This window comes from Nyctibius grandis, chromosome 5 (assembly GCF_013368605.1).
Source record: "Nyctibius grandis isolate bNycGra1 chromosome 5, bNycGra1.pri, whole genome shotgun sequence".
Taxonomy (NCBI): Eukaryota; Metazoa; Chordata; class Aves; order Nyctibiiformes; family Nyctibiidae; genus Nyctibius; species Nyctibius grandis.
Genome location: NC_090662.1, coordinates 67,196,978 through 67,341,156, shown reverse-complemented (window position 1 = coordinate 67,341,156; position 144,179 = coordinate 67,196,978). Strand labels below are relative to the sequence as shown.

The 144,179-nt window shown below is 41.5% G+C and overlaps 2 protein-coding genes across 2 annotated transcripts; one reads left to right on the top strand and one right to left on the bottom strand.

The window, feature by feature from the left end:
• The first annotated feature begins 56,301 nt into the window (after window positions 1-56,301).
• TRIM24 (tripartite motif containing 24) lies at window positions 56,302-123,204 on the top strand. Its single transcript, XM_068400901.1, has 19 exons — window positions 56,302-56,704; window positions 87,125-87,243; window positions 94,998-95,145; window positions 97,469-97,601; window positions 98,883-98,999; window positions 100,145-100,259; window positions 100,993-101,139; window positions 103,935-104,052; window positions 107,429-107,694; window positions 108,342-108,506; window positions 110,077-110,256; window positions 112,088-112,223; window positions 113,358-113,430; window positions 114,736-114,907; window positions 115,458-115,771; window positions 118,493-118,625; window positions 119,824-119,898; window positions 121,180-121,329; window positions 122,411-123,204. Exons 1-19 carry the CDS (start codon window positions 56,302-56,304, stop codon window positions 122,618-122,620), a joined length of 3,174 nt encoding a protein of 1,057 aa, XP_068257002.1. The 3' UTR covers window positions 122,621-123,204.
• A 3,566-nt stretch (window positions 123,205-126,770) lies between these two features.
• On the bottom strand, window positions 126,771-142,944 carry SVOPL (SVOP like). The gene is made up of 14 exons (XM_068401759.1): window positions 142,866-142,944; window positions 141,671-141,762; window positions 140,524-140,622; window positions 139,999-140,070; window positions 139,771-139,895; window positions 137,880-137,943; window positions 136,294-136,419; window positions 134,784-134,912; window positions 133,039-133,112; window positions 131,380-131,582; window positions 130,085-130,196; window positions 128,848-128,929; window positions 127,291-127,380; window positions 126,771-126,932 (listed from the first exon to the last, which is right to left on the bottom strand). Exons 1-14 carry the CDS (start codon window positions 142,942-142,944, stop codon window positions 126,771-126,773), a joined length of 1,509 nt encoding a protein of 502 aa, XP_068257860.1.
• Window positions 142,945-144,179: the final 1,235 nt, after the last annotated feature.

Here is a 144,179-nt window from a genome sequence, read left to right as displayed (position 1 = left end):
GTGAAGACCCACTGTGGATCAGCGTTGGCTGGGCATGATGTTATTGCTGCCTGGGCGAGGAGATGACACAGGGAAGGGGCACCTCCTCTTGCTCTGTTCTTCCTGTGTTCCCAATCTTGCAGAGGGTGGGTTTTTTTATTCCTCTTTTTTTGCCTGCTTCACATTTTCATGACACAGGAAATGTTTTATATCTACTCAATATATGTTCTTTGTTCCCTTTTTTTATGTCTTCTTTGTTATGCCCTAAAACAAGCCCTGCCCAGCTCTCAGAGTTGCATTCCTTTACTGACCAGTCCTCGACCATTTGTGATTTGTGCTTTTACCTCTGGTGTCACCCTGTGCCTGTCATCCTGTGGGTGTATTCTCAGGGGCCCCTGTGACAACCTGCTCAAAAAAAAAAACCACTAAAAAGAAAAAAAGACACAAAGCTTCATATATTCATTTGTATCTAAATCCAGGAAACTTCTACTCAGCTTTAAATATATGCTGAAGTATATTTTTTAGTATTTGATTATTTTTTTTAAGTTGTCACTGGAATGACATCTTTTCCTCTTTCTCTTTGAAGGAATTTTATCTGATCTTTTCTGTGTTCTTTGTGCCTACAAGCTTCCATAGGAACCTTTTGTGCTGAGAAACATGTGTACACATGACTCAAAAACCATCTGCTGCTCTGTCACCTGAAGGACTTTGCACAGAAAGCTAATGCATAATTTATAGTAGAGACTTTTGTCACGTTTGGAAGTTGTAGGTATTTTTACCTCAGCTCTGCAAAGGGGAAGATCCTTTTTCTGGTCTAAAGAGCCTAAAATCTAGTCTTACTACTGCAGATACCAACTCACATGCTTAACTTGGGCAACATCTGCTCTGTACCTGGTAGGCTGGTCATGCAGTGCCTTGAAGGCCATGTCACTCTATAGCTTCAGCAATGCATGCTTGACTTCTTGCCTGCCTAAATTAAGCCCAAGCCTGCAGGTCTCGCCTTATGGGATGCAGTGAGGAGAACTCTCAGCATTCTGGTCTGCCTGATAAAAGTAACCAGTAACATGAATGGGAATACAAATTGCCTTCATGACTATTTTCAGAACTGCTGTAAGCAGTAGTTTAAATGAAGTCCATTGCCATAGCACTTCAAAATGGGCTCCTCATAGCAAGAATAGTCAGATAAGGAAGCAAGTCCCTGGGGTGAAGGTGCATCTTCTGTGCAGTAGATGGTGGCACTCCCATTCCAGTGGCACCGTGTAAACTATGTGGAACAAATACCATGGACAAAGTGTATCTGGGAGACAAAAACTTTGATTTCAGACTGAAAGATGCAGAGGTAATTTAGTCTTGGCAAGCCCACTGTCTAAAGGGAGGGTCTCCAAACTTGACTCTCCTGCTGTTTCACTCATGGCAATACTGGGAACAGATGCTAGTGCTGGTGAGAGGGTCCTTAAGACTTTAATCTATGTTCATTGCCAAAGAATGTAAGTGTCTTCAAAAACAGATATTCAGATTTTACATTCTCTGAACAATAGAAATTGTCTTCCTCTTTCATTACCCCATCAAGGATGTTCTCCGTGACTCCTCAGTTTCAAACGAGAAAAGTTCAGTAACTATAAAAATAGTTTTCTATCCTTTATTTAGGATTTGTGCAAAGCAGCTGCCCAGGGTACCAGACTCACAGTGGGTGAATCTGCAATACAGCCTGGGTATACAGTTTTGACTTATGCTTTCATAAGCCTGAAAACTATTAAGTGAAACCCTCATCTGTTGTGTGCGCCATGTACTGAATAATAAATTGACATAACATCATATTTCTAAATTTAAAGAGTTCTTTTGGGGAACAACTGTTTACAGCAGTGTGTGAATGGGAGCAAGGATGCCAGTGTGTGTGCACATTATCTGGCTTCCAGTAAAATCTTCTTTCCAACAACTGGTTGTCCTCTGTCCATGTTTTAGCCAATGGCCATAGTGTCTTTGCCTTTTGACAAGAGCATTTCTGCTTTAATACTGCCTTACCATGTGCCACATGGAATTTTTCTATAAAATATTACTTAACATATTTTTACAATATGTAAACGTTACTCTCTCATCATCCTAAATGTGAAAAAGCAGACGTTTCTCCATTAGGTCCTCTTTCTTCCTGCTTCAACTTTGGACCTTTCTAGTAAACAGTAGCATACTAATTTGAGCTTCATCAGACCATAAAATGTTGTTCTAAATCACTTTATTTCCCTCCCGGGTGGTCTTAAGCAAGTCTTAATCTCATTGTCAAAGTGATTGGATGTCACAAGTGCCATCCAATGGGCTAATAACCGCTGAAAATATCACACCTTATTACTCTACTTACAGTTTTCATGCCAGTACAAAAATAATGTTCTTAAACTCTTGCATGCGTATAAAAATGCTATGCTCCCTGTCTTTAATTCATCATTTCTGTTATTGCTCCATTGCTTCTCATGTTTACTGTTGTGTCAGGAAGACTATTTCTGTTTTGGCTGTAGTACACACTGCATTTTACTGATCTTTTCATGAAACACTTAACTGGCAGGTTTGACTGGGTGCTTTTCAAAGAGGTATATTTATTGGTGCTTATTTTATTAATTCATTTATTTCTACATAAGATAGAGGAGCCATTCTCTGATTGAGCCATAGCAGGGAGCATGAAGGGGGCATGAAACAGCTCTTCACCTGGCAGCAAATGCTGCTCTCAGTCCCCTCAAGTCCCCCTTCATCAAGATGGGGACAGATCATTGCTGCTGGAAGCGGAATGCTGTGAGGACTCCTCCTGTATTAATCAAAGAATCAACCAGGTTGGAAGAGACCTCAGGGATCATCGAGTCCAACCGTTGCCCTGACACCACCCTGTTGACTAGACCATGGCACTAAGTGCCATGTCCAGTCTTTTCTTAAACACATCCAGAGATGGTGACTCCACCACCTCCCTGGGCAGCCCATTCCAATGTCTAATAACCCTTTCTGAAAAGAAATTCTTCCTAATGTCCAACCTGAACCTCCCCTGGCGAAGCTTGAGGCTATGTCCTCTTGTCCTATCGCTAGTTGCCCGGGAGAAGAGGCCGTCTGCCACTTCACTACAACCTCCCTTCAGGTAGTTGTAGACTGCAATAATGTCACCTCAGAGCCTCCTCTTCTCCAGGCTAAACAACCCCAGCTCCCTCAGCCGTTCCTCGTAGGTCAGACCCTCCAGACCCTTCACCAGCTTGGTCACCCTCCTCTGGACTCGCTCCAACACCTCAACATCTTTCTTGAAGTGCGAGGCCCAGAACTGGACACAGTATTCAAGGTGCAGCCTCACCAGTGCCGAGTAGAGAGGGACGATCACTTCCCTAGACCGGCTGGCTACACTATTCCTAATAGAGGCCAGGATGTCATTGGCCTTCTTGGCCACCTGGGCACACTGCTGGCTCATGTTTAGCCGGCTCTTGATCAGCACCCCCAGGTCTCTTTCCGCCAGGCTGCTTTCTAACCACTCTTCCCCCAGCCTGTAGAGCTGCATGGGGTTGTTGTGGCCGAAGTGTAAAACCCAGCACTTGTTCTTGTTGAACCTCGTCCCGTTGGTCTCGGCCCATCTATCTAACCTGTCCAGATCCCTCTGTAGGGCCTTCCTACCCTCCAGCAGATCGACACTCCCACCCAGCTTGGTGTCATCTGCAAATTTGCTGAGGGTGCACTCAATCCCTACGTCTAGATCATCTATGAAGATATTGAACAGCACCGGCCCCAGAACTGAGCCCTGGGGAACACTACTAGTGACCAGCCGCCAGTTGGACTTTGCCCCATTCACCACCACTCTCTGGGCTCGGCCATCCAGCCAGTTTTTAACCCATTGAAGAGTCCACCCATCCAAGCCCCGGGCAGACAGTTTGTCTAGGAGGATGCTGTGGGAGACAGTGTCGAATGCCTTACTCAAGTCTAGATAGACTACATCCACAGCCCTGCCCTCATCTACTAAGCGGGTCACTTGGTCATAGAAGGAGACCAGGTTGGTCAAGCAGGACCTGCCTTTCATGAATCCATGTTGGCTGGCCCCGATGCCCCGATTGTCCTGCATGGGCCGTGTAATGGCACTCAGGATGATCTGTTCCATCACCTTGCCTGGCACCGAGGTCAGGCTGACAGGCCTATAGTTCCCTGGATCATCCTTCCGGCCCTTCTTGTAGATGGGCATTACATTTGCTAATTTCCAGTCAGCTGGAACTTCTCCAGTTAACCAGGACTGCCGGTAGATAATAGAGAGTGGTTTGGCAAGTTCATTTGCCAGTTCCTTCATTACTCTGGGGTGAATCCCATCCGGGCCCATAGCCTTGTGGGTGTCCAACTGGCACAGCAGGTCACTAACCGTCTCCTCCTGGATTACGGGAGGTTCACAGAGACCCCGTCCCTAACTTCAGGCTCTGGGGGCCGAGTTTCCTGAGGACAACCGGTCTTAACATTAAAGACCAAGGCAAAGAAGGCATTGAGCACCTCTGCCTTTTCCTCATCCCCTGACACTACACTACCCTCCTCATTCAGCAAGTGGTGGAGGCTCTCCTTGACCGTCCTTTTGCTGTTGATGTTTTTGTAAAAGCTTTTTTTGTTATCTTTGACTGTAGCAGCCAAATCAAGCTCTAATTGAGCTTTGGCCCTTCTAATCTTCTCCCTACATGACCTGCTGGGATATAATAACTGCTCTCTTAGCTCCCATTCATTGCTCTTTATCTGTGCTCTGTGTACATATATTTTCTGGTGAAAACAATATGGGATTTTTTTTTTTCCCCTGAGAAATGAGCTCTAAAATCTTAGGTTTGCCAAATATACATGAAAGGGACTGAAACATGCTTCCACTCATGCTGCTCTTCCTGATGCTGGCAGCAATTCACTGATCCCAATGGTGGCCTTGGTGGTGGAAGGAATGGCCTTAGGAGCTGCACGAGTGGGAGGGCACACAAAAATTGAAAAGACTTTAGATAACTTTACAGCTGAAATGACTTATGTCTTTAGAAGTGAAGTATGTTGCAGCACTGCACTGATAAATAACGTGAAGGCCAAGACAATATTTGTGCTAGCAAAAGGCAGCCACTGTTTGTCAGTGAAGTCCATTTTTAAAAAAGTTTTGGGGAGCACCTGTCTGCCTCACTAGTGGTATATCACTGGTATGTGTGGTGAGAAGCCTAAGGAGAAAAAGCAAAGGATGGGGAGAGAAAGCCTTCACAATCTTTGGGTTCTAGACATTTAGATCATATTCCAGAATTCATCACATGCAGCATTGCAGTGTTCCTTTTGTGTTTCCTTCAGCAGTCAGCAAGCATAAACCAGCACACAGCTGCTTTGGATTAATCTGCTGCTTTAGTGCCTTCATTTTGCTATGATAAAATTATATTACCTTGGCATCATTTCATTCAATGACTCTAATAGATCTGGGCAAATACTGCTTTGGGGTTTTTTTTTGTTCAGAGGCCAAACTGAAAACGCAGAAAAAAAAATGTCTTGGGTCAGAATTCTCTAAAGATTTCTTTGGCAAAATGAAACCAAAAAGCTCATCATGACAAAATCTTGAATGAACCAAAATGTTTAATTCCACCAAAATTGTATGTTTTATGTTCTGATTATTCTTGTCTTTTTGTTTTTTTTTTTTCATTGAATGACACTTTGAACAACTAAGTTGCAAAACTTTATTTGCAAACTGTTGGAATGGAAGGATTTGCCATCTTCAAAAATCTGTTCCTGTATTCTCCTTTCAGCCAAGAATTTAGCTGAATTCAACCTGAATTTACTTATTGTTTCCATTTTTTTTTGACAAATTCACTGCTTGTGGAAAAACGTTCCCCAGAACTTTTCCTCTTGCTGTTGAACAGATTCTTGAATTTTCTTTCTGCCCAGATATTCTCCTACTTTTACAGGTTTTGTTTTGATTTTGTTTTTTCTGATGAAGAACATTTCAGTTTTGTTCCTTGATGATCTAAAATTCCTGCCATTTGCTCTGTGTTACTGTTAAGAACCTTCATTAGCTGTGCCTTAGCCCTCCCCTGTTTATTCTGTAATAGAGTTACAGGCTAAGCAGAAGTGAGGCAAATTCTCTCTATGCCTTTGTAGAGTGGATGTTGCTGTCAATACACTTTCCTTGTAGACTTGCTTTGATTTTTCTTTTTTTTTTTTTTTTTCCAAAAAACCTTTCCCTTTTCATTAAGGAACATTCAGTTAAAGCACAAGTGTGAAACTGTGCAAAGAGAGGTGAATCAAAGATTTATATTTAGATTGGCATGTTGCATGCCAGGGAAGCCCTTAGTCCTCCAGACAAGAGTCCATCTCTGCCCAGAAACATTTCTGTTGCTGTTTGTTTGTTGGCCCAGAAGCTTGGTAATCTGGGCTTTTCCCAAATTACATGTACTTGTGGGCACAGGCCACTGTAGTGCATCCAGTGCACTTGGAAGATATCTGTTTTCTGGTTTTACTATGGAAATAAGAATTCTCATGAAGAATTTCCAAAGAACTTCTCTCCAAAGCCAGAATCTGGGGTTATTTCCCAAGATCTCTACACAATTGATATCCTTCCATCCATCCACCTTTAATCTTATGCATGTGCATTATAAGTATCCAGTAAACAGTGTGATTAAAATGAAATTATTTTGGGAGGGTGAATGCTGTTTCCAAGGCTCATAATTTGCTCCTTCCAACCTTGAAAAAGTGACCCTTTTGAATTAGGTTTTCTAAGTCTGCTTTGTCTGCAGAAGTGAGTTTTAAATATTCCCATAAAAACTCATAATTTCCTGTGCCACGTGCATGAAAACGCATTCTTTAGTTTGTTGGGGGAAGAGAAGTTGAGGTTTGAAAATAATGTGGCTTTTATATATAGAGTTAAATAGGCTTGAAAATAATCCTTGAATGAATTTTATTTACATGACCAAAATTAATCAAGATCTGATTGTTTGAAAACTACAGTATGGTATGTCAGTAATGCTTTAACAAGCAAACTAATCAGCTGTTCCTCCTATTGCCTAGAACTGATGAAAGAAAAAGATTCATATTAATTCTACTTTTAAATGCTTGGGAGCCATGCTAATGCTCGCTGGTGAGAGCCAGATGGGTCCCTCGATAGCAAGATTCTTTTATAGGCTTATTCCTCATTTCTGTGGCTAATGCTTTCCTCCTAATGGGGAGATTGTCCCCACCGATCCTGTTTTTGGTTGCACTGTCATTCTCAGAGGCAGCAGGAATATGAGCCATGGCTGGCATATCATTCTGGTGACCACCACTGGGTATTGAAGTGACACTGAGACTACAGTGTCACTTCACTGTAGTGAAGCCCACTCCAAACCCTCGTTGCTGCCAGGGATGAAATCTCCCACAGAACTGAGGGTCTCTACTTGTGCCTGGTGGCTGGGCCCCTCGCTGGTGACTCAGCAGAAGAGGAAGGGGGCCAGGATGAGTTGTCCCCCATGACTGGCCTGGGACAGCCCTCTGTACCTCTCTGAACTCAGTCACTTGGCCAAGTACGGCAGGCTTTTGGTTGGATGAAATCTTTCTCTGTAGCTTAACAAACCTAAAAGTTGCTTCATCTCTGAGGCATTTTGGGTATAGCTGCATCCTTTATGGCTTTTCATGCTTTGTGGTTTTTTTTTACAGCAATTTCCTTCTGTCTGTGTTTATGTCCAGGATAAATATGTCAGCAACCCTTGGTAGGCCTCCTGCAGAGCTCAGCCTGGTCCCTAAGGATGGACCAGCAAAGCCACCACGTGCAGATCCTCTTACTGAACAACCTGTTGCAGGTCTCTCAGGCATCTTTAAAACCTGAATTCCCAAAGAATCTGAATTTTTGATTCAAAGTGGTTGGGATTATGTTGCAAGAGGGCGAGAAAGAGTGAGCCAGGTAACAAGTTGCCTCCGGGGATCTTAGGTCATCAAAACCCTCTTACTTTCCCATTTTTTAAAAAAATTATTATTTCCACTTGGCTACTTCTGTAGACTTCAGATTTGACAGATGGGGGTTCCCACAGACAGAGAGAGCAGAGGACCAGCTATTGTAACTCAGTCTTTGCCTGGGGCAGGAAAACACTTCACACCTGGAGAAAGCCGATGTCTCTGGGAGTCAGCTGCCTTTGCTTGTGCTTCCAGCAGTGCCGTCTACATCCTCAGCTGAGTGTGGACCTGCGTCTGTGTGCGTTGACCTGCTGCAAGGTCCAAGCATGGGGAAGCTGCAGACCTCTCTGCTGACTTTCTAGACCTGAAATGCTTTTAGTGGTTGAAGGAGTAAAAGCTCACAGATAATGCACCATTATTAAGCTGCAAGGATGAGCCTTGTTTGAAGGAGAGAAGGCAGATTTTGTGCTATTGTGCTTCAAAGGGAGGGATTTTGGGCTTGTGTGTGCCTTTCTGCTACAAATGGATTAGAGTGCCCTAATAGGTGCACTGGAACTGCGGTGTGAGCTCTTCCCAGCCTTGGCAATCGGCCTTAAGCAGAAATGCCACTGGGAATCAGGTCAGCCTGATTGATTAGCAGCAAAAGCCTGTCCAGGGATATATACAGCCATATGGGATGAGCTGGCTGAGCCCCCTGGCTATGCAGAGCTGCCTGCATATCAGCAGTGCAGAGCGTTGTGCTGGACGTCAACCAGAACCAATCCATAGTCATAGAAAGTGGCAGATCCTGAGCTGAGGAGCTCAGGAGGAGCAATGCAAAGAGGGAGGGATGAGTGCAATTAGAAGGCTGCAGGAGTCAGGGAAAGTGCCAGCTGGGTGCAGGAGGGCTTTCATGGGAATGGCGGTGGGTGCTCCTCTGCAACCAGGGATGCTGGGATGAGTTGTGCAGCTTTTTTGGTTAGAAGGATCAGAGCAATGCCCTGACCAAGGTTTGACATGGATTGCTGACGATTACATGAAATTTGAAAATACTTTGGGCAGTGCGATATTGTAGAAGCTGGGATATTTTGACCAGGACTGCATGCAGATTAGAGCTGAGATTAGGTGGAACCACATCAGGAGCTTTCACTTGTCAGTAAATTCTGGCCCCTGAGGTGCCAGAGGCCCACTGCAGAGAAAGGGGACCCAGCTGAGTCTGTGGCAGAGGTTTTGTGTTGCCTGGGGGATGTGGAAAGAGCTCTCTTACTACATGTTTCAGAAACCTCTTCCTTTGAGGGTTGCAAGCCTGCCAGTAATAAAAGCTGAATGTAGCAGACAGACAAATTGCTTTGGGATTTTACGGTGATGCGAGACTTTGCTCAAAGAACATAAACTGGGACTAATTTTCTCTCGTGAGGAATGGAGCCAGCATCAACAGATGCACAAGACTTGCCACCTATTTGGCAAATGCATCCTTTGATTTTTGGCTGCTATGGATATGTAAGGTACCTATAGTGGAGAATGTAATAACAAATGCTGCAACAGAGGAAAGAATATTACAGTCCAAGCAAAAACACAACAGCAACTGAGAGTTAGAGATGCCTGGTGAGTGACTTTTGTCTGAGGAGGCAACATTGGCGGTTGACTTCCTGTCTTGGAAATACAAAAATAGCCATACCCTCCCAGACAGTAAATTTAATAGTAGAACCTCTATAAAAATGCTGCTAAATTAGGGGAGATCTTATATTATTCTGCCGAGCAGGAAATACTACATGAGAAGTGTGAGAAGACAAGTGTTGGCTAACCTCTGCCATGGTGGTGCTGGGAAACACATAGGTCCCATCTCTGAGCGCTGCTCTGGGTGAGTGGCATGTCCTATCTAAACGAGAGCATGCGTGCTTGGTCAGCAAGTTGCATTTGGGTTGCCCATTCTGCTCATTTGAAACAAAAGTCTGCACAACAACAAAGTTGTTTTCAGAGATGGAGCATCATAAGTGTGTGGGCACAGTAATATGTGTGTTTGTGTGTGAATACACACAGATTTACTTCTTGTCCACCCAGGGAAAAGTCATTACTAGCTATAGACAGGGAACCACTTCTGCTCCCGTGTCTGTCTGTTTGTGTCTGCCTTACATTGCCAGTGACTCTTTGCTTCTTTTGTCCCCAAGGAGACCTGGGATGGAGTTATACAACATGATATTTATTATTACAAGTCACGTGACAGACCTTCCGTTTAATTTCTTCTTGCCACATTTCCTCAGTTCCATTTATGTGCAACCAGGCAGCGTGTCTGCAAACAGTGCAGTTGCAATCTGCAGCGCCTTCTGTGTGAGCAACCACCTCCATGCCATGGCTCCGTCCCTTGGCCAAAGGAGAAGGGCTGTCCTCTGTGTCATGCAATACCACATTAGCTGCCACTTTCTTAGCTGTCTTACTTCACCAGGCCTGACAATGCTCTTCTTCCACCCCAAGGCAGACTGGTGCACAGCAGACCACCAATGTTCAAGCCATGGATCCATGCATGTGGTTACTGGCATTGGTGTGCCTGGCCAGGATTCTGTCTCACCCTGCCTGCATTGCGTAGGGATACAGGAAGCCTTGAGGGCCAGGACCTTTTTCTCCTCTGACAACACAGCACCTACTGCCTTGGGCCACTGCCAAGAACTGTCACAAGGCATGTCATAAACAACCAGGGATATTGACACAGCGTTGAAAAGAAAAACATCCTAAACCAGCATCCGTACACTCTCTGGTAGCTCTCAGGGACCATTAGGTGTAAATGTTGTCTGTTCCATGACAGAGTACCAGTAAGGCAGATCCCGGTTCTGTTTTCTTAAGCACTTTACAGGGAATTAGTAATACTCACAGGCTATACGCCTAAACAGAGACCATACAATTATCTACAAATTCTTGACATGAGACCATGCTTGTAAATAAATTACAGATGAGGAACTGAGTCTCTTTAAAAAAGCACTCCTAGGGTGTTGCAATGATAATTATTGTGATCATAAGGGAAGTTGTTACAGACAAATGAAGCAGTCTAGAAAGGCTAGTGAAGAGGTCAGTCGAGATGATTCACCCTGGTCAAATCATATAAAGTGCAAAGTCATATAATTAAACTCAAAGTCTACACAAGCATCGGCGTGATGTTGTATGAAGTTTTGACATCTCTAGAAATATGTGACAGAAGTTTGCTAATGTCATGTAGGAAACCCTATAGTGAAACTTAGAACAGAAATCATTAAATTCCAGACTTCAAAGGCAGATGTGTAGTAGATTGGGAGAATACAAAATAGCTTGTCCAATCTGTTTTTGAATAAGTTTATTTTGGGTCTGTATCTCTCTGGCTTCACAGGCATCTTATATAACCAAAATAGTGACTATGGCTTCCTAGGCTCACCTGTCTGGCTAGCTGTGGGCAAACTTTCATATGTATCAGGCCTCAGCTGTGCAGGTTTTTTTAATTATTTACTTTTTCAAAATAAATTGAAGTAAATTAATTCAACTTTTCATTCACTCTTCTGTGCTGAAACAGACCAAGCCATGTCGAAATAAACCTTTCAGTTTGGAAGTTTGGCCTGTGTCATTTCCATGAGTTAGTGGATACTGACCAAACTGTGAGACAATCAATATGCAAAGATGATGGCTGCAGGAGACAGCAATCTGCAGGTGATAATGGCTGCACAATGGAGCTTTATCTCTTCCTGTCCCTGCCTATGTGGTACTTTTCCTTTGACCTAATGGTGCTGCTCCCAATATACATCAGGCTTAACATGAGCTGTGTTAGCCAAAAATCTGAGCAGGAGTGACTGGTCACAACTGTTAATACTAAGCTTTGCCAGGAATCATCAGGTTGGTGAGTCCCGAACTCTGTGAAAACCATCGACTGGGTTTCAGCTGGTTTTGGAAGCAAAGAGGATAATTCCCTCTCTTGCAGCCAGACCAAAATTCTGTCTGGGAAAATGATAGCCACCATTTTGCAATACCTGATCAGACCAAAGTCCTTTTTGAAGTCATTGTTACCATAGCCACATCCAGGCTTGGAGTTTTCATTTCTGAATAACATGAGCAGTTTGGCATTTTTGTACGCATTTGTGCTGGTTTTGGCTGGGGTAGAGTCAATTTTCTTCACAGTAGCTAGTACGGGGCTATGTTTTGGATTTGTGCTGAAAACGGAGTTGATAATACAGGGATGTTTTCATTATTGCTGAGCAGTGCTTACACAACGTCAAGGCCTTTTCTGCTCCTCACACTGCCCTGCCAGTGAGTGGGCTGGGGGTGCACAAGAAGCTGGGAGGGGACACAGCTGGGACGGCTGACCCCAAATGGCCAAAGGGATATCCCATACCATATGATGTCATGCCCAGCATATAAAGCTGGGGAAGAAGAAAGTGGGGGGGATGTTTGGAGTGATGATGTTTGTCTTCCCAAGTAACAGTTACGTGTGATGGAGCCCTGCTTTCCTGGAGATGGCTGAACGCCTGCCTGCCGATGGGAAGTAGTGAGTGAATTCCTTGTTTTGCTTTGCTTGTGTGCGCGGCTTTTGCTTCACCTGTTAAACCGTCTTTATCTCAACCCATGAGTTTTCTCGCTTTTTACTCTTCTGATTCTCTCCCCCATCCCACCGGGGGGAGTGAGCAAGAGGCTGGGGGATGCTTAGTTCCTGGCTGGGGTTAAACCACAACAATGTTTATTATACATCTGTAGAAATTAGTTGATGGCTGTGGCTATATACTGCTATAAAGCTGCTTCTGTATTATTGTATCACATTGCAGCTAAATTGCTGCTAGATTTGTGTAGACTCATTATTTGATCAGCTGTCACCTAATGTTTACATTTTGTCGACCATTTAATAAGATTGGACTTTCTCCTGAATGTATGACCATAGGCCCCTGACTGCTTAGTTCTAAAAATATTGCATCCTAATGACCACGAGGAAGGACACAACAAACTGCTATGGAAAGATCATAGAATCATGGAATCATTTAGGTTGGAAAAGACCTTTAAGATCATCAAGTCCAACCATAAACCTAACGCTGCTAAATCCACCACTAAGCCATGTTCCTAAAAGACATGATGATGGATTCCATGGGACTGTTTGCATAAGGCTGTAGCTCTGAGCATCTTCACCTCCCAGCAGTGAGGGCTTAAGAAGCCCTTTACCCTTCAGCTCTTTTGCCACCCTCTTTTTCACTGTTCTTTTCTGTTCTCTGTGCCAGCACGGCTATTTGTGCAAGGAACCAGATCAGGGAGTTAATTGGGCTGGAAAATAACTATTTAAGGAGTGCTGAACCTGATGTGTAGCTGTTACCTCAGACTGTTAAGACTAATTTTACAGCTGTGCTGTGTAATGGTTTTGGCCATGATTATCATTCTTGCTGGTGTCCCTTTGCACTGCTGAAGTGATAGAGGAAACAAACTAGTCCTTTATTACTTACTTTACCATTTTCTGTTTGCTTATGATGGCATGGATCTGTTTTACAATAAAGGATTGGCTTTTAGATATAGAAAGTAACTTAATTCTATGTAAATATTGACTATGACCAAGCATGATATTTGTAGATAGCCATGCACTGAAATGGTTTATTTTGCATGGCAACAACCCAAATGCCGCCGTGTCTGAATGCAGCCTGTTCAGCAGTAACTTCAAGGAGCCCAAATTAAACGCTCACCTGTAAGGAAAACAGAGCATTGTACACAAGAAAATACTTATTCACATGTAAGCAGAGCTTCCAGCTCTGACGGCACAAGACTGTAGCGCAGGCTCACATTCCCAGTGCTGCATGGAAATTAAATAGTTTGAATTTCTCTTCAGTGTTTACCTCTGTCATAAGGATCCTATATGGATTCATTCTTGTTTAAAGTGCTTTGAAAATTAAAATGCTAATTATGTTTATGTCACAACTTTGTAATTCTTACTACAAAACTGATATTTATTAACACTTTATAGTGTTAGATACTGTTGCCTGCAAAATATTTTAGTGCTTGACCATAAATGATGACTGGGTGACTATCACAAGCTCATAAAACATTTCTAGAGGTGTACTCTAGCTACATGCTACAGGAATTTCCATAGCCATTAGTAGGCAAGGAAGGAGTGACTTGCTTGTAAAGACTGTGTAGGCTTTGGTATTTAAGATCCCCTCCCCAACCTGTGAAGTTTAGTGGGTGCCTCAGTAGACTGGTGACCTAAACGTATTGCAATAGGCAGGAATCTGGGAGTGGAGATGGATGTTGCCTTTCTGCAGACAGTAGAGATGACTGGGACAGCTTGTCAGTGGTTAGAGAGGACCTAACGAAGGGTCAGGTGTACTGGTGAGATCCTCTTTTGCAATCTGCGTAGCATTCCCAGTGCAACACTCAGATGCTGGCTTGTGGGAAGCTGAGTACGCTCTGTCCCTGCCCAAGAGCCAGAGCCATATGCCCATGCCCACCCAAAGCCCTTCGCCATGTGCTGGTTCTGCCTCATCATCTGACCTGGGGCTCAAATCAAATCTGATTTCCACTGGGAAATCACACATGGGAGCATGTGCTGCTTCTTAGCCAGCGCAGCCGATTTGCGCATCGAGGCCAAGCTGATGTGGAGTCCTGGCAGGAGTGGCTTTACTCACCTGGTGGGAGGGGAGCCATGGAGCAGTGTCTGGCATCCAGAATTGTTCTGCAAAGCTCAACTAATGGAGCAACCCTCAACAAGACACAGCATAAGAAGGAAAGGTCATTTTATTTTGTACAAACCAGCTATCACTTGTGCAGGGTCATTCTCTCATAGATTTTACTCACTCATTCTTTCATACTCAGAAGCTTGAAGATGTGTCTGTACGTGGTCTGTCCAGGATTATTTGCGGTGATAAGGGAAGCTAGTTATTTAGTTCTCATCCTGTCTTCTGGGTTGTTCTTGGCAACCACGTAGTCAGTTTTTTAATGTGTCTTTTACACCTCTTAAAAGTTGTCAGTGACTGTGAATTGTTTGTCTCTCCCGCTGTCCCACCTCTGTGAGCCATTAGGCAAAATTGCTGAATAACTCTTTGTTCTTTTGTCTCTCTTTCTGGGTGTAGGCTGTTGTATTTAGGTTGCCCTTTGTTTTTTTCAGTCTGGGTGTTTAGAGAAACTGCAGATAGTTGTGCTGGGGACTTGATGATCTACTAATTTAAGTGCCATTTACACATGCTATTCTTTCATCCCTTCTTCCTCTTCTCCCACACCCAGACATTTCCCACTGGTGCTCCATTGACACCAAGGCTGACATTTCTACTACAGCTCTTGACAGAATTACGTGCAGCACTTCTGCTTCTGCTAGGCAGGGACCTAATGCATCTGGGAAGGCAAAAGACTGAGGAATATGCTTGATGTCATTTTCTACTGGAAAAATTTCCTGCTGGCTATGGCAGTAACTCAGGCTTATTTCACCTGAATGGGGAGCAATGCAAATATAAAGTTATAAAATTAAAGGTAGCTCATGTGAATGTGCAGGACCGTGATAAGAGAAGCTCAGTACATCTGTGTCTTTTAGGGTGATTTAGAGTAAATAAGGCATGAGGCCATGCACTTAACAATGAGGATAAAACAAGCTAATGAATAGTTGCTCATTAAATGTATGCCCTCCATGTGCACAGAAAGGCCAAAGGTCCTGTGTAAAAAAGTATATGTTATCCTGTAATTAGAGATTTTACAGTGCATATTGTAATGAACGGGTTAACTTTGTTCATAAAATCGTATATGGGTGTAGGGGGCTTCACTGTAACTTAGCTAAGAGAAACCGCAAACATCTTAATAAGTAAACATCTGCTCCGCAAACGTTCTGATAAGTAAACATCTGCTCAGTTGCTGACTAATGCCATATACAGAAACAACTGCTGACTTATTTGCTTGACTAATGACGAATGTATAGAGATACTCCCACAGCGTGTGTACAGGACCCAGGTCACCTAGAGGACACCTGAGGAAGACTTCGGCCTTCATCCCAGCGACCACCGGGAGGCGGATGGCGACCACCACACTGGGCACCCGCGTGCACGGGTGTGCACTGCCGAGCACATGTGTGCACTTTGGATACGTGTGGGATGATTTGTGTAGCAGGGGTGTGTTCTTGGATCCAGGATGAACCTCCTGTTCTGTAGGATAGTAGGTTTAGAGTAACATGTGCTAAGCTTGTAATTAGATAAGGAAATATCAGCGGGACCAACAAACGGCAAACGCATAGATAAGAGGAACTGTCGAAACACAAACAGGTTAACAACGCAAGCGCCAGAGGGAAGAGACTTACGATACTGAGTTCCTGAAAATAATTAACATAATCACACCCATTCCCAGAACTAATTGTAATAACCCTTACTCATCCTAATGAATATGTATGCTTTATTAATGAATATGTATGCTTTGCCTAATAAATTGATGTTTCCCGTATGATTCGGTGCGAGCCGCAGGCGGAGCTGTGACTCCCCCGGTCGCCCAGCGCTGTTTTGCTCATTTATCGCTTGCTAATAAATTTTCTTGTGAGCAACGGAGATTGGCTCTTCCTTTTTATCCCCACAATCTATAACACATATGAGAGTTACAAGTTTAATTTTTCTGGGAAACTTTAAATCAGGCATTTCTTATCCCCTGAGTACCCAACTTTGCAACCCTGACACTCTTTGAATGTAGACTTTTTATGTAATTCAATAGAAATAATTTAAATATTGCGTTTCCTGTGCTTGTCTCACCACAGCTGGCAGTGAGCTCCTTCTCCCATGCTGCCTTCGTCATCTGGAACAGACTAAATGGCTTCCTGAGTTGCCTTAAATCCCATCACCATATCCCATCTTCTGGGCCTATAATTCCTGTCCACCTTTCTCATAAAAGAACCCAGTCCCATTTCTTGACCAAGCTTGGCTCCATTAAACTTATGTCCCTGTCAGGTCTTGCCTTTCCTTCTCTTTTCTTCTGTGTTTTTATACCATATAGACATGAATCTATGTCAATGCATCCACCTACATTTATTAATATAAAATGAGATGATTAGTGATTTAGTATTCTGAAGTTTTCCATATCAGATTAATTAGTTCAGAGAAGTGTTTAGTTCAGTCTAAATTAGCTTTTAATGAAATAGCAGCAAACTGACTTGCTACATACGGAAACTCAGACTGACTGTTCTTTTTCTAAATAAATCTGAATTCTAGTACCCTGCTGAAAATAGTAAATGTAAATAAAAAGCAGAGAATTGGATCACATTCAATTATCATCTTGAAATAAAAAGCAAATGAATATGTTTCAGTTTTGCATTGCAAATATATTATAAACATAGTCAACAGGAAATAAATATCCAACAGTAAAATTGTTACAGAGCAAATGCAGTACTGATACTGGAAGAGCATCGATTTCAGCGCTTTTGCAGTTGTTTAACATGTACCAGCTGAATTTGGCCCAAAATGTTCTGTCTGCGAAACAAAAAAATGTAAGGATATGGAATGAAGCAGTGGCACAATGATCTCTCTGATCAGTACTTTAAAAAATCAGTTTTTAATATACGGTAGAAATAACAAGTAGTGGAGGGGAAGTTTTGACATGGGCATCAGCAGGAAGTGGAGATGGCACTCAGCATCTTTTGCGTTGCGCTTCTGCTTCTAATATGCTTTCACTCTAATTGTTCTAGTGGTTTATTGTTTTACGACTTTTCTCCACCATTATTTGATGAGATAATCTTTGGGTTTGTTTTCCACAAGATTTAAATAATGAATCATGTTGGTTCTTCTCGTCACTCTGAATTTTTCAAATTGCCACAAACGTGATTTCTCTTTGCTGTGAATAAGGCTTGTACAGCAATGCTATTATCTCTGTCCTCCTGAGCCTCCATGGCTTTGCAGAGATCACAGACCAAATGCTCACATCCTGCGTTTTTTCCTGGGACCAGAGAACCACTGACTCTCCAGCCATTACAAACTCTCCTAATTGTGTTGTAGATGAGATCCTCAACCTGAAAAAGGACAATCATTCACGTACCATATGAATTCAAAATTCTGTTGTACAGTATTCACTGTGTTCTGCAAAATCTTTTAAAAAGAAAATAACATTAAGACAGCATAGAGATGAAATTCAAAGAAAAGAAACCCACCCTTCCCTGCTGACAAGCTAATTTGCATTGCTCTAAGAATTACAGAATGAAGTAAAATTATTTTATTGCTTTCTTTCATCATTATGCCATAGTACTAATTATACTCCTGGTGTTCTAAAGTCTATAATGCTATTTCCTGGCGCTGATTTCCTATTTCTTTACTAACTTAATTCTTTAAACACATGCTTTATGCCTCTAGTAAAGATGTGGTAACAGTCTATCATCTTACAATGACACCAGTGGGTAAGCCTTCATCCAGTGTGAAGACAGAAATGGCAGAACAATGACTCTGTAGAATTGAAACCGTAGAAAAAATGATTAATATTTTTGAGGATGATCAGCATATGCTGCCACAGGGAGAATATGAAATCATCACATTTTAATATGGAAAACTGAAGAAGTCTAGAGCATAAATAATACAAGACATGCAAGCATATCTCTGCAGGCACATAAGAGACCGGTGTTTTTCAGTGTATGGAAGGCACTATACATCATGAAGGATACTTGCTTTGCTGGAATCACTGCTCTGCATAGATTTCACTAAGAGTGACCTTTCATTTCAGACACTATTTCCAGCTGACTTCAGAAAGAGCTAAGGAATTTCAACCAAGAAACGAGCACATGTCTAATAAAGATGGGCCCCCTGCCACAGCTCTGACAAGCTCAAGGCTTAACATGGAACAAAGGGTCATTGCTATCTGGTCTGGGAAGTGTTAGCAAACTGCACATAAGTAGGGAAGCTTACTAATAAACAGTTTCAAGTTCTTCCCAATCACTGCTAGAAAGAGATGCATGAAATATAACTCTGTTATTGTTAAAAGTATAATAAAGTTATTGTTAAAAGTATAATAAAGTTATTGACATAGAGAATACACAATAGAAGGAGTAACCACCAAGAAGAAACAGTCCCTCATGGGAATCAAGCTTATGCTAGTAAATAGAGTACCTTAGAGCCAATGGCCAACTGCAATATGACTGCAGAAACATTTAAATTTAGCCCTTAAACTAACTTGTACCTTCTGCCTGTGGCTTCTAGAGGTCTCTTGGCAGCTGGGGATTTCTGCACAGAAGCCATCCCTGAGACAGCCCTAGGACTGGAGCTGCGAAAGGTGATGGCAAAAGGTTTGGCAGTGCACTGGCTGTAATGCTTCTGGGAACGTGCTGGAGAGAAGACCTTGGCCAGGGAGAAGTGGTGAGTTACTGTAGCTCCTTTCCTCTATTTGAACAAAGGGAGGCAAGCCTGGGACCATGTCTGGAGGTTAACAAATGCTGAGCCCATAGGAAATTCCAGCATTAAGACTAAGGCTCTGTTGTTAAGGAATAAGTTTATGCCTAAATGAGGTCTCCAGACATAGGACACCTGTAGTAGTACTGCAAGTGTACTACTTGCCTGCAAAATTTAGTGGTGTGGTTTCCAATCATACTTCCAGAAATTGTCACAGACTTATTTGGAGACACATTTAGATATTGTTACCGGAAAATAGTAACCAAGAAAACTCTCTAAACCAAATGATAGTTTAGAAAGCCAACATTAGTTTATTGCAGCGCTGGGTTCATAGGGGATCTCTCCTCCTAGCATGCACACCTAAGAACAAAAGCTTGCTCATTATATACATCACAGATATGAATATTCATATAATTCCAAGAAAAGCACACTCATTCCAGGAAACTTATGCATATGCTAATACATTATGTAATGCATTACGTAATGTCTTTACGCATGTGTACTAAATTGGGGAAGGGGTCTTGGGTGGTCTCTGGGGGTCTCTGGTGGTCGCAATCCCCCTTAATTGTGCTTCTGCGCAAGCATGGTCGAGGCCTTCTTGTTTACAAGTACATGTGTTCTCAAGGAGAAGATATCGTTTTGGACTTATCTCTCCTCTGGCACCAGAGTTTGTGAATCAAGTTAATTTAGACATCACAAAGTTGTTCTTTACAGTCTTGTTTTGTCTTTTGGCCCTTTTATAATTAGCAGAGACCTTTGTTTTTCTAAGACTAAGCGTAAGCAGCATGAATCATTGTCTACTAGAACCTTGTTATCAATCCCATAAACAGACTCTATCTACAAAACATGTAGTTTGCTTCAGAACCTATTGTTATTCTCTATTATTCTAGCTAAAAGGAAAATTACTGACAGGAAAGCTAGTTCTGTGTAAATGTAACACAGAGCAGGCCTTTTAGAGCCTACTCTGAGGCTTACTCTTGCTAAACCATTGCTGAACTGAACCGTCTGGTATCAATATGACTTTGGAATCTTTATTTCCATGGCCATATTTTTCTCTCCATTAACTGCTTACAGGTGCAATTCCTGATAAAGCCAGTGGAAATAATACCCAAATGTTTGGCGACAGAAACTTAGCCTGTTCACTTGAAGCCAATGTAGAATTTTCCCAAGGTCTTTTAATTAACTATAATCAGGAAGCTATTGTTTATGTTTTTAATAAGTTGATGGTAGATAGTTTTATTTTTAAGAGAAAGCTCTTCTTTTTTTTTTTCCCCCCCAGTAAAGCACAAATTTTCTGATATTGACTGAAGCAATGCGTAAGTGAGGCAGACTGTGGCAAGATTTTGTTTGAAGAGCTTTGTCACTGTCCTTCTTGTCCTAACTGCTACCCTATTTAAGTGTTCAACCTTCGCCTGCGTGAAGGCCACTAAGTTAGACAAAATATTGCAGTGATTTCGTCATACAAGCAAGTGCTTTAGGTCAGTTTAGATCATCAGAATAATTTCTCGTTTTTCCTACATTCAAAGATATTTTGTATCTTACTTTCTGTCCAGTTACTAATTATTTTAAAAGGGGCTTTGTAATAGAAAAGGAGATCTGTTACCGAACCAGTCATTTTTCTGGCACACTGCACTGCGAGTAATGCAATTGCTTAAATAAAAATGGTGCAGCTTTAACATCATAATCTAATCACTCATTTCTTTGCATTTCATTCTAATAATGTAAGACATAATGAACTCTTGGTGCGTATAGTAATACCCCATAAGTATTTCTATAGGATTTATGTTGTCATTTAATATTATTTCAAAGAAAGCAGGACAAAACATAATTCTTGCTATTTTGCTCAGTTACTCATTTTGTGATTTTTATGTTCTCCCTCTATCACTGAAAAGAAATGATCAAATTAACCATTTTAACAAGCATTTGCTAGTTGCGCATACGTACTGTTCATTTAAATTACTTGTGAAATCAATCAAATAATGGGGCCTGGTCTCCTTTCCCTGAATAATGACTTCAAGGAAGATCCACCTCCCTCTCAGGGAAAGAATGGATAGCTGGGAATGCTCAGGGGTATAAAAGGGTTTAAAGCACGGCACATAAAAGGCTGAGTAGAGGAGTCTTTGAAAGTAAATGCAGGCTTCAACAAAAGATGAGAAAGAAAAGGGTACAGAGGGAGTGGGGACTTGGCATAGATATGGTCAGCGCATACAGAAGAGATTGCTAAGGCAATGCATAATACCCCAATTGAAGGGCGAATGCGCTGTAGGTGCAGGGTTGTGGGCAGAAAAAAATGTGTTTTGATGAGGGGCACGGGATATGCAGAGGCTCGCTGTGGCTAATGGGGGAATGAAGAGGCCTGAAAAGGAAGCCAGTCTGGAAAATGACACCAATTATCTCAAAATGGAGTGTTTATATTTCCACTAGTATATGATGAGCTGTTCTTCACAATCACAAAATGATGAAGGTGAGAAAAAGAGAGCCAAGGCCCATATTAATATCAAAACTACAGAAATGATAACAACTCTTTTCCCATATCTCAGATTTAGATCTAACTAAAAATAAAAGGCACTTGTTTTCTCATCAGTCCATAGTGAAACAAAAATAATAATATTGCCTCACAGTTACACGTCTTCTGTCTGGGTTGTTTGCATTTGTAGCAAAGTCACACTGGAAGATTCTCTTAGAGCAGGACTGGAGTGGGCTGTAGCATTTCCAGTGAGTGTTTACATCCACTTCTCCAGACAACAAGCAAATATAGAAGTGATCAAAGAAGATGGTAGGTAAGCTGCTGGCTGCTATCTTCTTAAGTTAGTGTCCTCTGAGTTCAAAAGATAAAAAAAATAAAAACCACATTATTTTTAGCTATTTTCTCAGTTTTTGTTACCAGTAAGCTGTTAACAGGTTAAACGTAGTTAAAAAGGAAGACAACAAGATTTCACTGAAGTAACAGATTTGAGCTGTTGTAGCTGAAAGAATGACTTGACATAACATGGTTAACATTTTTAATTGTGTCAGAGCTAACAACTTTACGGAGATGTGCTAAAAGATCATCAGTGCCTGACAAATATCCAATAATGTATATTCAGCAACCTCCAATTATTCAAGTAGCAGTTGAGTCACAACACTTACTCATGGATATTTGGTATTACACTCCATCAAGAGCCAGGCACCTGTACAGGATGGGGCTGGGGCATGAGGTTTCTGATGCATGCAGTTCCTCTGCAGGAGACTTTTTCTACAGCTTATGGCTCCAGTGCATTTCAAAGCACAATAGTGCCCATGGGCAGCCTGGCAAAATCCTTCCCTTCTCCACAGCTTTGAGACCAGTGCTGCAATCCCATGAGAAATCTTACAGGTCCCCTGTCCCCATCATTCTTCTTCAGAGACGTTGCAGAAAAGGGGTACAACACCTGCTGGAGTCAGAACTGAGGCTGATGGCAGAGGAGGTGGCTGGCATCTGCTCTGTATGGGGAGGAGGCTGAAGAAGTGTTCCTGGATGTGCCCTCCCAGGAGTCTGCTGTAGGACTTGGGGCCAGGGTGCCAAGAATGATGTCCAAGGGCTCACATTCCTCCAGACTCTCCTACTTGGGGACACTGAGATTCATGGTGTGGAAATCCAAGGCAGATGCTGGCTCAATTGCGTGCTCTCTCCCAAAGACTTTCTCAAGCTCCCTGTACTGGGCACAGGACTGACTGATAGTTATAGTTACTGGCCTGCAGGAAGACTATCTTCATCTTTGACTTTTTAAGGCAGCCTTGTTCACCACTTCTTTTGTAGGTGACAGCTGGTGGGAGTTTCTCAGCCTTCTGAGATGGCCACTGGGTTATCTTGCCCCTTGAGAAACTCCTCTTTCTCTCATGGCACAGGTTCATGGGAAATATCTCATCTTCAGGGCTGCAGGCTGCAGTTATCTGAATTTTTTGGCAGATGGAAGAGGGAGCTTCCAGTGTAGTAGAGGAGAGTAGGAGTGTGGAGTTAATAGAAAAAGAAGGATAATGAAAGATGGGCTCAGCAAGCAGGTTCAACAACAGAACGCAGGAAAAATGAGAAGGGAAAGGTTTCAGATCTGAAGTCTGGATGAATGAGGATAAAGCAGCAGATAGGCAGAAACCACTAAAGCAGTTGAGGACTGGCTGTTGACAGTAAATAGGAAGATATATGCAGTACTGGATCCTGGAACCTCCTTCTGGCTTTGAGGCCACTCTTCATGGTCTAAGCGCCTTCTGGGAATCCATGTACCTTAGCTACATGCTGGAGGTCCTTATAGTAGAAAGACCACACAAAGATTTAGCACCCATTACTCCACTGGGTGTTGGAGTTCTGTGGAGCAGAGCACCTGGTTTGGTTTCATCCAACAGGAATCAGTTTTGTGCACACCAGCACCACTTTGAGAAACCAACTTTCATGTGACAAGCGGGGACAGTCTGGGGTTTTGCTTCAAAGCTATTCTATTGCTATGAATGGAATTACTAAGGTAGACAGAATAGTTCAGACTTAAAAGTGCATGAATATGTCTGGTCACAACCATGATCAAGAATTTTTATCAGATGCTATAAAATTATTATTTTTTCCTTAAGGGTTCTATTTAAAGGTATATGTTTAAGAAGAAATAATATGATTACTGCTTATTGTTTCTGGCTTTCTGCAAAATGGAGAAAACTAAAAAGAACATTTTCAGAACAGGACAGCTTTGCGACAACACAAGGAACTCCACTCGTACTTTGCTCTTCTGCCATGTTGTAAATATTTCAAAACCAAATAAGTTTGTGTAGTAGCTGACAGATATATTAATTTTGCAAGTATAAATCTTTGAAAAATGTCACTTGCATTTTTTTAAAAAAAGACCAAATAAATTGAAAGATCTGCAGCCCTGAGGAAGGGAGGAAATAGTAACCATCTGTGAAACTTGATTTCTGTATTTGCACCACAATAGTGAATTATTTGCATGTCTATTGCCTAAAGGTTAACTTCTGTTGATTTCCTAAACCCTAAAGAATAGACTCTGAGCATTCTACTTTGCAGATGTCTGAAGCTCTGCAGAACTGACATTGATAAGCTCTACCATTTTGAAAATAAACCCTTTTGTAGCTTTCATATAAGTAATTTTCTTTCATGTTCTAGTTTTGCTAAGTTTAGCTTGTGGTTGAGTATCTCAAACCATGGCCGCATGGGCAGTTATGGCTAGAAACAAACTTCTCTGCCCTTGCTCCGCACCTGCGTTCTGTGCACTGCTTGTGGTCTGGAAGCCGTGTGACTGTTTTAGATGAGGGTCAAGGGTTATCAGCAGTGTTGGAGAGCCACTCTTGTGCCTCTCTACCCCGCAGACTGGCCTGAATCCCAGCATCCCTGAGCACACACAGTTGAGTTTGTTTCTGTTGGGCTCTATCCATGTAACTGTGCCTTTTGTTAATGAAACTCCATGAAGGCTTTAGACATCTTCTACAGTAGAAGATCTCCTTTCACATGTTAGGCATCTTACTATTAGTCATGTGGTAGAAATAAGCAGGGCAGACTTGGTTTAGTTCAATCTGTGATGCAGTATTCAGGAAACCCCAGAATGCAGGAATGTCATCCTCTGTTGATAATAATCAGGAAGTCAGTCTTTAAATTCAGAATTTGGACTGCCTCTTGATGATTGCATCTATCTGCTAGCTCATTCATAGAAAGTAGAGATGAGAAAGATGCACTAACATCTTTCACTCCCTCAGTGCAGAGCCATTCTCTCTATTTGAATCTTACCCTAGCTAGTTTATCAAAATGATAAGCCTAGCTCATTGAAATGTTCATAAAAAGTAGTGCCAGTTTGGAGGGTTCACTGTTAACAAATATTCTTTGTTGCAGTATTTCACTGCATTTTAATGGGTGAATCCATAGCTGCTCACACTTTTATTTTCCCTAGTGAAGACAGGTTATAAAGTCATATCTGGCAAAAGTGGTTTTCCTATAGCTTCTTCCTTTTGTGGTATAGTGGTTCTCTGGACCTTTTTCTGAGAACTCAGAGCTGAACAAGACTAACCAGAAAACATAACTGTAGCAGAGATCTGGACTGCAGAGCAATGCCCTCACAATAAAAAATCGATAGGAACAGAAGTTTTGTTAGGAAGCTCCCTGTTACAGCAAGATGAGATGTGTTTTGGGGAACCTTTGAACCTTAGCTATGTTTATCCCACAAGCTGTCACCAACATGGCTGTGCTGTGAAGAAGTGCAATCCCTGGTTGATAGAGCTGTGCTGGTAGAAAGCTTTAGTGCAATTCCACTGCATCAGCAAAACTTCAGGAAGGATGTATATAGATACTAATGTGTCTGTGTCACTCCACCACTTTATTGAACTTTAGTCTTGGTCCTTCAGCTTTTCTCAGCAGTCCTTTAAGCAGGAACATGGGTGTCAAGAACAACTCTTGTACCTAAGAACGGGCTAGAGATGGAGGGCTATTGAACTGCAGTAAGTGAGGCAGTGAGTGGAAGTAAGCTCCTTACTAGTACAGTTTGATGCCTCTCTTCCTCCACAAGTCAATGCCTTTCTCTGTTTGTGCTTCAGTGATTCTCTCTCCCACTAGGCTTAAATTCTGCATCTCAGACAAAGGGTGCTTGAGATCAGGAATCTCAGCCCACAGGATGAATAGAGAAGCTGAAGATGGAAATGATGGCTGAAGTCTGCCAAGATTCAGAGGAGTGAAGCAGCATGCCAGATCCTCCCTGCATTTGAGTGTATCAGCCTGGTAAGCATCCAGTAAGGGGGCCCAACTGGGGCTGCAGTGCTGGTTTTGTGGTACAGTATCACTACTAAAGTGGTTTTACTACACAACTCATCTCAAAACCAGTTTTCCAAGCTAATGCAGCGCAAAGGCTTGAAGACAAATAACAGTGTATTTATATAATGCCTTTATTTTTACTAGAAAACATGAAAAAAGCACATTGATTCCAGATTATGATGTCAGAGATACATGAAGAACATCTGTCACTATGACAGAATCATAAATCATTGCACTGAAATCCTGACATGCCTTTTTTTCATTGGCAAAGTAGTTCTTTAAAATGAGATATAATTAAGTCACTTAGAGCCACATATTATCTATTTTAAACCTGTTATTTTTGTAATGTGAAAAATGTCAGATGAAAAGTATCAGTTTTGCTTTGTTTTTAAATGAAGCTAGTTTAAAAAATGACCACTATATACCACAGCAAGTCAGGGTGCTGCTAGGAATTGTCCCCTGTGAAGAAATTATAATGAAAATAAATCTGTGAGTAAAGAAAACAGTGCTCTGGGTGCAGCAGCAAACCATCCTGATGTGGAAGACAGATAAGCAGTGAGAGATCAGTATAGCTGCATCAGGTATTCTCCAGTGACCTGAATATCAAAAAGGAAATCCTACAAAGAGTGAAAGAAAGGGCATATAAGTGAGATGAGTAATACAGCAGTAGGATAAACATTTAGGGATAAAACTAGGACGACTAAGTCACAAAATGAGTTACAACTTTCCTGGAGCATAAAATGGAAGAAAAAGAGGTTTTATAAATACCAGGAAGTTAGAGGAAGAGAAGGGCAGAGGCACAAATAACAGATACCCAGAGTAGAGTGAAATGTTTTATTATTTATTTTCATACATTCTTCACGTGCACATAAACATTAATGATAGGTAGTTAACCACACTATTTTTTTTAACAAAGGGAAAAACATATGTCAGAACAGGGAAAAAAACAAGTGAAAGAATGTTTGAATAAATTAGACATATGCAAGTCTCTAGAGCTTGCTGAAATTCACTTAACATATACTGGGCTCTCAACTTATCTCAGAGAGTTCCTGGAAGAGTGGATAAGTCACCGGGGCCTGCAGCAACTATGTAGCCTAAAATGGAAATACAGCTGGGATCACACTTCCGATTTTTGGTAATGATCAGAGATCTGACATTACAATATACATTTTGCAATTTATTTATTTTAAACAAAACACCCAGTTGATTTAAAGACTTGCTCCTCTTTAATTCATGCCATTATGGCACCCAGTTTAAACGAAAAGAAAAATTTAATAAGGTTTCTTAAATGTGGCATTCACAGCAGGCTCAGATTTGGGCACTATTAAGAAGTTGTTGGCTGCAGCCCTGGTTATAACAATTTCTGTCTTTAAAAATGGGAAATGAAGAACCTAGGGAATTGCAGAGTACTCTGCCTAACTTCAATACCAAGAAAGATAGTGGGACAAATTATTGAGAAGTAAATGCATACACGCCATGAGAATAATAAGGTGATAAGAAACAGCCAACATGAATTAGTCAAACTAATCTAATTTCCTTCTTGAACAAGGCAACTGGTCCAATAGATAAGGAAAAGCAGTAGAAATGACTGTATATTGACCCAAGATGTATCTTGACCTAATTAAGGCTTTTGACACTGTTCTGTATGCTCATAAACGAACTGGGGAAAGCTGTCCCTTTTGAAATCACTCCTCATTCAATCCACTGTTGGATTGAATCAACGCATGATTGTTGGTAGTTGCACTAGGAGGATGGTGAAGAGGAGACTTGCACAGCTCCTAACGGATAGGCTTCTGTTCAACGTTTCAATAAAGAGTTAGATGACAGAATTAGAAATAATTATATACTTATAAGCTTGGTAGATGACACTATGCAAAGATTTGCAAAATGTGCTCAAGGACAGAATTAGAATTCAAAAGTATCTCAATAGGTTCTGAAAGGTTCTGAAATCCAACATGAAAAATTTGAACAAAGACAATTGCAGAGAACTACATTTGGGAGGATGAAATCAAAAGCACAACCACAGAATGCCACTGCAGATAAAGATCTAGTGATTAATGAGGGCCACGAATGGGTCAACAGTGTGATGCTGTTGAGGAAAAGAGATAAATGTAGTTCTAGATTCACTTGAATTGTCTGCTCAAAACAGTAAATGTAAGACGAGACAACTAGTGTGCCTATTCTTGGCACTGGTGAGGCCTCAGCTAAAATACTGCATTTTACTCTGAAGCACCATAATTTAAGAAAGATGTAGATAAGCTGGAAACAATCCAGAGAAGATCAACAAGGACAAGAAGTTTGGAAAATCAGATCCATAAAGCAAGGTTGTAAGTTTTGCTTTTGTTTTAATCTAGAAAACATAAGGCTATATGGGATTCAATAGTCTTCAAGTACATAAAAGGTTCTTATAAAGAGGGTAGTGATACGTTTTCTCATGACCACTAAAGATATGGGCAGAATGTGAAGCCAACTTTTTTAGCTATACTATAATAGGTATTACAGTAACACATTGTAACTAGAAGAAAAAATTATCACTGGAATGTATTACCCAAGAAGGCTGTACAATCCCTGTCATTAATGTTCTTAGATACAAATCAGAGGGACTGCCATCTACAATTATCAAGATAATTGTGGTCTTTCTTCAAAGTTAAGAGATGGACCAGTGTCTCCATTTAGCCCACACCCAGGGCTAAACAATAACTTGTTGTTCTATCACCCAAGACCCCTCCCCAGCTGAGAAAGGGAATTTGGAAAAGGAGGGAGACTCATGGGTTGAAATTTAAACAGATTTAATAAAATAAGAAAACCAATATCAATACTAATGCTAATACAAAATACACAAAGTTATACTCAGCCCATATAGTGGTGGTGAGACCCTCCAGGGATTGCAACCATTGAGGAAAGGGGGAGGGATGGAGACAGAGCAAGTAAGTGCAAACTTTCCAATTTATAGTGAACATGACATTTATGTTATAGAATGCACCTGTGGGCCTGCCTGGGTCAGCTGCCCTGGTTTTCGCTCCTCACAGTTTTAGCACCTGGTTAACTCAAAACTGCTAATGGTCTTGATCACCATGGAAACCTGCATACCATGTCTGACCATGAACTAAATCACAACGTAACAGCAAATTGATTCTATGTTTCTAGCCCACCCAAAAGAGGACAACCAGATGAATGTTTTGTAGTAGGTGGCTGAGATCCCTGGAACCATGACACAGTGTACAAGCTTTTACAAGGTAATTCTTAACAGGTTTTTTGCTAAGAAAGCATTTGAAAATTCCATGTGTGGTCCTGGGCATAATCATTATCCATTATGGAAGATTGCTCAGGTTGTTCTCTGCACTTTAAAAAAAAAATACAAACTCGTTTTCCTTTGATTTTGTGTTGTAGGTTTTTGTGGTTTCTTTTTATTTTACCTCAGGAAGGTTAGGTACATCTTTGATTAAAAATATTGAAGAATAACAGATGACATAACCCCTTGAGATCCCACCCAAATCTACATTTCTATGATTCATGTGTAATCTACAGTATTTTTTCTGAGTTGTTGAAGAGCTTTGCAAGCACAAGTTAATTATTAAACTAGTTCTTTTCCCAGGGCAGTAATGACCTAATAATTTATGATAGTGCTCAAATGAGGAATTAAACAAACATATCCAGAATAAACACAGATCAAATCATCTCTGCCAATGGAAAAGGACAAAGTCTTGATTTCATGCCAGTGGATCTGCAAAACAACAGCACAGATACAGACCTCAGTAAAACTAACAAGTCATGACTTCTCAATCTGTGAGAAATTCTGAATATTAGTAATCGTTTTTATTCAAAATTTTCAGATTTTTTCTAATTTGGAAAATTAGAAAAATGGAAATGGTAGATGGGAATGAGAAAAAATGTGTTTCGAAGAGTTTTGAGGGCTTGAGTTACAACTGAACATTTCAACATTCAAAAACCAAAATGTTGCAGGCATGGTGTATCACATATATATCTTAGGTAGGGGAGCACAGTAAACATTACAGGAGCCACAGTCCTCCAGGGACCCTAGTGTACACAAGAAAATGTCAACCAGAATTACAGTGCAAATAAAGTAGCATTCTGCAATACGGCATTTTTTGTGCTAGCTCAAAATAAATCTTTTAAAATCATACTCTCAAAGGAAAACTGAGCCAAACTAAGTTTTTCAGAAAATGTGCTCTTTGTTAGAAATCCAAACCCATGTAAAACTTCTGAGAAACTCTAGTTGTTGCTTAATATTAAAAAAAAAGTCTCAAAAATGTTTTCTAGAGAAATCTGCGCTCATCACAGTGTACCATGGTGTTGACCCAAATATGGCTGTAAACACTGGAAGTGTTTGCAGTCACCATTGTTATTTTAGTCTAGTAAAAGATGGTTATAAGCCTCAAAGATGAGATCAGGGCCTGGACCAAATATGACTTTCCAGAAATTCAGAAATATTTAGGTTTGGTGTTTTATTGATTAGGCCATACGTCAGTGAATGTCTGCTGATCCTTTTGTTCTTTTAAAAATATACATGACTTTTCAACACCAGAGTAATGGTTTCATACTGCACCTGAACCTTCTCTTATAAACAAACACCGGAGCTTGTGAATGTTGCTGTGCAAATGGAGGAATATGGACCTAATGAATTTGGCTAGCTTCATGTCTACCATTAGACACCCTCCCCTTGTTGAACAACAGTAAAAAACTGCAGAAGTTCAAAGATCCTAGGACAAACCTGTCACATATCAAGGACAGCCCTAATCCCAAAGTGCAGAGGGACAATGAGACCCAAGTGAACAAATCTCAGCTCAGCTGAGCTTGCTTAGAGCAGCCCTGGTGAGGTGGTTTCATTGCTGGTACCTGTGGACTGGTTTGTAGGCCAGGATGTTGCATACAGCCCCATAGCACACACCAACAGCCTAAAGTGTCTTAAGCAGCTTAAATAGCTTTAAACAGCTTTGAGGACTTAGACACTTTAAGCTTATAAAGCAGTTTAAGCTGCTTAAACTGCTCTAGGACTTTAGCAAGGGCCCCACAATACTGCTCCTCACCAGGCAAGTGAAACAAAGCTGGCTGCGTGCTGCAGCTCCCTTGCTGTCGGCTGGAAGGAGGGAGCTATGGGGTTGCCACAGATCCAACCAGGAGTCTGTGCAAACGCAAAGAACTGGTATGGACATATTTTGGCAATGATGATGTACAAAATAATGAGAAGTATACTCTCTCCCCTTGGTTAGCTCATTGTTTCTTCCTCTTTTGTAGCTACTTCTGTTACCCAGCCACCTCCTCCTCTTTTTTGTATTTTTGCCCATTTTGCTCAGGCTCTTTCAGTATCTATTTACTCTCTAATTATTTCTTCCTAAAGAGATCAGTGGAGTGCTCTTACTGCAGGGATATACTTTTATGAAGAAAACATGTATTGATTCAGCCTATTCAGTCCACAGAACCGTGCTGGGGGCAACTGTTCATTTGTATCACTATGGTTTAACCTAAATCTAGAACTTTCTATCTCAAGAGAAGGACATGAGTTGACAGAAGCATTGTGGAAAAACCCAACTGTGTAATACCAGAAAGTACCAGTGGCAGCCATTAGCTTATCACCTACAAAAGGAGGTAACCAGATGGGCTAGCATTGTTCAGAAGAAGGAATACAATGCACGGAATTTGCATCACATTTCCTGGCATTTTGGAGATTTCAGAAAGGATGTAAGAGGAGGAAGTCTGGTGATAGCTGTCCAGAAAAATGGGTAAATGTGTCTTCCTACATTGGTAATCTCTTAGGGCTGACAGGACTTTGTTTTCAGTTTTCACGCCATCTCTCTGAATTTGGGGTGTGCTACACAAACCACAAGTCGTTCTGTTCTTACCAAAGGATGTAACACCCCCTCCCCCTTACATCCAAGAGAGAAGCGTGCAACTGAGTGGCTGCTCAGTTTAGTGACAACTGTCACCATTTAGTGACAATTCACTTTGAGCCGCCATGTTAATAACTATGTCTGTGGTGATGATGTACTGGAGCACTTGAGCTGGATTTGATGTCCTTGCTGCTGAGGATCCGCTCAGGCCTACATAATCGTGTTTTTCTCATGTTTGAATTCCCTTTCCACTTCCTTTAGTAGGAACATAGTGCTCTTCTCTTTCATATCCTTCACTAATTTCCTGGGGTCATATCCTAACTTCTCAGGTGTTCTCTCTCCAGAGTCCTCAACTTATCTGGCCCCATATTTTTCACAGGTTTATGGAGTCCCATCACACTCAACTTTGTATATTTCACACACTCTAATCACAATTTAGCTGCAAAATGTAACTGTAAAACTTATCATACTCAAACAATGTGTTCTAAAGACTTGAGGGTGTAAGCAGGAAGAGGGATCATGGTCAGCCTTACTCACTGCTCTATTTTTTGCCAGTTATCTATGTTATGCATTCCTAAATGATGTTGCATATCACCATAGTGTGTATTGCATGCACAGCATGTCCAGTGTGGCATATTTATACAAGCATCACTTAACACTTTTGTTGAGGCTTGATTTATACCAAATGCTATTTTTTCTCCAGCAGCCTGAAAGCATGTTTGTCTCCATTTTTACTGAAGAAAATTATTTATAGCATGATCTATTCTTTTGAAGTCATCAATGCATTTTAATCACTTTTTCCATTTATCCAGCTATCAATTATTACTTCCTTCAAAATGCGTTCTAAAACTGTACATATGATGCTGGTAGGATTCACTAGCTTGTAAGTGATTGAATTATTTCTGTTTCTTAAATATTGATTTGATATGCTCCCATCAGGTGACACCACTTGTAGTTGACAGATTTATTCGTAGTGGAGTATTGGAACCATTGGAGCATGGTTTCCTTGGGTTCATGCCTTGTGTCTACAACACCCTCCTGGTAGCCCCAGCTCCTTCTCAAGCTCCAGCCAGTTTGGCAGGAGAAAGGGCAGGTTGTCTGGGCTGCCCATGGGCTTCGTGGTCAGTGGGATGGTGTTAGCTGCTTGGTGTCTCAGGCTGGAGAAGAAGGTGAGCTGCACCTGCCATTCCCTCAGTTCTGACACTGATTTGGGACTCACTCTCCTCTACACAGCTGCTCATTTGCATAATGATTAGTGATGGGAATTAATGATGTTAATTAAGGTTAATGATGAGCATGGAATAGTAATCTTTTTTGAAGTCTGAAAAGCTATATGTAGTCACCTATTCATAACATGCATTTTCTTTCAAATATTTTTCTTTATATCTGAGAAGAAAAAGGTCCCGTTCGTGTTACAAGAGAGTTTGGGTAGCTTCAAATCTGAAGGATTTTTTAACATTTGTAAACCAGAAAACATATCATACCAGGCATTAGGTTATGTATACAGGGCGCAGTTTGGCAGACGTTTACCCATATGCCCAATTTTCAGTTGGAACTCAATTTCCTTTAGCTTCCAGGAAACTTCAGTGTATGTTAAAATTAACTCTGCTGATTCGAGGCGATAGTGGCATGGCATGTTTGCATGCCTTGATAAACAACTGCGCATGAGCCAAAAAAATTTCTTTGACTGTGTTGAGCCTAGTGAGGCCACACATCTGTACTGATCCACCAATGCAAGAAGAAATTTTTCAGAGCTGCTGTTGGTCTAAATCACCAAGTGCTGGCAAGCTGCCGGGGTCCTGTTGCTGGGCAGATCACCAGGTGTTGGCCCATCATTGAGGGCTACTGCTCTGATTACCAGCTGCTCACACAGCAAAAATGTACAGGACAGGAGACTCGCCCTTCCTTCCTTCCCCAAGGTCAAGACAACTGTCTCCTTGAGGAGTCTGTAGGATTACAGCTGACCTCGCTACAGGACAGCATGGGACTTCATAAGCCAAATTGCTACTTTTTCTCATCCCTCCATCTTCTTCAGCATCTTCTCCCAAAACTTGACATTCCCACCACTGTTTATTTTTTTTAATAATCTTGTTTATCTGAAATAAACTGATAGTTTACTTCAACTTAAAAATTAACTTTTCTTTACATTTGTTCCTAGTTCTTTTTCTTTTTTCCTCTTTTTCAGCTTTGGTGGCTAGCTTCTTTGGCTAATAGATGATACAGTGAATTGCCTGACTCTACTACATGTCTGTGAATACAATTTCGCTAGATTGCAACACCAGCCCAATTCTTTGGCTCTGCTGGAAGCTATCCTAAGAGGTGGGTGGAGTTTAAGATTTTAGGAAGAAAGACAGCATTTGCACTCTGCCAATATTAATTGCATGCACTCCCTCTTGCATTCTTGATTCTGTAATTGGGCTGTGCTTCCATCTCCACCCACATCCTGCTTTGACACACATCGGTGTGCAGATGACCTGGGGAATGATGGATGAGCCAGCCAGCCTGCAGACTGAGTCACCCCGGGAAGGCAGACCGTCATCTGGCAATTAGGATGGAGAAGAAGGAAGTGTGCCAGCAAAACAGGTGATCTGAGCAATGCATTGCACCCCACATGCCAAAATGGATATTGCATAATGTTGTGCTATGACAGAGAAATGTGGAGAAGAGCACAAGCATGCATTTCCAAAATGGCCTTCAAAGTAGGAATTAAAGAAATACCAAAACTCAGCCTATTTCTTTTCATAGACCACTTTAATACCAAAGGTGAATATAACAATCAAGATAACGGATAGAGCAGTGGTATAGTATAACCCTCTCAGCTTTTTTGGTCACTTTTATTTGGGTGTCTTTTCCTGTGCATGGAGGCTTGAAAGCAGGATCACAAACACAATTTATGAGTATGCAACTATTATGTTATTTGTTAGATTGCACACACAATAAATGGCTGAGACTAATGTGCTATTAGCCTAAGCACTAATGTCCTCACCACCTCTGATGCAGGTACCCACTGGGTTTCTGCTGGTCAGGCAGATGGTAATCACATGGGGAAGTGCCAGTCACTATTGCTCCTTGCTGATCCTCAGTTTTGCTGAGTTGCTATCTTCTATTTTTATTTTTTTTCTAAGGGTTTTAGGGCTTTTTCAGTTAAATGTTTTTTCCTTTAGTCCTTGAGTGACTGCTACCAACTCAACAATTTCACTTCTGTCCTCGTTTCTGCTTTTTTTGTATATCTTAGCAACCTTTTTTTTTTAGTAAAGCAGAGCTGGGGTCATATGGCTGACCTAGGCCTTGGGTTAAAATAGTAAGTGTGTGTGAAAGGTCTACCAAAATGGGAGGAGAGAGACTGATCTGTGCTTGTTGTCTGATATATTTCTAAGCACCTTGCTGGCTTAGAAATGTGGACCTTGCCAGATGGCAAAAAGACTGAGAAATAGATACTGACACGAACACCACCTGGGGTCAGATGTGTGATATAACTGGTGGTATCAGTGATGGTCTTTGTAATGTCAAGCAGAAAAGTCTGGGAAGGATGGACTTCAAAGGGAAAATGACTTAGAAATCAGTGATGTGAAGCTGAAAACAAAACAGTGCTGCATGATATTCTGACGTTGACCATGCACAGATTTATAAGAAAAAAAAATTCACTGTGAGGATAATTAATCACTGGCACAGGTTGCTCAGAGAGGTCTGGCAGTCTCCATCCTTGGAGGTTTTCCAGACATGACTGGATAAAACCCTGAGCGTCCTGGTCTGAGCTCAGCATTGACCCTGCATTGAGTGAGGTGGATGGACTAGGGACCTCTTGAGTCCCCTTCCAGCTTAGATCATTCGGTGATTCTGTGATTTAAGTTACTGTTGGAGCCAAGGGTACGTGAGGTGAAGAAATGGTGCTACAAAGGGAGAATGCTCAGCATGACATTTCCCAGTATGACTGAGTCTCTGTAAAACTTAGCTGCTGCCATCTGTGTAAGGTGATTCCATCTCTCTCCACATCCTGTCCTGGTGTTCCTCGACTCTCTCTCGAGCTAGCGTTGGCCATTGTCCAACATCTTTGTGAGCTGTTTCAGCTCACCAACCTAGCAGAAGCTGATTAGTTTTTTTAAACTGGTTGGCTTTCTGCTGATTTAGTTAGCTGAACTATTTAACTGAGAGACAGATGAGCACCACAGCATGAGGAGGAGGTGGGAACATGTGGTTAAGACTGAAAGGAATTAAGGTTGGGCATGGCCCTCTCAAGGGGAGTGAGCCATTAAATTTGCCTTGCTGCCTCATGAAACAATGTGATATATCTGCAGCAGCTTCAATATGGGCATAGCAACAAATTGGGTAAGCCCAAAAACAATGCATCATAAAGAAAATAAAAACTCATAATTAAAAATTCTTTATTCCTAAGACTGATGAAAAGTGTGGAATTACAAAAAAGGAACATGAAAGCAGACAAATCAGTGAAAAATAATGTTCAAGGGAAGTTGAACAGAGATATATTAAAGACCTAACACTTGAAACTGTAGCTCCTGCCATGGTAGAAAACCACAGATATTGTTTACAGAGTTACAAAAATCCTGTGTGGCTAGTTTAAACAGGAAATGGGCTGATCAGAAGCAAAGATAGGGAAATGCGTACAACAGAGATAAAAAAAATGGGCAAAGCACTTTAAAGAAGTCAGCGGCAAAAACTCAGCCCTACCTTGACGTAAGATTCTGTGACACGAGACAATGTGACTTCAAACAACAGGAGATTGCCACTGGCTCAGTAGTGATATCAGAAAAGCAAGTTGTAGTCCAGTAGGTAGCAGCAACAATGCAATGAAAGATGATTTGATCACAGCAGAAATGCTAAGAGCCCATAGCGTCACTGCAGAAGCAAAATTAAAAAGTTGTTGAATAAAATCTGGGAAAAAACAACTTTTGATGAGGAGAAACGTGGAGTTGTTGAAATATTTTAAAATGAGACTGGGAAAGTGTCTCCCTGCCCTGCTCTATAGGGGAAGTCATTCGCAGTGGAATGCTGCACAAGATGGCACAGATGATTGATGCAGAACTGGAGAAGAACAGACTCTGGACTCAGGCCCAGAAAACTGGATATTGACACAAAAGAGCATCCTGAAACAACACATGCATGACAGGCTTTGCTCATCACCAGTGTCATTGATTTTTTTAAGGTTACTTGACAGTGGCCTCGGGGATGCCTTGTGGAACTATAGCACTCAGCTCCTCCTCCATCATCATGGCCTTGCAAGAGGGATGGATGGCTGCATCTGGGAGTGCATCTAAGTAATAGACTGGTTCACTTTGAACACTGGTGTAAAACAAGGGTATGCTTGCTTTCTGTTGCTGTTTTGCGTTATCATACATAGCTACTCTGTAGGCACCACAAGTAGCAGCATACCATGGGGTGGATTACACATATCTTGGAAGAGTAAATTGTGCTAGCAGCATTGTGTAACTGAGCCATAGACCTGAAAAAATCTGTGAAGATATACAACCTAGGAAAAATAGTTAGTAAGCCAAACAGGATTCAAAATCAGCTATCAAAGCAAACATCCCTGAAAGCTTAATACCAAGCATCAAAGTCATGTTAGAAAACACAAATTCTGGTAAAGTAGAACAGCTTACCTGTCCTGTCCATATCCCACTTCTGAGTAATTAGAAAGAAACTGACAGCAAGGATAGGAGAGTATTCCACCATTCATACTCATCTTAGCATATGGAAATCCAAGATATTCAGTCTCAGAATTAAAACAAGTTTTTTAAAATTATTATTTACATGTAACTACAATGCTAAAATAGACACTGGAAAGTAGAGACGTCAAAGGTGCTAGAAAACTAGATGGCTTGAAAGGAAAAGTGCCTATGAAAAAGTCTGAATGTTGGGCTCTATCCTCAGCATAGGGCTGAACAGCCCACCAGCTTGTCTTTCACCAGAGTCAGCAGGGAGCACAGGGTGTATCTGGTGTGCGTTATCTGAATGGCAGCCCCCAGGAATCCCCCACAAAACGATCCAGTGGAGACCAGTGTGTGTGAAGAAGAGGATGCTCATTAGAGATCTTAAGAAGACCCACCTCACAGGAATGAGACTGATCACTCTCAACCGTGTCCACTAGAAACACCAATGAATGACAGAGAGGAATGGAAGACACTAGCTTCCACTGCATGTCCCAGCCTTGCTATAAGAAGACAGTAAGAATAACATAAGGGCTACTAGACAATCAAATGTATTCCCCATAACTGTTTTGTTTTCTCTGTGAAGCAAAGCTTGCATGAGCTAGGTTGTTTTATTAGCTGTCACTAGAGGTAATAGTGAACCTTACTGAAGGGGAGGAAACTAAAGCTCTTGCTCCAGAGATGCAGAGAGTTGCTGATGTCCAGACTAAAGCACTCTGCCAAATGCTTCAAGGAGATGGGGGCCTGTTGCCAAGGCACTGCCATGTGATTGCTGCAGTCGTGATAGACTGGGGAGAAAGTCCATGCCAAGAAGAGTTGGCAGGTGTGGGACTCAGGTAGTCATGCCACAGTGGAAATTACATGATCCCTGATTAAAGGGGTTTTGCCTTTCATGTATCTTCAAAGGTATCTGGAGCCTCCTGGCGTCATAACAAGTGATGGTTTATTTCTTATTACCTAGACTGAAAGAGAGATCTTTAATCAAACTGTGTTGCATTAGAGACAGTACTGCTGTTTAACCATAAATATTGGGGTGTGCAATCTGGTGTTGATCTGCAAGGTTACTAATATCTATAAAATAAGTAGTCCTTTTTTATTTGAGTGGTCTACCAAGTTGTTTCAGCTTCAGCTTGTTAAGTTTGAGCTTAGATCTGAGCGTGCTTTTTGAGGTGATGCCATTGATGCAAGAGGGCACACAGACTCCTGTTATGTTGAATACTTTCAGGATATATCATCTCTGCTACAATTCCCAGCAATCTTCTTAGCCAAGTTTTAACACAAAATCACCATTTCTATGCTTTTTTAAAAAGTAAAACTCTGCAGTCTGTTCTCAGCTTTCTTCTGCTTTTCACATAAAATCAGACCCATACATAGCCTTGATTCCTCAATGGTATCTGGTGAAAATTTTCCACCTTCTTGTGCTATACATTTTCCTGTGTCCTGAGCATCAGCCTGTGCCTGTGTTTTGAGTACAGACTGTAGTTATTTTAGATATCTGCCTCCGTAAAGGAGCATCAGTGTTTCTTACATGTATTCATAATGAGAATTCATTCACTATTTTCACAAAGGTTTAACCTCATTTCCAAAATGAGGTTGTTCTTGTTCTCCAAGTTAAACAACTAAATATATATATTTTTTTAATTTGGGAGTCTGCCCACCAAAGCCCATATTTATTTAGCTGTATAAAGCAGTTAAAGTAAAGAGCCTCATTCACGAGAGGCTCTTAAATGTGTGCCTTCTTTTTAAGCACCTACTGAAGGTAAGTTTGGTGTGCATTTACACACTTCTCTGAATGGGGGTGCATTGAAGAACAGGTTTGTTTTCTGGAATCAAAGCCTTGACTGAAATGTCACTGCCTGGATCACTTGCTGCTTGCAAGGCTGACAGCAGCAAGGGGTTACAAACCGTAGCTCACATGTGGCTCACCAGTAATATAAGCATGCACTGTACACATTGCATGTAATCATATGACAGTTCATTGGGTGAGATCATGCTGTAAAGTATCCTGCCTTTATCCAGTGGAAGCATCAAGATGAAGGCCATGGGTCCCAGAACACAGCTGTGACGAAGCAATATCTACGTTACAACATTCAATTTTGTTATATAATTAGAGCTTTCAATTACAGACTGGAAGACATACTTACACCGTATTAGAACGTTCTCTGATGTAAATGAGGTTGAGTTAATTTCCTAACAGGCTGGGCAGTGCTAAGAGGTGGAGATAAGCTCCCAGCACTGACTGGGGACAAAATTAAACAAGTGGCATGCTTGCCTGCCTTGCCCTGCCCTGCCAGCTTCCGTGCCCAGGTCCTACGGCCATGACAGCCGGCTCTGCACTGAGAGCCCCCGTGGCAGAGAACAACGGGGAGACATATGCTTTTTATTATTATTTGCTAATAAATGATTCCTCCTTCAGATTCCCACTGCAGCTCTGCGCTTGTGCAGGCTATCGGTTGGGTGGAGCAGCTGGAAGCCTTAGGAACAGCTAAGACTCTTCAACAATTTCAGTAATTTTCTTGGATTAATATTGGATTAATTTAATCTCTGTGAAAACAATGACTTTTGATATGAGACCTTGTCTCTCTAGGCTGACCTGGCAGGTTCAGCCATAGCTCACAGAAGCTGGAACATTAAGGCCTGTTTCGAAGAGAGAGGGAATGTGAGCCAAGACACAAACACGGGCCCTTATTTTCCTTTGAAAAATATGATTAGCTTTTCATTTTCCTCTTAGGCAGCATTAGGCTATTCCCCCGAGTGAGCAAAGGGTCCTTTATATTTTGTAGATATTTGGCGAAATTACTCTGGCATTATTATTCCATAAGTCACTTTCAAAATATTCTAGATACCATGCAGAGATGGAAAGACAGTCTGTGACCAGAGCACAGCCTAGAAACAACCGAGATTAAATGTGGGGGCAGCAGGCACAATGTACAAAACAGATAAATCAGGATGACTGCCTAGTCGCATTCTTGTTTTTCCACTGTACTAACTCGCAGAGAGCACAAAATAAGCCTGTGTAGCAAAGACATATGAAAAAAGACATACTGGAAGAAATATTTATGTTGTATTAGCATATTCTCTGCTCTAAATGAGTTTGGGCTAATTACTTATCAGGCCACACTGGGATAAGAGGGGGAGGTAAGCTCCTAATATCACATTAGGAAAAATTAATTAAATAGACTAAACATAATATATTTGATTCTGCTATTTCCTATTTCAATTGCTTGATTTAGCAATCTCGGTAATGTTCTGTAACAAATTCTTTATTTATTTTCTTAAACAGAAAAAAGAGAGAAGAATGAAAACAGGCTGGAAAGAGATGAATTCCATCACAACACCTCTTTTTCCTCAGCAGAATGAGAACTGCAGAATTAGCACACATTTCTGCTACTTGAGCTAATGGAGTGCCACTACCAGTCACAGGTTGTCATCCTTTGAGTAAAGCACTCCCAGAAGAGGATCACTAATGGGCACTGGTGAGAAACACAAACTGAGGATTTGCTTCTCGGCTGGAGTGACAAGTAATCAGGCAGATGTATACTCCAGATATAAGCTAACCTGCTGTGTCTCCTCTGGCCTCTCACCATTCTAGTCCTTTGCCTTCCCCGCTTCATCCCAGACCTGGTCTCCTCATACAGCAAGTCACAGTGGATCCCAGCTCCTGATCTCCCAATCTGATTAGCTCTTTGCTCACTCCCCATATGACACTCTTTGCTCCCAGGCTACTTGGCTGGACGACCCTAACTCCTCAATCCCTCCTCCCAAACCCGTTCCTCATCTAGCACAGCTCTGAGAGCCAGTGTATCTGTCTGAGATTTTCTCCGTGGTGCATTTGAACAACTCTGTCCTCTGTACTCTTGATTCAAACAACAGGGCTGCTGGCACCAGAGGAAGGCAGACATCTTGCTTTCCGTTTGGGTGCCTACATCTCTTACAGCTCATGGTAGCAGATGACTATCCATAGCAAATGGTACCTTTTGGAAAGTTTGCTGTTAAAATAAAAGTCATCTTTATTAAACGTGCACCATGACTTTTCATACACTTATTTAATGAGGATAAAAACAGCATGTCCCCAACACAAATCTTCTATCAGACTTTAAGTCCTTGCACCAAACTTGCGAGATGTACACTTTGTCACAGAAGACACTGGATTTTTTAAGCACAGCACATTTTCCCCTACAGCCTGTCAGACATGTCTGAATTGTTTTATACTAGTTCCCTTTGAGAATGTATGTCAAGTAAAATGTCTTGAATTATAGAATTTCATATTGTTTAGATAGGACAACAAGGCTGATAAATTTAATCTCATAAAAAGCATTCTAATATATTTAATGACCACTATACAGACTTTCATTCCTTAGAGAAGATAAGAAATGTCCTTGCAAACAAGAAAAATTAGATCCTGCTGTGCCAAGGCCTACACTCTAAATAGTTCAAGGTGACCAGTGTACAGCTCAGCCTGTTACATAAAATAATTTGCAAAGGTCAGTAAAAATTAAAGACAAAATGACAGCGTTTTCAAGAAAAAAAGACCCAGTGATAAACCCCAAGGACTATGCTGAAATCTTGTCCAGTAAAGAAGAAAAGTGTGAGACTAGATTTAGTGGGACAAAATTGATATAGAGTAAGATCAGCTGATATGCAAGATCCTGAGTGGATGGGCTATTCTGCCTCTCTGGTGCCCCTAACCTGGTGAGTCAGCTGCAAGGATGCTTAATTTGACCCAAACTGCAGGAAGATAGGTAGACAGTGGGAGCACACCCCAGCATAGTTGCAGTCATTTGCCCCATCCCCTTCATCAAGTCCACCACAGCTCTTTTGCACAGGGCATTTATTATCAACATGAAAGATGTACAGACAGGATTGGGCCAGAAGGAGGAATCCAGGTGGCCTCACACCTCCACTTGCACATGCTAAATCCTGAACAACACCTAGAATGAGACTGTCATAGCCCCTTGGTTTGTGCTTTTTCTTCCCTCCCGTGTTCTTTCCTTTTTCACATGTGTTTCCCTTTGTTTTCTGTTTAAGAAGAGTCTGCTTGAGATGTTGAAGCTATGGCCTTTGGAGAGCTGCCACGATACTGTTAACAGACAGCTTCCAAAAAGCTGTGTTAGAGACAGCAGGGCACTGCTGCAATTTCCATGTTTCTGTGTGACCAACAGACAGTATGCTGTACTGGAGTTTTTCTAGCTGTGAACTTGCTATTCAGAGCCAACACCAGAATGAGCAGCTGAGTTCCCTTCCCCTGCAGCTCTGGTGCCTTCTTTGTCCCTTATTCGTATTGCCTGCCTCTCCAGGGAAGGGCTGGGCTCTGGCAACAGCTCCTGTAGCAGTTCCAGCCCATCTCAGTGAACTGAATAACTCTCTTTTCTAAAATAAAAACAACAACAACTGTCTTTCTTACTATCTCTTTAAGCCTGTTAAACCATGGTGTTTTCCTCATACAGATTCTTAACAGCAAATGGAAATTGGAGATTTTTAAAATGAAAGCCTTACTTTTCTGCATTCCTAATATTTTTTTTCTTTCCCCCCCCCTTATTTTTTCTATCTTTAATAAAGGGTTGAAAGATTTGGTGTGGTTCATGTTGCCACGAGAATAAAGAAGCCGAGATTTATGCATCTGAAACCTCAAACCCCCTCCCAAAACATGTTTAGCAATATAGTTTTGTTAGTGTGACACAGTACCTTTAATACATTTGACCCTCTGGGTCTATTTATTTTACTGAAATTTGACTCAGCAAAGTTAAATCCCCGTATATCATTCTGCAAGACAACTCATTTTATGTCTGGATACAAACCAATTCACCTCCTAAGCCGCATAATCAACTCCTGCCCTAACATGCCAGTTAGCACTAGTGCAGCTGAATGGAAAAATAAATTGTGATGGCTTTATAGAAATCCACTTAATTTCTATGGGATGCTTGGTGAGCATCAGAACAACAGACAGTGTATTAACTACTATGTCTACTGACATTCTTTTTCCTTGGCTTAGGGAATATTTTTATGTAAGGGGATGGCAGCCTACTCTCATTTTATTAAGCAAAATTCTTGAACGGATACCATGAAGTAACCCTTTTTTTTTTAATTTGTTTGGTAATGACAAGCTCTGGAATTAAATCTTAAAAGACAGGGTATTTTCTGTGTTTGAAAGGTTTCTCCATATGATTGCAAATAAGAAAAATTATGGAAGCATCTTATTCTCCAATTACTCCGTATTCTTCTGTCAACATGGTCTACTCTTCCCTCTTGCTATATACTCTTGTGTGCAGATTTTGGTGTGTCTTTATTTTTTATATTTATGTATATTTACTAACAAGAAAAACAGAGAAATCAGCTGTTTAAGGATGTGCTGGAGTGAACCACTATAGGAAAATGAGATTTATTTCCATGTTTAGGCTATGGAAGTCTAGCTAGGAGATACCTCTTTTCACCTAAACATTGTAAGAATTAAAGGTTGGTCAAATAAGGCTTTTCTTTTCTTTTTTTTTTTTTTTCTTCTTTCTCATTTTGTGCTAAACACTAGAATCTGGGTAAGACAGCCCATTACCTTAAGCCATAAACCACTTCTTATCTTGTTTCAGTGAAATCTGCTTGATACGCGTCCAACCCTTTTGATCTCCAGGCTCTCAGTCTGGCCAAACATACTGAGACGTTTCTACCTGGCTGTTATTTTCTTTTCCTCTTCTCCCCATTGATCTAAACCATGGTCCCCATGCAACCCGAGAGGAAGGGCTTGTAACCTGACATACAACAACGTCCTTGTCTGAGCAGGTTATAGAAAGAGCCCAAAAGCTCTCCGTATTCTCAGGTTCCAACACACTGGCTCTTATGGTACCCAAAGGATGGTTGCACATCTGCCTCGTTTCCCTCACACTGTCTAATTACTGCATTTCCAGGCTCCACCAAGCTGGTGATGGCCACAGGACTGCAGCCTGAAGAGGAAAAGACTGAAATACTGCCTTTATCAAGACCAATGTATGAGAGGTAATCGTTGGTTGCACAAGCAAGTCTGAATCACTCTATTTTTAGTGGCTTGCAGTATCAGTAACAGAGTTTCTTTTTTCCTCTACCTTGTTGAAGTGGAAGAGGCTCTTGCCTTTTATTTGAAACCTTGTTTTTCTTCAGCTCCCTGTATTTCCTCTGAAAGTCCTTAGGCGTTTTTCTTAATATAACCCTGTGCCTTGGCTACAATGCATTATAGGTAATTGTATAAGAGTGCGGTATATCTGATACGACTACTGCATGACTCTGATCTGACCTGATCGCATGGTAACACTGTTGGGATGTGATTGCTCTATGGCAGTCAGCACGGAGCTGGCACAGTGCTGGCGGAAAAGTGTAAAGGCTGCAACAGAAATGCAGCAAAATTGGGAGGAAGGCAGTCAAGTGTGGCAAAATATGAGCAAAGGAATGGAAAGTGTGAAATGGAAGGGAATATTAACTGTAAATACATTCAGGAAAAAATATTGGAGAGTGAATACTCCTACTGTCTTCAGATACCAGAAATGCAGATACTGACAATAAGAGAATGATTTTTTTCTTTTTTTTTTTTTTTTGATAGAGAAGAATGTGCATAAGAAAAACGAGGTAGGAAAATGAAAGAAAAACACTAGCAAATGCATCCAAAACAGTGAAAAATGTTGGACTGTGGCATCACATTCCAGTGGCAAGAGTGGGAATCATTAACTTGAGCTATTTAGCATTCGTATCTGGGCAAATCTGTAGAAAGTTACAGAACAGAAAAATTCTGCACTGGCCTACTGGATAACCATAAATAATTTAAAGCAACTTCCATCTTGTCTCCTACAATTCAGTGGATAACTGACTATGCTGTTATGTAATTTTATCATAGTTATCTCCTTTTAGCAGAAAATGGCGTTTCTTTTAAGCTAATGTACATTTTTTTTAACCACTCCTATTTTGGTTGTTTAATTTTCTCAAGGGAAAAAGAGTTGTAATGTTCATCACTTGATACTGATACTATTCAGGTCCCTTTTTTCATTAAATCTTTTCAGTTTGTCACTCACTTGTGATTAATCAAGTAGAACCTAAGAAATAAAATTATGTATTTTGTAAAGGTGAACTAACATTTCAGTCACCGCAAAACTGTGAGTAGGGACACTAGGACACATTGCCAGGAAAACCAACTTGGTCTAGTTCTAGCTACTTCAGTGGAGTTATGCTGAACCATATTTGCTGATAATCTGAGTCTTGGGCATCCTTGTTAAGTTCTTTTTAATACAGTATAATCCCAGTAAGACTAATAACTTGGAATAACTTTGTTTTGTTCCATATCTGAAATGAAAATTATGTCATTAGCTGTGAGTTGTGTCCCAAGACGGAGCAAAATGCATCCAGTTATTACTTGAGACCAAGAAAAAATTTGCTATACTCTTATTTTAATCTTTTAGCGGATGGCAACAATGGCAAATTAGAAATTACTTCTGAGTTCCAACTTCATTTTAACATTTAGGATATCTGCCTGCTGCACATTTTATATGACTTCCAATTACAACAATATGTGAGACATCTCAGTCTTTGAGGTCCCTCACAACATGCCCTTGGGACAGGAAAATGCTATTTTTGTGCAAATGCAAACAGAGCTATAGACTCACCAATTTGCCCAAGGAAGTATGTGATATACATAAAAAAAGCTAATCCAGTTGTCTTTGATCCCAGAGTATGTCTCTAACGGATGAAACATCACCCTTGATCCTAGCTGAAAAGTCGAATGATACCTTCAAAAAACACATTAAAATTCACGATACTGTAGATTACTAAGATATTCCTTTGGGGTATGGCTTGTTTGAAAAGAAGTAAAAGAAATAAATTAGGCATTTAGTTGGTTACATATTGCCCACAGTTCTACAGAGTTGTGAAGAAAATAAATCTGGAGTGCTGCATTGCACAACTTCATAATGCTGCAGCTAGATTTTCCCTTGTATTTACAGACTGGTTTATTTTAAAATCTATTCAAGCATTGGTAAACCATAAATATGCAGCTCTACAGATCTGAAGAACAGATTTCTGTGACTGTAATACATAGCTTCTGCTTACGAAGCTCTCCAGTTTAGGGTCAAGCTCTGCTTGTTTTACTCACATTTGATTTAGGATGGAAATACACATGTGAGTGAAGGAGCAGGTTTTGTCACAGTAATATATGGCTGCACAGTGTTATAGAAATTTTCCACACGATTAATGAAAAAGTTCTTATGAGTTAGAGAAACAAGAATCAATAGGGGTGAAATAGAATAGTGAATAGAATAATTAATATAAGTCTATCTGAATAAACACAGGTGGGCTTTTACAGTCCATGAATATTGTTCTCAAAGCTCCTTTTGTAATCCTGACCTAAGACTGAACAAATCATCAATCAAAGCTTAATGAGTAGCTAAGCAGGAGTAGGCCTAGAAGTATTACCTTCTGATGATTTTAGTAAAGAGAATGTATGGTTAACCTCTTCTTTACCTTAAAAGAAATATAGGACACTTAGAAATAAAAATTAGTATAAATAAGGTTTTAAATATAATTTTAGTTGTTGTTAAGGTTGAATGTTTAGGAGACACTGGCGGTGGGAACCGGACTCTGATCAACCTGAATCAGGACGGGACGCTGATCACAGCAAGAACATTAAGGACGCCGATCACAGCAAGAACATCGAGGATGGGGTGTTGACCGGAGTCGGAGCGGAACCAGAACATAAAGATCAGCTAAACAATGGAAAAGAATGGACTTTTGTGGACTCTTGACGAAGAAAGAAAGAGGAATTGAAATAGTTAGTGGATTATTAACAGAAGCTTATGAAATGTTTATGATGTAATTGATTATTAGTTTCTATATAAACCGGTAGTGAATTTGAGTCAGGTACCATTCACTGCGGTGGTGGTCCAACTCTGAGTTGTTAATAAAACCAGCAAACCTAGAGACCCGGACTCTGCCAATTTTCTTTAACACACAGTGCTGACACTGCTCCAAATATAAACAAAAATATGTACTAAAGTACTAATCTAAGAGGGGCAGAATATGACAGCGTTTGCTAGGAACATTTCTAAGAGGTGTAACAGCGCTTGCATGGTTTCATAGGAAATATAACTGAATCCTGATATACATCTTTTTTCTCTCCTTACCAGTACTTCTGAAGGCTCATACCAATGCAGTCAAAGCCTAATTTTGACTCCTCTATTAATATTATGAATTTTAAATAAAGCAAGTCAACAGATACAAAAGCTGGTATCACTCTTAACCTCTTCAATTTTGCCTGTACACCAGCACACAGTATTTTGGATTATGCAAACCTCCAGTCCTACTGTTGGCTACAATAGCAGAAAGTGAAATTTTTAGAATGTAAACTTTCCTTTCAAATCTGCCAGAGGGACATAGAATGGCTTGCCCCACAGTCACGTAACACCCTAAATCAATACTCATTCATTGATCCATGCGAATCACAGGCCTCTGATCTTATGGCTAATCCTTCTTTATCCACTTGGTACTGAAGGAGTTGGTTGGGTACTGCAGGGTCTCTCCACCAATTGCCACCCTGTTGGAGTATTTAATAGGAGAGAGACTGGATGGAACCAATAACCACAGGTGTGCATCTCAGCTCGCAATAATTAGAGGAATATTTCTGTCACCTTATGTATTTTTTAGTTTGTAAATACTGTTTCTGATCATAAATGTAATTAAGAATCACCTCTTACTTTTAAAACAAGAGGAGAGTATGCCTGGGAAGCTGAAACATGGGCATCAGGGTATCAATGCTCTATAACTCTGTTGTGATGGGACAGTAGAGTTGCCACTGGCATAGTCATTGAATTTTAAAGAGTTTCTCTCCAGCAGTCAACAAAAGGATGATAACCCCCTGCCCCACTAAAAAAATGGAACACAAAAAATGTTTTATTTGTCATTTAGCAGTGCTATGTTCTTGTAGGCCATGAGTGAACATTTGAGCAGAGAAGATGGCACCACTTTATCACTGGCACTGTTGCCAAAAGAGTTGTATGTCAAATTGTAACCCCAAGAAGGAATTTCTCTACATCTGGAAATTGCATGTGGAAAAGCAAAGGCAAAATGAACTTCACCTATCTTCCACCCTTCTCCCCCAGATGCTAACAAAACACAAAGACTTGGAGTAGGAAATGCTCTTACGTGTTCAGTATTTGCCTAGATCCATAAATGCCTTGTGCTAATTGAGAGCAAAACGTGTGGGTTTTAGATATAGTCTATCTAAAATTCCTGTATATATAATCTATTCTCTTTAATTTCATTATCATATAATCCCCAGAATTAATACCATAAATAGTGATGACAGAATGAAAAAAATTGGAGAGAGGCTTGCAATATCTCATCCCTTAAATCCTGAGGCTTAAACAAGTCAGAGTGCCGTGTTTCCCATCGCAAAGAAGACCTTCAGAGCCAAAAGGCCAGATGAGAGCCTTGAACTTTGTGTGCAACAGTATTGATGTCTGTCCAGACACAGAGGCCTCGGAAGGTGTTATTCCAGGTAGTGCAGTCCTGTGTCTATCTACTGTGGCTTTTAGCCAGGATTGTGACTTGTTTATCCTCTCTTTCATGGTCCCACACTCTGTCCAGGGCTGTTCAGAGAAGTTGCATAATAGAACAGAGGAGTTGGTTTGGTTCCAGCTGGTCCTGGTGCCTGTTGTCCACTGTGGGTTCAGTTTAGTTGTGTGGACGAGACTTGGGACACAATGAGAGGGAAACTCTTAAATAGCTCAGAGGTGAACATTTTATTTACTAGCTAATTGCTAGTGCAAATAAAGTTTTCAGTAACCAAGGTAAGGTTAGTTATATCTTTCTGCTAGGAAATTTGTAGCATGCTCCTTTGGCTTAAATTGATGGATTCCGAATTTTCTAATAAGCTTTGCTTCATTGAAAACCAACTCTGTAAATGTAGCAACATGTAAAAGCAAACCAACCCTTATTTTCCCTGTATGTGTATTCAGAATCCTATCTCCAAACAACCTTAGAGAAAGTTTTTGTTGCTATTTTTTTTTCTTGTTAGTTCAGCACAGCCAACACAGGCCTTGTTTACACTAAGCAAGTGTGCAATGATGCAGCAAAATCAATTCAGTCACACTGATGCAAATCCCTCATATAGATATATAGCCTGTGTGCAAAGTAGGGCATTTCTGAATATACACAATATTTAAAATGAAGTGAAAGAGAGAAATTCTATTCTTCCCAGTTGATTCCTTAATGTGATTCATATAGATGCCCCTGAAAACCTAGATTGAAAGAAAGGGACTTTCTGGTCAAAAATAAGGGTTCATTAGGAGTACCGTTGATCATGAAGGAATATCATGAAGGAATATCATGACCTTCAGATTGCAAGTTGTAGTAGCTTAACAGATAGATTAATAATTCAAAAAACACTCTTTACATTTAAACTGAGTATATTTGACCTTAAAATAACTCGGAAAATAAATATGTGATTGCATAACTCCATTTCATGGTTACTTTTCAGAACAGAAGTGAAAATGAATGCATTTTATGTCCTGGGCTGTTCTTAGTAATTTAATGTGATCTGTTGTCAACAAGAGGGAGAAGAAACCTCTTACACTCAATAAGAATAAGAACAGAACAAAATGTACCTTACTGTGGATATCCAGACAAAGATCTATGGGCAAAAAATGGCACAGCCTGTGAAGACGTTACTGAAATCCAGGTGGGTCAGCAAGTGAGGTGACAGTAAGAACACCAGTAATGAGACAATGACCATTTTTCTTTGCAGTCTGCAGAGGTGTGGGGATTTTTTAAAATTTTTTATTTTAGTTTTGTTTTTTTTTTAATAAAAATGCTTCAGAAAATTGTGAAGTCGGAGTAAAAGTTCTGGTAGTTTGGTAAATGTCTTTTAGATGATTTTGGGAAAAAAAATTCCAAATACTTTATGTTGCTGTATAACATTTATTTAACATACTAATAAATGAAAGACCAAAATCCAAACAAAATATTTTTATTGAAAGCGTAGTTTTTAATCAAATCCAGACTATGTCTTAAAAGCTTTTCTTTACAAAGTATTTTAAAACTGGAGAAACTTTTTCCTAATCTGAATGGAAGCACATTCTGAAACCTGGGAATCTTTTGTTAAACGAAATTTTGGTTCTCCTTGCTGCTAAAGACTCACACTAGGGAAGTGAAAAAACATGTCCTACGAGGCTTTCTTTCCATGTGCATTAACCTGCTACCATCGCTACTGATGCTGAAAGTGACTGTTAAAGCAACATTTTTTTCCTCCCCCACCCTCCCTAAAAAAGAAAAGGAAGTTTAGGAAATCCCTTTTCAGGAATGAAGCCAGGGCAGAATCTCATCCTGGTGGGTTACAATCTCCCAGTGGAGCCAGGTGACTAGAGAAACACTGTTCTGTAGGTTCAAATTCTCTTTGGACCTTCCCAGAAACATAAATTAACAGGAGTTTGCAGTGCTTCATTTTTTTTTCTAATAGCATCATTAACGCTAACAAGAACCCAAGTAGGAATCCCTCATCAGATAAAGAGACAGGGGCAAGGGAAGTGCTTAGGCAGGTAGGGAGCTAAGCACTCCATTATTACTGAATTTCGAATCCACAGGCACTACAGCTATACCCCCTGCCTTATAATTCCTGAGATTACTGAGATTTATCAACAGAAGCTGTGGCCCCCACTGGATAATTCCCGAGTTCCTTGAAACGAGTCTAATACCCAACAGGGTTATTTGTGCTGCTGCAGAAAGCTATTTCTGGCCTTTTACATGTCAGAAGAGAAACTGGATGTGACGGATTTGGAGCTGCCCTGTGATAATTTAGGAATATGGTCTGTTGGCCTGATTATTTGGATGAATGTCTGAGTTTAACTCATCAGGGGTTGCCTTGCATCTGCACTCTTAAATAATCGCTAGGCCCATCTGTACCTGCAACCCTGTGATGCCCCACTTCCATTGAGGCTGCACAGCCAGGGAGCACAGGGACTTTGAAGGGGCAAGAGTTTCAGTTTTGAACCACAGCATCTCTGCACAGGCAGTCCTAGCGTCCTGCTCATCCCTAGGAGAGACGTAGGTCTCCAAAGGTCCATTGGGGATTAGAGATGGGACCTGCAACTGTTTGATAAAATAACTGGATAGAGCATTGTTATGGGACATTAACTGGGACATGTTCATGTTTAGCCATGCTGATTCCATGTGTTTGTGGAATTTTCTATGGAAGTGAAGGTTAACCCTAAAAAATACGTTTTGGAAGAAAAAGAGTTTGTGAATACCACAGTCATTTTCAGCAGTTTTTATCTAATACTGGGCGTTCAGAACTGGCATGTTGCCTCTCCCCTTAGGCAAGCCCCTTTTCCATGAAAAGGAACCTAATGGGATGAGCCCAGGGTTAATTTACAAAAGCACAGTGACTCCTCTGAACATGAAACTAATGGGGAGCTGTGCAGTGGTGGTGTTATTCCATAGTTCACAGCGGAGGCATGTTGGGTGGAGCACTGGAAATATTACAGGGCCGCTGGCCCACTCAGGGTTTGGACCCAGTGTCATCTGTGGTGAGCTTCCAGCTGAGGCCAAGCTGGCCAAGTGAATCTCTTCTCGATTGTGAAAGAGTGCCAGTGGTTATTTGCCAGGTACTGAAGCAATACTTGACTTGGGTAAACACCATATATAATAGGACACAAAGAAGGTTTCTAAGAATCCTAAGAAAATTACCCAAACCAGATTTCTCTCACTCTCTCCTACCTGAGAGGACAAGTAGGTAGTTTACTATAGCTTTATGGGTTCTTAATTGTGGAGTTCAAAAAGGCAGTCTACAGGCCTAAACCATATTCTAGATTAATTCCTAATTCAGCCATCATAGCTAGGGAGGCACTATGTTCATTCACAGCTTATTCCAGCTGTTCTGGTATGTAAAGTTCTCCTTCTTCACTGTTGCTGGAATGGTTAATATATTACATCTCCCTAACTGTGCATTTCTAATGCACTCATCTTTCCCCCAGTGAACATCTTTATATTTTATGGATTTCACTCAACGGCAAAACCAACCATATATTAAGACACCCATTTGTCAAGAGAAGACAGACTAGAAAATGCTATATATTCTGGGGCAGATCCTTCCAGTGACTGCTTTGTGTTGCTGGTAGTGGAGTCTGGCCAAAAAGCTGCTATACCCACCTCTTGGATGACCACAGTGGCAAAAGCATTTTTTAATGATACAGACGGAGCGCTGAGTCTCCTCTGCCACTTCCTTCACTGTTGCCACATAAAGGATAAAACTGAGCTGTCCGGATCACACTGCAAGACCCATGGCTTTATTTTGGTCTATGAAAAAACTTTGGAAAGAGACTATTTAGTGTCACATGGCTGTCTGAGGAGGAAGAAATGCACATGCCGATGTCTAGGGGTAATCCAGGAAGGGCTGCATTTTGTAAGGCCGAGTGACAGGCTACTAGAAAATCTAGAGGGAGGAGACAAAGTGAACCAGAGACAAAAGGAAGAAATCAGAGCCAGCAAGTAAATTCTGGGTGCAAGGAACTCCTAATTACGAGCCCTCCATTAAGAAGTTCTGCTGGGCAGTTGGCAGCCATTTCCTTCTGCAGCTGAAGTTTCTGAATGACAACTTTTTGTGAAGTATGTTGCAGAAATCTAGATTACAAATGGCAAGGATCTAGACTGTGGTCACAAAGTGTATATCTAAACAGAAGGCAAAATGGTGGAGGAATAATACTGCGTCTGGAATTTGCTTTAATTGGGATGTCCAGAAGAAGCAGAGGATTTAGTAAAACTGATCTATTGTGAACAGAAGTAACAAGTAGCATAGCAAGCTCTTAAGTTCTTCTGTGAGCACGGAAGAGGGAATGAGAGATGAAGTAATCTCAGCTCCTGGTTGTTTCCTACAGCTAGTCAACATGATTTCCACGCTTTCTAAGCTGACTCTATCAGCTTGTCACCATCTTCATTTTTTCTCCATTGGTTTATCTTATCTCAGTGAAACACTGGAGAACCCAACAAGTCATAGCCTGCTTCTGAGAGAAACCAGATAAAACCTGCAGCTGGTTTCAGATTGAAGACAGTACAGCATGTATTGTCCCGTGGTGGGTTTATCTACATTACCTTTTACAAGCAGCCCCAAGCCAGCTCTGCCTGGGGTCCCTGTTGGCCAGATGCAGTATAGCTGTGGTCCAAAAGCAGTGCACCCAGGTGAGCATAACGGGGTGCAGCATCTTTCATTAATTGTTTCCACATTTTGTCTAAGCAATTCAGTTACACTTAAAAGCTTTTTGATTCACTCTCATCTTCCTATACTGCATGGCTGGTTATCTTGGGATGGTTATTTCTCTTCCTCCCTAATGCTTTTTGCTCCTGTCCTGAGTACTCCTAATACAATGCCACCACTAACAGGAAGGAGAGCAGGGCTCTACATTCAAATTCAAATCATACAAGTTCAAACACTTATTTTAAATTAGATGCTGTTCAGATGCCATGCTGTAGGAATGTATTTGGAGGAAAATGGACATGTACTGAGCCAGCCATTTGAGGATTGGGACTAAGCACGTAGCAAGTGGCAAAAGCAGCCTTGAGGAGTCAGCAGCCTTGAGGAGAGAAAAAGAAGAGTCAGCGGTTGAGCAACTAAGAACTGAGAAATCAGCGAAAAGTAACCGATGAAGAGCAGAGTAAGAAGGACCAATCATTAAAAGACTGGCTATATTGCGTAAACCAATCAGTAGTTAGCCAAGACGCGTGGCTGCCTCGTGAACAAGAACTATAACCAATAAGGATATGCATGATCGCGCGTAGGGAAAGAAAAACTGTATAAAAAAGGATAGTTTTGCATAATTAAATTGGCTTTCGCTTGATTCATATTGGATCGTGTGGAGTCCAGTGTTTTTTCTCCTCACCATGCGACTATAGATTTTACAGCACAGATTGAGTGAGCTTTGCCAACATCCCGAGCAAACAAACTTTTGCAGGAAACATAATCGTATCATTTTACTAATCTCTGGGATACTGGCTTATGAGGATCATCATTTCCAACAAAGTGTCTCCTCAGGTCCTGTGCAGGATGTTCTTCGTACCATTAGTTAATATCTCTATTTTCCTGTCTTGACACCTATTGGAGAAGCAGCTTACACTACTTACAGAAACTGTCTAGTTTGACGATCTTATGACTTGCTATCATCCCTCAAAAATATATTATTCATTGACTTTCTGATCATGTTTGCCATTAAAACTAATCAAATGTACTTCATTTATTGCCTGTTTCCTGACAGACCCATTTTAATGGCATTTTTGATACTTTTGCACCTTATGGAACCTGTACCATCCTCTTTAGCTTTATTCCTGAACCCGTTTCATCATTAATACTTACATGCTCTCAGCGTGTTAGCTCCCATTACAATGAATTGTTACAACATCATTGTAGGGTGTTGGATAGCCAAGCCGGTGTGTGGGGGATCAGAGAAAGAGGATGACGAAGCTCTACCCTATCACTTGTTGAGTCTCAGCAAAGGGAAAGAGGCAGCTGGACTGGAAGGCAGAAAGCGGGCTTCAGAAAACTGCTTCTGGTGACATTTTTGCCCTATGCGTTGTCAGGTCAAGAGTTGAGAAGATATGGTTTGTCCCCTCTGTTGATACTCTTAAGCAGGGAATGACATTTATCTCTTAACAGTTCCTCATCGTAAAGCCAAATCTGCTTTTTTTTCCCCCCTGAAACAACCTGTAGTGTTCTTCTCCTGTTATCATGGTAAATTATGGGTGTGAGACATGCTGAATCATGACAATGCTCCTGTACACAGTTGTTCTATGTGCTGAGGAAATTCGTCTTCTGTCATGTACGGCTTTTTTATGCTCCTATTTATTGTGGGTCTGATGTTAGGGTCTTGATGGGATTGCAAGGAAGCGGGAAGCACACTGGCCACTCTCGGATTTTAAGCGTAGAGCCATCTGGAATATTCTGAGTAGCTTGGATCGGTTTACGATTGACCTGTGACCACTGTGCAAGCAGTGCTTCGTGTCTGCACGTGTACTTAAGTTAAAGCGTTTGATTAAATAAAATGTTGCGCCCAAACCAGAATTTTACTATTCCATCATATTTGTTTAATTTCACCGATCGCCAATTAGTTTCAGCCAGGTAACATGCCTGCACGTAGCAGCGTGGATGTGATCCGCCTAACCAAACGGGGGTCAAAACTTAACAGACACCCGCACATAAAGCCATGGAGAAGGACAACCTCTTTAACGACCTCTCCAAGGGGTGAAGGCCTCTCAGCCAGCCAGCGCCAGGCTGCCCACATGCTGCCGGCCGTGGGCTGGGCCTTCTACCCAGACGAGAGGGCGGCCATTTCGGCAGGGGCAGAGCAGACCATGGGCTCCAGCAGGGCCGGCAGGAAGCCTTTAACGCAGCGGGTGTGGGCTGGTGGGGCGCAGGGCCCCGGGGAGGCACAGGGTGTGTGCCGGTGGTGACCGGCTATGGGCAGCAGCAACTCGGCCGCCTCAGAGCCGCCCTGGGGCCGCCGCTGGCCGCGGTGGGAACAGCCCCGCCGACCACCCAGGGACAAGGCGGTGTGGGGCGGGGCTTTGTGGGGGCGGGGCATCTAGGGGCGGGGCTTCCGCCGGCGGTCGGGATGGTTCCTGGGGGGGGTAGAAGCGGTCGCCGCACGTAGGCGGCAGAGGAGCGTGGGCCCGAAGGGGGAGTGGCGCGGCGGGGCGGGGCGGGGCACCAGGGCTGGGACGGCGGGCGGGGCTGGGCGCAGCGTGGCGAGGGGCGGGGCGCGGGTGGCCGTTGGCCGTGTGGCGCGGCGGGGCAGGCTCCTCCCGGGGCAGGCACACAAACATCCGCGGGCCGCGCGGCGTGGGGGTCGGCGCGGGGGCGCGGGCAGCGGGGCCGCCCCGCCTCCCTTCGGCGCTCCGGCGGCGGCCGGCGCAGGACAATGGAAGAGGCGGCAGCAGCAGCGGCGGCGGCGGCGGCAGCAGCGGCAGTGGCAGTGGTGGGGGGGCCGTGCCCGGCGGATCGCACGGGGGCGGCGGCGCTGAGCGGGGAGAACGAGGCCGAGAGCCGGCAGGGCCCGGCGGAGCGCGGCGGGGAGGTGGCCCCGCTCAACCTGTTGGACACTTGCGGCGTGTGCGGGCAGCCCATCCAGAGCCGGCGGCCCAAGCTGCTGCCCTGCCTCCACTCGGTCTGCCTCCGCTGCCTGCCGCAGCCCGACCGCTACCTCATGCTGCCCCCCGCCATCCCCTCCTCGGCCGCCGGCACCCACAAGGAGCCGCAGCTGCCGGCGCCCCCCCCCTCCTCGCCTGTCTCTTCGCCTGCCTCATCCCTGCACTGCACGCCCGGTAAGTGGCCCTTCGGCCGCCGAGCCCTTCCCTCCGCCTGGCCCACGGCCCCCGTAGTTGTGGGTGCTGCCCCCTCCACCCCGCGCGCTTCCCCCCCTGCCCCCTCGGGAGGCGTATGCGTCGCGATAGACGTGGGGGGCGGGAGTTGTCGCGACAGGAACTTGGGAAGCAGCGGGTGCTGTGGGCGGGGTGCAGGTGCCCGCCCGTGGGGCTGCCGGGGGCAGGGACCCGTCAGGGCGGGCTCGGGGCGGGCTGTGCTCGCTGCTCGCCAGCGCCGAGGCTGGCGGGGGGATTGTGGTATTTTCTTCTTAATTATTATGTTGTTTTTTTTTTTTAAATTTCCCACCTTGAAAGGAAGGCAGTAAATTACTTTCCCAGGACCTCTCTGTGTGGATAGAGAGGAGAGGCGGGAGCCGTCCCCCTCCTCCGCCCGCCTCGGGGGCCGCGGCCGGCCTGGGCAGCTCCCCGCAGTGGGCGCCGGGGCGGGACTTTGCTCCCAGGAGGGCTTGCTTTGGCCTCTCGCCTGGGGAAAACCTTAATACGGGGCGATCGGAAGGCAGAAAAACGTAGCGAGAAAACAGTTTCTGAGTAGTGTGTCCAGGCTGGCAGCTGGGAGCCCCGCCGGAGGGCAGCCCCTGTGCGTGGCGTGGGCCGGGGAGGGGTCCGAGCGCCGGGGCGATGACAAGCGCGGAGAAGCAATGCCGCTTGTCCACGGGATGGGCAGCTGGGTGGATCTGGTCATGCACGGATGTAAAACTTGCTTAATTGTCGCGCTGAAGGGAGAATGCCGCGAGGAAGATTTGGTAAACTCGCGTACTGACATAGTAGTTTATGTCAGTGCTCTAGGAGATGGGCAATAAACTCCTACTGTCTGAAAGTACTTTCCTAATATTTTTCTTTTTTCTTACCGCTCTTTGGTCTAGTAGGTCACTTTATTTTGCTAAAGGCAACTTCATCTTAGGAAAAGGTGCTAACAAGCATCCTCTAGTGGAAATGGGTGAAGATCCTGGAGAAACTTGAATAGAAAAGGGAAGTGTGATAGAAATTGAGCTTCTCTATAGGTATTAGTGGAGGTTGTGATTATTGGGATGTGTAGTGGGGGCTCAAGTGAAAATTTCTACGTGAAGAAAGAAGTAGTAACTCCAGATTGGCCATTCTTAAGCAATTATTGGCCATTGTCCTTTAAGTTCATTTAGGAAACCTTTACCATCCTGCCAGAAGTTCTGACCAGAAGGACTACAACTTGAATGTGCCAATGTTTGCAGCAATTCATAAAGGAGCACCCTTTTGAGAGAAAGGAATATTGGGGACAATTGGAGAGACAGCCTTGCTTGAGAATATCTGAGAAAGTCCTGAGTATGTTATTGACAGGATATGCTGAGCTTCTTCATCTACACGGATGTCTGTGTTAGTGTATTCATTCAGTCTTTAATTTTAGCATGTAATTTATGTAGTAGTCAAACTGCCTACTCAGAGTGGGAAAATCTGTGAGACCCAAAGCCAGTATACTTAAGCTTGGCTGATCCAGGATATGTTATTGCTTAGATGTCCATGAGTAGAACTGTGAAGTTCTGCATGGGAGGAATGGAAAAAGCACAAGCTTTAGTGTATAATGAGATATTTCAAGCTGAGATACTTACGAGAAAGAGGGCAGAGATGCAGCTAGCTCAGGGGTTGAACATAGGCTGAGAGACAATATAATCACCATCGTATGAGTTTTGAGGTCATGAACAGCATAGCTCAATTCCCAGATGTTCTATTTAAATATAGCAGAAATAGGTGTCTGTAGTTGAGTAAGAAATGAGATGCATCGTAAGAAAAGATTGGTGCTATTCAAACATCAGCCCGAGAGGACAAACAATAGATGAAATAATGTATTGTAGCAACAGTAAACTTACAGTTCTATTCCCTCCTTTTGACTGTGTGTGTTGGTTCTGTATGAATGAATTATACAGCATATGTTCCTCCTTATTCTCCAAATTTACAGACATACTATTTTTTTGGTGACATTATTTTTACCCTGTTGACTTTTCTTTCAAGTTATTCTCATACTTCCATGCTATCATTCATTGTCTAATAGGAAGAAGAGACTTGTATAGATCTCACTCTCCTTGACACATTCTTTACGTCTTTTCTTGTCATGGTTTTGACCCAGTTAAAATGAAAATGGCTGTATACTAGCTAGCTAAGGCCTAACTTGATGAGGTGCATTGGATGATTTCTGTTTTCCAACTGATATAAAAAAGTTGTAAACTTAAGTTAGGATTAAAAAAAAAAGTGTCAGTGTCTAAAGCTGATTATATTGAGGAAAAAAGTTTTGGTTGGGGGAGTTCTTAAATCCTCAGAAGACGGAAGGAAGGACAAAATAGTGCAAATCTGTGACCTCTTCTGGTAATGTGTTGTGCAAAATGTTTATGAGGAGTGACCTGAAGAAATATACTGAAGAGTATAAGCTTAGGAAGTTGGATAGTAAATGCTTCTCATGATGTAAATTATGAGATTACTGTGACTAAACTGAAGAAATAAACAGCAAGGAAGCTATTTGTGCTGGAAGGAATGTCCTAGGTAAGGAACACAATGGAATTACAAACTATGAAAAGCTCCTGAAAGATAAGCAGACAGACTGCTAAGGCACGTGTGCTGAGCAGTGAGATGTTGCACAAAAAGAAGCCTGAAGATTGGTAGAAGGGAGTCTTGTTTTGAACAAAGGAGAGGATGTGATTTGAAAAGTGCTTCACTGAGCCGGCCTTGAGATGGAGTGTTGTGCTAATATCCAAATTAGTTGAGAAACGGGTAGCTAAAGAGGAACTGAGTTTCAAGGATAATCTGGATATGCTTTTTGTCTTCAGTAAACTGTTTCCAAGCAGAAACAGTTCTTCGCTTTACTAGAATAACATGTACCTTCAACTTCCAACATATAGACAAGTTTACTTGAGAGAATATTTGGCTCTCTTTCTGTGAAGATACTAACAACTAATAAAGGAGTGCTGCGAACAATTTTTTCAAACTTAAGGATCTAGAGTGAATTAAGAATTCACGTGTTGCTCACTTGAATACGAGGTTTAGCATGGGTAACGGCAAAGACAAGTGTCAAGACATGCAAAGAAGTTTTCTGTGGTGGATGTTAATCAGTATTCCTCCTGCAAGGTAGGCTGGTGGCAAGGCCAGTTGGCATGGAAATACTCTGTACTGCCACATGCATTCAGTTTTGAAATAATTTCTATAGAAAAGAAAACACTGGAGTTTCTGATCTCTGTACCGTTCCTGAAGTTTAAGGCGTTGCAGCATCAACTGTGTGTCAGACTTCAATGGTGTTAGCACTGGAGAACTCCCTGCTTGTTTTCTGTATGTCCAATGGCAACTTATTAGATGTAGGTGATATTTTTACCGTTGCATTGCCAAAAAATGTGTTGCCAGGCAGAGAACCTTGTGAACTGTGGGGAATGCTGCAAGAGTGGGTCTGTAAATGGGATACTAGCTTGTGAGCAAGTGTCTGCGGACACTGCTACTCAATATCTTGGCTAACTTCATATCTGTTTTCTTTTTGTTTCTCAAATGGCCATTCTTTACTGTTTAATTGTGTGAGTTATAACTGGTGCATACAAGAAGGCTGTTATTAGAAATCCGCCATTTGCCCAAATTTTGTGCTGGGTGGTGCTTCAATGACTAGCTGAGTAGTAGTCTATACTTAATTAAAGGACAGCGTTCGTAATATGGGGAGTATCTGGACATCATAGTACTCTTGTGGAATTTTAAAATGTGAAGGAGGTACATGAAAACTGCAAAGTTACAGACTGATATTCTATTCCTTTTCAAAACTATTTATTTTGCTTTAAGTTGTAAACACCATTGTTTGTTCTTTACTATCAACCTGTACACGAAGTAGATTGGGAACTGGTGTGGGGAAAAACTTGTGAATGGAAATGCGTAGTAAAGTTTTATGCAGGTATCATGATTAAATCTTACTAGTGTCAATACCAAAATTAGTAGAGGGATTTTTTTTCCTTTGTTTTATCTATAGACAAACCTACTAGCAAACAAATTTGTATGAAGCTGTTAAAAGCATGTAAAGTTTGGACACTCCCAGGATATAAATTCTTGGGCAGTGCCCAGACTAACAACTCAAATATGTTTGATACTTGCTATTAATTAAGGAATAAATACTTCGGAGTTACTAAACAAGGATTTCAGTGATGCTCATGTTTCATATTTGAGCTTATTAATGTCCAGAAATATTTGTTTACCAGTATGGTTTGGAGGTCTATAAGGCATGGAATGAAGACCTAACCCTTGATATCTCCTCATGTATGTGGATGGCATCTGCTGTTTATTATGTCCCACAGTCAGTCCTTATCCAGATAGCTTTAAACTTTTTCAGACTCTCATCTGATCTTGATATCTGGACTTTCCAATGTCATCACTTCATTTGACCTTGAAAATACAGCTTTTTGAAATTAACTTAAATTTTTTATTTCTCTGTGTGTAACGTGTTCTTTCCCTCTTTCAGTTTCCTAATGATTAGGATCCTTATTAGTTAGTTTGAAGGATATAATGGCTTCATTTGAGCTTTCTTATGGTGAAGATCAATTTTTCTTCCAGGTCTTGGTAGTCTAAGAAGACTTAAGATTTTTTTTTTTCTTTAATCTGCCTGCTACATATGATTATTTCCATTTCACCTTTCATATTGCCACTTGCTTAAAGTGAATTCTCTCCATCTTTGCCATTACATAATCCAGATTTTATTTGTATGGGTATACACTCACACTTGCACATATCTGGTTGCGTTTATGCATCCTTTCACAAGTCTTACTTCCGCTGTGGTGCCATCAAGAATTGAATTGTTTACACTGTAACAAACTTAAGGAGATTTGGGAGTGCTAATAATTGAAAATAATATACATTATAGGAACACGTATAGGAAAGATATACCTAGTTTTCATACTATTTTTGAATTGTGCTTACTTTGAATTGAAAAATCCTGGAGCCCCAGAGATTGCATATGTGAAAAGCATTTAATATTGTTACAGGTGAAATATAATATTATTGTTTTGATAGCCTGTAATGGACAAACCTCTTGACTAAAAAGTCATGAAACTAGTAAAAACTTAAAATATTAATTAGTAAACTGTCTAGAGAAGGTTCTTGTTTTTCTAATTATAATTCCCTTCTTTTAGAAGAAGTTATGCTTTCAAGATATGTATGTTGGGATATGATACTAATTGTGCAAGTGTAATTTGAAGTAGAGGATATATTTGCCAAAAATTTCTACATTCTCTTCTACCAGGAATTCAAAGAAAATCAGTCAACATACCTATGCATTCTCTTTATTAAGGTGGACAACATGATGCTGAAAGAAGCTTTAATCATGCTTCCTCCAATATATGATTAATATAAGTGTATATTAGATGCTTATTATCTTATGTATGGCTACAGAATAGTATGTCGAGGCTAGGGTAGATGCATTTACATTCTTGCTTCTTTCACCAATAGAAAGTGGGAGACTGAAAAGCTGAATCCGTCAGAAACATCAGATGAGTGTTAAAAACAACTGCAGTGATATTCATTTTCTTTAGAAGCCTTTTAGAAGTTAGTCTGTAGAAGTTACCAAAATAGCTGAACTGCTCTGTGAAACCTTTTTAGGCAAAGATTTAAATCATCGGAGGCCAGACTAGCTGAGTTCCAATACAAACTCTGCTTATAATGTCTCTGGTAAGCAAGTAGTACTTTTAATAATGGAAACGAATCCTAGATCATAAGGTTACAGGAGAGGGAATATATACTAATGTATTAAAAATTCTCAGGTGCATATCTAGTTGAAAGTATATTGGGTTGTTTTAATGCATATGATGGAGATACCTCTTAGGAAAATTGCTTGTGTGAAGAGCAAGGGAAAAATAATGGTGCCTGTGTTCATTAAGAGGCAAGTTGAGGACGGAGTGTGCTCTTTGTGGGCTAGTTTGTTCATCGGAGGAATGTACTGAAGAGTTGGTAGGCCATGCAGCAGGCTTTTAAGTTGGCCTGCTGACTTACGTGAGTACTACAAAGTGGCCATGTTCACTCAACTTTACCCAGTTTGTTAAATTTAAGAAAGGAATTTTGTTGAAACTCTTGATTTGGAAGGTAGTGTTGTTAAAGAAGCTGGTCTTTTGTACAGGAAAAGCTTTATGCCAAGGTTGTGCGAGTTTGTGTTGAGATGCTGTGGGTGGAATTTCCATATTATTTAGTGGAATTTCCCAGTAGCAATAAACGTGTGAAGCTCGTATTTTGCCCATTATATCTAATCTAAAAATGAGACAGGGGAAAACCGAAAAGAATGTAAAGTGAATTTTAATGTGAGTGTATTTCAGTATGAATAACTGACTACTTATGAAAAAGCTATTATTTCTGAAAATTGAAATTTAGAATTTAGAAGTTTTTTTACAATAAGATGAAATACTTTAATACAGTAGTTTTCAGTGATTTTTCTAACAATAATATGCTGGTCAGGCAGGGTTCTTCAGGTGAATATGGGCCTGTAGATTGCATTGTGGACCTATGCAGATTATGTGGCTGAATTGGAAATAGTAGCAAAATCTCCTACTGGACTTACTATCTCTTACTCAACTTTTGTGTAACAGTTTAATAATGCGTTCTTTTTTCTTTGCCTAATTTAAAGGTCACAGAAAAATTGTTTTCATAGAAGAATTCCAGTGATGATGTTAAAATTTACCTCAGCAGTTAGGTAGCTATGGAGTCGTTTACTGTTTATAAACTATGTACTTCCAGCTCAAACATGCTTTGAAGATGTCAGTCTCATAGTTGAACTGACTAAATATCTACTTTTTTCTAGTGGCCAGAGAGAATGTATAAAAACATAAATGGTTACAATCAAAGAAAGTATGAAACAGTTGTTTGAAGTAACTAAGAAAATTACACCATTCTTAAAAAGAAACAGTCTTGTAAAGTCAGGTAGGAAACTGAAGGTTGAGCAAAAGAATGTTCCTAATTACTTGATACTGTCTTTCCATTGCTGCAAGTAAATGCTTATGTGAAGCTTTTATGTGGGAGAAAATTGTGTATTACCTTGCATACATTACTAACTGATGATAGAGGACTGATGTTAAACAAGCTTTCTAGTTTTTTTTGAAGTTTCAGTGGGCTATGGAAAAAATGGAAGACAGTAAGCAAGTCTCAGCTGTTTGAACTGTACTCGTGGGTTTTGAGGACCCTTGTTTCTAAAGTGGATTTGGGTCATGAGGACATCCTCATTTCAAAAAAGAAATCTGCAGCTCCAGTGCTAAACCCTCCGTAAGTGGGAGTACATGGACAAGAGAATCGAGCCATTTGCTTTCTGACTGTAGAAAGATTCCCGCTTCTGAATAATAAGTAAGTTGCCACAGGCAACTTTTTTTTTAAAGTGGTGAGTTCCCCTTTCTACTATAGTCCCTCAAGTGAATATAGAGCAATTTGAATAAAACAAGATTGTAGCTGAAATACCCTTTGAACTAAAATGATTACCTAATTTGAAAAGTGACTGTATATTTTCCCAGTGAGCTGACACATCTGTTTGTACTGTACATAGTGAAAAAGAAACAGGACTATTTTTATGAAAATGTTGACTTGGAAAAACCCTGTGTATTTTCTGGGATGTCTACTTGAGTTAAGAAGGCATGTAGTAAACTTAGAAGTTCCCTTAATCCACTTCATTCATTTCTAGGCATCTGCTATACGGTCACAACACGGTTAAGGATGTGCGGAGTTGAAGTTTGTTGAACTAATGCTATAAGGCAGCTTAACAGAAGTTCGTGTTAGGCTTAGGCTGCTGCTGAACTTGCTACATCAGGATACTTGTAATGTTGATGATGCTGGTTAGGGCAGGGAACACGGGCAGCTGTGCCGGAATAAGTGGGAAGAGTAGTAGAGAGCTGCAGCACTCTGCTGGGGCTGGAGAATAAGACATTTTAAAGTGGGAGCAAGGTTCTAATATTAAATGCAAGGTACAGTGCCTTGGTAAAACAGCCCAGCACCATCAAGCCCATTTACTAGAAGGGAATAGTATGCAAGATTGGCCTGAACAACAAAAGTGTGAATTGAAACATACTTTTTTTTTTTTTTTTCCAGCCTGGACTTCGCTTTAAAATGAGTAAACTGCTTGCTGAAGTAATGTAGGAGTGTGAAGTACCTGCCCTCCTAGTCAGTTAGTTTAAGGAGAAATGGAAGTAGCTTTGAATCATAGAATTCTATGGGTTGGAAGGGACTTTAAAGATCATCTAGTTCCAACCCCCTGCCACAGGCAAGGACACCTTCCACTAGACCAGGTTGCTCAAAGCCCCATCCAACCTGGCCTTAAACACTGCCAGGGAGGGGGCATCCACAACTTCTCTGGGCAACCTGTGCCAGTGTCTCACCACCCTCGAAGTAAAGAACTTCTTCTTAGTATCTAATCTAAATCTACCCTCTTTCAGTTTAAAACCGTCCCCCCTCGTCCTGTCACTACTTGCCGTCGTAAAAAGTCCCTCTCCCGCTTTCCTATAGGCCCCCTCAAGGTTCTGGAAGGCTGCTATAAGGTCTCCCCAGAGCCTTCTCTTCTCCAGGCTGAACAACCCCAACTCTCTCAGCCTGTATTCATAGGAGAGGTGTTCCAGCCCTCTCATCATCTTCGTGGCCCTCCTCTGGACTCTCTCCAACAGCTCCATGTCCTTATGTTGGGGCCCCCAGAGCTGGATGCAGTATTCCAGGTGGGGTCTCACAAATCATCTTTGCCTTTGGGAAAACTTCTGTGACTTGTAACTATTGTTTCAATAGTTTTCAAGTAAAAGAGTAAAAGTTGAAATTCATAGCATTGCCCATCCCCAAAGTGATTAATTAGGGTAGTGGGCAACTGATCAGTAAGAAGCTGAAATAAAGACAGTCTATTTAGCAGACAAGCTTTGTTGAATGAATATAGAACTGTGTAGTGATATGCAGTGCCTGATAGCAGGACCTCAGGAAGGGCTAAATGTCCTGGGAATGTTTAAATCTTGGAGGTAGCATACTTGAGGGTTAGATTTAGGTCTTTTGAGTGTTTACAGCTTCCCGGTTCCAGTAGTACCTTTGCTTCTTTAAGCAGTTGGTTGTCAGCTCTCAGTAGTTCTGTTCCTTACTTGCTTTTGTCTTCTTTGGGCATCTTTCATCACACATTAGCAGCTATTGTTCCCAGTTGTTTTAGCCTATGAACTGTTGAGCTTACCAACTACAGACTGCTTGACCTTCAATAGTTCTGTTTTCTCTTCCCATTGCTGATAGTGAGTGGGGACTATGAGGGTATAACCCGCTGGCTAGCAAATCTTTCTTTGAAACCCCCAAAATAGCTTAGAATACTTAGATTGTTTAATCTAATCAAATGTTAAAGGAACTTGATCTCCTTTGAGAACCTCTACTTAACTGTCCTCAATCCCTTCTCTATGCAAGAAACTCAAATGTGGATTCAGAACTCATGCTTTAAACCTTGTCTGAGTAAGTATTATCTCAAAATATAGATACATAGAATTCTTTCCTGGGATAAACATAGATGTAGTTGGCTTTCCATGGTCTACCTGAATGTGAGTCCAGAGATGCTAGCAGCCCTTTCTTCAAATATTACACTCCAGGCTGTGGCATAGAATGGTTATTCCCTGCTTCATAGCAAAGGCAGAGTCCTGTGTTGTGGAAAAGTGTTCAGAAGAGCCTGGGATGGAATATACAGGGAGGGCCTGTGGTCTTCCCACGTCTTCTGGCAGTGAAGATTAAACAAAAAAAAACCAACCCTAGCAATAGGGTCTTATTCTGTGTCATAAGAATGGCCTGCTAGATTTGCTCTTACCACTTGATAAATAAGTATTTGTTGTATAAACTGTTGGGACTGGCACCATCGGTAAAATTCTGTGTATCTTGATGGACTGAGAAGGTTCAACTGCAGACTGGGAGACAGTCCTCTGTTTCCTTTTTCTTCTTAGAAATGGCCTTATAACTGGGACCAGATACAACTTAGAAGCAAAGCCACAGTTTATGGTAGCTCATATGTCTTTTAGATTATTATCACTGCGGTTTAAATTCAACAAGGCCAAAGATACCTTCTCAAAATAATCATTCTAGAAGCTGTTTCCGCAAAATGAAGATGACTTTATGCATGAGCATCTCTAATGCATTGAACTGACAGTCCTCTTCCCTCCGTACCACCCTTTGTGCAAGAGCTGAATGTAGGCTGGATTCTTTAAGAAGCTAAACGCTAATCTTGCATCCTTTTAAAGTCCATTTAGCAACAGTATTATTGTATTGTGTTCCAATCTGATTGTGTTTATTGTGTGGGGTTTTTTTCTTTTTCCCTGCTTCCAGTTCCATTGGGATGAGATCAGATTTAATAAGGTTTTCTTTGGCTGCCTTTAGACTGATTTAAATTATTGGGAATGTAGTATAGGTGCTAGGAGCTGCACGATGTCTGACTTCAAACCTTTGCCAGAATAGCTGTTGTTCTGCCTTAAAGTTGTGGTTGGTTGTATTTTCATTTGTCGTTATGCCAGCCAAGCAGGTTAAGAACCACAATGCCATGGCTGAACCCTGGTGAATATTCTTTAAAAATAGAGTAGGAATAGAAGTGTAGTCCTAGTTCATTCCCAAACTGGTGTAGGAGGCAAAGTGTAATATTTCCAGAACTTTATTGTCTAAACTAATATATGATCAGTCCTTTCAGGAAGTGTGGCACAAGAAGGTGGAAATAGATCAAGTGAATCTAAAGGACAGGTAATGGCATTTACGAAGACCAGTTTTGGTAGAATATTAATTTCCCTGAGCTTCATTGTTAGTACAGAGAGTGTCATGCTGGGAAAGCACCTTTGAAGGAGCTCTTCTCTGGTTTTGGGAAAATGGGGGAAACCATGGGAAGACTAGATTTCTTCAGTGGATGTGGATGTTCACATCAGCCAACAGGGTCTAGTTCATGGTTCAGTTATCTACTGAAGATTACAACAAGAAACTATCAGAAGATATACAGTGGGAGCACAAGTAATATCACTGCTGCCTCTGTAACCTGCTGTTTTCTGAGAGCTGTAGGGCAGCTATTTGAAACCAGTGTCGTTCTTACTTGATCAGTCAGCACATCTCTTCAACCCAGAAGGAATAAGTTTTATTAGTTACATTCAGGAATTTTCGTATTAATGCGTTGTCAGAGTAGAGAGAACAACGCTGCTTCTTAATTAATGCTGGTTCTTGGAGGCTGTATAGTCTCTGTGGATCTCGCAATGCATATATTGCTCCAGCTTTGTAGTCTTAAAGTTATGTGGGATCTGGAAAAAGCTGGTCACCTTGCTTTTTAAACCCTTATGGCAGTGCTGTGGGATACTGGGCACATATAATAGAGGAATATAAAGAGTGTTAGCTTTTTATTCTTGTGTGTCTACACCCAAAAGTGCAATGCTTGTAACTTGGAGATAACTTGGAGGATATTCTCCTTCCTAATTACTGGGTGTAGAATATTGGAGGGATTCTTGCAGTTGAACTGGATGCCCAAGGGTGGATACAAGTATTAGCGTAGCTACTGGAAAGAAGTGGATGTTTTTAAGGTATCATTCATCTGACCAAGTGTAGACATCTGCTTTAAGGATGAGATGACTCATGACCAAACTGTATTACCTAGGTCTGCATTGAATATGAAGGGAACTTCATGTAAATCAACACTTAGATGAATCCCACCAAGGTATTAAAATTTGGCAACACCGCAAAGAAACTTTATCTGTCTTTCAAGTGCAAAGTTTAACTTTATGGGGTCACTTCCACATAGTAAATCAGTATTATTTCTGTGCTGTCATTAAGAGTTACTTTTTTCATAGATGCAAAAATTCTATGTGTGACAAGCTTTAGTATTAAACAGTCTTATGAGGAGCAGCTGAGGCAACTGGGGTGGTTTAGCCTGGGGAAGAAAAAGAGGCTGAGGGGAGATCTTATCACTCTCTACAACTACCTGAGGAGAGGTTGTAGTGAGGTGGGCATCTCTTTTCCCAGATGACGTGACAAGGACGAGAGGAAATGGCCTCAAGTTGTGCCAGGGGAGGTTTAGATTGGATATTAGGAAAAATTTCTTCACAGAAAGAGTTGTCAAACATTGGAACAGACTGCCCGGCGAAGTGGTTGAGTCACCATCCCTGGAGGTATTTAAAAGCTGTGTAGATGTGGTACTTAGGGACATGGTTTAGTGGTGGACTTGGCAGTGTTAAGTTAATGGTTGGACTCGATGATCTTAATGGTCTTTTCCAACCTAAATAATTTTATGATTCTAATTAGCAAAAAATCTATTTTTTTTAATATCAGCCCACCCTTTCTTTTTCTTCTCTCCCCCCCCCCATACCAAATAAAATAATGTAAACAAAGGCAGAACCTGTTATTCTAAATTAACATGTTATTTCTATGTACTTTTGAACATCCATTCCCCGCATATACAATTTATGGATAAAAGTTGATGGAGTCTTCCATTATATTTATTACATCACTGTAATTTATATTTTGAGATCATTTGAAGGAAACATAATAGAGTAAGTATGATACAGGGTAATACAGGGTGATTCTGCCCCTTTACCTCGCTCTCATGAGACCCTACCTGGAGTACTGCGTACAGCTCTGGGGCCTCCAACATAAGAAGGACATGGAGCTGTTGGAGAGAGTCCAGAGGAGGGCCATGAAGGTGATCAGAGGGCTGGAACACCTCTCCTATGAATACAGGCTGAGAGAGTTGGGGCTGTTCAGGCTGGAGAAGAGAAGGCTTCGGGGAGACCTCATAGCATAGAAGGGGGCCTACAGGCAAGCGGGAGAGGAGCTTTTTACAAGGGCAAGTAATGACAGGACAAGGGGGAATGGTTTTAAACTGAAAGAGGGTAGATTTAGATTAGATATTAGGAAGCAATTCTTTCCTGTGAGGGTGGTGAGACACTGGCACAGGTTGCCCAGAGATGTTGTGGATGCCCCCTCCCTGGCAGTGTTCAAGGCCAGATTGGATGGGGCTTTGAGCAACCTGGTCTAGTGGGAAGGTGTCCCTGCCTGTGGCAGGGGAGTTGGAACTAGATGATCTTTAAGGTCCCTTCCAACCCATAGAATTCTATGATTCTATGATTGCTGACTTTTGTCTGAACTATAAGTCTGTCCTCGAGGAGAACTTCAAAATAGATAACTATAAAGCAGAATACAGATGGATACAGCAAACACTGCAGTTAAAAAGTTGATGGCTCTGAATATTGACACTTAAGGTATTTTAACCAAGTTTTCCTTTGGAGCTAGAGACTGCAGTTTGTCTACTGCACTACATAAGAGATCTTCCGTGTGCCCTTCATTTTCCACCAGGAATTTGAAATCACCATAGCAAAGATATGTGGAATAGAGTAGACAGGTAAGTTGAGATTCACTGTCCAAAGTGGAATATCTTCTGCCGCTTCTGAATTTCTGGGATGCCTGTGATATTCAAGAAAAGGGCTGGCAGATGTACTGCAGAATCCACAGGAGACCTATTTCCTTCTGGAATAGTAGCTGGAAGCCAGGCAGGATATCCTCCTCAAATTAGGTATGTCTGTTTAGGCACCTGAATTGCTCCCCTGAGGCTAGTGGCTTGAAAAATGAGGGCCAAGAGGCTAGTTTCCCAAGTCCTGATAGGTAGTTTCCAGTTATTGGGCGGTGATCATTTTGAGAATGGGAGGAGACCTGTGAAGGAACAGATTGCAAGGGTGCATCTCTGTACTCGAAGAAGAGAGGGAGTAACATGAGCTAGCCAAAGGCCTTGAATTGCATTAGCATTCCTGTTTTGGATGGCATTTCTCCTGAAATACTCTAAAGCCTGTTACCTCCTGTTGCTCTCACTACTGCTTCCAACTTTGTTCCCTTAATGTGGTCCAGATTCTTAGAAGTTATTTATTGAGGCTTTTTTTTTTTACCTTCACATCTGCTCAGTGTTGATGGGAACGTTATGCTATTGGGGGCTAAATGGAGGAAGTGGGAAAGGGTTTTTAACCCTTTTAACAAAGGGTTAAAAAGAACCAACCCCTTCAGTGACTTCCAGAAAGGCTTGGTTCTTTGGCTTGTGACTGGCTCCAACTGCCCAAGTGACTATCTGCTTGCTTACTTTTTTTATAAGTATCATTTCTGGTAATAGATGCATTGTACTGCAACTACTGAACTGTCAGCTGGTAGTAGATGAGAACTCTAATAAGATGAAGCCCAGACTATGGAATTTCTTGCTACAAAGAAATGACTACTAGCTGTGTCGTGCTCACAACTCTAGGGCGGGGTCCATCTCCTTACCAGAGTTTCTGGCAATAGAAACTTTTTATCCCAGTGATCTTTTTTTTAAATAGTAATAACAACATGCTAACATGTTGGTATTCAGGGAGAAAGGTATTAATTTCCCAGTTCCAGAAGCACGTGGATACAATGGACTTGAGCACTGTTGGCAGGAACCTAGAGTGTCTGCAAAATGGTATTTCAGTAGAACGTATGAATCTAGGCAGCATTAAACACACTTTCAAAATGTTGGCAACTTGAAAAATTAAATACTAGGCTACTCAGAGAAAATGATGCAAGAATGTCATTGAATCATAAAAATCCTTGCATCTTGTATGCTTGAATTCATTACATATAAGTTAGAACTACTTGACAATTTCAGGACTTGAAAGAATGTATTTTAATTTTGATGAAAGAAATGCTCATCACAGTCAGCAGTGACAGTTGGCGTAATTGTTGGCAGCTTCTGCATCGTCGTTTAAGCACGTTCATTTCAAGGCAGTGAGGTTTTTTTATTCATCATCTTGTACTTGAATATTGTCTATCCCACAATAGCGGTATTTCCCTTTGTTGCAATTATGGCACTTCTTATAATTGTGTTGTCGAAGGAAATGCATTGGACAGCCTTGGATGTGAAGATAAACTCTCCCTTCAGAATTTCTTAAGGCATTCAGAAGTGGGTGGAGAATCGGCCCTTGCAAAATTTACATTTTATGAAGTCTGATATGCGATATTTGAAATGTTTGAAGGTTGGGCACGTATAGCAAAAACAATGAACCATTTCACAGAGCAGCTGAAAATATTTTAATTCAGCTCTGCGGTGCTTTCCAAGAAAGTCAATGCACTGCAGCATGAAAACTGGCCTGCAACACTCTTCCAGAGGGGGGATTACAGCTAGTAGTCTTTGTCTGGTTTTCATCCATTTACATTTTAAAGGGCGGTAAATAAAGCAGTTGGATTTTAATAAACTTCTCTGCTGGATCTGTGGTTGCTTTGGGTGTTTTTATTTTGGCAGTAGGTGCCGGTTTCCCCTTGAGATGTGCTTGCTCGTTGGTTTAACCTGTCTCCCCTCCACTAGCAGCAGCGGGCTGTCAGAACTAGACAGGAGCAGCTTTTTCTGGAACAAACTGGTTTGAAGAAGTTGCCAATTTTGCAGCACCAACGTTGGCTTAATGAGAAACAAGAGGAAAGCAGTAATTATTTTAAAAATTGATTCAGATGTTATTGCACATGATATCGTCTCTCGAATTAAGTTTTTTAAGTGTTTGTTTTTAACAGAAAAACATGACCTGTGTAAATATAACCAGTTTGCCCTCAGCCCCATGCATTTTAATGAACAACCTTGTGAATATTAATGGTGTCTATATACACAGCAAGAGGAGAAAAGATTCTGTAGGTCACAACTGAAATGCCCTAATTTTCTGTGTAGTTATGCTAAAGAACTTAAAGCTGGCATTGTCTTCAATCTCTGACATACCTTCTATTAATGTTAACTAGCCTGTCTGTTTTTTAAGAATTTGAACTGTGTGACTTGATGTTAGTATTTTCAGTTCTGAAATCTGTATAGTTAAAATTTCAAACAAGACTCCTGTAAAACCGAGGAAAATTGCCTAATTTAGTTACCAGTTGCTTCCAAGCACTCCATTTAATAAAGAGAGCTCACTTTCACTAAACTAGTATTTTTTTTTTGACTGATCTGTACTGAAGAAAGGGAACCCTTAAGTGCTCCTTTTTTAGCAAAATACTTTGCATCTACAAACAAAAATACCCTTTTGGATCTACAAATGATTATCCAGTGGCTTTATTAAATTGGCTCTGAAACCTGTTTGCTACAGTGAAGACGTGAATGAGCTGAAACGGGCAGACCAGAGCCGTCTCTTCCTATTGTCTCAGGATGCTTCAGTAGTCTGCAATGTACTCCCAGGAAACTGAGAACTGAGCTGGAAATAATACAGTGTGTGCCGTAAATCCGTTCTGCTGAATGCCTTGAGATGACATTGCTGTGGATGCAGTGCATAACTTGTGAGGCAGCGTAAGAACATGCCGTGGTTTCCCCTATGTGTCTGAAATGCAGGCTAGCGTTCCTTTAAGAGGCATATGCATCGTGAGGCATACGCATAGCTGAGTCAGAAGGGGAAAAGGGTTATGGCCCAGAAGTTGGCAGGGCTGATCAAGAGGTCTTTAAACTAGGTTCGATGGGGGAGGGGGATAAGACCAGGGCAGCCACAAATGAACCTAGGGGTGACAGGCCTGCATCGGGGGCAAGGCCGCTAGCCCAGCTGAAGTGCGTTTACACCAATGCACGCAGTATGGGCAACAAACAGGAGGAGCTAGAAGCCACTGTACAGCAGGAAGGTTATGATGTGGTTGCCATCACAGAAACGTGGTGGGATGTCTCTCATGACTGGAGTGCTGCTATGGATGGCTATAAGCTCTTTAAGAGGGACAGGCGAAGCAGGAGAGGCGGTGGGGTAGTGTTGTATGTTAGGGAGTGCTTGGACTGTGTCGAAATTGAGGAAGATGATGAGGATGACAAGGTTGAATGTCTATGGGTAAAGATCAGGGGGAAGGCTGGCAGGGCGGACATTACGGTGGGAGTCTGTTATAGACCACCCAACCAGGATGAGCAGGTGGACAAGGTGTTTTACAAGCGGTTGTCAGAAGCCGCCCGGTCGCCGGCCCTTGTACTCGTGGGCGACTTCAACTTGCCGGATGTCTGCTGGAAATACAACATGGCAGAGAGGAAGCAATCTAGGAGGCTCCTAGAATGTGTGGAGGACAACTTCGTCATGCAAGTGGTAAATGAGCCCACTAGAGGAGGGGCCCTGCTTGACCTGTTGTTTGTGAACAGAGAAGGACTAGTGGGAGATGTGAGGGTCGGTGGCCGTCTTGGGAGTAGCGACCATGAAATGTTAAGAGTTTTCGATATTGGGGGAAGTAAGGAGGGGCAAGAGCAGAACTCCTGCCTTAGATTTCCGGCGGGCAGACTTTAGCCTGTTTAAGAGGTTGGTGGACCGAGTCCCTTGGGAGTCAGTCCTGAAGGGCAAAGGAGTCCAGGAAGGCTGGACGTGCTTCAAAAGGGAATTGGTAAATATTCAGGAGCAGGCTGTCCCGGTGTGTAGGAAGGCAAGCTGTCAGGGAAAAAGACCGGCCTGGTTAAACAGAGAACTTAGGCTAGAACTTAAGGAAAAAAAGAGAGCCTATTTGCTCTGGAAGAAGGGTCGGGTAACTTGGGAGGTCTATAGGGACGTGGCCAGGTTGTGTAGGGAGAAGATTAGAAGGGCCAAAGCTCAGAGCTTGATTTGGCTACTACGGTCAAAGATAACAAAAAAAAGCTTCTGCAAATACATTAACAGCAAAAGGAGGGTCAAGGAGAGCCTCCACCACTTGCTGAACGAGGAGGGTTGTGTAATGTCAGGGGATGAGGAAAAGGCAGAGGTGTTTAATGCCTTCTTTGCCTCGGTCTTTAATGTTAAGACCGGTTGTCCTCAGGAAACTCGGCCCCCAGAGCCTGAAGTTAGGGATGGGGGGCTGTGTGAACCTCCCATAATCCAGGAGGAGACGGTTAGTGACCTGCTGTGCCAGTTGGACACCCACAAGGCTATGGGCCCGGATGGGATTCACCCCAGAGTAATGAAGGAGCTGGCAAATGAACTTGCCAAACCACTCTCTATTATCTACCGGCAGTCCTGGTTAACTGGAGAAGTTCCAGCTGACTGGAAATTAGCAAATGTAACGCCCATCTACAAGAAGGGTCAGAAGGATGATCCAGGGAACTATAGGCCTGTCAGCCTGACCTCGGTGCCAGGCAAGGTGATGGAACAGATCATCCTGAGTGCCATTACATGGCACATGCAGGACAATCAGGGCATCGGGGCCAGCCAACATGGATTCATGAAAGGCAGGTCCTGCTTGACCAACCTGGTCTCCTTCTATGACCAAGTGACCCGCTTAGTAGATGAGGGCAGGGCTGTGGATGTAGTCTATCTAGACTTGAGTAAGGCATTCGACACTGTCTCCCACAGCATCCTCCTAGACAAACTGTCTGCCCGGGGCTTGGATGGGTGGACTCTTCGATGGGTTAAAAACTGGCTGGATGGCCGAGCCCAGAGAGTGGTGGTGAATGGGGCAAAGTCCAGCTGGTGGCCGGTCACTAGTAGTGTTCCCCAGGGCTCAGTTCTGGGGCCGGTGCTGTTCAATATCTTTATAGATGATCTAGACGTAGGGATTGAGTGCACCCTCAGCAAATTTGCAGATGACACCAAGCTGGGTGGGAGTGTCGATCTGCTGGAGGGTAGGAAGGCCCTACAGAGGGATCTGGACAGGTTAGATAGATGGGCCGAGACCAACGGCATGAGGTTCAACAAGAACAAGTGCCGGGTCTTACGCTTTGGCCACAACAACCCCCTGTAGCGCTACAGGCTGGGGGAAGAGTGGTTAGAAAGCGGCCTGGCGGAAAGAGACCTGGGGGTGCTGATCGACAGCCGGCTAAACATGAGCCAGCAGTGTGCCCAGGTGGCCAAGAAGGCCAATGGCATCCTGGCCTCTATTAGGAATAGTGTAGCCAGCCGGTCTAGGGAAGTGATCGTCCCTCTGTACTTGGCACTGGTGAGGCTGCACCTTGAATACTGTGTCCAGTTCTGGGCCCCGCACTTCAAGAAAGACGTTGAGGTGTTGGAGGGAGTCCAGAGGAGGGTGACCAAGCTGGTGAAGGGTCTGGAGGGTCTGACCTACGAGGAACGGCTGAGGGAGCTGGGGTTGTTTAGCCTGGAGAAGAGGAGGCTCTGAGGTGACCTTATTGCAGTCTACAACTACCTGAAGGGAGGTTGTAGTGAAGTGGGAGACGGCCTCTTCTCCCGGGCAACTAGCGATAGGACAAGAGGACACAGCCTCAAGCTTCGCCAGGGGAGGTTCAGGTTGGACATTAGGAAGAATTTCTTTTCAGAAAGGGTTATTAGACATTGGAATGGGCTGCCCAGGGAGGTGGTGGAGTCACCATCTCTGGACGTGTTTAAGAAAAGACTGGACATGGCACTTAGTGCCATGGTCTAGTTGACATGGTGGTGTCAGGGCAGCAGTTGGACTCTGATCCCAGAGGTCTCTTCCAGCCTGGCTGGTTCTGTGGTTGATTCTGTGAGCCTGTAGCCAGTGAGAACTGTTACGGTGGGAACTAACGCTTCTCTCCTGGCACAACTGCATTTAATCCACATTGTGTTCCCTAATCCAGCTCATTGTATTGGCATGGGATAGAAATGAACGGGCAGGGGAGCCAGCGTTGTTGCTTTTGTTCGCAATGTGGTATCTGGGCCTGGTTGAAGCAAAGTCTGAACATAAGGTTCCACAGCTGCTTGACTTTTGTGTGAATGGATGCTGCTGCTAAAAAGGGTGGAGGTCTTCCCCTCTATTCCTCCTACTCAAGAGCCATGTGCTCTTGATACAGCTCACTATACAGCTGCGTGAACAACTATCCTGGCACAAAAGAGTAGATGAAAATGTGGGATCTTATCATGTACCATCCTCATGATAATCATGATGGGGATTATGGAACTCCTCCCAAGTTAAGTAATATGTTTTCACCTTACCACTGGAGCATTCGGGAAATGCTTCCTCCATTAAAAAAAATAAAAATCTTGTAGGATTATTTTGACAAAAATAAACTCTGACACTTGAGAACTTCATTCTTCTGAGCAAGAACAAACAGTATGCTTTTAAAATCTTACTTCCTGCACTGTTAGACACTAACAGTTACAAATCGGCACATTGGAAAGACCTCTCAAAGCTCAGTGGACTGCCTACCTAGGCTGAGGTTCTCCCTCAGCTTGCATCAGTGCGTAGAGACAGGAGGAGAAAGAGTTTCAAGCCTCTCTACCTTCTTGATAGATAATGGATTTCTTTGTTTTATACCTTTGAATGAAGATACTTCGGTAATAATCACTTATTAAAAGAGAACAAACTATGCAATTCTTGTTATGATTCTTAAATTTGAAAATTTAAGCCCATGTAAAATGGGACTGTTCTCAGTGAAAGGCATTCTAATGCGTGTTATCCCTTGCATTGTTGACCTTTTGAAGATTTAGTAAGTGCTAAGACTACAGAAGAACTTTACCTGTTTTTAACAATACATGTGAGGGGTTTTTTGTGCTCTCTACTTCTCTGGTGTTTTTTCTTCTTTGATTTGTATCCACTAAACATTGCAGTGCTTCAGGCCCAAACACACTGAAATTTTCAATTATTTTACAGATGAATCCTGTGGGTTTTTATTGAGTCTCTTCCCCCCTGTATTTGCCCCCTTGTAGTGGGCAGTACAGGGCTGGAAGCAGTAGATTGCATTTGATGTGAGTAACACGGATGATGGTTAGAAGCAGAAAACAGGTTTCTTGTTACCTCTAGAGAAAACAAGGTTCTGTATGAGTGAATATTCTAAATTGGAAGGAAGGAAGGATAGCAAGTCAGCTGGCACCTGAATGAAGCTTGACAAAAGCTTGAGAGGGAAACATAGGGTTTGAAACAAACAGGCAATCGGGGAAGGCTAAGTCGAGTCAAAAATGGAACAGCTGGCTGAAGGTCCCTGGTCAATTACTTCTGTAGCTGCTCTGGTGTGCTGGAGTCATCGCTGGATCCTCTTTGGTCTTAGTTTCCTTTAAACTGCAGCATGTAGATGATGGTAGGTGATCCTACTGCAGGCAATTTTAGGAAAATGTAAGGTTGTCCTTGCCCAATTCCCCGTCCCCCTGTACTCTAAGGAGGAATAGGAAAGGTAGCATGGTCTCAACTTGTTTCCTCTAAATGATACGAGATCTGGTTTTCTCAGATATTCCCTGTGTCTCTAGAGTGTAGTACAACATCAGGCATTCTGAAAGGAAATGACATTAAAAATACCAAGTGTCAACTCTTTATTTCTGGCAATTTGCTGTTGTAGTAAGTCTTTCAGAGAATCTTCAGGAAGGAAAATCACTTTGTTCGCTAAAAAATCACTTAGTCTTGGAAGCCTCCTAACTGCATTGTTTGATTCGCACACAAATATCTCAAAGCTCTTTAGAGCTGATTGGGTCCAGAATTAGTTGAGCATCAGAACACTAATGTGAGATTAGAGGTCCTCCTTACCTCCAATTTAATCAGGATAAACAGTAAAGCCTCACCATCCAGGAATGTGCTTAACCTGAACAGTGTTAGCCAAAATGCTAATGTAAATCTGATGTTGTTTCTGATGCTGCTGCATTCACAGAATCACAGAATCAATCAGGTTGGAAGAGACCTCTGGGATCATTGAGTCCAACCATTGCCCTGACACCACCATGTCAACTAGACCATGGCACTGAGTGCCATGTCCAGTCTTTTCTTAAACACATCCAGAGATGGTGACTCCACCACCTCCCTGGGCAGCCCATTCCAATGTCTAATGACCCTTTCTGAGAAGAAATTCTTCCTAATGTCCAACCTGAACCTCCCCTGGCAAAGCTTGAGGCTATGTCCTCAATTATAATATGCATTATAATTACTCTGACAATGCTTATTTAAAGATACTGAATTTTTTGTCTTTTGTGAAAATACTAGGTTTGGGCTGACTTGGTGATGTACTTGAAGAATATATACTTGGTATAGCAAATATCAATTGCAGAAATATTTTTGGATTAATTAAATTTCATTATATTATCCCACAGTGTGTGGGTGGATAATGTTCTGTGCTGCAGCTTTCCAGCCTTTTCTTCTCTTTTGCCCTCATTCCTTTTAAAAAAAATGGGTATTTGGGAGAGGGGGAGAATGAACAGCAAAATCATTTGGGGATTTTTTTTTTCCTTTAAAACAATAATGTAGTTCTTGTTTTGATGACATAGTATGCTTCTCCTATAGTTTCATTACAGGATGAATTATTTTCCTTACCAATTTATATAAGGAAATCAACTAAATGGCTTTTAATATCTTGCTACTTGGAATTTGAATCTTCTTGAACAGACCCTAGTATAATAGCTAGAGTTCCCACTCTTGAAAGCACTGAAGTAAATTGCGGCACAATTCAGGAAGCAGGTGTCTTGAAACAAGAGGAAGGAAGTGTTGGCACTAAGATTAAGCATGGTTAGAAAGCTATTGCATGATTGCTTCCAAACCTTAACACTTTTAACAAAAAAAAAAAAAAAAAAAAAAAAAAAAAGGGTTTGATTCATTGTAGCACTAGGAAAGTGTCTTGCAGAGGGACTTGAAGGAGGAAATGTTAATTAATTCAGAGGTTAATTTAGGAATTGTATTCTATGCATGCTTAAGGAACAGTTTAAAATGTAATTAAATGTTTATGAGGAAAAAAGGTGTACCAATGAACATTAGAAGCAAATACATACATGGAATGTAGCAAGGAAATGCTGGGGCTATGTTGTCTTGCCTTTGTATTGCATTCCTTCTTCCTGTATGTTATTGTAACTCTGGTGAAATACGAGCAGAAACGTCTTTGGAAAATATCATTGTCCTTTTGGTTGTTCAAAAAAGTTAAGTTAATTGCTTGCTAGAGCACCTGTTGGCTTGTTAGCAAAAAGGTTGTATGTGTGCTCCTAAGTTTGCTTCAACCATCTGTCTTAATACTATTGTCAGTTATGACTTTAAACCAACCTTACTCGTTATCTACCAAAAGAAGTCAGGCTCCTCTATCAGGTCTATTAGTAGGCTGGGGAGAGCAGTAATCCTTAGTGTGCAGTGTTGTGTTTTGTTACCACAGGACCTAAGAGGGGATACTTGTCCATGGTCTGAGTTAAGCCTTTGGACTGGAAAACCTGATGAGGAAAAAAGGGTTTCAAACCATGACCGTGATTTCTTTATCAAATCATCACTGTACATACAAAATATATTATAAATAACATGATTTGAGATAGTAGGAATAACCTATTAAAATTGTTAAGTCATTAATATGCTGATATTTATTGTACACAGTTTCCTTTTTTGTTGTTGATAACAAAAGACTCTACTTTAGCATGCATCTATCAGAGTTTTCCTTCTATCTTTTAAATAAAATTTTTCTTAAGCTACTGTAGTATATGGTGTCATCTAGTAGACTAGTTGACGACAATGACGCTGTCTCAGTACTCTTCCGAGTCCTTTTTACTTGGGAAAAGGAAGAAGCATAAGATCTCTATGGTTAGCAATATTCTATAATGGATTAGACCTCCAAAGTGGTAGAGATATTGTAACTGGCATGAATATTCTCTACATCTCTCATCAAGTGCATCCTCAGCAAGTTTGCAGACGACATCAAGCTGAGTGGTACAGTTGACATGCCTGAGGGATGGGATGCTATCCAGACCTGGACAAGCTTGAGAAGTGGACCTGTGTGAACCTCGTGAGGTGCAACAAGGCCAAGTGCAAGGTCCTGCACCTGGGTTGAGGCAATCCCTGGTATCAATACAGGCTGGGGGATGAAGGGATTGAGAGCAGCCCTGCAGAGAAGGACTTAGAGGTAGCGGTAGATGAAAAGCTGGACGTGAGCCGGCAATGTGCGCTCACAGCCCAGGACGTCAACCATCCCCACGGCTGCATCAAAAGCAGCGTGGCCAGCAGGTCAGGGGAGGTGATTCTGCCCCTCTGTTCCACTCTGGTGAGACCTCACCTGGAGTACTGCGTCCAGGAGCCCTCGGCACAGGAAAGACATGGACCTGTTGGAGCAGGTCCAGAGAAGGGCCACAAAAATGATCAGAGGGCTGGAACACCCTCTGATCAGGCCACCGGATCAGGATGAAGAGGGTGATGAGGCCTTCTACAGGCAGCTGAGAGCAGTCTCTCAATTACAGGGCCTGGTTGTCATGGGGGATTTCAACTACCCTGATATTTGCTGGGAGGCCTACTCAGCCAGCCATCCTCAGTCCAGGAGGTTCCTCCAGTGCACTGATGATAACTTTCTGATGCAAATGGTGGATGAGCCAACTAGGAGAGGAGCGCTGCTGGATCTTATCCTCACTAACAAGGAGGGTCTGGTTGAAGCGGTGAAGGTTGAGGGCAGCCTTGGTTGTAGTGACCATGAGATGGTAGAGTTCAGGATCTCATGTGGCAGGAACAGAATAGCTAGCAGAATCACAACCCTGGACTTCAGGAGGGCCAACTTTGGCCTTTTCAAGCAATTGCTAGGGGAAATCCCATGGGACAGGGTACTAGAAGGTAAGGGGGCCCAAGATAGTTGGTTAGCATTCAAGGACTGCTTCTTCCGAGCTCAAGATCAGAGCATCTCAGCAGGTAGGAAGTCAAGGAAGAGTACCAGGAGACCTGCATGGTTAAACAGGGAACTGCTGGGCAAACTCAAGTGGAAGAAGAGGGTGTAGAGATCATGGAAGGAGGGGCTGGCCACTTGGGAGGAATATAAGTCTGTTGTCAGAGGATGTAGGGAGGCAACTAGGAAAGCTAAGGCCTCCTTGGAATTAAACCTTGCAAGAGAGGTCAAGGACAACAGAAAGGGCTTCTTCAAATACATTGCAGGTAAAGCCAACACTAGAGGCAATGTAGGCCCACTGATGAATGAGGTGGGGGCCCTGGAGACAGAGGATAAAAAGAAGGCGGAGTTACTGAATGCCTTCTTTGCCTCTGTCTATACTGCTGGAGGCTGTCCTGAGGAGCCCCGGACCCCTGAGGCCCCAGAAGAAGTCAGGATAGAGGAGGAATCTGTCTTGGTAGATGAGGGCTGGGTCAGGGACCAATTAAGCAACCTGGACATCCATAAATCCATGGGCCCTGATGGGATGCACCCGCGGGTGCTGAGGGAGCTGGCGGAAGTCATTGCTAGGCCACTCTCCATCATCTTTGCTAAGTCGTGGGCAACGGGAGAGGTGCCTGAGGACTGGAGAAAAGTGAATGTCACTCCAGTCTTCAAAAAGGGCAAGAAGGAGGACCCGGGTAACTATAGACCGGTCAGCCTCACCTCCATCCCCGGAAAGGTGATGGAACAACTTGTTCTTGGTGCTGTCTCTAGGCACATCAAGGATAGGGGGATCATTAGGGGCAGTCAACATGGCTTCACCAAGGGGAAGTCATGCTTGACCAACTTGATAGCCTTTTATGAGGACATAACCCGGTGGATAGATGATGGTAAAGCTGTGGATGTGGTCTATCTTGATTTCAGTAAAGCGTTTGACACTGTCTCCCGGAGCATCCTCACAGCTAAACTGAGGAAGCGTGGTCTGGATGATCGGGTAGTGAGGTGGATTGTGAACTGGCTGAAGGAAAGAAGCCAGAGAGTGGTGGTCAATGGGACAGAGTCCAGTTGGAGGCCTGTGTCTAGCGGAGTCCCTCAAGGGTCGGTACTGGGACCAGCACTATTCAATATATTCATTAAGGACTTGGATGAGGGAATAGAGTGCACTGCCAGCAAGTTCGCTGATGGCACAAAACTGGGAGGAGTGGCTGACGCGCCGGAAGGCTGCGCAGCCATTCAGAGGGACCTGGACAGGCTGGAGAGTTGGGCAGGGAGAAATTTAATGAAATATAACAAGGGCAAGTGTAGAGTCCTGCATCTGGGCAAGAACAACCCCATGTACCAGTACAAGTTGGGGACAGACCTGTTGGAGAGCAGCGTAGGGGAAAGGGACCTGGGGGTCCTAGTGGACAGCAGGATGACCATGAGCCAGCAGTGTGCCCTTGTGGCCAAGAAGGCCAATGGCATCCTGGGGTGTATTAGAAGGGGTGTGGTTAGCAGGTCAAGAGAGGTTCTCCTCCCCCTCTACTCTGCCCAGGTGAGGCCACATCTGGAATATTGTGTCCAGTTCTGGGCCCCCCAGTTCAAGAAGGACAGGGAACTGCTAGAGAGAGTCCAGCGCAGAGCCACGAAGATGATTAAGGGGGTGGAACATCTCCCTTATGAGGAGAGGCTGAGGGAGCTGGGTCTCTTTAGCTTAGAGAAGAGGAGACTGAGGGGTGACCTCATTAATGTTTATAAATACATAAAGGGCAAGTGTCATGAGGATGGAGCCAGGCTCTTCTCAGTGACATCCCTTGACAGGACAAGGGGCAATGGGTGCAAGCTGGAACACAAGAAGTTCCGCATAAATATGAGGAAAAACTTCTTTACGGTGAGGGTGACCGAACACTGGAACAGGCTGCCCAGAGAGGTTGTGGAGTCTCCTTCTCTGGAGACATTCAAAACCCACCTGGATGCGTTCCTGTGTGATATGGTCTAGGCAATCCTGCTCCGGCAGGGGGATTGGACTAGATGATCTTTCGAGGTCCCTTCCAATCCCTAACATTCTGTGATTCTGTGAACACCTCTCCGATGAAGAAAGGCTGAGAGAGGTGGGGTTGTTCAGCCTAGAGAAGAGAAGGCTCTGGGGGGACCTTCCTGCAGCCTTTCAGTACTTAAAGGGGACCTATAAGAAAGACAAGGACAGACTTTTTAGCAGGGCCTGTTGCGATAGGACAAGGGGTAATGGTTTTAAACTAAAAGAGGGTAGATTTAGACTAGCTATAAGGAAGGCATTTTTTACAATGAGGGTGGTAAAACACTTGAACAAGTTGCCCAGAGAGGTGGTAGATGCCCCATCCCTGGAAACATTCAAGCTCAGGTTGGATGGGGCTCTGAGCAACCCGGTGTAGTTGAAGATGTCCCTGCTCGCTGCAGGGGGGTTGGACTAGATGACCTTTAATGATCCCTTCCAACCCAAACTATCTGTGATTATTCTAAAGGAGGACTCAGCACATGAAAAAAATTAAATGTTTTGTGTCATCTTCAGAAACAGATACTGAACAAATCCAGTAACTTTCCTGCTCCTGTTCACAGTATTTCTTGTTTATAACTCTGCAGCCTGGCCTTTACAGGGTATGTGCTTTTCAGGTTGTGCTGATGCATTTTGGGCAGTAAGCAACATAAGTAACGTGAACCAACTTAAATCCCATCAAATCTGTGATAGCTGGCAACTGTACAGTTTGTATTGGATGAATGGCTGAAAACTTTGTTTGGCCTGTGTGTAGGCACAGAGATGTGTTTGTCCATGAGCTTTTGCTAAAATAAAGTGTGTCTTTACTTGAATATAATCAGTGTTCTTTTTTTTAACTTTGAATACATTGGTTGTGTGTTTATCCAAGTTTTTAATTTAATTCCAAAATAGTCATAGTCTTGCCTCTTTTGCCTCTGTTTTCCCATAGGAAGCTCTGAATTCTGGGCTCTTTGTAAACCATATTTTTCCTTTGCAGTAACTTAGTGTCTCTCTTAGTTATGTGGGTTCTGGTGAACTGCCAGCTCCTCACCATGTTCTGCAGAGCTGTGTGGTGATTATACAGTGTGCTCCACTGTACTATTTGTTTACTGATAAGGAGCGCGGGTAGAAATTCCAGTGCTGATGTGCAGTTTATCTGTGTGAGAGTGTCTCTTTGAGGTGGCTAGACTGAAGTTCTGAAATGAACCTGCGTGAATTCGTTAAGTGCTGTTATTTGCCATGACCCTTTTGTTTCAAATGCAACGCGCATGAATAAACATGCACAGAACACTCTACTTGCACCTTTCATCTCTCACTTGGAAAGCGGGGAGGAAAAGACCAATGCTTGGTTTATATTGTTCAGTACATTACTGAAAGAGCCTTGTGTACATTAAGAATAGTAAATAAGGACCTGAAAGGAATGCTGCTTGGCTAACTTGTGTTTTACATTTTGTGCCAAAAAGGCCCCTGTTGCCAGGTGTGTGCATGACAGTGTAACCTGGCTGTAACAGATACACTGAGATCATGGTGCTAGGTGTTTTCACTTAAATCCACGGTCCTCAGGTTGACTAAACCTGGTTTAAAACTGATTTGTGTAGCAGTCATCAATCCAGGATTGTAACAAAAGCAAATTTACCCACGCATAGTTGCAGAAGAAAACCTTGACTTAAAGCTAGACAGCATAAGGAATTATCGAAAAAGTTTCAAGAGAATTTTGAGAGGTTTGGGTAGTTTTCCTTTTTTCTTTCCCCCATCTCAGTCTAGAATTTCCGAGTGATCTCTTGAACAGGTGGTTGGCAATATTCTGTTGGTGAAAATGCAGATGAAATATTTGGTTTATGTTAGTACATTTCCTAACTTGTCCCCAGCCCCTTCCTTGCCCACCATGTTTCCAATTCAAGCTGATTTATAAACTCACCTTAATGAAACTCATCTGTCTCAAAGACAGTGGTTCCATGTTTAACCTTCAGTGGTGGTGTTGGCCCCTTTCCATCCTCCTGCTGCTTCTCATCTTGCTTCAGTGTAAGCAGTAGTGCATTTGGTCAGTGAAGCAGAACGGGGGCTGAAGGTGAAGCTTGGGAGAGCAGGAGAAATACATCCATGTCTGAATCATCTTGCCAGTCTCATTCTCTGTCTATACCCTGCTCCCAAACACATGCATGGATCAACTCAGTCTCTTCTGCTGGCCCAGAACACTGTGCTTTGTCAGGGTCAGGAATGAGCAGTGAGGAAACAGAGGGCGGTTTGTAACCAGCACTGTTGAAAAGTGTGAAAAATAGTCTTTTTCAGCAAGTATGTGGCTTGAGTATTAGATTTGTTCACTCTTGAGTGTGGTAATTTGATTTGCTCAATAAAAGGAGAAAGTCGGTACTTGGAGTTCTATTAACTACCTGACATACTAGAATTGTATTTCTTAATTATACTTCATGATGATGGTATAAAAAAAAAAAGGTTACAAAAGTTTCAGCCAAAATATGGAATTTGTGTATCAGAGGAAGCTGCACAAATATGTATTGAATTACAGACTGGCAAAATGGCAATTACAATAAAACCAGACTTAACATCGTAGACTTTCAGATGAAAGTGAAATGCCTTGCACACAAATGGAAAACTGCTGGGTAAATTTCCAGAATGAAGAGTTAATTTAGTAAAACTGGTGGACTTTTATTAGAGAACTGCTTTGTAGTGGGTTGGTGAGTTAAATCTGTAGTGTGCATTGGAAGAACACTATGAAAAAGTTACTTAAATCTTGTATGAAGCACTTACAGTAAGGAATTAAGTTTTTCTGCAAAAGTGAAATCGTTTCTGTACTTCTGTTTTTCTTGTAAAAGTAAAACAGGGGCAGAATTAAGCCCAAGCTGCTTTAGTTAAATATGCGAGTCCTGAGTTATATATGGTGTTAAATTCATTGGGTTAAACGGTTCCTCTGATTTTCTTTAAGATTCTAAAATGATGCCTCCTCTCAAATGGCAGCTGTAGGCATTGAATCTACCTCAGTGTGGACTCCCATGACTATTCTACTGTAGGCTTTGCATGATGATTTTTCCACATCCCAAGTGATTATTTCAACCTTAGTTTCAGTTCTTTTTTTTTTTGGTGGTAATGACTGTGATAATGTTCTTAAAGCAAGATGTTAATGCCTAGCATTTTAGAGATTTTTCTTGGATTATAAACAAGCCTCAGTGCTAATAAGACATTCTGTTTTCTGCACCTAGGAAAGGTATCTGCTTTAAAGTGTTTGTATAGATCTCTTTTATTTCAGTCTAGTCTACTCACTGTTGAACCCCGAGTTTTGAACTTGACTGTGTACTTTTTATTCTCTTGAGAAAACTATTAATTGTTTAACCCTTTGAGTTATTGGTTCTCAGCTCTTTCTTCAACAAGGAGTCTAAGTATGTTATTGTCTTTAGAGTTGTTCCCCAACATGTCTTGCAGAGGACAGGAGGGAGAGGACCTTGCTTATTTATTCCTATGTCTTGCTTGCTTTCCCTTGCTTAGGGTGAAGGAAGCCATGATATTATAATACAGATCTGTTCTTCCTCTATACAACTTGCCTCATTAATTTTGAATTTATTACATTTTAGTTCCTCATATTATATAGTTGGAAGTCAGTTGTATTACACTGCTGATGTGTATGTAATACCACTCAATGCCACTAATACTCCAGACTAATAAATGTTTACTTTAATCCATACTATAACAACAAATTGTCAATAGAAATACATTCCCTTTAGAGAAAAGGAATTAATTTTCTATAAGTTTAAGGCAAATTCTTTATAGGATTGAAACAAAAAGATGCTTGACCTTGGCTGAAACAATACGCCATCAGGGAATAACAGGTAAAGTTTACTTTAGTGATAAATGAGAATTAGCTGATTTTTACTCATACCTTATTGACAGGAAAGTGTTGAAACATCCTTTCAAAGTATTTTTCCTTACAAGCTGTCTTTGAAGTTGTTCAATATATCTTAAATTGTGCAAGCATAATCAGATTTTTTTTTTCCCCCCTCAGTCGGTGTTATCCGCTGTCCAATTTGTGGTCAGGAATGTGCAGAGAGACACATCATAGATAACTTTTTTGTGAAGGATACCACAGAGGTTCCCAGTAGCACAGTAGAGAAATCAAATCAGGTAAGTGCATTAACATGTAATCAAGTTAACACCTTTTGGATGTGTATGCATATCCTTGGCTTCTTGCTGTGTGGCCTTTTTGCAGAAAAAGACTTCAAGTACTTAGTCATCACGTGGGGTAGCTGCTCTAGAAAATAAGTTAAAATTGATGAAAATGCATGTGAAGAAGGTGGTTATCTTATTCTAAACTATTTTTAATTGTTGATATAAATTGCATCGTGTTAGCAAAAGATAAAAGTAAGGAATAGGCGTTAGAATGGGAATTTCTATACTTTGGGCAGGGCACTTCAGGCACTCCTTGAAGCAGAGACCCGAACAACACTACATCAAGAGATCTCAATGTAAAATGGAATCCTCTAGTTGAATCGACTTTATTTTTCTTATCTCAGCACTGACAAAACATGGCACTAAATAGCTGGAGTGCAGTTACCAAGCAAGAGGCTCAAACTTCTCATTGGGGAAGATGCTTATGTAAGCTGCCTCTTCTTCCATTTGCAATCAAATAATAGCTATGTCATAAAACCAAAACCTGCTTATCTGGAAGAATAGTAATACGTACTGTTTTTTTTTCCTCATGATGGTTTTTCAGGAGGAAAGTACTAGTGTGGAAGCAGTATCAAATGAATAATCACATCTGTGTAGGACCACAGTTTAGCAACCTCTGGTATCAAAATATTGCATGTCTTCGTTTTTAGCTAGTAAGAGAGTATCTCAAATATCTCTTTACTCATAAACTTTTAATTAAACTCCAGGAACTTACTGTAAATAATTCAGCCTCTTTATATGTTGCTGCATTCTTCACAGTAACAGTACAAAAAGGTTACTATGTCAATGTGGCTTGTATTTTAACTCATCCCCGAACATTTGGATGGTCGTCTCCTTTTATTTTGAAAATGCCCTTTTTTCCCTTTCCTGTTTTAGGGACCTGTATCATTGGCTCTTGATTCATTTGGTTTGGGGGCAGCTTCTTAGAGGTCCTTTATTGTGTAGTCTGCTTGTTTCAAAGCTTGGCTGAAATTTGTGCTTACATATATGAAGGGGTATGCCTCTCAGGAACAGATGAAAGTACCTAGTCAGGTTTGTGATACCAGCTCACTGACTGTTAAAGGCATAAATATTATAATCATCTCTGAGGAAAAGGAATTAACTTATTTCCCAAAAACTATTGAACTGCGTTCAGTTTCTAAGAAATTTTGCAACTGGATTTCTGAGAAATGATAGACCTTACCAGAAATGGACATTTAGATGGGAGTCTCTGGAAGTATGAGCAGTGTTCTCTTAATGTAGGACAGTTTGAAGTTTGGTTTTTTTTGTGTTTGTGTGTGGGGTTTTTTTAGTTGTTTGGTTGGTTGTTTTTTTTTTTTCCCCCAGGGTGTTGCAGGGAAACATCTGAGTTTTGGAGATGGTTGTGAGATTGACACAAAGTCTCTCAATCCTCTACCAGTAAGACTGAGAAAATGAATAGTCCCTGTTGCACTGAAAATTTGATCATAACTTTTTTAGTGACTTTAAAATTAGGAAGAGAAGCAAGATAACAAATAACACTGTTATGCAGAAGCTGTCTTGAAATTTTTTTGGGGCCTGTGCCATAACCTCTGCTTAGTTATATAACAAGTCCTCTAAGATACTGCTTTGGGGAGTGGTGATAGAAGTAGAATTATTTTTCCTGGGTTTAGTCACAAAATCTTTTTTGTGTGTGTGTGTCCCCTTTCCCTCCCAGAATTTTTCTGCTTTCTGTGAAAGTTAAGTGGGGAATTGAGGCCTTGGAGGCTTGGATAAGGAATTGAAAATTCAAGAAGGGTTCTTTATATTCTAGAGGTTCGTCAAAATCATGTAAAATTGGGTGTACTTTGAGTCATGGGGTATCAAAAGTTGGAGTATCCACCAAATGCAGTGATGTCACGATAAGTCAGGCACTTCCTTGGAATTGAGGGAGATGTCTTTTTTTTTTTTTGTTTACCTTCTGATCTTGATCTGCTGGAGAGAGATATAGAGAAATTCCACATATTTCAGCAGCTCGTTTGGAATAACTTGTTGTTGAGTGGTGTGAGCAGATTTCAGGGAGGTTCTTCAAAGCATTTGTGTTTCCTTAAGTTACCTTCTCAGATGTCTATCTTACTGTTCCATTCCATATTTGTTTCTTCCTAACAAAAACAGCAGGCTTGCAGTTCAGAAAGCATGTCCGTTCTTCAGCTAAGTTCCCTGGCTGAACTCAGCATACTTTCTGCAGCAGTTGAAGGCAAACCAGCAAACTTTGCTAAACCAGCACAGTAGTATGTTCATATGCTTTTCTGCTGACTTTTTTTTTTTTTTTTTTTTAAGTGGAGGTAGATGTTTTGTTAGATGTGTGCTAAGTGAGTGTGTACCTTCACTTTTGAAAATGAATCATGTGTAGTTCTGTTTTGTTTGAATGGATTTATTTCGGCATGATAATGGAGCTTTTTGGACATTCCTTTGTAGTTTGACATTGGAACCATAAAAAAAGCTACACCATTCTATAAAGCTATCTGTTGTGAAACAGCAAAGTTAATAATAGTTAAACAGATCAGTGTCGTGTTCAAGGGGGAATATTATGAGGTTTAAGGATGATACATCCTTCTAATCAGTCTGTCTTGTTTTGCCCTTGAAGTAGCAAAGAGAAAAGAAAGAAAAATTGCCAGTAGCAAGATAGGCAACAGATCAGAGGAGTTAAAGTGGAAAAGAGACAGACTTGCAGGAAATATTGGATCAGAGATCATCCAAATTCTGTCAAAAACTGGTTGTTTTTATAGACATTTTCTACTGAGATGCTTAGTTTGGCTTTGATAGTTTGGCAGCTTTAGCAGGATGTTTAAGAAATCAGAATTAGAGGCAAGCCATAGGTTCTGTGCAAGTGACATGGCTTAGAACCACTGGTCCATATCTATGACTAGCTGTATACGTGTGTTGTCAGGAAGGACTGGTTTATTTCAATTCAAGAGAGACTGCAAAAAAAGGACTTTCAAATTCAAGTTTAGTTGTTTCAGGTTTAAAATGGTAATAATGCTAAAATACTTTTTAGCGTATTTCATTAAAACTGTAGGAGTGAATGGCATATCATGAAGCCTGGCATTGTAGGGCGAGAAAAATAACTGGAACTCATTAAAATGCCATCCATCTATCTAAAATCATGTTTACCTTATCTGAGCCTGATTTTAGCAGTTCAGTACCCTTCTTACAAAGCTGTGCTTTCTAGCAATTCCTACTGAAAACTTCAGGAGCAAAAGAAGTAAGCATAAAGAAAGTGTAAAACTACCTAGTATATGTTCCACAAGGGCTTTCCTGGCTAGCATTAAAGAGAATGTTAAGGATTTTGTGCAGGCTAATAGCATAGGAAGCTTTCTAGAAGAAAAGAGACTAACAGGAAATGCAGTTGTGATCTTTCTGAAAGTAATCCTTATAGGTTGTGGACAACTAGGACATAAATACTTTGAAAGAGCAGATCCTTTATAATTTTTGTTGCATTATTATTTATTGAAAAACTTAAAAATTATGGGATTCTAAAGAGAAGTTTGGAAATAAAAATTAATTATATTTGATTTATAAGAGTGAGTGGAAAGGAGCTTATAACCCAAGAGGTGTTACTGAAGCAAATGCTAAATTTGGATAATACTAAGGTAGACAAATGAGGGAATTTGGGAACTTAACAGAATAAAATTGTTTAATGCTTGTGCAAAGCCATGAAAGTAAAAATGAGAAGCGTGAGATTGATGCAGAAGAGAAGATCATAGTGATAACATTGGTGTTGCTGCAGCATATTGAACCTGCAGTGCATTTTAGTCTAGGTCCTAGTACTCATAGCTTCTGTGTTCAAAAGAGAGCACGTATAAAAATACTTTTTGATAGTGAGAACACTTTCTGTATCTTTACCAGTTACTGACCTGAAAGTTTTAAATGTTGTAGTAGGAATGAAGAACAATTGGACTTCATGTGAGATACTGGGAATGTAGTAACAAAACAAGTTACGAGTTTAAATCTGATACTAGATCTGGATACTAAGACAGCAAGTCTGACTGGCATAATAGAAGATTAATGAGGACAATTTAGAACAAAAAGTTTCTGTAGTTTTGTGTGGTGCCGGAGTAGCCACCATGTATTCTTCCAAAGAAGAACTACTATGCTAAATAGCTTATCAAAGCCATAGCCGTGGCCAATACATCTTTGAAAGCCACTGGTTTAGGGCAGTGGGTAATAGACTCAAGAAGAGTCACAATATGGTTTTGTCATGCTTCAAAGAGAGCCAGCTGTTGATGGGATGCTGGGGAAAGGAGGAGATGTTGATCAGGGTTCATGCATTTTGAGATACCAGCACGTGGTTTGTATTTAGTTACGTATAGGTGAGATTGTCCCAAAAGACAGGTGCTGTCTTTGGTGATTTTGTATGTGCCAAGTGATAGTTATATAACTATGAGCATTGATGGGTTTTGGCTCCAATATGGGAAACCATTGCATCTAATTTACGCTGGTGAAGTTTGGAGCGTTAGTTCACTGAATGTTCCTCTGGACTACTTTGCTCTCTTCCTTTGAAACTTGGAAACCATTGCTTGCTTATTTAATCTCTTTAATACTCAAAGTATATTTAGTTGGAAGAGGGGTTAGTTACTACAGTATCGGAGAAGACAGCTCTATTACCTCAACTCTTGCATGTAAATCTGTTTTTAAGTAAATATACAAGCTTTTACAACAGAAAAAATAGTACTTACCTGCCACATGCTGAGTGATTTCAGCTTTCATTAAATTTGAATGAAGGCTGAATGAACAATTCCCGGGGTTATAAATACTAAAACTAGTAACTGAATTAAATGTAATTACAAGGAAAACTCAATTAAAAATAAGTATCTGTCTAACCAGAATAAAGGCTTACAGGTTAACTAGGGAGAGTTTTCTTTGAAATCACTGAAGCACTGCTTGTATGAGTCACAAAAATAAGAGTGACGTAAGTTTTAGGTTTTGTAAGAGTATAGCAAATATTTGCAGGAGTTGTACGTCCATGTACTCTAGCTATATGACTTATTCCAATAACTAGGAGTTCTAGCAAAATCCAAGCTATATCTGAAAATGTATATTTCAAATAAGAAGTAGGTAGAAGCAAATCTAGTTTCTACCTAGAAGGCATAGCTATTTTGACAGCATGAGTTATGATGTCTATGAAAAATTTTAGAAATCTTTCGTCTCTCTTCCACTTGGTGGCTTTGAAGAGTATAAAGTTGGAACATATATATTTTTGGGGCTACAAAGGAGGAGTTTCAGTTCATTTGACAGCACCTGATTGTTGGTTATTGAATCAAAATCTTCATCTCATTCCAATTATAGCTGGTCAAACCAGTTGAAAAAAACCCTAAAGCATATTGAAAAAAAGAAAATAGACAAAGATCTTGGAATCTAGGAGGAATGAATAACTTCAGCAAGCCTTTGAACTTATGTAAATGGTGTAGCAAGTTTATCTGCCTAAGTTTGCTAAAGGTGACCTGGAAAGGCTGTTGTGGGGGCTTTTTTAATGTTAATTTTTTTTTAATTGGGTTCCTGCCTTTGTTTGTTTGTTTGTTTGTTTTATGTCTTTGACTTAAAGAATGCCTGAAAGGCTTTTTTGTTGTTTTTTTTCCTTTGCTTATTTTTTTTTCACTGTTGGGTTTTTTACACTAGAAAACTAAATATCCAAATATCAAATATCTAACTTGCAAAAACACCTCTGGGTATCTGGGGCATAGCATGATTGTACCTCTCTGGCAACAAGACTGATTTTAAAACTTCTTTCTTGTCCTGCAGTAGTTTACTACTCAGTCAGCAGTGCTGATGTAACTGATCCTTGGGCTACCACGATGTAGTCAATCTGGTTTTACACCACAGTCTTGCAGAGGGTTGCATTGGCACACCTGAGGAGGAGACAACTGGCAAAGGAGAAGGGAGGGAATTTCTTTCATGGGTGTTTCTGCCAGAGAAAATGTAATGTTGAAGTAACACCTCAGTGATACTTGCTTGTTCAAAATTTTTTTTCAAGAAGCTCTGCTGAGTCCTTAAGAATGCTGCTTTTTTTTTTTTGCAAGATGTCATTGAAATTAAGGGTTAAGAGCAACTCAAAATGTTCAATTTCCTCATTACAATTCACTTCCTTTAATTGCTTTACTTCCATTTTCTTGACTTTTTTATGATGTCCTGACTTTGATATTTCTCCCCGGTCAACTAGTCTGGATAGGACTAGATTTTTTATTGTTAAGAGAAGTGGGGAAAGAAAAAGAAAAAACAAGCAGAAGATTAAAAAAATAAGATTTTAAAAAATAAAACTTTCAGGCCTCCTTTTTGTAAAGAAAGAGAAAAAGGGGCATGAGCCCAGATTTTTCTCCTTTGCAGGTCACCTTTAATGAAAAGGAACTGCTTCAAACTCCCAAGTGACAACAAGAGAGGGGTCAACAACCCTTGTGTTGTAACTTCAGTTCTCAGAAGATAGTTGCTTTGAGAGGCAACATGATCCAGAAGCATAAGCACAGCATTGGGAATCTGGAACTCCTACATTCAAATTCCAGTTCTGTCAGTAACTTGCTATGTGGCCTAAGGCAAGTTTTGTGCTTATTTTCCTCTTTTTCTGGAAGGGGAAACTGGAACATAGTTCTACACATATATTATCTATCTGCATAGAATGTAAATATTTTCTTACTCTTTAACTTCATCTATATTTATCTTGTGTGGGTGCAGAAGTTGGAATTTTTTTTTATAATCGAACTGAAAACTAAACTAAAATCTAAAATTTTCTCCTTGTTGCTCCTGCTAGCAGAATTCTGTCACTGTGATCTGTAGGACATAGCAATCTTCAGACACCTTGAGGCTTTTTTTTTGCAGCAATGCTAAACGTTGATAGGCATGGATGGTAGTTACCTAAATAAGTATCTGTATAAGCACGTTCACTATTTTTAGCACCAAAACCCCCTTGACTACAGTGGCCTTGTAAAGGAGGAGTTAAAAATGAAATAATGTTATGAACTCGGGAAGTGGTGTTGTCCATCATTCACAGTTTTCAACCTGTTCAAATTGTGGATCCATTGGAATTTTTTCTTGTGTGTGTATTGACTCCATGCAGAGAGGTTTTGGTCTGTTATCAGATTTGTTTCCTTAATTAAATTTTTTTTCTAGATCTCTTGGGTATAGTTCAAAAGAGCCCCAGGAATTAACAGGCCACAGTTTGAAAATTGTTATGCATTGGTTGCAAATCTGTTCTGGGGTAGCTTTACTAATAAGCTTAACTGGAATGCTATCTTTAAGTGGTGGTGCAGAAATGCTTGGGAAGAACCCTGCTGTTCAATACTGTGTGTACTTCCTGAAACTCTAAGCAGGTGAACAGAAACTTAAAATTAAAGCTTCTGTGTGAACTGAGGGAGGCTTCTAAAATCAGAGCAGTGCTGATCGTGTTCTGTCCTTAGTAAGTATTTCACGAGAGCATATTGTATGTAGTAAACATTATATGGCTTCGAAATGTGCAGTGTCAGGCGGGAAATAATGGTTTGACTTTTATCATATCAGGTAAAGGTTTTAGAGTAACACTGGCAAAACAATCACTTTCTTTGAAAAGTCACATTCAGTTACTTTTATGCAGTTATTTATAGCGTTCATGTACCTCAGGCAGTTTTCTGTTCTGATTTCACTGTTTTCAGAAAACTGTAAACGTGCACTGATGATATATGAACAATAGCTTGTGTGTATATTCCGTATTTATTTTAACAGCTACCTTTTCTTCCTCATGTCAGGTGTGCACAAGCTGTGAAGACAATGCAGAAGCTAATGGGTTTTGTGTGGAATGTGTAGAATGGTTGTGCAAGACCTGCATCAGAGCTCACCAGAGGGTTAAATTCACAAAGGATCATACTGTAAGACAGAAAGAGGAAGTATCTCCAGGTAACACACTTGATTTATAATTGCACAAAAAATGTGTGTCCACATTGGAAAACTGTATTAGATCACCACATTTCTTTTTAAAGTGATAAATTTCAAAAATTGTATTCTTTAATCCTAGTAAATGTAGGAGGACAGATTAATTATGATATAATCCTTTGGTGCGTATGAATTAGCGGAACCATCTTATTTTTCTGGTTGGTAACAGATATGTTTTCATAGCTTCCTGCCTCCCAGTCATTTATTTCAATTTCATTGCTGAAGGCTGCAACCATTTGAACAAATTCTGGTGTTTCTTTGGCTGCTTTCCCATCTAAGTGGATCTCTTAAATGATCCAGCTAATAAAAGAGAGAACTTTATTTTAAGCATTAGATGCATTAGAACGTAGCTACTGAAAAGGGAGACTTTGTCATGGCTGGGGATACGACAGCTGTTTTTCTGTCAGGTTTTTCTGTCAGATAGGCTGCATGGTGGTAAGAAACCCTACAGATAGGTGTTTCATATGATTTTTTGCAGTGTTTTAAACCAATAAATACACATAGATTTTATCTTTCACCTGGAATGATTGCAAATGATTGTCTAGACTTTAGAGATCAGCTGCAGAAAATACTTCTTTATGCATTTGGCTTCTCTAGTTTTTCTAGAGGTCTACCAAGTGGTTTATATGAAATTTGTTGTTGTAGACCACAGCAAAAGGAACACTAATAGATTGTATTTTTTCAGCACTGATAATAAAGCATGCTCTGTTAGCAATAGAGCATGCCAGCATTCACTTTTTAGCTAAGTATATTTTCAGTTTGAAATGTTTTGCCTTAGAAATTACAAGGAAGTATGTAATTAATTGGGGTGTTTTTCCTCAGTAGGATCTATGATAATTCAGGTTGGAAGGGACCTCAGGAGATCATCTAGTCCAACTTCCTGCTTAAAGCAGTCAGCTATAAGATCAGATCAAGTTGCTCAGGGCTTTATCCATTTGGGCCTTGAGAACCAACAAGGATGGACGTGGTGTACAGTACAGCCTCTCTGAGAAATCTTGACTATTCTTATGGTAAAAAAGGTTGTACTTTTACTCGTTGAGAACCTCTTTTGTTTCAGTTTATGCCCACTGTGTCTTGGCTTTTAGTGGCATTGTAGGACAATTGTAAACATAATAGGATGCTGACAAACATTCTACTGGTCCTAATAAGTCCATTGGACTTGCATGATTTATCTTGTAAATGTATAAATTTTTATAAATTATTATACATTATTATAAATATATGTATTATAATATATATTCATTCCACTATATCTAGTCCTGTGAATTTTGTATATAACATGGGCTTTCACTTCTGTAATCTTTATTGCTTAATGGGTAGCTTCCAGTATGATGCTTTGGAGATATACACTATATTCTGTATCCTGCTTTCAGATGTGATTAATCAAAAGTGAGTACTGAGTGTACTTTCAGGAGAGGACAAAAGTAGTAGGTAAAAGCGTCTGACTGTTATGCTGAACATGAATTGGTGGTAGGAATGTTCTCTGTGCTTCAGGGCTCCTCCAAGTCTGATAGACAGTTTCAAAGAATTTTGACTGAGGGATACAGATCTGAATGTATCTTCTTCCAGGTTTCTTGAAAATAAGTAAATGAATGGGTATGGAGAAGAGACCTTGTTGATCTGCAGTGAAGGATGGGCTATAGCGTGAAGCCAGTTTTCATTACAGGCCATATAATCCTCATGAACTTAGCATCCAACCTAACTCATAAGAAATTAGGCTTTGTCAGTTAAATTGTTTAAAGAACAGATTTCATTTCTATCATCTAGTGGTGTTTCCTGTGCACTTTGGTATTTGCTCTCTAGAAACTGAAGTAAGACCCATTTAGAATGGGGTCCTGAAGGGATGGTAGTAACTTCTGGTTATTATATTCTGTATGTTTTACACTTTTGAATGCCCGTGTCTCGATATCCCCAAACCCCTTTTCACCCATTTGACTGAGAAAGAAGACAGCAATCTCCTTATTTACAAATAAGAAAGGAACTTGCTGGTTGTGCAATGTCTTTTGCAACTGCAACAGTACTGGCTACTCCTTTTGTAAATGGTTTTTTTTGGGGGGCCATAATAAGTTATGGTAAAATAGGTTCTAGACATTTTTCATGAGTGAGGGTGTTAGCTCCATGCTTGGTCAAGAGTGAGACATTGCAGTTTGAGCTTACAGCTGTTATATTCTTGATTGGGTGGCCTGATACACACTTCTAGCATCTAGGCAAGCAATATGGTAAGGAAAAACAGGAGAATGCAAATCTCTAATACCTTCAAGACTGACAATCCTTCTTTATTCAACAGAGGCAGTTGGTGTGACCAGTCAGCGACCTGTATTTTGCCCTTACCACAAAAAGGAGCAGTTGAAGTTGTATTGTGAAACCTGTGACAGGTTGACCTGCCGAGACTGTCAGTTATTAGAACACAAAGAGCACAGGTATCGAAACAAAGTTTTTTTTATGCAACTCACTTTATAAAAGGATAGCTTGAAGTTGGTTGTAGCTCTAGCTGTATGGAATACAGTCAGATGAAAAAAGTGCAGAATAAAATTTTCTGCTCAGAAAAGCCCACAAATAAACAGCGATTGTATCCAAAAGAGTGTGGCTGATGAATGCGTGATAGTTTAGAATAAAACCTAATTAATCCAGTTTTTAATCTGATGACTTAAGCACAAGACCTTTCTTTACTGTCAAGCTATTTGGATAGAATTTGTTGCTATGCAGCTCTTCAGAGAGTCCTTAGAAGGCACAGAGGCCATGTTATGCAACTGTACACTTACATGTAATTTCTCCATTTTTCCTTCAATGAAATGATTATATAACGGAACATTACCAAACAATTTCAGAACTGAGCAAGTGGGCATTTTTTCTGTGAAGACCTGAGGTTTGGCTATACTGTACTTTGACAACACTGTTTATAACACTCAAATCTTTGGGTCGCTGTTCTTTGGTCATCTCTTACTGGCCACCGAAGCTGAAAAGCGGGATTATATGCAACTTCTGAGTACAAGACAATAATCTGGCTGGCTAACGTATACAGTAGTGGTCTGGGACAGATGTACTCTTAGGTTAAATATTAATATGCTCATATACCTGATGCAACCACCCAAAGAACTTGCTTGCCTGACCAGGTGAACATCTATGGGTGGAGAAGTGTGGCCACTGTTGCTCCTTGTAACAGGCTAAACCTTGCTCTTGTAGAGTTGCAGTCTTTATCTTCAGTTCTCCTTTTCTTAGGATTTATAACCCTTTCAGAATGTGCCACCTCTTTTTTTCCTCAAATTGTTGATGATTTTAGTTCCTTGGTTTAAAATGTTGCTGACTTCTACTGACTCAGCGATATTTCTTCTTTCTTCTGTTCCTACATCCTTATCTTGCATGAAGTAATAGCTTACATGCACTTTCACTTACAAAGTGATGGCTACAGCACAACATTAATTTTTCTTTTGCTAAAATTGGGCTATGATCATGCAGTATCCCTTCATATTTATGAAATTCATAAATTCTCAAAATAAAAATTACAGAAAATATACTATAAATTAAAATATACTATAAATAAAATATATCGGCATTTGCTGACATATGCTTCCATGATGACAGTTAAGTTTTGGACTTCAGCATCTTTCTTCAATTAAAGAAGTCTTTTGTAAGGCACTCTGCTTTTTAGCGAGTATATTGTACCTTTTGCACGTGTAAATACTCACTGCTTTTTACTACAGGTACCAGTTTATAGAAGAAGCTTTTCAGAACCAGAAGGTGATCATTGAGACACTAATCACCAAATTGATGGAGAAGACTAAGTACATAAAATATACTGGGAAGCAGATCCAAAACAGGTATGTATCAGGTTTTGAGGTTAAAACTGACACAGAGGGCAACTTCATATACACTGTGATTTCTTGAAAACTTTAGATTAGTGCATTTTGTACCTCTCTCCTTTTATCCTTCCAGAAAGAGAAACTCTAAAATCTTCAGTTTCCCATAGTGACTGTTGCCTGTTTAATGTGCTTGGCTGTGTTACGTAACTCTTCTGCTCAGCCTGTGGACTTAATGGGCAGCAATAGCTTGCGTGCAACAAAACAACTTATGCAATAAAGACCGTAGAAGGCAGTCTTATATTCTTCCCTACAATCAGCACATTTATTTTCTTAGTGTAGATCCCTCTTAGCAAGTGAAAGGTTATGACTCATGTTTTCATAATGCTTGTGACACATATTTGAAGATTTATGTAATACTTTTATGCTTGGGGCTTTATTCACTTGGTACTACAAACCTAGGAGAAAAATAAATCTGTAACATGCGTGCTGCAGTAGGCCTTTGTAACTGCAGAGTTCAAAGGCCGTACCCAGGAAGATTTAACACAGTATGGGATGCTGAGTGCAACTTGGACTCCTCTTCTCTCTTTGCCTGTCTTTGAGAATGGTGGAGATGGAAAAAATCAGTAGACACCCTTCTCTTCTTTTGCTGCATCTGAGTGGTTATTCTCCCTTGGTTTTTCATAATATAAGATTATGCTTTGCTGTTACAAGTTTGAGCACTGTTGTTGAAACAGCTAAATTAGAAAAGATATTTATTGGTTTTGTTTCCAGAGTGCCATTCTACCGTAGATGGAAATTAGACTTAAACAGTTTTGATTGCCGTGGGCTGTTCCAGAAATGTGCCGTACAATTAAAAATCAAGATTTCAATTACAACAACCATTTAATTTTTATCAGTGGCAGATGTCAGTAATTTTACAGAGTTATGGCATTAGAATTTGCCACCAGTTAATTAATTTTATCATAGGTCGCTGATTCTTGCTCTTTCTATATCTCCCAGTAATTTTCCTGACTATAAGTATCTGATGGTATATGTATTAATTGGTGCATAGGACCAAGAAATATTGTAGTCTCAGCAACAGAATAGAAAGTGGGGCTTTTGTGCTCTTTGGAGGGTGGGTTTGTGAGCTAAAGAACATTATTTTCTATACTGTCTACTTACAGAATTCTTGAAGTGAATCAGAATCAAAAGCAGGTGGAACAGGATATTAAAGTTGCCATATTTACCCTGATGGTAGAAATAAATAAAAAGGGAAAAGCTCTGCTGCATCAGTTGGAGGTAATTTCATTTCTGTCATAAGAAACAAAAATGTCAGTCTTGATATTTTTTGGTGTGGATTCACATTAAAATAAAATCCATTTCTAGCATTAGCCACCTGTGCATGTCCTATCACAATTCCAAAGTGGAGAGATGTCCCACACAAGCCAGTTGAGCAAGTGGGGGTTTGGTGGGGGAGGGGAGGAGGGTTTGGATTTGGGGGGATTGTTGTTGTTTTGTTTGTAATTATTATCTGTGTTCCCTGCTTTGTGAATCAGGGCTGTCTCTGAGCCCAGTTTCTTTCTCCATGCTTTTGCAAGTCATAATTCTATGTGTCATGCATGAAAAATGTTTCCATCAGAATTCTTCATAAATTCAGCAATCCAATATCAAATCAAAGGAGAGAATTGTCTAGAATGGGTACTTGGAAAAATATTATCTCCCATTTGTGTTTTAAAAAGTATGTGCATTTTATAGAGAGGCACATAAATATTTTATATATATATATATACACGTATATATACATGAAAATGTCTTATAAGAGAAAATGGGAATCTGCACTGCACAGAAAGTCCTGCTGTCTTGAATAAATGTATACTGACTTTTCTGTTTGATATCTGCAGTCAGGGGGCAGGGGTGCTTTTTAGAAGAGCTAATTGAAACCACTTGAATTACAGGTATGAAAGCTAATGAAAGCTATTGCCTGTTAACTGTAAATTGAACCCTTTGACTGGAACTGCTTTTCTACTTGCAGACTCTGGCGAAAGAGCATCGGATGAAACTTCTGCAGCAACAGCAGGAAGTGGCAGGTCTCTCTAAACAGCTGGAACATGTAATGAATTTTTCCAAATGGGCAGTTTCCAGTGGGAGCAGCACAGCACTACTGTACAGCAAGCGCTTGGTAAGGGTAGGAGGAGAGCTCTCTCCATTTACTTGAGACTATAGTTGAGATAAATACGCATGCACACGCTTGTCAGTAACCCTAGGAAATTAGGCTTTTTAATGTCTTTCTACTAATTGGAACATTTGTATATAATTTTTCATGGTTTTCTCTCAAACATAAATACAGAATGGTTCTAATAATTTAGCTCTCTGGTCATGATTCTCTCCTGTTACATTACAATAGAATTGTTGTAGATCTGTAGAAGTAAGGACAGCTCCTTTTCTCTGGAGTGAAAACCATGAAGCCATGAAACACTGGGAAGAATGTTGCATGTCCTTACATCACCATTGAGGTTCTTTTCAGTACTTGTTAGAGCTTCTGAGTTCAGAGAAAGATGGTATTTATATATCATAGAGTCTAATATCCAGCATTTTAATGTAAAAATTAACGTATTGCTTTGTTCTGTCAGACTCATCTTCCACTAAAAGTCTTCAAAAATTGATAAAAATGAAACTGAGGCTTTTGCTTGTCCGTTTAAACAGTTATGAAGCTAAATATTTCAATGCTATAATGACACAAGATCTGAGTGCATATGGTGTCACTGAGCTGACTGCTCATGATGAACAGAAATCCTAATAGGCTTGAAATTAAAAGCAAACAAAAAGCTGACCGTGATTTGTCCAGAGGTTACTAGATTGTACTAGCCTGATGACAGAAATCTGTGGCAATGTTGAGGAAAGGTGCTAGATCCTTTTTTTCCAATTCCTGTAACTGGATCACAAAGGTTTGGGGTTTTTTTTTTTTTATTTTCTCATTGTTTAGTTCAGAACCTACTCAGGGGTTTTGTGGGGCTGGTTTGTTTGTTGTTTGTTTTTGGGGCTACTGGGTTTTGGTGGTGTGGTTTTTTTTGGCTGTTTTTTTTTTTTTGATACCCATTAAAATGCTGCAGGCTATAGCAAATAGTGGAATATTACCTGGTTTTATCAACTTCAAGTAGCTAAATTCATTTGGCCTGCCTTATACTGCCTCACCAAGTCATAATTTTTAATTGAATAGAGAAAAAGGGTGTCACACTGAGTCATGCTGTTTATAATTGCTTAGTGTTGCCACAAAGACTTCTGCTATATGAGTAAGAAAACAAGTTACGTTGCAGGCGTCTCAATCTTATAAACATTATGCAGTTGAAGAAAAAGAGCATCTAGCCTATAAGGCCTCAGAAAATGAGAAATATTTTTCAAAAGAACAGATGAGCTTTAGGCTCCTGATTTTTCGCTGAAAGTTGGTGTTACTGGGGAGTTGAGTAGCTAACCTGTCTCTGGACATCTGGGAAATCTGTTCCTGAACAGTGATACATAGAGGAGCATGTTAGACTTCTGCTCCAGCATACCCAACCACTTGAAACTAGGAGGGAGGGATGCGCAGCAGACTTAAATTCAGAGTTACAGCTAGGAGGCAATGTCTGTACTTCAGGGACATAGCATACTAAACAGTTTGCAGGAAGACATCGGTCTCCCAGCTTAGTCCTCTAGCATGAACAAAACACTGGTAGCTACCACTGTTACTGACAGGGGTTGACTAGTCTAGTCATTGAGTTTACGTACAATATATGTGCATGCACAATAGGAGAAATATATGGAGCAAACTATGACAAGAACTGTGTGCAACCAGTATTGGTGACAGGACAAAAGACTAGAATTTTTATAGTGTAGTATACTTGATTCTGGTAGTGTACACAGAAATCCTAGGAAATCTATATTCAGAATAGTAGTGCACTTAAAATTTTCCATGGTCATTAAAAAACTTAAGTATTGCTAAATGTTTTTTGTATCTGGTCTAAAACTGACCTGCCTGAAATTGAAAGAAAAAACTTGTAAACTGGAAGCTCTTGTAAAATTCTCATGTAAAAGTTAACTAGTATCATTTTAAACAGGCAAGATGATTTTGCTAAGTATGTCTCCTGAACTTTTCCAGGAAATAATCTGTTATTCAAGAAAAATAAGTGTTGAACTCCTAAGTTATTTCTGTATCTGCAGTGTGTTACTCTAAAATTAGTGCCTGTGTTAGATATTTCTAGTGAAAAAACTGCAAGAAAATATTTTCTTTCTAGGAACTAGATAAATACGGAACATTTGATAAGAGTATTCTGTTTCTGTAATGTAATCATAGTCCAGTCCTTTGGAACCAAGGAGCTGGAAGAGTGAAAATATCTGTGAATCTGAGAGTTTTCAAAGATAAAGTTATAAAATCTGTTCTTTGGCTCTCTGAAGAAAATTTAAATTTATTACAAAGGAAAACTCCCTGTGATGATATGTGTTGCCAAAAGGATGGGATACTTTTCTTTGAAAGAGAAATGAATGGGCTAACATAGGTTTTGGGGGAAAAAAAACCAGCAATGGTTATGTGAATCTGTACTTCACTTGCAAGTAGTTCAAGTCATTGAATGTAATGACCAAGTTTGTGGAAGGGTATGTATTTCTACAGGGGAGAAGAACTGATTTTCTTTAGACTGTAGTTGATTGCTTTTTAAAACTACTTTAGGAATAAGGGAAAGATGTTAAGAATACCTCTTTTATTTGTAACTTGCACAAATTTCTCCGTCTTTCACCTCAGTTCTCTAGGGGCTTGTTCAGGGGTTTTTTGTTGGTTTTGGGGTTTTTTTTGGGCTTTAGGGGTTTTTTAGGGGTTGGTTTTTGTAAGGTTTTTGTGGTTGGTTTTTTTTTGATTTTTTTTTTTTTTTTGTAAGATGACTTACACCGTTCGGACACGTGGCTCTGGCCCCAGAAAAAAAAAATCTTGTTTTATTCTTGTTCTAGATTACGTATCGACTACGGTATCTTCTCCGAGCAAGGTGTGATGCTTCACCAGTGACTAACAATACCATCCAGTTTCACTGTGATCCTAGCTTCTGGGCTCAAAATATTTTCAATCTAGGTATGATAAAGTTTTATTAGCCCTGTGGAGTCTTGATCCTGTTTTGAAAGCAGCTTTCTTTTTGTGAAGATAAATAGCCTCCATGCTATTAATTTCTTGTTTTGCTTTGTTAGATTTATTTCCTTACCTGTAGAAGACATTTACAGTGCATTGTATGGGGAAAAAGTATTATTTGTGAATACTTACTTATAAAATATTAACAAACTTACCTTGCTTGAATGGTATGTGTGATGGTGAAAATAGCAGCTTTCAGTTTCCTGGGCAATACGCATGCACGTTCCTTCTGGCTTCTGAAACAAAGAACACAATCTATTACCCTACTTCACATCCTAAGATTCCAGAAGTCAGTCTCATTCTACATCTTTCTTCTGCTTCAGTCCCATCTTCCCAAGCTGAAACCCATAGCAGCAGCATAATATGTTCAAGAACCCCCATTTGCTCCCTTTTCATGCTGAACAATAAGCCTCGGAGAACTGAGATGGAGAGTAGGGGAAAATGCCAAAGAAAAACAGAATAGGGAAGAGAACACTACTTTTTGGCAGTTGTCTTTTAGATTGTCTTTCTCAAAGTTGTGGGGAGGAATTCAGGAGAAAGCTTGTTTTTAACAGAGTTGTAAATGTACTCCATCTTCATTATCTTAATAGATTTTGATTTAGTCTCCAAACTGGTCTTTACATTTTTTCTTATAGCTATAAGTTGCTAGGGATTTTTATGATACTGGTGAATCCCAGAACCTGGAAGCTTTGCAGGTAGCCTGCTTGTGTGATTGCCTGAAAGCCTGCATTTAATGGAGATAAGCATCCTAGGAACTCATCAGCTTGGGAACAGGAATTGAAGCTTAGAGGTCTTTTTAGGATTTTGACTGCTGTCATGCTTCCTTTTTCTCTCCACTATTAGCTTGATGGGCATTTTTGGTTTTCCATCATGTGCAGAATGCTTTGCGAGATACCCGTGGGAGCTTTTCTGCCTTTCGTCAGAAAATGCAGTCCGCTCTACAAATGCACAGAGAGGTGCAAATGTATGTTTCTCTACAACAGCAGAGAAAGAAGCGCTTTAAGGCGAACAAGCTCCTTTCCCTACACACCAGGACACTGGATGGTAGCAGGGAAATTCTCCAAGTTCCTTCTTTGTAAATAATTTTCTTTGGGAAAGGAATTGAAAGTGAATCTCTTGTTTCCAGAAACAAACTGTCAAGCTGTGTGGTAATAACTGTGAAGTGCTGCTAAACTGAGATGGTGCTTGTCAAGAGGGGACTTTTTCGTGTGTTTGGTTTTGGTTTTGGTTGTTTTTTTTTAAAAAATTTGTTTATTTAATGCACTGCTGAAATATGTTCCATTAAATTCTGAAAAGTGCTACAATAGAAATGGCACCTGTATAGATCAGCATAGGAGTTCTTGTAACAGTTTATCTATTTGTGATAGATAAAACGAGATCACATTTATCTGTCTGATTTCAGAAATCACAGCCTTTAGGCTGTTAAGTTTATGATCAGACATGTTCAATTTCTGTAGATAAACCAGATTTAAGAACCACTAAAGAAAAATAAAATAAAGTCTGAGTAAAGAAACAAGTTACTTTGGGAATGGCTTGAATTCTAGTCAGGCTGCATGTTGCTGGCAGTGTGATAGCATCTGTACACTAGTAGGATAGCTCACTTACGGATTTCAGAATGTATTTAAGAAAAAAATTACAACATTTAAAGTGTTGTAATTCCACAAATCGTGTGATAGCCCATGGTTTTCTAGAATAATGGAAGGGAATCATTCTCTGTAGTACCTCTGGGTAAGTAACTTTATACCATAGATGTTAAGTCTGGAAAGACTTTTGAAGATGTAATTAGACTTGGAGAGAAAAAAATAAAAGTGCAGTATGGGTTTGACAGTTGATTGTAGTACAGTCAATACCATTCTTTGTCAAAGTAATTTGTTTTCTAGAGAAAGAAAACAGATCTATTTTGACGGTAGTGAAATATTTCATAGAGCCGTATTATGGGAAACAGTATTATTCATTTGCATTTTTCTCTGCTCACTTTATGTGAAACATTGACTAGACCTGTTACAGGCTTAATAAAGGGTATTAGGCAATAGGTTGGTAGGTTTTTTCCATTTTGTTTAGCATATTTAGTATTTTTGGTAATGACTGATGTGGTAGAATCATAATTAAAATGTATGCAACACCAAAATTACCAAGTGTCAATATGAAAATAGTATTGTTGATGTTAGCTTTCTGCCCTGCTCTGCACTACAGTATGTTGGCTGGCCTAGACTGCCTCTGTACCTATGTCTAGATAGGGGACCAGAATGATGCTATTTGCATAGCTCTCAGCTCTTGGGATGAAAAAGAGGAATATAAATTGCAGGAAGTTTCCTCCTCCTTCAGATAATCTACCCCCAAATGGCTAGACTGCACAGGATCCACAGAGACTGATGGATATGGGGAGAGAGGTGGCAGAGGGTGATTCCAAGTTCCGCTGTAACAGTGATTGTCAAACTGTCATGTGCTGTGCCTACCTCATGAGGTGAACTCTCCTGGGAAGCAGCCCTAAACCTCTGGGAGAAAAGGGAGTATGAGGTGTCTATCTCCCACTTGATTGAAAAGCTGTTGTGCAATGTCCCACAGATCACTGGCATTTTTTAACTCTCAGTCTTGGACCATAACTTTCCCTACTTCACTGTGTTTTAAACAAAGAAAGTGTCTTTGTCTTTTCCTGTGCAAACAGTGTGCTGTTCCCTTGAATCACATCAAGCTCTGTTCTAGTTGGAATTCATGTTTCTTGGATGAGGTAGTCAGAATTTTACATGAGAGTTTCATGTAGTCACACCATATATCTCTTCGGATAAAATCTCTCACCCAGTATTAATCTCTGAAAGTTTACCTGTCTAGTCAAATTTCCTTCTAAGTCAGAGGAGAGAGATGAAACATCTCCTGGAGGTGCCCATCACATCCTAGAATTGGTGGTGTGTAGCAACTCCGAGTATCATTTGAGTATTCCATGATGTTGACTTGGAGGCCAGAAAGGATCACAATACGTTTAAGTGTTACGATACAGTTAAATCTTTTTATCAGATGATTGGATCAGGATATACTCTTTCCCATTGAAACCTTGCTCCCTTGCTCTTCTGGAAAAGCCAGGACACCTTCCTAGGAGAATCTACCCTATAGAGGAAGCTGCAGCACAAGACAATTTGCTATAAAATGCAACTTTTCAGGGAAACAAACAAAATCAAAATGGAGTCCTCTATCTCATGTTTATCTATTCTTTACGTTACAATAATGAAAGATGACCTCATGGTATAAAAGGAATTAATTGTGAAAAATAGCATTTCTGCTAACTGCAATATTTTGGTATTAATTTTATTTATTTTGTTTAAACTAGGTTCTTTGGTAATTGAAGACAAAGAAACCCCACCACATATGCCCAAGAGCCCTGTGATGGAAACAAACTTACAGCCACCAGGCAGCTTACCTTCAAACCAGTTGTCTAAGTTCCCAACGCAGATAAGCTTAGCTCAGCTCCGACTCCAGCACATGCAGCAACAGGTCATGGCTCAGAGACAGCAAGCTCAACGCAGAGCAGGTCCAGTAGGTTTACCAAATCCAAGAATGCCAGGAGCCATGCAGCAACCTCCTGCTTCTCATCAGGTAAGTTATGACTATTTCCAGTGAAGACTCTTTTTTCCATGGCACTGAAAGAGAAAGTAAAGCAAGATAAGAAAAAAGAAAGAAACTAAGTTTAGATACATAACTTCAGGTAGCTTCGTCTTTAGCATGTGGCTATGTAAATGGGTTAGGGAGCATTTTCTTTACTGAGAATTGAATGAGCATTTTAAACTTATCTGGCAAAATGTGTGGTAGCACTCAGCCTATTTTTATTCATTAAAAAAACCACGTGGTATCCAACCATATATAGTGCTGAGCTACATATTTTGTATTTTTGTCAAATGATTAAAAAGTGAATCTGTCATTAGGTTTTTTGCAAGGCTCTTTTTGAATAAAACTCTGTGATTGTCCCATATAACTTTCAGAGTTGGAAATACTCTCACTGGCTCTTGTGATGTATCTGCGTTTGTTATATCAGAATAATTCAAAACTATCTGCAAGGTTTTGTTTTTAACATTGAAAATCAATGTGTTGTGTGATCATTCAGATAAATGGTGTGGTTCTATTTGTTTGCATCTAATTTGTTAAGAGTTTCAGAAGTTTAAAAGAGTCACTTGGTCAAAATCGCTGCAACATTGACCAGATATCAGCTAACTTGCAGAATTGTTTGTTTGTTTGCTTTCATACAGGCACCTCCGCGCTTGATTCATTTTCAGAATCATAGCTCCAAGCCCAATGGTTCAACTCTTCCTGCACAACAGATGAGATTTCCTCAAAATCAGACCCTACCAAGGCAAGCAATAAAGCCCAGCCCACTGCAAATGGCATTCTTGGCACAACAAGCTATAAAACAGGTAGAGTTTCTTTCCCTTTTCGCTTGCCATGTAGAAATAAAACATCAAATGTCTTTATCATCGTACTTTTATATTACGTTTCTAGAGTGCTTTTCAGTTAGAACAGAGACTGCAATTTTCTCTATGACAAGATACCCACAGTTTTCTTGATGAGATAACTGTCAAGTTTCTTCATTTTGACAGTTCTAAGCAGCTGAAGCATTCCGAAAGTGAGCCACTGTGCGTGCTGTGTAGGTGTTTCATTCTCTTGTTTGCCGTTACCGTGATTTCTGGTCACTTACGCAAAATGTAACATGGCCATGGTCTGCACACTACAATCAGTGAATAGACAAAATAGTCGCTTTAGCTTGATGTTAGCGACTTCACTAGGAACCAGGTAAAAGCTTGACTAAAAAGCTAGAGCTGCCACCATTCTCCAGAGTATGCCAAATCTGAACTTTTACAGATGAGGAGAGAAAAGAAAGTCCACAGTTGTGGGACCTCTGCTGAGTAAGACTGATCAATACCCATCTAATCAGCAGCTGAACTGGGGCAGAAGCAAACTTGTCATATGTTTTCTGGATGCCCAGGAAGGCAAATCTTTATTAAAAAGCAAATTAACACGAGTTGTTAGGTATGTGGAAGGAAAGAAAAAATTGTGTCACTAGAGGTAAGCAGGGAAGAATCAGATGAGTCTGATCTGTGACCTGAGAAGCGGAGTAATACCATTCATGTTTGCAATGCTTATGATGTCAGAGAACTAATTCCAACTAAACTGAAGAACCAACTAGATTGAAGAAAGTTGTACAGTATCTGAGAACCTGGAGTAACAAAAACTAAGTCGCTTCTGTGCTTCTGAAAAGAAGGTTGGCCTGTCTGCAAGCCTTTCTTTCAAGTATTTTCATAATCTAGTAATGACTTCTGAAACTAGAAGCCAGTAAAGAGAATTACTGACTAAAAAGGAATTGAGCAGAGTCAGATTTTGCCTACGGTTGCTGTGAAATTCCATTAAAGTCATTGAAAACTGCATATGTCTAAATGAGAAAGAGATTTAGTCTGACTTGACTGTGCACTTCATATCATGGTGTTAAACGTATATGTGGGTGGAGATCCGGTCAGCATTTCAAATTCTTAATCACTTTAAGTTGTTAAGGGAAGCACAACATCAAATACTTGATGGTGTCCAACTGACACTATGGCTATTTACTTAATAAAGCGTTAGAGCGGTTGTGCGTTCAGCCTATTATCTGTAATGCTTTTATTTCACTAAAACTGTTACATGTCTCCCACAGTACTGTCAATGCAGCATGAAATAGTAATAGATACTTAACATCGAGATACAGCTTTGAATTTAAGAATTCACATTCATTTCTGCTATTCATAGCTTTCAACTACTTGTCATCTTCCCTTGTCTTGTAAGATTGGTTCTTGAAATTAGATAACTTCAGAGTAAATCAGGATTTTATGTTTGAATTCGGCTTCCTGAACTAAGCTGCTTGTTTAATGGCTGAGATAGAACCAGTATATGCAGTAGATGTGATCTGTTGAAAAAAATAATTCTGAATTGTGGATTATCATATTTTCTTTTTAGTGGCAGATTGGTAGTGGACAAACTTCAACTGCCCTTTCAACTGCAAGCAGCACATCATCTACTCCATCCAGCCCCACAGTCACTAGTGCTGTAGGATGTGATGGGAAGACATATGGTCCCCCCGGGATAGATTTGAGTTCTCCAGTGGGTAGCTCCTACAATCTACCATCTCTTCCTGATGTAAGTGTAACATAAGAGCAATATTTTATGGATTCTGTTTTGAAGTAAGTCTTGATATTTGTGAGAAGTAGAAACCTTTTAGACTGAAATTATTGCTCTGTTTGTCAAAATGAGACAGTTTCAGAAAACAACAATGCAGGATTGCCTAGTTGTTGCTGGCAATATTCAGAACTGTTCTGGGAGACAGCTGTTAGGACAACTAAGAAAAATAACATTGCATGTTGTAATTGTAATTGGACTTATTTGGATGCTGCATTTTTTTCCCCACCCCTTGTAATGATACTAACAAAAATGACTTAGCTTAGCTTTCATTTATCAGTGTCCATAGATAGCACTGGTTTGCTGATGGTTTTTCTAGTAAATTTTTAACACTTTTTTAATATATTGAGAGGGCTATCTTAGGTAGGTATTAATTGTTGGTATACTGGATATGTTCCTTATATCTTTTCCTTTTGGTGCTTCATTTCTTCATATATCCTCTAAGATGCCTGTGAGCTGGTGATAGGAGCATCATAAGATCATCTTTTCTTAAGCTTCTGAACTTCTTTCATAGTTTCTTCTGATTGGTACATGTTTGTCAGAGGTCTGCATTAGAGCTGTTCAGTTTTAGTCAGTTGACTTTATTCTTTCAAATAACTGCCAAGCCTATTTTTGTGGGTTAAGGTTTAGATATGTGAAATGTCATGGTTTTCTAGTTATAACTTGCATTACTCCCTGTCTCTCTCACCTGTGTTTTGTTCTCACCAATAAACTCTCAGATAAAAGTGTAGTATTTTTTAAATAGAGTACATGGAGTACAGAATCACAGTATCTATCAGACTTCAAAGGTGAACTATACAACATGATAATAAAACTACTGAGTCTGTGAGATATTTTAGCATACTGATTTTTGTGCACAGTATTATTATGAACTCTTCAGCTTGTATAGGGTTAAGTTTATGCTATTAAGATACATGGCCCAAATCACTGTAAATGTGCTGACCTAGCAGAGGCTTCTGCATCCACTTTGGATAAGTGTACCTTATAAATAGAAGTTCCAGTGGTCAATGCGGTTGATACCAGTGGATTTGTGAGGTGTCTGGATAATTGAGAAAGCTGGTACTAAGGCAACCTATTTTCTTATCGAACATGATCGTACATATTGCGAAAAACCTAACATTTCAAAAGGTCATTTCTCTTTACCAAACCAGAATGTGTAATTTTTACAGAAAGTTAGAATGGTAAATTGGGAGCCTCTAAAACAGAGTTCAGTTGTCTGGCCTGGGCTGTGGGTGGAAAGAACAAGTGTTGGTTTGCTGTTGGCATTTTGAGTCGATATGCATGGCCCTTGCCCAGAAGGTATGTGGGACAGATGGAATTGAGTGTCCTTTGAGGTTCTTCCAGTCCTGTTAAACACTAGTGGATTAATGGGTAGTTTGTGTATTGCTTATTGTCTATTTTTAGAGTATATAACGTAAGCATGTCAAAAGAAGGTGTGAAGATAAAAATTAATCCCTTACTTCATTGTGTGAAAGCTACCTGTCTGATGTAAGCCTTTTTTGTAGCTGAAGGAGAAAAATTGGCACTTACAGAATCATCTAATCTTAAAATGAAGCACTGGCTGGATTTGGCCATTTCTTTTTTTTTTGGAGAAAGCAAGATGACCCGTTTTAAAGTAACCACCTCACTTTTTGGACGGCTAAAGTTAGGTGAAATGCATTTTGGTCTTCACCTTCAAAATAACAGTACGGCAGAGGCATGGGGTGTTTTTTTGTTGGGTTTTTTGGGGGGACTTTTGTTGTGGTCGTCCCCTCCCCCACTAACTGCTTCCCCTCTCTTCCCCACCTTTTAGATTGATTGTTCAGGAAACATCACACTGGATAATGTTGTAAGGAAGGATGGCACTGCAGAGCAGAATCAGCCAAAACCCCCTTCAAACAGAACTGTGCAGTCACCAAATTCATCAGTACCATCACCAGGCCTCTCAGGTAATTGGAATGTGGTGCAATATTCTGTTTAAGTGGTATAATGGAAAAATCTAATGTGGCAATGTTAACACTGGTATCAGAATTAGTTACTTCTATTTTATGTGAAAGATGAGAAATATGAAAGTGAAGGCAAAGTTGTAGAAACCCTAGTAGGAAGTAAAGTTGAGACAGTATTCTGGCATTGTGAAAAGAGTAAGTGGCCAGATCTTAAAAACGTGGAGGGAAAAACATAGTAGATTCTAGCAAGCTGTGTAGAAATCCATAGAAAAATGTCAGTCTTAGGGGTACACCAAATTAAAACCTAGAAGCTGTGGTAAGAGACAAGTATTTGAAAAAGCAAGATAGGATGTAACAGGAGACAGGGACTACAAATTGTGACTTGGGAAGTTCAGTTTGGATATTCGAAAATCTTTTTCACTGGAAGGGTAGTGCAGCACTGACACAGGTTGACCAGAGAAGTTATTGTTATGGGTAGCTAAATGTGGTGGACTTGAAGGACCCAGGGGATTCCTGTCCCTATGCCACGTGGCAGTCAGCAGCAGCTCCTTACTCCCATTTCCTAGTCTGGCCGGTAGTGAGGCAAGTGCAACATCTGAGCACTTGCATGGCATTCATGTGCTTGGGCAGATTAGCTGAGACAGGTTGATAATTCATTCACGGACAGCACAAACAGCCCACTCTGGTTTCTCAGGACCAATGCTCAACAAAATGTCCTTCACAAGTCTTTTGGCTGTCTGGTCCCCAGACCTTTGGTCTCTCTTGTATCTGACCCCCAGACTTCTTCCTACTCACCAGCTTGTCTGGCTTAAAGTTTCCTAGCAGATCTCCTGAGAGAGCTGCTAGAATTTAATAAGGTAAGATAAAACAAATTACAGGGATCAGGTGGAGGGGTCAGCCAGGCCAGGTACTGGCCCATCAGCCTGCTTACATGCAGCGGGACCCTTTTTAGTCCTCTCCTTCCCTCTATTATCCCATGCTTCTCATCCTCTCAGGAATTTGTATTAAATGAGATATGAGTTTAAATAAATGACACTGCAGGAGAAAATTTCCCCCAAACCTGTGTACTTCTCTGAGTCACCTCTCAGACTTGGGCACAGACCTGTGTTTTGTTCTAATCTGATCCTTCTATCGTAGGAGGAGTCAGTGTGACAAACATACACCTTCCAATTCGTTCACCCAGTGCCTCCAGTGTTGGGAGCAGAGAGAGGTAAGGAAAGAGTGGGAGAGAAGAAAATGTAACTTCTACCTCCATAGAACATGCCTCAGTCTCTTCTCTCATTAATGCATATAGAAGTAATGTATTAATACCACATCTAAAAACCTATTAACTCTGTAAATGATGGCGAAGTTGACGTTATTAAAAGAATGCCGATTCTAAATTGGGTTTTAAATTCAGAAAAATCAGCTAAAGGAAAGAGTTGCATATCGAAAGTGCTCGTGGAACTATAAATGGCTTCAGGTATAAGGAATTGATGTTACAAAATGGGTTATTAAGAATTTTCTGCCGTAATACAGTTAGTTAAGTGAGCACTAGATATCTACTGATAGTCTACACAACTGTGTTTATCCCTTAGTGATGGAATATTAATGAACAAAAATATTATAATACACAATATTGTTTGAAGAGTGCAGATCCTTTAATGTGTTCCAATAAATTAGAGCATACATCTGACTTGAGATTAATTTTTCATGCAGAGAAAAATCAGACGACGTTCATCCTGTTTGAATTGGAAATGCCAATGCTTTTTAATATGGAATACCTTTTGCTCTATTCCATTTATGTGGTAAATTCTGTGGAGGACTCATGCACTGTTTAAATGTTTGTTTGAAGAGTCTTTTACTTGCATTTAAGAATGTGATTCTATCTGCTGCTGTTTGAATTCATTTTGTTCGAATTAAAATACTTCATTATTAAGAAAAAGTAATAATAAGCTGTTATTTTTGAGTTTGGTTGTCCATTCTCATCCTGTTAAGACTAAACATGTGAAAAAAGACAGATCTAGTTCTAAAAGTAGGGCCCCAGTTTTGGTAGAGCTGCAAGGCTGTAAAAAACTCTTCCAAGATAATTTAAATATGTGTTTTATCTGGCTTATTCACTTGTGTGGTTTACAATGATCACTTCAGCTCTGGAGAAACAGTGGCCTTTGACAAAATAGAGCTGTATCTCCTCCAAAGTGGGATGTTGTTCACTGTAAGTGCTTTTTTTGTGTATGACCTAAAAGAAAGGGAGATTATTTGCAAATCTTGCACTAATGGGAAGTAAAACCATGAGTAATTCTCTAGTTCTGGAACTGCACCATTAAAATTTTCCTTTCTTGTAATGCTTTTTCAATATACATGAAAGGAAATGAACTTGGATGTTGTATTTTATAAAATTAATACTGTAGTGCTCAGGATTCAAAGAAGCAAAATGGATTAGCATCCTGAGGTCTTGGAAAGCATCAGTGTACAAAAGACATCTGGTTCTGACTCTTAATTTCCTTTTTTTCCTTCCTCTTTCTGTCATTTACAGTTCTGGCTCCTCCAGCAGGCCACCAGGAGCTGATTCTACGCACAAAGTCCCGGTTGTTATGTTGGAGCCGATCAGAATTAAACAGGAGTCAAGTGCACCAAATGAGAACTTTGATTTCCCAGTTGTTGTAGTGAAGCAGGAAACGGATGAGGAATCACCACGGCCTCAGAATGTAATATTAACAGTTATAAAGATCTCCTTTCTCTTTGGTGGAGGGTATTTTGCATTTATGGGGAATAAAATAATTTACTAATATTCTGTTTGGGAATTTTTCAGGGGAAAACTAAAAAGCTAAATAAAAGGAAGTGGTGAAATTCAAAATCAAACTAGCTGTACTGCCAATTCAATTAACTGGTGCAATCAGACTGCTTTTATCCATTGAAAACTTGGGAAGGCAGGAAATAGCTTGCAAACATCAAATTTTCATGTAGTGCTAGGAAGTGTTTCTAATCATAGTGCAGTAATATACATAAATAAGGTTGCTAGACTTTTGGGGCATCAAAGATTAGTTTTTTATTAGTGGAGCAGTAAATAGCCTTTCATAGCTAATTTGTTGTGTTTAGTTGCCTGGTGCTATAGTATGATAGTAATTTTTGTGTGCATGTTGCAAGTTGTATAGCTGCTTGCATATAAATTTGTTATTCTAGTTGGTTTACTTGTTGTTAGGGTCATGTAAATTCACATAAATATTATAATCTGGCTTCCTTTGTTTCTTCTTACAGGCCAGCTTTTCAAGAAGCATACTTACTTCATTGCTGTTAGATAGCAATCATAATTCCACTTCTGATGAAGTTGTCTTAAGAACAGATGCACCGGACAGCACAGATGATCAACCAGGGATACTGCAGGAGAACACGTCCAGTGGGAAGACAGGATGGATAGGCCCCTCCCACATTGGGGAGGGCAGAAAAGAGGATGATCCCAATGAAGATTGGTGTGCAGTATGTCAAAATGGAGGGGAGCTCCTTTGCTGTGAGAAGTGTCCCAAAGTATTCCATCTTTCTTGTCACGTCCCTACATTGATGAGCTTTCCAAGGTAATTATGACCCCTTCAATTCCACTAAACTTGTATTAAAAGACATAAGTTTTGTATTGTGAAACCCAGTACAAGATGTTTCAGCCTCAAAGGAAGCAGTGTCTTGTTTGAAGTCTTGAATCCAGAAGTTTTATTAATTGGTGAAAATTGGAATTTGCATTGAAACTCCAGTTTAACTTCACAGATTTGCAGCCACAATAATAAAACTCTTCACTTACGTGGCAATTAAGCAAGATCACTTATATCTAGGGCATCTATTATTAAAATCAGGCCACAGAATTACCAATCTGTCGTAAAATATTTTAAGGATGACATAAAAGATTACATTTCTGTAATAATAAAAAAAAACTTAAAGGAAAATCTAAGCTAATATAGTATTAAATATATTATTTACTATAGTCCTAAACATGGCTACACTCCAAGCATGGGGTGTAGCGACTGACATCTGCTAGTAAAATCCCGTTCAATGTTGAAACAAGCAGCAGGCTTTCTTGATCGACTATTACAAAACAACTACTCAGGTTTTTGAGTTTCAAAATACAGTCTTAAACAAGTTGTTGTTATAAATATTACTGGTGTTTGCTTCTGGAATTAGTGTCTTTGATTAAAATAAATGGCATCTTGCAATGTTTCAACTTGGAAGTGCCATGCAATAAGCTTATTAGTATTAAAGGATAAAAACATCTGTCGTAACATGTTTGTTGTTTAATGCTTTTATAAATATTTGGTTTTCTTATTTAATATCAATGTAGTTTGCTGGTGTAAAACATTTGGATAGCAACTTAGTTTAGAACATTGATCATCTCTGTGCTACTCTGAACAAGCATACTTCTGCAAGCATATCTACTCTTTTAAAATGTCACTAGAAATGGCACATAAAAATGTTTCCTTTACCTTTTGAAACCTCAAATTACAGTTTGTTGGTGTTTTTTTTAATAAAATGATGGTATGATACAGCTTTGTGCCATAAGCAAAACCCACTAAAGTTATAGTAAGTTATATTAAGTACTTATATAGTTATAAGTATATATTAGTTATATTATATATTAAGTACTTATATAAGTTATATTAAGTACTTACTATATAGTAAGTTATAGTAAGTACTTAAACTAAAAACACTTGTGCCTTTCTGAGAAGAAAAAAAAAAGTCTTTAAGCAGGTAGATAACTATGTATTTACAATGCTTTGTTTCTGCTAAAATTGAAGGTTCAAGAGTAAGTCATTAAAATTTCTCTTTTTTACTGGATCATTCTGTGGAAACTGAGATGATTTATGTCCAGGGGCAAGGGAGCCAAAAACAACTTTTCTGACAAGTGTTCAGATCGGTAAAGGTGCATATTAATACAAGTGCACTGTGTTCCTGGACTTCAGAACCATGATTAGCTTTGTTTTCCTCCTGACTTCAGATATATTGGGTTTTTGTTCTCATCTTTGTGGAGGGGCGTTTTTGCAGCTGTAACAGTCTACTTAACATTAGTGGTCTCTTAGCATTAGTTCCTTCAAACACACAAAAGAATTCCTTTATTATGTCAGCAATGACAGTGTACTTCTTTCATGATTGCTTTTTGTTCTTGCTTCAGGTGGATAGAACAATTTCCCCTATAAATTCACAAGGTTTCTGCATCTTTTTTTCCTTCACTCCAACCCACCACACTCTTCCTTATTCTTGGATATTTACATCATTCCTCCATCTTTCATGTGTTTCCTGTTTTCTTGTATTGTAAGATCTTTAGATCATGACCTGTATCTATTTTTGTATGTCTACCACGTCATTCCTCTGATGCTAGTTCAGGCACAGAGGTGACACTGTCATATAAATAACTGTCAAGTTAAGACAGTAGAAGGTAAAAGTCTCTTTGAAGGAAAATGCCCATTATTCACTACTGTATGGTACAACTAGCAGATGGTAGAAATATTTGGATTACTTCGAATAAAAACAGTAAGATTTTTTTTTAACTTGGAAAGTCTTCTGCCTTACTATCGAAATGAATTAAAAGATGCTGCAGAAACTATTTCCCATTTACAAAGATCTTATAACATACCTCTGAGTAAATACATGCAGTTAGATATCATAACTGGTTATTGCCGAGTTCTGTCTACTATGTAAGAAGTACAATTCAGCCCTCTTGTGGTTGTCTGCAAGCATGTGGGTTTCTTCGTTTGTGGAGAACTATATTAAAAACATAGACTCTTCATAGGTTTTTCAAAACTTTGAGGTTCACAAATTGTGTTAGAGAATCAGTGAACATAGCTTGCAGAACTAATTTTGTCGTAATCTTATGCTGTCATTTAAATCTATAGGTTTTTCCTAGACTAACTGACAAAATCGGGAACATCTGAAAGTTAGGGAGTGTAGAATTTCTAGTTTTCCAAAAAGTCTTCTCTAGGCTAATCTATGTAGAGCTTTGCTTGAATCCTATATCTCAAGTGAAAAATTTCAATACTAACAAAAGTAGACACCACATATTATGGCAAACCATTTTTCTGTTATGACACCATTAATGACACCAGTGCCATTAAAAAAGGAAACAAAGTTCTAATAAAGCATTTTTGCCAGCAGTCTCTGCCTTTTGTAGTGTTTAAAAAACAATAACAAAACAACACACGATGCAGAAAGAAAACCAACCCACAAACGAGGAACTTACCCAGAAATACGTGGAAAGCCTTTTGTCAAGAGTGTGCTACATCACTGAGGTCAACGTGTCTGTTTGTCTTCTTTAGTGGAGAGTGGATTTGTACGTTCTGTCGGGATTTGTCCAAGCCAGAAGTTGAATATGACTGTGATAAACCTGCTCACAGCTCTGAAAAAAGAAAATTGGAAGACGCTGTGGGTTTGGCGCCAATAGACCGTAGGGTAAGGATACGACGAGTACTGTCTTGCTGCTTCTTGTGTTCTGAAATACATGCATCTTTTAAAAAGTGATGGTAAAAAAGGAGAACTAACTTTTTAAATATGCTCTGAGATCATAGCAGCCTTCATGTAAATATGCTGAACAACACATTCTGAATGTCTGAGAAGTGGTTGTGATCTGGTGCTCTGAACTGGGACTGTGTTCTAGGCATTATCAAGTGCTGTTTCTAACAGACTTCTCACACACAGTGACCTTGCAGTGAGAATTTTTTTTCTTCGTTTGTGCTTTCCAAATCTGGCATAGATTGATGTTATCAACTAATGGTTTTATTCTTTAAAGCACTTTGTCAACATCCTTTTAAAAAATTAAGGCGGTTCTTTCTCCATGAAGATACACTTTTTTATTTTTCTTTTTTCTCTTTGTAGTTGTTTTATTATTATTTAAAACTTTTTTTAGGCAATTTTGAGTTGTATTGGAGGCTTTCAGCAGTGTTTTACTTGATTTCAGTTGGCAACTTGTGTAAATACACTGAAATCAGTATTTTATTTGGGGTTTTAGTCTACCAGTATTTACATGTGCTGCTATCTAAAAGGAAAAAAGCTAGCTCTGTATTTTGCTTTAAATGTAAGTTATAAAAATGTAAGTTATAAGTCCTGTAAATATTCTGATAAAGGATCAGCAAGCATAAAGTCACACAAAACTATTTTGAGAATCTCTTTCAAGGCTGAAGGTCCAGTTTTATATATTTGGATACACAAAGAAAAGATATTCCTTCCCACTGCTAACAAAAAGCACTGTAAGCTTTGCAGTTACAGAGCAGTTATACCCAGACCAGGAAAAATATTACTGATATCTCTGAGTTTTTGTAAAGCACTAAGAGCTACACATGCTTTTTTTTATTCCCTGGAATGTTTGCTGGGCTCAGCAAATGATGAATAACACTGTTAGCAGCTGTATGAGGTTTCATGGCATGTATTTGAGAATTGATAATAATATACCTATTGCAGAGAAGGCATATATACTGTAGGCCACTAGTTACGACAGTTACTCTTGCTTCCAAATACAGTTTCTGTGCTCACTTTTCTGCTTAGGGGCTGGGCAAGTACTGAGCATCTGTTTGGTGTTTTCTGTAGTTTGTTATTTTAGAACAAATCATGTAGGTTTCTCTAATTACTTGGGTATCTATTTTTCTTGACATAGAAGTGTGAAAGACTGCTCCTCTACCTCTACTGTCATGAAATGAGTCTTGCTTTTCAAGATCCAGTTCCTCCCACAGTATGTACCTTACTTCTTTCAATTTTATGTTGGTAGCATAATTGGCATGTTTGTAGTGGCATTTTTGTCCCATCATGGTCCATTATCAGAAGTCAAGTTTCCCAGTGTATTAAATGCGTTTAATTATTAAAACTGTCTGAAGGGGAGTTAAAAGTTGAAGCATTGGATTGGACGGGGGTTTACTAGTAAAATTCCCCAAGAACTGATTTTACTCAATACTTCAAAAATAGACACGAAAAGTAAGTTCTAACACTGTCTGCTGATTTCACAATGCTGAGTGGTATCACTAAAAAGGTGAATTGTGATGTTTGGGGTTTTTTTTAAATTACCTGATTTTGAGAATTAGAGTACTCTGTAGTACTAATATGAAATTGAATTTCTTATTATTAGCTTGAAATGTAGTAGTTTAAAATGGTAAACAATACCTGGGTGCATTAGAAGTCCAAGGATACACAGAAGAGTTACCAGCACGATCAGATGAAAAGTACCTCTTTTATGTTCTTCGAGACAAGTCAATAGGAAAAGAATTCGTCAATAAGTGATATGCTTCTATGCACCCTTTTTATTCCATTCGAATAAGAGTTCTTTTGAAAAACATTCCACAGAGTTTAATATTAAGAAGAGGCACAAGAGATTGATTAATCATATGATGGTCATGTATTACTAAGTTCAAGTATTATAGAATTTCTCTTAAAATTTGAATCTAGTTAGGAAAAAAGTATAAAAATATTATCATTGGATTTCATATCTTATTTTCTAATTTCTAATTCTTTCTAAAGAGAGATTAAATCTTAATCCTACAGCCAGTTTAAGATGCCAAAATCATTGGTATCTCTAAAATTTTCCAGCATTTCCAAGGACATATTTAGTGACCAAAATTTATTTTAAGCAGCCCATGTACCATGTCTGTTTGACTGGGTTGCCAAAGTTATCATATGGTGGTCTTGAGAGTGAAACTTAATAGATGTTTCATTCGACTACACCCAAAAATATTGTCCAAATTGTTTGCTCTATCGTATGTAGTCAGTGTAGGTGGGGTTTTTGTTTGTTTTTCTTTTATTTTAAAATAGGCATTGGGAGGAGTGTATTTTAGCCAGCAAAAATAGCATACATCACTGTTGTTCCATAAACTGTCTGCATATATGTTAAAAGTACAATTCTTATATCTTAGAACTGTACTTTGAAGATGAGATTAAATCTTGCCCTCTCCCTCAGAGCTAAAGGTTTATAAAATAAATAATTAACATGACTGTACTCAGTAAAAATTTATTTTCTGTTTAGGTTCCTGATTACTACAAAATAATCAAAAAGCCTATGGACTTGTCAACCATCAAGAAAAGACTTGAAGTGACCAATTCATTCTACACGAAGCCGGAGGATTTTGTGGCTGATTTCAGACTGATTTTCCAAAACTGTGCTGAATTTAATGAGGTTAGAAAAGTAGATACTTTATCTGGTTTTGTAGGCTTAGTTGCTTTCAGGAAAACTGTAGTGGGAGTAGAACTTACAACACAACAATTTATTATAATAAACTTATTTTGACAATTAGACTGCAGTGAAAAAAAAAAACAGATCACATTTGCAACTACTGTGGTGTTAGATGACTATGCAGTGTAGATCCTTCCATGGAAGGAAGGAGGATTGTAACAAACATGCTAGCTGAATGGCAGGACATCAGCTAAAGATAGGACAATTGTTTATCACAGAGGTTAATGGTGCGCATTTGATTTAAAAATTGATTTAATCCTTCTTGCCTCAAATCTTAAATTTAGTGGGGTTTTCATTCTCAGAGGTCTGTACTCACCCTTATGATTTCCAGTTGCATGTTGAGTTGATTGTTGTTATCCCTCACTGCACATAAGGGAACACATGGTGAAAAAGGGATGCAGGTGCTGAGCGGACCACAAAATGTGAGAGAATTACACTGGGAGTGAAGGGCTTCTCTAAGTGGCCTCAATGGGGTTTCTCATCCAGTCACCCGTGATTAGCTGGGGAATACTTCCTGCCATAGTGACCTCTGCTTCAGGAAAGTGATCAGCCATGGTGGCTATGAATGACTTTAGGACTGCCTAGTCTTCCAAGTTACAGTCATCATCCATCCTAGGTAATATTTTCACCATAATTAAAAAAGGTCTGTAAAGCTAAAGAAATTCTAGCATTTCAAGCAGTCATTCCAAAACAATTTAACACCTGAAGGCATACTATATATTTCACGGCATAACCCGAGTTTTTAGAATCTCTTTATATAGCTTTCAGAACACAGGCAGTATGGCTTTTGCAATTGGCTTCTGTGATAATGCATCAGAGAAAAAAGTTATTTGGGATGTTGGCCAAAAGATCTGCCCTCGCCCTCTGTTTTGCAGGCTTGTGCTTTTTGATACCATGTGTTCCACAGGTGCCATTCTTACTGCTGATTGATTTTTTGTAGTTTGTAAGAGCACCTAAAAGATCTAATGTGATCTAAGCATAAAGCTATTTCATGATGCATTGATATTGTTAATTCACCCAACAGCCCGATTCAGAAGTGGCTGATGCCGGCATGAAACTTGAAGCATACTTTGAAGACCTTTTAAGAAGCCTTTATCCTGAGAGAAAGTTCCCTGTACAACCCAAATGCCAGAGTGAAAAAGATAATCCAGAACTTACCGATGACTCGATGATGAAGTTTGTACAGCCCCGGAAAAAACGCCTCAAAGGAGAAGACCGTCAGTTGCTTAAATGAGCCGCATGTGTTATTGCAGAACGTTTTTTAAGAACTAAGGATATTTATCACTGTTAGTTGTGAAAGGGGGAAGAATCATGACTGCTTTGACTTGTAGGTTTGTGGATATTTACTAGACTTTCTACCCCTTGTCTGAAACACAAATCTAATGGAGATCAAGGCATGTGGAGAGCTTCTCTCAAGTTCCAAACTTTCACCATACTTCTGGAGCAGCCACAGAAATTGACATTTGCGTGGGGTGGACAGCTGTTTAACTTTACTTTGAGGAAGAAAGAAAGTTTGTATAGAATTGAACTTCAAAACATTACATGGGTTCAACATGTGGCTTTCTGAGTTTGAAGAAAATGTGATCTCACCAGACTTTTAATTTTGCCAAAGGCATGTGGCTGGCCATAATTTGATTTCTTTGTACTGTATTTAATACAAGCCATGAAAACAGATGGTGTAATATTATTGTCCTGCAATACTGACTGGTACAATGAAAGTGTAGTTGCCCCCAAAGAAGTTATTGGTAATTTTAAAATGTAAGGGAGAGTGTATTAAAAATAACTTTGAAAAAAAAAAAATGAATTTGAGAGTTTTTAATGGAGGAAGTAAAGGACAGAATACTCTGTTTTGTACCATTTTTCTCACCACCAGCAAGAAACAATGGATTCCTGTACTATTTTATTTAAACAGGTATCTCAAGTTTGATGTACCACAGTTTAATGGAGTCAATGGCAAATTCTCGAGGGGAAAATGTTTACTTGCAACTATCAGTCAGTCTCTTGTGTATGTTTAGAGAGGGGGAAAAAAGCGTCCTTCTGTCCACAAGCTGTTGTTGTTTTTCCAAATTTCTAAATATGTTGTTGTCAGAATGCAAGTTACTCACTTGGAAGTACACAAGTTTGAAGAGGCAGAGAAAAAAGAAAAATATTGCTCTTCTACTCTTCATCTGTCCCTGTTAAAATCAATGGAAGGTGAGGACAAATTACCTTTTTTTTGTTCTGTCTACTTTCCAGAACCACTGACAGCAATATAGATGGTTGTTCCTGCCCTCAGAGGTTGCAGAGTTAGAGAAGTATTTGTCTATGGTTGCTCCAGCTATTGGTTCATACTCTTTATTTATATCATCTTAAATGAAAACTGATTTTTCAGGAGAGCAGGCAGTCTATTGGATTAATTGAACTCTGATTGTGCCAGAATTTTGCAGATGGACTTGTGAAGGCATCCGAGTGTACACAAGCCTGCTTCTGGCTTACTATGTAGCACTGATGTGGTGCTGTGGATAGATCATTGCAGAGACTAGATACAAGGGCTGCTTGTGCCTCCCTGCTGTGTACATATGCAATCAGAAAAAGGCCCTTATTTTGCTTCTCACCAGATGAAATGCTACTCACCTGCCTTTGTCATAGGGTGGCACTGCATACTTAAATGTAGTGGACTCTTCAAAAGAACACTCAGTTGTGTTGCAGCAGGTCTTTGACATAGCTTTTGAAATGCCATGATGATTTGGTTGGTTTTTAAGCTGCCCAGAGTAACCATTTATTATTTCCCTTTTTTCTTTTGTTTTAAATTACCTGAAGAGAGTTGCTTGTAACAGGAGTTTTTACCATCCCAGAGTACCAGAAAAAAGGAAGAGAGGTGAAGGAGCAGAACAGGACGGTGAGGGAGACCATTTTAACAAAACAGGTGTGATCAATGCACACTGCAGTAGCACAGACCTAAGAAACAAGAGGCACTGCCATTGCAACATTTGAAGTCTTAAAGCTCTAGCAATGCCTGAGAGTCCTAGATACCCTGTCACCAAGTTTAACAGTGCTTCCAGAGGAAGGTGCTGTGTGTTTCTCTCTGGACTGTAAGTTTGCAAGCACGGGATTTATTAGGAGGCTTAGTGTGTTTAGAGGTGGAGTTAGATACCTGTACAGCTTCACACTCAAGTTGTTCTCCCAGTGGAAGATACTGGGGAGAAGAGCGTAGATGTACTCCTGCAGACCAGTTACTTACCTGTCTGCTGTAAGCTGTTTGAAAATGTCTCTGTTTCAATAATCCACTGGAAAAATCTGACTCAACTTTCATTTTGTGGTCTTGAATGTCACCCTAAGAATCTTCAGAAGTTGCCGCTGCAATGAGGTTTGAGATGTTAAATCTTAACTGCTGTAATGCAGATGGTATATGCACAAATAGTTGAGGAATGCTATTTTGTTTTTAAAGGACATACTGTATTCTTTCAAGCTGCTATAGCAAAGACCATATCTACTTTGCGTATTTCCTCCCACTTTGCCTCAATCCACTGAATGGTTGCTGGTTTTTTGGGGGGCTTTTTTTGTGTGTGTGGAATGGCACCCCTAATAACCCTGGTAGTAAAGAATCTCCATCTTGCTTCACATGACAGGTAGAAAGCATCTTTTTATTGAATCATAAGAAAGGGAATATCCTTGAGAAATTTGCCATTTGTCCATACAAATCATAGGTCTTGCACTGTTCGGTTGCAATTTTTTATAATGGAAATAGTATGGAGAAGCAATCAACATCAAATGCAGCTCACAGGAAATGACAGATTCCAAAGGCTTATTTTTCTTTCCTACCCAATCCAACATCAAACACTCACTTTCATTTTACTTGCTAAAAAGAGGAAAGAAAAAAAATACATAAGATTAATAAAATGCACATGAAAACCAACAGAAATGGATGCAGGGGAAAATAGTATGCATTTGGATATGTCCAAAAGGTCTCGCCTCTGATAGGCAAATCCCATGACTGCTTTGAGAGTGGATTGATGCTGTCCTAATAAACTGAAACAACAGCAGATATGCTTTTTAAATGTCACTGTCTGGATTTCACAAAAAGTTATTTACGTATTTATTTAGTTGGTTCTTTTAGACCTTGTTTTAAGGAACACATCTATTGCCTGGAGGCCTTAGGACTAAATATTGCCATGTTAAAAGAACTTTTACATCATGTATTTAAATTCTTGTATGGATTGGATGACTGTACTCTGTGAGGCCCTTGGACAATACGTTCAACAGTCATGAGTCAGCAATCCCTGAATGACTACGTACACAAATGTAATCTCTGAAATGACCACGAGATAAGAGTTGGCAAGTTGAATTTAAGATCTAATGGTGGTTTCTCTGAGGACACAACTCATTCTGCAGATTTTTATTTTCCTGTCCTTTTGACTTGTGCATGTAGAAGCCAGCAGCTGGAGCTTATAACTCGTTATTTGTAGCAAGGAGGATAATAATGCTATTGAGTTAAGTCCCCAGGAAAAGGGGGATCCCATTAAGGAATCATTACACTCCCATTTATCTCTACCACTGTTAGCCAAAGTTAATCCAACTGTAGCTGAATCAAAGCTTTCCTTTTATGTCTAAAGCAGTTTTAATGAAGTGTTTTGCTTAATAATTATTGTAAATCCAACCATCTGAAGGCCTAAATGGCTCTCTGGCCTCTGTGCATGGGGTTGAATTTCACCCACAAGGGAAGAATAAGTTGCTTTGACCACTTCCTTACTTAAACTTCGGTTATTTTTTTTCCCCAGTCTTTTACAGAATATCATATAGATATTTTAAATGGCATAAAAAAGTAAAAGACAAGTATTTCTAAAAGACAAGCATTTAAAGAAGCAGGCAATGATTAATATGTTGCTTTTCTGAAAACCCTAAGGATAACTGTTCCATGCACCTTGGGGAAGCCTTAGAAGATGTGACCCAATGAAGTTAAGTGTGTGTATATATGTCATTGCTTTTTGGGAAACACTAGCCACAGGGGCTTAGCTAACAGGCTGATGCAGTTGGGGCTTTTGACTTGAATTTGATGAGGAAACGGCTTTAGCAGTTTAAGGTATCACTTGTATCTGCCGTCCTCTCTCTCTAAAGCACAGGCAGGACAGAATGTGCACCTGCGAAGCAGCAACGTCAAGTCAGGACTGGAGATGCTGGCAAAGAGGCTTGCACTGGCTGAAGCTAACACGCATGAGGTAGCTGGGGCGAGGGCAGGCCGCCTGGTTTGCTCTGTAATGAGAAATGACCTCTAGGTAACTGTAGTGACAGTGCTTCAAGCTGCTGCAACGGCATGTTCCTGTGCTTGCCTGTCAGGCCTTATTTTGGCTTATGAACCCTCAGGGGAGCTGGGTTTGGATTCTGGCTGAATCATCATCTACTAGTTCCTAAGTGGCATTTAGATATGCAGGAGGTCCTGGAGCGGTAATACAAACCTGCAGTGCTCTGCCCTTGGTCTCGATGGGCAGCGTGAGCGCAGAGATTGCACACACCACGCACACAGACGAGAAAAGGCACAGGGCCCCAATGAAGGAAGTGCTCATGAGAACCTGCAGGCAAAGGAACAGTTTAAACATCAGCTCGCTGGTGTGAGGGGCTGGCAGGTAATTAGGAATTAAAGAGCGGACAAAGGGTCACAAGCACCTGAGAAAACAATAGAAAAACAATATGTCTTGTGAATCTAAGAGCTTTCAGAAAGTAACGAATACTAGCAAGCTAAGCTCGGGGGGGAGATATACGCAGAGCTGCATCTGGCAAAGACTGCATAAATACTCTGTATACAGAGCTGGGGAGGTGGGGAATTGATTACATCCCCTCTTCTTTTTTTGTGAACTACAGGGTCACCTCTGTATATTTGATAGCAATGATTGGCACAATGTTTACAAACAACATCAAGCGTGCTCTTACTTGTGATATAAAGGGGGCCACCATAGCTCCAACACGGCACAGTGACCCACTTGTTCCCATCCCCAGGGCTCGCATTGTAGTGGGATAAACCTGAAACAGGCCAGAAAGAAATCGGATTAGTGCAACAATCATCTGTCACATGTGTCCTTATTTTTCTTTTTTTTTTTTTCATTTTCCTTCAGAGAAACCCATTACGTTATCAAGGACAGCCAATGGGATAAGATATGAAAAGAAATAAAAGCTCCTCTGGATCTCATTTGTGCCATTACAAATTACCATTTTTTGCCCCAAGTAAAGTTTTAGGGCAAGTCAATCAAAGCTGGATGTGATTCCACTGCTGCTTGCTCCCTGCCCCCTCTGCTTTCTCCCTGCTGTGCTGGGCAGCTCACATCGAAGCCACAGAGGATAGGCTGGGTGCTAAAAGAAGAATTCAATTTATATTGCCAGGCCCTGTATCTGGAAAGCAGGAAGAAAGGATATTGTCTGCAGCACTTTTGTTTTGAAGGAGGAAAAAAGAAAAACAGATTCCCAATAAGAAACCTCCAGGCTTATGCGCTTTGTGTATTTTCTTTCTCACATCTCCCAAACACCTGCGCCAATAAAACACTTAAGCATGTGTTTTGCTTAACTTTAGTTAAGTCCTGTTAATATAAATAGATTTTAGCAAGTATACTCAAGTAAGCCTTTGTTTAAATACTTTACTGGGCCAAGGCAATGGAGGTAGGTAATTCAAGAGGAGTCCAGGCATGCAGCCCGAAAGGGGATTTACAAGTTTGGTTTTGATCATTGCTTAAATTGTGAGTAGTATTGGTTTATGATACAGCTGTTGCAGCAATGGTCTGAAACATCAACAGCATCCAGTTCAGGACTATTAAAACATTGGCATTTATTCAAGCCTAGTGCATGCTTAAATAATATAGTGTGCAAACTTCTGTTTGCTTTTTATCACTTTACTCAATCTGCAAGGCAATACATTTAACTCCACACAATTATTAAAAAAAAAAAAACCCAACAAAGAAACCCCACAATGCATACTTAACCCACAGAACTCATGGCTCCAAAGTTGTATGAAGGACAAGCTCGCTGAAGGATTAAAACTATTTGCAGACAGAACACAGTGATTTCCATTAAGCGAAAAAACAGAATCATATATATAACCTTATATACTACTTCATATACTACATCAGTCCCTTAATTGCTGGAAAAGATTCCTTTTAGTGGCAGCCTCTTTTCTAACTTTGCAGAGGTTGAGGAGGGGAAAGATTGTGGGTTTTGGAAGATGGTGGTAAACAACATCCTCAGAAATAACGTGTTGTAGTAGCTGACTAACAGGTGGCTCAAGAGGGCATTCCTTTTCCACCTGCTCTTGTCATCTCCAACTAGTTTTCTGATTCCTTCTCTGATCTTGCATATAAAAACTGTGTGGTCAGGAAGCCAGAGATACTTAGTTCAAGTAAGCTGACTCTATCTAGTTAATAATTATGGCAGCATTCCTGGGTACAGGCAAATGGTCTTTCATGCCCTAGAACAGCTTAATGTACTTTCAGGGGGACCCACCTCTGCTGTGTAAATGTAGATGGTGTTGAAGTTTGCTGAAACCAAGGCACGCAGCATGAAGAGAAACCCAGTCATGCCTGTGCTAGAGAGAAAGTCATGTGGAGCAAAGAGTTAGTATTGCTGGACAGTGATCAGCAGAGACACAGCCTAATATATTCACTGTGCTAAAGCTTTTACCAGCTTAATATAAGGGAACGCATAAGGAAAAGTTGATTGCAAACACGTATAACCTTTCTTTAGTCCATTGGCAAGGCATCTTTTACAACGGGCTATGGCATGTTAGGTTTCCTTTAGGCCAGTGTTAGAGGCTGGAGGGAATGATCTGAACAGGACTGTAGTGGCTTAGCTGATGCCCTCAGTATTATGGTCAAGTCCGACTTTCAGCCTAACCCTCACTTTCCATTCCTCCCTAAAACTGTTGCAAGCAAGTATGATGGCCAGGCTCAGGCTCAGTTTCAGGGAAAACTGAAAATAACAGTAACAGCAGCACAGAGGCCAATGCCTTAGTGAATGACTGTAAGCTTCCTGACAGGGGTTCATTTAGCTTAACGACTGTTGGCAGCTCCTCACTCCAGCTCCCAAGTATTTTGGCCAGTCCCCAGGGCTCAGTGGCCCACAGGACATGCAGCAGGCAAATATACCACTGGCTGCTGCTGTCAGGCTACCAGCCAGTTTAGAGGAAACCTCAGCTTGAAGCCATCCTGATTTTCAGTAACCGTTGAGCTCTGCCAGCTTGAGAGGGGTCTTTCTTACACATCCTCACAAATCAGCCTGATAATGACAGCACTGATGGCAGCCTTTCCCTTGGTGCCTTGAGCTCCACTTGAAGTGCCCGACTGTGCAAGTTAGAGGAGACATATGTAGCATTGCCAAAAATGAAAGAAAGGGGGGAAAAAAGAGACTGAAAGAAAAATATGATTTCTTTCTGGTGGATGATGTTCACATAATTTTTAAGTTTCTAGACTGTGCTAGGAAAAACAGCTTCTTGTATGCTTTGGAGAAGCCATTTGGGCTCAGTAATACAAGTGAGTTGCGCTGCACACTGCTGCACCACAGCATCTCCTGCCACGGCTTTCCCGGGAAGTGCAGGGAACCAGTCAGTGGGTTTTTTTCAGATGTACCAGAATTACTGGCCTGACTGACTGGTGACCTAAGAATTCCATAGGTGCTGCCCTCTGCCCTCAGCATTGCAAGCGCCCCCCGCCCCCAACAAGACCCACATGCTGATCCAGACTACCTCGAGGTGCAGATATTAAGCAGAAGAAAGAATAGTGCCGTACATCCCATGGTGATACACAGGCTCAGGCGTCTTCCGAGGATATTGATGCCAAGAATGTTCAAAGGATTTACTGGAGACAAAAAAGAAAATCATAAAATGTTAGATGACCTAACTGCAATGATTATCTGTCTTTACAGACCTTACGCAGTGTGCCTCAAAAATAGCTATCTGCATCCCCAGTGCCTACCATATGCTCTATAAAATGCACAAACCCTGTAATTCTATTCCTGTACCCAAACTCTGTAATTTGCCCCCTCTGTTTTGCTTGTCCTTCCTCTCAGAGGATGGAGCCTGTCCTTCTCTGAAATTGCCCTGCTGTACAGCGGCAGGACGCCAGCGCCGGTCCTGAGCCATGCGTAGCACTGGCAAGGAAGGTACCTGCTGGGTGAACACTGCTGGCCACAGCCGAGCCAAACACCGAGGCCCAGAGCATGCTCATTGAGCCTCACCATGAGCCGAGAGCCCAGCAGGCACCTGAGTGCATCACTGGACTGGTCCCAGCAAAGGCTGCACTTGCAGGATCCAACACCCAGTCGCTTTGTAGCTCAGTTGCTGAGACATGAACCAGGGAAAATATTCACCTCCCAGCAGTCTTGCAATACTAGACCCACACACAGTGCCGAGTTCTTTCAAGGGTGCCATGTGGGTGCCTTTGGGCCATCCTGCCATCCCCCACCGCTCCTAGGCAGGCTGCACCGGGAAGCGTTTTGGTTTGCTGCGGATTCCCTGGGCACTTAGCTGCCCTTTACTGCAGCGCTCAGCACAGGACCTGCTCCTGAGGCCACCAGCTCTTGGAAAGTAGGGTGCTTGTGAGGTGCATTCAATTACATCAATCTGATTATTTGCAAGCCTTGCTTATTTATTACTTTCCAAAAACTACATGTCTGGGAATTTGGGAAGCCAGGCTCAGTTCTGGTAAGTGAGGAGCAAATTCCCCTGGAGTTTAACCAAAGCTGTTGGTATGTACTAACTGCAAAGGAGGTCTTTGGCTCTGCTGTTGGAAGGACCATGCTGTGTTCAGAAGCTGAATTATCCACCTGGGGAGCGGTGCCCTCCCTTGCCCCTTGCCACCAGCTCATGGCCTGTGTCCCAGACCTTCATTTGAAGAGCCTGTGCCTGGCACTTGCCAGCAATGTTGAGACCATTTCTTCCCCTGGCACGTCACTAAGTGCATGTACAGCTAAAAGCTCTGCAGCAAGTATTAGCTGGCTGTAAGAAAGGAATAGCAGGGCAGGGAGAGGAGAAGAGGTTACGTGCGATCTCTCCCACTGTGCTGATCATCATGGTCTGGTAGGCAGCAGGCCCAAACAAGTGGCAGTGGCAGGGGCTGCGGCTCTCCTCGGAGTCATCGCCAGAGTCCTGCACCTGTGGTGCCACGGAGCCACAGACGAGGTCCCGCTCCAGTAACTCAGTGCTGGCCAAGATGACACCGTAATAAGCGAAAGCTATGCCAAGCCTGTGGGGTGGGGGAGGAATGCTTCAGTGAGTGGTGGCAATGATGGCGAATGAGAGGAAACTGAAATGCAGCAAGCTTTGGGTGCCCGGGACCCCAACTGAGTGCACCAGATCTGTCATGCTGCACGATGGACCCCCTTAGCCTGAGCCCAGCAGTGACTTGGGCACCCACCAGATCACCCCACGCACAGCACACCACTACCACCTATGTCCATGCACACCTCTTCCTCGGAGGATCCCACTCCAGCTCATAGCTCATCTTTCCTTTCCTCATGCAGGGCTATAAGTGGAGACGGTTCCAAACCATCCCTGCCCGGGAGGCCCTGACCAGGGAATCTCGACAGCAGGCCCTGGTGCTTGCAGCTCACATGAAGCAACTGTCCAGGTTTTTTTTTAGTCCTTATCCTTTCTGCCCAGGGATTTCGAAAAGAGTTTTCATTAACTGGCTGGAGAGGCTCACATCGCACTCTGGCTGGCTGTCAAGAACACAGCATTATCAAGTAATTCAGCATATGCCTAATCATAAGCAGGTCAAGAAGTAGTTTTCAATTTTTTTATCCCGTCTGGCAGTCTCAGAAATGAGCAGCAGAATCTGGGCTAGGAAACGAGCTGCCTGGGGATGCTCGGGGCACGGCTGGGTGGGAATGCAAACCTGAGAACATGCCAGTGACTCCTGGGGGGACTAAGAGAGAAAGGAGGATTAAAAAACAAAAAGAAGATATTTCATAACACTCATACAAGTTGAGGGGGGGAAACATAAAAAATTCAAGGCCTGAGTTAGCAATATTTTGGGTCAGTGAGTTCCCACAGACCCGTTATTTATACATTTCCATTCCAGACAGCAAAGTCAATGGACCATATATTAAATACAGCTACCGGGAACATTGCATATGAAACCCATCTCTCTTCAGTCTTAATTTTCCCTGGCCAGCGGCACAGCTAACAGTTAATGAGTTTCTGTTGGAGCCCTATTTCACTGATACATGGGCTGGCCTGCACAGGTGGTGCATTTGTCCTCCTCTCGGGAGGAGCCCATTTACACCAAGAAGGGAAGCGGGGCCACGGGCGCATCACTGGCGCACGCTGCGGGCAGGCCTGGGCTCTCTCCTGTGGCTCTCTCCTGGTTCCCACCCCACCTCCCCTGGGCCACCCTGCCCTGAGGAAGGACTCATGGCACCCTGCACTGTCCTGGATGACCAGCCTTTTTCTGCCTATGTTAACAGCAACTGACACTGGGTATCTGAGGCACGGTCTGAGATCAGGACAAGCCTACAGTGACCTGTGCCCACATACTCCCCCTCCAGCTTCCAGGGATCTACAGCCACCTCCTGAGACAGAAGTGGTGCCTTGTAATGGCAGAGTCAACAGGAGGCTTCTGCTCCCTCACACATTCAGCTGAGAGAATGAGCTGGTAAGCAAGAGGCGGGGAAAAAAAAAAAAAAAAAGACTTTTTTTACCATATGATCCATATCTGCAAAGTGGTTCTGAGGTATTTGGGGTGGATGAGGTCCTTGAATCTTCCTCGTCTTTCCTGCAAATTGTTTGATAGAAATAGAACTTTTTAAAAAGCTGTCTTTTATACAGGGGTGAGTGTTCTGCAGCAGCAGCTGGAATCCCAGGCCCCCTGCCCTCACCCCAGGCTGCTGATGATAGCGTAGACAGACTGACAGATGGTGCAACACAGCACCCCCTCAGTCCTCCAAAGAGGAAAGCCCCTCTTCCCAAAGGATACCCACAGAAGGACACACTGCAAAGGATGGAGTGGAGGAGAAGACAGCACCCTGAGCACTCCTAGCCCCCACAGGACCCCCCTCAGCTCCCAGCAGTCTGTCCCCAGCGTGACCATCACAGTGCTGGAGGGGGACCTGGTTGCTGCTGGGGGACCAGCACTGGCGGGGTTGCTGGCAACTCCTGTTGCCCCACGTGCTGAGAAGAGGGGCCCCGTGTCTGTTGCTCTGCCTGTGGAGCAAGGCCACATACATCTTGCTGGAAGGCCTGAAATGCCAGTGAGCAGAGAGACAAGCAGGCACTGGGGGAACCCAGCCTGCCCCGCTGCTCCCCAAAAGCAGGCAGCTGCCCCAGCATCCCACCACCGAGGGGAGATGAGTTCACAGGAATGGTTTGGGTTGCCTTTATTTTTATTTTCCTCATCACTGGTTAACCCTGAGAGGGTGCACAACTAACAAAAACCTTTCCCACGGCCAATGCGGGTCCATTACATAAATTCAATCAAACTTACAGGGAAGATTTAATCCTAATTAATTCCAATACAATAGCACCATCATGCATGAATTGCTAAGGACAATGCTTGGTGCCTGTGGGATTGAATAAGCAGCAAAGAGGTCCAGGAAAGGGACTCAAAAGAGCTGGATAATAATTTTGAGGCCCTGGACGATAATTTTGTCCAATCTTCCTCTCTTGGTGGTCAAAAGAGCCACCAGAATAAGACCTCCCACCCTGCAGTCAGCAGGGCCTGAACTGGAGGTAAGGGAGAGCAGCCTGGGGGAGCCCTGGCCCCCCAGCTCCTCTCCTGCCCCACCTGCAACACCAACACATGCTTTTGGGCATTTCGATCCAGTAGTGATCAACCGCTGAGCTGCTCAGCTGCTTACATGTGGAAATGGTGGTAGCTGTGAAATGACCTCTCCTGCTTTGACCCTCTTCTGCTGGTCCATAGCTCCACACTCAGGGACCTGGAGTGCTGTGACACAGTGGACAAGCCTGGCCAGGGGCTGGGAGAAGCCTTTGGGAGCGGTGGGTTGACCTCATGGCAGGGACCCTTGCAACCTGAGCAGCCACAGCCCTGAGAGGGACCCTGCGGGGCAGGTCCCAGGTCTCACAGCACAGGGGACACCCCTGGAGGATGGATGGTCAATAAGGAAGAATGCACTTTGCCGGAAGACCTTTTTGTGGTAAAGGAAGCAAATCCTTTCTCAACACGGTATTTTTCTGAGTGAACACAAAGAATGCGAAAGAAAGCAGAAAACTCCATTCCACTTTGAGGGCCAAGATGACTGTTTCTCCAAAAGACAAATGACATCTTCATCATCACATTCAATAGTTGTTTGGAAAGAAACAAGGCAAGGAGGGGGAGAGAGGCAGAGTGAGACGTGCTTGGCGGTTCCGCTCCCTCCTTGAACCCTAGATGCTGGCAGTCCTGCCTGGGATGGAGGGGTTGGGCAGCACCATGGGCTTGGCTTACCTTGGCAGGCTCCCTCAGCACCCCCTCGGGCATCGTTGCCTCATTCATCTTGGCTATCCTCCGCAGCGTGGCCAGGGCAGTGGCCACGTTTCCCGTGGAGACGTTGTACCGTGCTGACTCTGGGATGAACTGAAAGCGGAGAGGTGTCAGAGAGCGTTTCTGCACATCTCTGTCCACACAACCCTGCTCACGGCTTCCCATGATGCCCAGGAGCCCAGCCAGGTTAGCACAGGGCACTGCCTGAGCTGGAGCAGCCTTTTGCCTGTTCTCCTCCCCAGCCATGCCCTGGGCCACCCCTGTGTATCCCAGCTCCCCATATCCATGTTCTGGGGCTCACCCTGCACAGCAAACCCATTTCTTCATTCAGCTCCCAGGGGTCTGCCACTGAGCCATCTGTGGCAAGCACTTGTGAGAGGTGGAAGCCAAAGACACAGGTTTAACAAAAACAACCCTTAATTAATTGAAATTCTAAAATGGGATGAGGCATGTGTCACTTAGCAAGAGTCTCTGAAGACTCAACAAGGCCATTAAAAAAAAGGAAGACATGAATGAAGTTTGGGAACAAACTCACTCATCACTAGCATTTGCAATGGTCACTCACACCTGGTGCTCCTTCCAAAATAAAATACCTTTTCATTAAATGATGGCTCTATTAAATTATAAACAATAACATGTGTATCACTGAAATATGAATTAAAGACTCCATTTTTAAAGGTATGTATGCTGATGGTGTTTTTTTTTGCTTCTGGACTAAAAACTTTTGCTACCCTTTTTTTTTTTTCTGGCAAAAATAATCAGGGAAACCAAACGTCAAGGTTATATGAGTGGACATTCACAGCAACCTTGCATTTGACTGCCCAGGTAAGCACCTCAGACAGACTTGGGCATTCGTTCAGCTGCAGGAAGGAATTTCACATCTGCACGACTTGCACCAGCCATAGCTTAGCACTGCAGTGCCCACGAGCACCGTAAGTAGGGATCTTCCACACCACTTGTCGAAATAAGATGGTCCTTACGTCTGAGGCTGATATTTCTGAAGCATGAGTAGACCTCAGGAAGACGTGGTTGTCTCTCACGCCCATTTGCTGTGTGAACACTTTACTGAGGCTTCTTTCCTCAGCCTTAGCAAATGTAAAGACTGAAGAGGATGTTGCTGAGGCCAGCACCAGACTGAAGATATTACTTGTGGTTTTTTGCACACCCTGTCTAACCTGTCTTCCTCTCAATTCCTGGCCCATCATCTGGTCTCTCGGCACTGCTGGCAGCTTGGACTCTGGAGCCCAGGGTGCTAGAGGGCTGCAGCAGGGCAGCAAAGTTAGAGGCTTTGCAAAGCCAGGCAAAGACAAACCATCTCCCACAGAATGACATCTCCCCAGCAGCTGGTCTGCAGCCCCCCACCAGGCTATCAGGACCTTCCCAAGTCCCCCAGGTGAGAGGGCTGCATTGGTGAAAGGGGAGATGCGAGGTTGGTGGTGGTGCAGCAAGGAGTGTGGAGAGGGGCTCTTCTTACCTTGAACACCAGGATGAGAAGGATGCCAGGGATGGAGGCAATTCTGATCAGCCACCGCCACCCAATGGTTGGGTTCACCACTGATGCCAGGCCAATGATCAACAAGGATCCTGCCAACCAAAACACCTTTCCAAAGGAATGGAAGGGGTTAAAACATGAACACATGGCAACGATTTGTTTATTTTCTTGCCTTCTGGTCTGGTTCCACTGATTGATAGGTGGGAATCTGTCCTGGGGAGCGCTGTGGTTCAAACCGAGCCATCCTGTGGCTGTCTGAGAAGCTGAGCTTGGGTTGAGGGAAAGAGGGTAAGATGGATGAGAATTTGGGGAGGGACAGCTGAAGATAGTCTTAATTAGCTCCAAATGAAAACGGATAACTTGCTGTGGCTACCATTATACTCAAAGCCATTGCTTTTGTCCTTCCAGTCTCTTCTCTGCTAATGCTCATGCCCCTGAATTTTCCTCTGGTCTAAATCTCTGCAGGGAAGCAGCAAATTTACAAGCACTGAAGGCAAAAACAGGTCAGATTTCCACTGCTGGAAGTTGATGGGTCTCCAGTGGACTCAATGCCAAGTTATACCAACAGAAAATCTGGCCCCTGAACTGCAAGTACATTCCTCCCCAAAGTTCACTTGTTGCCATGAGGAGACTCGTCCTTTTCCAGGGGACCACCCAAGGGAGTTCAGCCAACACAGAGCACAAACAAATACATAAAAGCCACTGCAAGTTCATGAGTAATCTCTGGGCAGAAATAACAAATTTCTGGGGAGAAATACAAGATTGTTCTTTTTTTTATAAACCTTTGTGTTTCTGATGACACTTTGGTAATAAAGCCCTGGGATCAAACAGGCAGTAATGAAAAGCAAATTATCCCTGCACCCCAAGACCGTATACAAACACTTTTGGTTCAACAGTCAGACGAATTTGTGTGCTCAATGAGGCCTCACAGAACATTTGCACATGCAGCAAGTCCCCACTGCAGAAATCTGGAGTAAGCAACAACCCCAGTCACGCTTGCTGTGGTCTTTGCCCAGCAAGCGGTCACAACCCTCCTAGTACGTCTCAGGACTAATTTGGGACTATCTGTGCTAGCCCTATCCTGAGCAGGGACATGGAGAGGCACAGATTAGGACCTCATCTGAGAATCACCTTATTAATAAATTGTTATTAAACAAGTGCAAAGAGAGGAGGGATAAGTCCAGGTTTGGAGAAAGCTTGTGGTTCTGCTAGCCCCAGAACTTGCCAGAAAGCCCATCAGTGCTAGGCTCATTAGAGCAGAAAGCACAGTTATTAATAGGGCAATCAAGAGGCTGGGTGTCAGACGTCACTCAAAGGCCCCATGCAATGTTTGGAGCATCCCGTTATTTGAGAGGCTATTGCCTCTCTTCTGCAGGCAGCTGCCTCTCTACATCCTTAATAACGCAGATGCCACGCTCCAGGGTGCAGGAGGCAGCAGGCATTTGCTCAGACCAAGACGAGTGTGAATACTCTGGGAGAAAGGCAGACGTGCTGGAGACCCAGCTTCCAAACAGCAGTGGGACAAATCTCCCAGGTCTCGGGGCTAGAAGAAACGGTAACATACTCACCTGAGATAAAGGCAACATGTAGCCTCGGTATTTGGTGGGCAAAAATTCCGTTTTTATGATAAGCCTAGCAAAAAAGGTAAAAAAATGCAGAAATACAGCAACAAAGAGAATTTCTATACTAATCAAGCAGCAATTCATCTCAGCTCAGTCAGTACTGGATGTTGCTGCCTGTAGACAGAGCACCATCCCTCTTCCACCACTGAGCACACATGATCCCTGCTCAATATGCCTTTCACTCAGGCAAGCACCAAATTACACGCAAGGGGGATGCACGGCATGAATCCCCTCCAGGCCATGGCAGTAAGAGACAGGTAGGTAAACACTGCAGTCTGTGCACCAGGAAACATACGGGAAGGTCCTGGTGGGTGATAGAGGTGTCAGCACAGGTGCAGAATGTGTTTGTAGAAGTGGACAATTTTTAGTGAATCTTTTTTTCATTAAATAAAGAAAACAGTCAGTTCCACTTTTTATCAAATGGCTGTATAGCCCTTGGGGGAGGACCTGGCACTGGCATCTGAAAGGAGGTTGTAGCTAGGCAGGTGTTGGTCTCTTCTCCCAAGGAATAAATGATAGGACAAGAAGAAACGGCCTCAAGTTGTGCCAGGGTAGGTTTAGATTGGATATCAGGAAAAATTTCTTCACCAAAAGGGTTATCAAATATTGGAACAGGCTGCCCAGGGAAGTGGTTGAGTCACCATCCCTGGAGGTATTTAAAAGATGTGTAGATGTGGTGCTTAGGAATGTGATTTAATGGTGGACTTGGCAGTGCTGGGCTAATGGTTGGACTTGATGATCTTAAAGGTCCTTTCCAACCAAGACAATTTGATTCGATTCTGTTCTGTTCTATTCTATTCTATATCTCAAGCTCACAGGTGTGAGTTGTGCTTCCTTGGCTGGAAAGAGAGAGGAGTGGGGAGAAACCCATGGTGGCTCCTTCTATCTTGGCTATTGAAGTGTGTTATAAAATGTGCAACTTCCCCTGCTCATTAGCAGCTTCTGTGGCCAGGGACCAGGGGCCCTTCTGCAAGGGAGGCAGGCCTGGGAGCTCAGTGGATGCACAATCCAGGTGCACGGTGCCTTCTCCTCCCAACAGCACTCATCTCTCTCCCATCCTTTGCTTTGACAAAGGGCTCTTGAGTCAACGCGACCAGCTTTGGGCTTTCCTGTGTGGGCAGAAACGAGGCTTCAAGGAACCGTAGAAGATGCTGAAATGTTGCATTTTTTTTTTCCCCGAGAGAGTCGAAAGAAATAATTTATTTAGCCAGGCTCCTAGTGAAGTGGCTGTTAATATTGTGAATTTCTCCTCTGCCCCTCCACATCCCCCTTTCTGCCCTAACAGGGCAAAAAATTTCATTTAAGTGGGAATGTTTTACATCAGTTCAAGAAGAATTTGCTACTTAAGCAGAATTGTTGTGACTTTTTTATGAGGAAGCAGCCTTTGCTCATCTGTTACCCGTCTAATTGTTTTTATAATATATGTGCTTAATAATCCTTCTGTCACTGGCTTAACGTAAACCAGCTGCCCCCTCTACTCCTGGGCTCGGGGGTCCTTGGGAACTGCAATTTAGGTTGATCAACCGGGATTCAGTGAAATTATAGAACAGAATTTTATTTCAAGGTGATGTGGGAATTTACTCCCCTTTCCACTTCCAGCCCCCACGGAGGCCCCTTCCCCACTGTCTCCTCCAGGTCACAGCACAGCCATGGCTCATCAGGCTCAGCACAAGGGAAACAGGACGACCCCCCAGGGTCAGCCAAAATGAGCTGAAGGGCCTTTCTTGCTGTAAACCCGGGAACTCAGTCCCTCTGGGCCCGTGGGTGCCTCTGCTATCCTCGCCCTGAAGGTTGGCTTGCTGCTGCCCATGCCACGAGGAGCAAAGCACCACCTTACCCTTGTGCATGGCCTGCCACGCCACCGCCTACCATGGCCCGCAGGAACACAAACCAGATGTAGGATGGGGCGAACGAGGTCAGCAGGGAGAAATAGGCTGCCCAGAGGAATGAAAGCAGCAGAATCTGCAAAATGGGCAAAATTAGGGTCATCAAACCATGGGCTCAGCCAGGTGCATGGCTTCTGCAGGTTCAGCAGAAGGACGTGCAGCCCCCAGAACTCACTCACCTTCCAGCGGCCATACCTGTCGGCCAGAAGCCCGAGCACTATGCTGAAGACCATGTAGCCAAAAAACACCATCTAAGGGGAATTGAAACACAGGTGTAGAGGGCCCACTCCCAGAAGAACCAGGCAGCTCTGCTCTTTGAACTGTGGGTGAGCTGAATGCTTTCCAAGCAACAGGATGAACTGCAGTGCCCAGAACCATGCGCAAGATGGCTTTCAAAGGTTGACTTCCTCCATGTAGGTGCTCACTGCTTCAGCCCTCAAAGCTGAGGGCTGGATGGCAAGGACTTCAAAATAAGAATATGGAAGTGGGGGCTTGTTTTGGCGTCACAGCTCTGGGCGCGGATGTGTGCTCATGTCAGCTTGCTTTCTAGTTTTCTACAGTTGTGGTACTGCTCTTGTCCCTGAGAGGAGGCCCTAGGAATTTATTTGCTCCACTGGGAAATGTACTTCACAAAGCCCGTGGCGGTGCCCTGCACAATGCCCATGTAGTGGATGACCTGCCTGGGGGGAACAAAAGTCACTCACCGTTGTCACTAAAGCCACCTGCCAGTCTTGAAGCTGCCACTCACATCGGATGAGAGGGGACACAACAGCTATTAGCATGATCTCCATGGCTTCAGCCACCTTTGGGAATGAGTGTGCACGTTAGCAAGAAGGGAAGTCACAAGGAGCACACAGGGAAAAGCCCCTCAGTTCTACCACGCCTGAACCCATGGCAGTCCCACCATGTCAAAACAGCCCTGTGAAGCCATGGTGCCTCCACAGTGGTCTGAGCCCTGTGCCTGATCTGGAAGATGTGAGCACCTGGAAACAAGGAGAGGAAGAGAGAAAGATGCAGCTAGAAAGCAGGTATCTGGGTAGCTAGAAAGCAGGCATCAGGGTACACTGTATATCTAGAAAGGCTGGAAAGACTGATCCTTTGCAGAGGAGACTCTTACCCAGCTATGCTAGTGGCAGGTCTTCAACTATCTCTAGAAATCAAGCTGCTTGGTTAGGTACCTGGCTGTGAATTTGGGCATCTAACTCAAAGATGACCTCTTAAAAGTGTTTTTGATTAAAAACTACATTGCTGCATTGGCTGTTTGCCCCAGCAGCTGGCTTCAGTTAAGAAATGAGCGTATCATTTACACATAGCTAGAGGCTTTTACACCTCAGCTGCAGTGATCCTCATGGACACGTTCCCATCGCATCTTTACCCCAGCCTCACCTCAGGCTTTTGCCCCAGTTGCCAGACCAGATACACCATTAACCCAAGACCCTGGCAGTTGGGAAATCTTTCAGGTAGGCAAGGGTGAGAGGAGGGCAGCCCTCCTGAGCCAGATTGCACAGGGTTTGGGAGCCCTGGGGACGGCATGAAAAATGCTGTTGGGAGGCTGAATCTAACCCTCAGGCACTATTGAAGACATGCCCTGTCAGTGCACCAGGGCAGGGGCCAGGCCAGGATGCTCTGGACCAACCTGCTCAGCTTTGCTCTGAAATAGGTCTGATATCAATTTTAGCCAATATTGATTTTGGCCAAAGATGACAACAGCAGAAATCCTGCTTCAGAAGGTACGTGTGAAAGAAATTGCCTCAATATTTGCCCGTGATGCTTATGGTTATTATTGCACAGTAATAAGGAAAATGAGAAAAGCGTTTTTTCGGGCCAGTGCAGATGGCTGCAGACACCTACCCCAGTGCTGCCCATGATCAGGAAAAGCAAGATGTGGAACTTCCCAAACCCAATGGTTTCCACAGCTTCTTCCACTGTAAATGTCTTCTGCCCTGAATACCAAAGGGAAAGAAAGACAGAGACAAAAAACACGCCAGCAGTCAAATTGTACCTCCTCTTTATGAAACGTTTTTCATGCTATTGTGGGACTTCACCAGGAAAAAGGCTGGAAAGGTCTACCAGTTGTGTGTCCGCTGACCAGCCGCTGGGCACACTGAGGGCTGGGCACGTCAAGGGGTTGCTGAAAGCGCAGCCGGCAGGGAAGGCGGCAGGCTGGGCATGGGGGAAGAACAGCCTTGTACTCAGTTACCACAGCTGCTTCAGAAACCTGTGTCTGGGACCGCATCTGGGCAATGGCCTACTCTCTTCCCCTGCCCAAACTGCAGTGAGGCTTAGTCCTTCTGCACCCCTGGGGTACAGGCCCACTCCCAGCATGGGCTGTGTGAGCTGGGGGCTGCCCCAGGTCCCAGGCCTGCAAGACGAGCACAGCCAGGGACTCTGGGGTCAGTTTCATCTCGTAAGCCTTTATTCCTGATTTTTCCCCCCATTTCAGGAGCAAACAAAACATCTCAAGATCAGGGCTGGGATGGCTGTATAAACAGACCTGGCAGAAAGCTTTCAATGTATGTATACTTCTAAGCTCTTATTTAGGTAAAGTCTTAGCTGCACAAATTTTTCTGTCAGGCCATTTATCTCCCAACTAAGTCATCTCAAACCCATCAACATTACTTCTGAAATGGAACAGAATCTACTGCAGGATTTCAGGAGAAAATTCTTTTTTTTTTTTTTGCAGATGCAGAAATTTTTGGTTTATGCTTTTCTACATTTTCTTTCATTTTAAAACGCTTTTGAAATAGAATACATTTTCCTTTTCAAAAATAAATTATCCAAAACGAAAGAATCCTTGAATTACAGATATAATAAAACGTTTACACAAAGCGGAGGCCTGAGAAAAACCAAGCCAGCCAGCTCTTCCCACCACCGTAGGTAGCAACCACCAGTCTGGTAGCTGTGATGGGAGAGGAGTAGTATGAAGCTGATGCTTGTGGCTCCATGTGCAGAGGTTTTAGGTAGTTGGAGTGCCAGGACTGGGGACCCTCTCTCTACCCTAGCTCAATAAGGACCCAGATTTCTAGTCCTGCCAATACCAACTCACCTTTTGGGGGTTCTTGTCTCTCTGTGTGGATTTCCTCCAAGCTAACAGCATTTTCTGCCTCTTTTGGTGCAGTGGCCATCTCAGCTCCTGCTGGGGTCTGCCGTCACTGTTGGGCAAGGCTGGGATTTAACTGTGAAACCTCTGGACAGTCACAAAGCCATCTGAGCAATAAGCCAGCAAAGCAGCATCCCTTGCTGGAGTGGAAACATTCAGATATGCTCAAACATGGGTTTGTTTCAGGCAGCTATTAGGACACATCCCTTCCCAGAGTGTTTTTTGTGAAAAATACATAGAAACATCACAAGACAAGTTAGCTGAACTGACAGAGATCAGTCATTGTATTGCACTGGATGTTTTCATGGAAAGTCCAGGGCCTGCCTTAGGGAAGACTGGAGACCCGCTAACACAAGAGAGTATGTGACCACTTCCCCAGCCTGGAGGCTAATGAAGTGGGGAGGCAGCCAAAAGATGCTCCATCTGCAAGTGCCAAGACATACATGACCAGCAGCAGCTTGCCCCTGTTGGAGGCAGAAATTGCCACCCCTTGGGAGACAGGGTTTGAGTGAGAAGTAGAGGTGCTGCACTCTGTAATTGCTCAGCCTTATGAGAGCATGCACTGACATGGAGCCAGCAGGCAGGAACAGCCATGCCAAGGAACAGGGTGGCCCAGCCTACGCCCCTAACCCCAGCTGCCCCAGGATGGCATGACCAGTGAGTGGGAAGCACCAAACTCTCCCTCACCCAGCCTGCACTCTGCCAGAATAGAGCTTCACAATGCAAACCTGATCCTCTGCCTCACCCCCTGCTGTGCTAATCCCCATCCTCTCAGGTCAGCAAGAAACACAGCCACAAGCTCTGGATTGCAACAGGGGAAAGCTGGCTTCCTCTGCCAGTGTTTCTGGTTTCCAGCACTAGATCCCTTGGCCTGATTGCAGCTGCTTTTCCTGGTCAGAAAAGCTTATCTTAATCCCAGGGCAGGGATTAAGCACACCGCTTGCTTTAACCCACAAGCTTTCCTGCCAAGTACATGCTCAGACACTGGGGTGGGGGGCTCAACCCATCTTCAGTTTGACAACACCCTCTCCTTTGATTATCTCCCTTCAGGGGTGCCAGTCTTGGCCCAGGCAGCACTCATGGCCACCCAGCAGTGATCAGGGGGGCTGCAGTAGGGTGAGAGCTTGAGGGAATTAATGACCGAGAGCATCTAATGAAAGATACAAAATCCCAGCTGAGATAGAGGGCACCACGAACACGGAAAGCACAGAGTTACAGTACTCCCAGGTGGGATACCTTAAAAGCATTATACTGAGGTAC

Coding starts and splice junctions, on each gene's coding strand:
- TRIM24 (XM_068400901.1), top strand. CDS start 56,302: ATGGAAGAGGCGGCAGCAGCAGCGGCGGCGGCGGCGGCAGCAGCGGCA. Junction 107,695..108,341: donor AACCTCCTGCTTCTCATCAG/GTAAGTTATGAC, acceptor GCTTTCATACAG/GCACCTCCGCGCTTGATTCA. Junction 121,330..122,410: donor ACTGTGCTGAATTTAATGAG/GTTAGAAAAGTA, acceptor TTCACCCAACAG/CCCGATTCAGAAGTGGCTGA.
- SVOPL (XM_068401759.1), bottom strand. CDS start 142,944: ATGGCCACTGCACCAAAAGAGGCAGAAAATGCTGTTAGCTTGGAGGAA. Junction 141,763..142,865: donor GAGACAAGAACCCCCAAAAG/GTGAGTTGGTAT, acceptor TTTGGTATTCAG/GGCAGAAGACATTTACAGTG. Junction 140,071..140,523: donor AGGTGGCTTTAGTGACAACG/GTGAGTGACTTT, acceptor AATTCCCCTTAG/ATGGTGTTTTTTGGCTACAT.